At 43.3% G+C, this 104,782-nt stretch overlaps 5 protein-coding genes, 4 non-coding genes and 1 pseudogene across 14 annotated transcripts; 3 read left to right on the forward strand and 7 right to left on the reverse strand.

Annotated features, from left to right (window-relative positions):
- The first annotated feature begins 2,713 nt into the window (after positions 1-2,713).
- LOC149320799 (uncharacterized) lies at positions 2,714-21,191 on the forward strand. Its single transcript, XM_089506514.1, has 5 exons — positions 2,714-3,293; positions 3,800-3,884; positions 4,893-5,629; positions 7,716-7,842; positions 15,788-21,191. The coding sequence occupies exons 2-5, from the start codon at positions 3,824-3,826 to the stop codon at positions 16,702-16,704; spliced, it is 1,842 nt and encodes a 613-aa protein (XP_089362640.1). The 5' UTR covers positions 2,714-3,293; positions 3,800-3,823; the 3' UTR covers positions 16,705-21,191.
- A 3,774-nt stretch (positions 21,192-24,965) lies between these two features.
- Positions 24,966-30,076, reverse strand: LOC149320800 (uncharacterized). Its single transcript, XM_089504030.1, has 4 exons — positions 30,056-30,076; positions 28,093-28,595; positions 27,637-27,766; positions 24,966-26,919 (listed from the first exon to the last, which is right to left on the reverse strand). The coding sequence occupies exons 2-4, from the start codon at positions 28,567-28,569 to the stop codon at positions 25,418-25,420; spliced, it is 2,109 nt and encodes a 702-aa protein (XP_089360156.1). The 5' UTR covers positions 28,570-28,595; positions 30,056-30,076; the 3' UTR covers positions 24,966-25,417.
- Positions 30,077-33,393: 3,317 nt separating this feature from the next.
- LOC149320801 (uncharacterized) lies at positions 33,394-42,737 on the reverse strand. Of its 3 annotated transcripts, none has more exons than XM_089504013.1 (4): positions 42,630-42,737; positions 37,379-38,130; positions 35,732-35,891; positions 33,394-34,572 (listed from the first exon to the last, which is right to left on the reverse strand). In XM_089504013.1, the coding sequence occupies exons 1-4, from the start codon at positions 42,667-42,669 to the stop codon at positions 33,494-33,496; spliced, it is 2,031 nt and encodes a 676-aa protein (XP_089360139.1). In that variant the 5' UTR covers positions 42,670-42,737; the 3' UTR covers positions 33,394-33,493. The 3 variants fall into 3 exon arrangements, with proteins under 3 accessions (XP_089360139.1, XP_089360146.1, XP_089360131.1); XM_089504020.1 differs by lacking the exon at positions 42,630-42,737 and adding an exon at positions 41,415-41,585; XM_089504005.1 differs by lacking the exon at positions 42,630-42,737 and adding an exon at positions 39,640-40,416.
- Positions 42,738-43,709: 972 nt separating this feature from the next.
- LOC149320802 (uncharacterized) lies at positions 43,710-60,814 on the reverse strand. Of its 3 annotated transcripts, XM_089503081.1 has the most exons (7): positions 60,693-60,779; positions 59,479-59,583; positions 54,968-55,692; positions 52,032-52,149; positions 49,091-49,401; positions 45,526-47,015; positions 43,710-44,267 (listed from the first exon to the last, which is right to left on the reverse strand). In XM_089503081.1, exons 3-7 carry the CDS (start codon positions 55,664-55,666, stop codon positions 43,880-43,882), a joined length of 3,006 nt encoding a protein of 1,001 aa, XP_089359207.1. In that variant the 5' UTR covers positions 55,667-55,692; positions 59,479-59,583; positions 60,693-60,779; the 3' UTR covers positions 43,710-43,879. The 3 variants fall into 3 exon arrangements, with proteins under 3 accessions (XP_089359207.1, XP_089359203.1, XP_089359212.1); XM_089503077.1 differs by lacking the exon at positions 59,479-59,583 and having other exon boundaries at positions 60,693-60,814; XM_089503086.1 differs by lacking the exon at positions 60,693-60,779 and having other exon boundaries at positions 59,479-59,846.
- A 7,443-nt stretch (positions 60,815-68,257) lies between these two features.
- On the reverse strand, positions 68,258-78,016 carry LOC149320803 (uncharacterized; annotated as a pseudogene). The gene is made up of 6 exons (XR_016279476.1): positions 77,953-78,016; positions 75,787-75,879; positions 72,460-73,221; positions 72,210-72,238; positions 71,351-71,482; positions 68,258-69,793 (listed from the first exon to the last, which is right to left on the reverse strand). The product of XR_016279476.1 is annotated as an uncharacterized LOC149320803 (transcript).
- A 4,422-nt stretch (positions 78,017-82,438) lies between these two features.
- LOC149320804 (uncharacterized) lies at positions 82,439-90,960 on the forward strand. Its single transcript, XM_089505683.1, has 4 exons — positions 82,439-82,610; positions 84,340-84,492; positions 87,040-87,139; positions 87,720-90,960. The coding sequence occupies exons 2-4, from the start codon at positions 84,385-84,387 to the stop codon at positions 88,943-88,945; spliced, it is 1,434 nt and encodes a 477-aa protein (XP_089361809.1). The 5' UTR covers positions 82,439-82,610; positions 84,340-84,384; the 3' UTR covers positions 88,946-90,960.
- Positions 90,961-95,044: 4,084 nt separating this feature from the next.
- Positions 95,045-95,116, forward strand: TRNAG-UCC (transfer RNA glycine (anticodon UCC)). The gene has a single exon. It is a non-coding gene; the product is annotated as a tRNA-Gly (tRNA).
- A 3,023-nt stretch (positions 95,117-98,139) lies between these two features.
- On the reverse strand, positions 98,140-98,211 carry TRNAD-GUC (transfer RNA aspartic acid (anticodon GUC)). Its single transcript has one exon. It is a non-coding gene; the product is annotated as a tRNA-Asp (tRNA).
- Positions 98,212-99,113: 902 nt separating this feature from the next.
- On the reverse strand, positions 99,114-99,185 carry TRNAG-UCC (transfer RNA glycine (anticodon UCC)). Its single transcript has one exon. It is a non-coding gene; the product is annotated as a tRNA-Gly (tRNA).
- Positions 99,186-101,896: 2,711 nt separating this feature from the next.
- On the reverse strand, positions 101,897-101,978 carry TRNAS-AGA (transfer RNA serine (anticodon AGA)). Its single transcript has one exon. It is a non-coding gene; the product is annotated as a tRNA-Ser (tRNA).
- Between the last annotated feature and the right edge of the window lie 2,804 nt (positions 101,979-104,782).

A 104,782-nucleotide genomic window follows, 5' to 3' on the forward strand; every position in this document is an offset into this window, starting at 1 on the left:
GAGTTCTTAGCTGCACCTATTGCCACTCCGTAGGCCTTCAAATGAGACTCTAGGAGTGTCTTGTCGGCTAAGTCCCGATGTCTCCGCCATTTGCGCTCTAGTCGTTGCGCAGCCCGCTTCCTTGCCCTGAGATCTTCCGTGTACCAGGGCTTTTTATTGGAAGCAGGCCGGAAAGGACACTTGGGAGCGATGCTGTGTATAGCCCTGGTCAGGGCATCAACAGAATTGCCATCAGTTCCAACCAAATAGCCCTCTAGGGCTTCCTGGAACCTTTCGGGTTCCATCAGCCTTCGAGGGTGGACCATCCTAATAGGTCCGCCACCCCCGGGGGGGATCTGGACAGTAGCCTTGATACTAGCCTCAACCAGGAAATGATCCGTCCATGACAGGGCAGCGATATTGGTTACCTCTGCCCACGGAGACTCCATGTCCGTACAGAAGACAACATCGAGTGTATTACCAGCAAAATGCGTAGGCCCAATGACCAATTGGGACAGGCCCATGGCAGTCATGGTAGCCATGAACTCCTGAGCCGCACCAGTTGGAACCTGACTGGCCTCGAAGGGGATGTTGAGGACAAGAAGCCTGGGGGACTCCAGCACCAGCTCCGAGACCAGCTGTGTCAGCTCGGCTAGGGAGTCTGTTAGCGCACGGGGTGGCCTGTAGACCAACAGAATCCCTATACTGTCCCTGGCCTTTAGGGTCAAGTATATACACTCGATATAGTCGGTCTGGCGGACATGGTTCCTGGTTAAGGAAAGAGTGTTCTTATAGATCAAGGCAACTCCCCCCCCCCCCCGCCCACTCACCCTGATCTGGTCCTTCACTGAGTACCCGGCAGGGAGGGCCTGTGCCCACACCGCTTCGCTCTCAGGCCCAAGCCAGGTCTCAGTAATGCAAGCCAGGTCGCAGTTCTTGTCCTCCACAAGGTCATGTATTATGTGGGACTTGTTCTTAACCGACCTGGCATTGCACAGGAGCAGAGACAGGGTTTGTGGTACAGTTGGACTGACCCTCAGACCTCTTTGGTTAGGAGAGTGGATGGAAGGTGGAAAAGATATTACACATCGATCCCGCCTTCCCTTACGATACAATTCCACACTCCTACCGCTATATCTCCCCTTGCCCCACACTACTCCAATGGGAGCTCCTCTTGACACAGCTGCACCTCCCTCTCCCTCACCAAGCCACTTACAGACCATGTCCTACAATCCCCTAACAATATTAGCTACCCCCCTTCTAATACCCTCCCTCCTAAAAATCCCCAACAACAGCGGCACCAGGCAACTATCCTTGGCACATCTCCCTGGTGGTATAGGGGTATGGGCAGAGTCCTCTACGCCGCTGCCCGGATGGAAAAGGGTGGGCGGCGTCTTCTTCAGGGGAGACCGGGGCCGCTCTTTATGGGGCCGCTCTCACCAGCCCCTCCCCTGGGAAAAACGCCGCTCCGGCGGCAGGAAGAAGTCCTCCAAGCCGCTGCCCAGGTGGAAGGAGGGCAAGCGGCAGCGACCTCTCTGGGGAGGCCGGGAGCCGGCTTTATGGGGCCGCTCTCACCGGCCCCGCCCCTGGGAAAAACGCCGCTCCGGCGGCAGGAAGAAGTCCTCCAAGCCGCTGCCCAGGTGGAAGGACTCCACTACAGTCCAAGGAAGGAGTGTGTTCCACTGTCAAACAGCCCTTACTGTCAGGAAGTTCCTTTGTCTAACTAGAGACTATCACACAATGGAAATCATGGGTTTAAAAAGGCATTTCCCCAGGGCATTTGTGCAATCGCAGGAAATATTTTCTCACAACATTGTGATTAGAGAGCACTTATCCCAGGAAGAACCAGGAATGCTCCAGCAACAAATCATTCATGGGGAAATCCTTGAAAGATTTGTTGCTGGAGCATTCCTGGTTCTTCCTGGAATAAGTCCTCTTTAATCGCTATGTGTAGGAAAATCCTTCCCGCGATTGCCCAAATGTCATGGGAAAATGCCTTTTAAGCCTCCCGATTTCCCCCCATTTTCCCCCCATACAATAAAGTCCTATGCTTTCCTAAGAACTGGGACTGACTCCAAAAGCAAAACAAGTAGCTTTTACCTCAAACAAAAGTTTACTAATGGCTTTAATCTATATATACAGAGAGGCCTAATCTAGCTACTGAATAGTTCAGGTAAAAATAAATATTTATTTCACTATTTTTCCAAAGAAAGTTGAGAGAGGAGGAAGATGGAAACACAACAGTTCAGTTGAAAATATTTGACAGAATGTTTATTTTAGCTTCCCTAAAAGGGCTCCTAAAAGGAGCCCTGGTGACGCAGTAATTAAATGCCTGTACTACAGCCACTCACTCAAAACCATAATGGTTGTGAGTTCAAGACCAGCAAAAGGGCTCAAGCTTGACTCAGGCTTGCATCCTTCCAAGTTCGCTAAAATGAGTACCCAGATTGTTGGGGGCAATTAGCTTACAGTTGTAAACCGCTTAGACACTGCTAGTTTGGTATGAAGCTGTTTGATAATAATAATAATAATAATAGTAATAATAGGATTTATTTATATCCCGCCCATTCACTGGGAATCCGGGAGGCTTACAACAGAAGGGATAATAGACAGTTCCCTGAAAGGGTTAAGTGCATAGAGCCGTGGCAGCCAGAGAGGCCTGCACATCAGTGATTTCATGGGAGGCCACCTTCCTTCTTCCCTCTCTGTGCATTGGAGCAAAGCATTAGCCGTTCCATTGCAGAAGCTGCAAGGAGACGGTGAGTTACAAGCACCAGCAGCAGCAGCATGCGGAGAAGAAGATTTGCCATAGAAGAACACAATTAAACAAAAGGCCCAAAGGCAGTGGCCAAAAAGCATCTCCTGCTGGAGGGCTGTAGTAGGGGAGAGGGGGTATCGTAGAGTACAATATAGTAGCCACATCAGTAAGGAGGTGCAGGAGGTGCAGTCCCCACCCCATCGCCAATAACATGTCAAATAACATTCTACCATGCTTTTTTTCTAATCACGGGCCTATATTTTGAAGATGTTTCTGTTCTTGGTGTTTCTGGAAAGGCATCAATGCAGGATCAATCCATGTGCAAAAAAGGTTGGAGCATAAGCTTTCGTAGACTTGGCCTACATATGTTATGAAAGCTTATATTACAGCTTCTTGTAAAGAAGGATAAAGACCTTGTAAAACTACAAATCTCAGGATTCCATTGGATGGAGATACAGCTCATAAAGTGGTGTCAAGCTGCATTATTTCTACAGTGTAGATACACCTCTAGAAATCCTGGCTGGGGGATTCTGGAAGATAAAGTTACATTATACAAGTGAGCACTTTAGTCATATGATACTTATTTATGCATTTAAAACAACATTATGCCTTTATAATGTATGCATTCAAAATAACTTGAAAAACATATGCATTTAAAACAACATTAAAGATACATCTCTTCTGGCAAGCCTACCCAGCCAATTTCAAATTATGCCTTTTTAATTGGGATATTTTAAAGAATGTATTATATTAGTGTGTTTTAATGATTTTGTAGTATTGTATTTTAATGGTTGGTTTTATGTGTTTTCATTTCTAATTGTGTTATGTATTTTAACATGTTGTACCCCATCTCCAGCCTTGAGGAGAGGTGGGAAATAAATAAATAATAATATTTTATAATATTGTATAGTACTATATACAATACTATATCATTATCATCATCATCATCATCATCATCATCATCATCAATTTTCCTGCAACTTGTCAAAACAATTTTCAGGACACTCTTATGCGTTTTTCCCTCTGGAACTATTTGATGTTGCTTTTATTTCTGCCTTCCAGGAATGAAACTGTGAAGCTCTCAGTATGCCTACACAGGCTGAGAAGGACTTTAAGGCCAGTCGCCTAAAATATTCAAAGAAGAAAGGTAAGGTTGAAAAAGGATGGCTGGAGGCAAGGCACAACGCATTTGTCTATTTAAAATCCCAGGAAAAGGCTTTTGCGGCTGCATCTACACTGCAGAGTTAATGCAGTTTGACACCTCTCTGACTGCCATGGCACAATCATACAGAATCATGAGATTTGTAGTTTGTCATGGCACCAGAGCTCTCTGATAGAGAAGACTGGAGCATCTCGCAAAATGACAGATCCCAGGATTCCATAGGATGGAGCTAAACCACTTAAAGAGGTGTCAAACTGCATTAATTCTGTAGTGTAAACGCAGCCCATCTTGGTTTTGAAGGGAACACCACTTAGAAGAAACCTTCTTCCACTACCTAGAAATAGTTTTACTTTCTATGTGTGAATAAAGGGGGAATCTCTCTTGTAACAAGAGGCCGGACACCTGCCATTTTCATAAGTCTTTATAGCAATTTTCTGATATAGAATGTGCAATCCTGTTCACATGTTTCACATGTTTCAGCTTGTCCACATCCTTGGCTTGTGGTGCCCAGAACTGGACACAGTATTCCAGGTGGGGGCTGACCAAAGCAGAATAGAGTAGACTGTTACTTCCCTCAGTCTGGACATTATACTCCTATTGATGCAGCCTATAATTACACTGGCTTTCATAGGTGCTGCATCACATTGCTGGCTCATATTCAGCCTGTGGTCCACTAAGAAGCCTAGATCCCTTTCACATGTACTGCCATTTCATTCATTGTATATCTGTATGTAGAGATATCTTGTAGCATCTTTGAGACTCACTGAAAGAGAAAAGTTGGCAGCATGAATTTAAGTCTACTTCCTGAGATGCATTTGGTCTGAAGGAGTAGAGAAAGTAGTAGACTGTATCAACTGTAAAACAAACAAACAAACAAGTCATAGAAAAACAACATAAAAAGAAGCAGCAAGTAGCAAACCACAAAGATGGGATCATTTTAACATTTGCATTCATCTGTACTGCTCTCAAGGAAACTTTTTTTTTCTGTTTCAGGCCAGGCACAAACAAAAATGGAGGAGTTAGATCCAATTGTAACTGAATCTTGGGGAACATTCAGTAATGGAGAAAGAGATGCTGATATTGTCCACGTCGGGCCCATTAAAGAGCTTCTGAGTGGAGAAGACCCGCCACAGATCAAGAAGGAGCCAGAAGAGCAGCCATGGGAAACCCAATGGCAGGAGTTCCTGAAGACCATGGAGTCTCCTCAGTTAGTAGAGAGGCTGTCCAAATTTCCTGAAGCCATGTCTAAAGAGAATATGAAGGAATTCCAGGTCTCCCTCAAGGAAAGAGCTGGTGCCAGCCAGTGGCCTAGAGGAGAGTGGGCAACTGAACCATCCTCGTGGGCATCTGACGATTCCCTCCAGGAAGCACGCCAACCCAATGGAGGAGGTCTGGATTCTTCTATAAAAGTGGAGGAGCTCCTGAGCGAGGACACCATCAGCTCGGAAATTCGACGCCAACGCTTCCGGCACTTCGCCTACACGGTAGCCGAAGGACCTCGGGATGTGTGCAAGCAGCTCTGGAAACTTTGCCACCAGTGGCTGAAGCCCGCGATACACTCCAAGGACCAGATCCTGGAGGTCTTGATCCTGGAGCAGTTCCTGAGCATCCTACCTTGGGAAATGCAAGGCTGGGTCACTGAGCAAGGCCCTGAGACCTGCATCCAGGCAGTGGTCCTGGCTGAGGACTTCCTCCAGAGGCTGCAGGAGCCCGAGAGGTGGGCGAAAGAGGTGAGTGGTCACAACATGGCAGGCGTGCAAGGGACCAGAGAAAGCGGTGTACCTTGTTTCTCTCGGTATACAGCAGGGGTGGGCAAAGTGCAGCCCACGGGAGGCATGTGGCTCTTGGAGCACACTTTTGAGGCCTCTGAAACCCTTCACCATTCCCCACTCCAAGCCTTTGCTCACAAATTTTCATTTTTCAATGCAGCGTTTGTCCCCAAACCATGCAAATATAAGTAAAGGGAAGAACTGAGAGATCAGGTCCTACTGCAACCACCCAGAGCATACACATCACCAGGAGGCCTGGATGTCTGGGGGAAAAAATGGGGATGTGATTCTAGGTAGTTGTTGTAGTGGTTTGAGCATTGGACTATCATTCTGGAGACAAAAGTTCAAATCCTGGCTCAGCCATGTAAAGTAGTGGGTGACCCTGGGCAAATCACAATCTCTCAGCCTCAGAGGATGGTAATGGCAACCCCCCTCTGAGGAATCTTGCTAAGTAAAACCTATGATAGGTTCACCTTAGGGTCACCATAAGTTGGAAATGCCCTGAAGGCACACAACAGCAAACAACAATGTGAACCTTTTAAAATACTGTTTTAACTGGATTATTTTAATTGCTTCTTTTAAAAAAATAAATTGTTTTAAAGGTGTTTTTATCTTATCCTTTTTTGGGGGGAAAGGCAGTGCAAAAATGAGATAAAAACAAACAAACAAACATACCTATGGGATTTTCTTGGCAAGATTTCTTCAGAGAAAGTTTGCCTGGAAGCCATTGAAAACCCACCGTCTAATTCACACTTTCAGGTTGATCAGTCAATTTTCTGCTGATTTCTGGTCATTTTTGCAAGTTTGAGAGAGTGCGCTTGTGGGTATATCTTGACAGCCAGTGCTATTCCAGGCAGCAGCTGTTACATTGTCATTCTTCTTGTTGTTTTTGTGTGCCTTCAAATCCACTCTGACGTATGATCTCCAGAGTTGTAGTCAAACCACTATACCATGCTGGCTCACAAGAAATATGTGTAACAATATAAACAAGGTATGAATGGCATTTGAAGAAGAATCAACAGCCTGCTGCTGCTGCTTCTTTCATGGATGTGGAAGAGCAGTGAGATGGCACCCAAGCATACTCTCATAGGACTTTGTCACATGGGGGAAAATCAGGTGTTTAAAAAGGCATTTCCCTACATTTATGGGATCCTGGCAAAAAATTTTCCACACATGGCACTTAGAGAGGATGTTACCCATAGTGCTCTATATACATTTTGATATTAAAGATAGCCTTGCATGGCCCCTAGACACGAGGGGAAAACCTGACCAGAGCCTGACCACAGAGCCGGATGGCATGCTATGAGGTCATGAACATCTGCATTGTTTGGGGAGTCGCCAAAAGACTATCAGATCTCAGAAGAGAATGAGATGTCTGCTCTCCAAGGAGCAGCTTCCCCCTCCCCAAAAAGCCTATTGTCCAAAAGGCTTAAGACAATCAAGGGAACTTCCAGCTGAAAGACAGCCATCAGACACCTTTGTCCCAATCACCAAAACTCTTTGCCCTCAGGCGAGATTTCGCCCTTAAAAGGTCCCAGTTTTCACTCCTCAGTGCCCCCATTTTACTGATCTACTTACTCCATGTTAGTCAGACCTTTCAACTTGGTTAGCCGGCATCTCTGCTCAACCCCGGTTGCGGAGCAGATTTGTCTCACAAACCCCGCATCCCATTTCATTTCCCGGAGGAAGTCTACATCTTGGTGAGTATACCGTTAGTGAAGCCGGAACATCTTTTCCATATTTGCTTGAATGTGTGTGTAAGTGCTGCGATTGTACAAATGTCCCAGGAAAATGCCTTTTGAAATCCCCAATGTCCTCGATAAAGTCCATAGACGTGGCTGGAGGAGCAGAGCTATGCCCAGGAATGCTGGCCAACTGTCAGAATCAAACCATGATAGAAGCCTGTGTAAGCCACAAACAGATTTCTGTACCAAACATCTGCAGGAAGCCACATTGCCTACCCAGTGTTTCATGCTTTCACTCAGATGCCAAGCTCTGATAACTTTGTTATATAATGCACTACTCCTTTATTTTATTTTTTAAATAGGAGCCAGAGTTGGTGGCAGGGTCAGTTGATGGCACCATGAATTCAGAGCAGGATCTGCCTGATCCCATGAAGACACAGCTCTCTGAGGAAACCAAGCAAGAGACTGATGAAGAGTCCAGTTTCTTTGGTAAATATTCACACAAGTTGTTTTAAAACTTATAAGGAGGGCTCCAGCAGAGTGTCTCTTCTCTCAGCTACTTTGAGGGCCGCATATACATTTTCATCTCTGAGATATGTGGGAAGGAAATATCTACCACTCTGGTGGCCCACAGTTTCAGGAAAGATAAAAACAGACTCCTAAAATTTCAGGGACAAGGGAAAACAATCTCTTCCAATATAAACAATGAACACAAATGTAATAATGAAACTGTAATGTTCAGAGTCTTCCAAACTGGTTCGGAGAAGTGTGAGCTCTCACAGTACAGCTCCTTTCTTTTGGCTGAGTATTGCCAGGTGTTGCATCCACATCCAGTCATTCCTTGCCAGGAGGCTCTTTTCTCTTTCTTTTTGGAGACTGTTTGTTTTTGGGCAAAACGATTTCTTGGATCCTCACTAGAAGGTGTTTTTTTTAAAGCAGGGGTATGGTTTGCTGAGATGAGGCTGTTTTCCTATGCTTTCGGGGAAAATAATAATGGTTTCATGTGCTCTGTGGGTTTGCATATATATATATCTGTATGCATATGTATGTCTAATTTTGTTACTACATGTTCTCTGTGTGTGCGTCTATAGATAGATAGATAGATAGATAGATAGATAGATAGTGGATGATGGGACTGGTGGCAGGCAGAAGGAGAGGTGCAGATGGACACCTTGGAAGAAGGCAGTGGATGATGGGATCGGTGGCAGGCAGAAGGAGAGGTGCAGATGGGCCCCCCTGGGAAAAGGCAGTGGATGATGGGAGCGGTGGCAGGTAGAAGAAGAGGTTCAGATGGACACCTTGGAAGAAGGCAGTGGATGATGGGGTGGCAGGTAGAAGGAGAGGTTCAGATGGGCCCCTGGGGGAGTCAGTGGATGATGGGACTGGTGGCAGGCAGAAGGAGAGGTTCAGATGGACACCTTGGAAGAAGGCAGTGGATGATGGGATCGGTGGCAGGCAGAAGGAGAGGTGCAGATGGGCCCCCCTGGGAGAAGGCAGTGGATGATGGGATCGGTGGCAGGTATAAGGAGAGGTTCAGATGGGCTCCTGGGGAAGTCAGTGGATGATGGGACTGGTGGCAGGCAGAAGGAGAGGTGCAAATGGACACCTTGGGAGAAGGCAGTGGATGATGGGAGTGGTGGCAGGTAGAAGGAGAGGTTCAGATGGACACCTTGGAAGAAGGCAGTGGATGATGGGATCGGTGGCAGGCAGAAGGAGAGGTGCAGATGGGCCCCCCTGGGAGAAGGCAGTGGATGATGGGACTGGTGGCAGGCAGAAGGAGAGGTTCAGATGGACACCTTGGAAGAAGGCAGTGGATGATGGGATTGGTGGCAGGCAGAAGGAGAGGGGCAAATGGACACCTTGGAAGAAGGCAGTGGATGATGGGGTGGCAGGCAGAAGGAGAAGTTCAGATGGGCCCCTGGGGGAGTCAGTGCATGATGGGACTGGTGGCAGGCAGAAGGAGAGGTGCAAATGGACACCTTGGGAGAAGGCACTGGATGATGGGAGCGGTGGCGGGTAGAAGGAGAGGTTCAGATGGACACCTTGGAAGAAGGCAGTGGATGATGGGATCGGTGGCAGGCAGAAGGAGAGATGCAGATGGGTCCCCCTGGGAGAAGGCAGTGGATGATGGGAGCGGTGGCAGGTAGAAGGAGAGGTTCAGATGGACACCTTGGAAGAAGGCAGTGGATGATGGGATCGGTGGCAGGCAGAAGGAGAGGTGCAGAAGGGCCCCAGGGAGAAGACAGAGGATGATGGGATCGCTGGCAGGTATAAGGAGAGGTTCAGATGGGCCCCTGGGGGAGTCAGTGGATGATGGGACTGGTGGCAGGCAGAAGGAGAGGTGCAAACGGACACCTTGGGAGAAGGCAGTGGATGATGGGATCGGTGGCAGGTAGAAGGAGAGGTTCAGATGGACACCTTGGGAGAAGGCAGTGGATGATGGGAGCGGTGGCGGGTAGAAGGAGAGGTTCAGATGGACACCTTGGAAGAAGGCAGTGGATGATGGGATCGGTGGCAGGCAGAAGGAGAGATGCAGATGGGCCCCCCTGGGAGAAGGCAGTGGATGATGGGAGCGGTGGCAGGTAGAAGGAGAGGTTCAGATGGACACCTTGGAAGAAGGCAGTGGATGATGGCGTGGCAGGTAGAAGGAGAGGTTCAGATGGGCCCCTGGGGGAATCAGTGGATGATGGGACTGGTGGCAGGCAGATGGAGAGGTTCAGATGGGCCCCTGGGGGAGTCAGTGGATGATGGGATCGGTGGCAGGCAGAAGGAGAGGTGCAAATGGACACCTTGGGAGAAGGCAGTGGATGATGGGATCGGTGGCAGGTAGAAGGAGAGGTTCAGATGGGCCCCTGGGGGAGTCAGTGGATGATGGGACTGGTGGCAGGCAGAAGGACAGGTTCAGATGGACACCTTGGAAGAAGGCAGTGGATGATGGGATCGGTGGCAGGCAGAAGGAGAGGTGCAGATGGGCCCCCCTGGGAAAAGGCAGTGGATGATGGGAGCGGTGGCAGGTAGAAGGAGAGGTTCAGATGGACACCTTGGAAGAAGGCAGTGGATGATGGGGTGGCAGGTAGAAGGAGAGGTTCAGATGGGCCCCTGGGGGAGTCAGTGGATGATGGGACTGGTGGCAGGCAGAAGGAGAGGTTCAGATGGACACCTTGGAAGAAGGCAGTGGATGATGGGGTGGCAGGTAGAAGGAGAGGTTCAGATGGGCCCCTGGGGGGAGTCAGTGGATGATGGGACTGGTGGCAGGCAGAAGGAGAGGTGCAAATGGACACCTTGGGAGAAGGCAGTGGATGATGGGAGCGGTGGCAGGTAGAAGGAGAGGTTCAGATGGACACCTTGGAAGAAGGCAGTGGATGATGGGATCGGTGGCTGACAGAAGGAGAGGTGCAGATGGACACCCTGGGAGAAGGCAGTGGATGATGGGATCGGTGGCAGGTATAAAGTGAGGTTCAGATGGGCCCCTGGGGGAGTCAGTGGATGATGGGAGCGGTGGCAGGTAGAAGGAGAGGTTCAGATGGACACCTTGGAAGAAGGCAGTGGATGATGGGATCGGTGGCAGGCAGAAGGAGAGGTGCAGATGGACACCTTGGAAGAAGGCAGTGGATGATGGGATCGGTGGCAGGCAGAAGGAGAGGTGCAGATGGGCCCCCCTGGGAGAAGGCAGTGGATGATGGGATCGGTGGCAGGTATAAGGAGAGGTTCAGATGGGCTCCTGGGGAAGTCAGTGGATGATGGGACTGGTGGCAGGCAGAAGGAGAGGTGCAAATGGACACCTTGGGAGAAGGCAGTGGATGATGGGAGCGGTGGCAGGTAGAAGGAGAGGTTCAGATGGACACCTTGGAAGAAGGCAGTGGATGATGGGATCGGTGGCAGGCAGAAGGAGAGGTGCAGATGGGCCCCCCTGGGAGAAGGCAGTGGATGATGGGACTGGTGGCAGGCAGAAGGAGAGGTTCAGATGGACACCTTGGAAGAAGGCAGTGGATGATGGGATTGGTGGCAGGCAGAAGGAGAGGGGCAAATGGACACCTTGGAAGAAGGCAGTGGATGATGGGGTGGCAGGCAGAAGGAGAAGTTCAGATGGGCCCCTGGGGGAGTCAGTGCATGATGGGACTGGTGGCAGGCAGAAGGAGAGGTGCAAATGGACACCTTGGGAGAAGGCACTGGATGATGGGAGCGGTGGCGGGTAGAAGGAGAGGTTCAGATGGACACCTTGGAAGAAGGCAGTGGATGATGGGATCGGTGGCAGGCAGAAGGAGAGATGCAGATGGGTCCCCCTGGGAGAAGGCAGTGGATGATGGGAGCGGTGGCAGGTAGAACGAGAGGTTCAGATGGACACCTTGGAAGAAGGCAGTGGATGATGGGATCGGTGGCAGGCAGAAGGAGAGGTGCAGAAGGGCCCCAGGGAGAAGACAGAGGATGATGGGACTGGTGGCAGGCAGAAGGAGAGGTTCAGATGGACACCTTGGGAGAAGGCAGTGGATGATGGGATCGGTGGCAGGTATAAGGAGAGGTTCAGATGGGCCCCTGGGGGAGTCAGTGGATGATGGGACTGGTGGCAGGCAGAAGGAGAGGTGCAAACGGACACCTTGGGAGAAGGCAGTGGATGATGGGATCGGTGGCAGGCAGAAGGAGAGATGCAGATGGGCCCCCCTGGGAGAAGGCAGTGGATGATGGGAGCGGTGGCAGGTAGAAGGAGAGGTTCAGATGGACACCTTGGAAGAAGGCAGTGGATGATGGGGTGGCAGGTAGAAGGAGAGGTTCAGATGGGCCCCTGGGGGAGTCAGTGGATGATGGGACTGGTGGCAGGCAGAAGGAGAGGTTCAGATGGGCCCCTGGGGGAGTCAGTGGATGATGGGATCGGTGGCAGGCAGAAGGAGAGGTGCAAATGGACACCTTGGAAGAAGGCAGTGGATGATGGGATCGGTGGCAGGTAGACGGAGAGGTTCAGATGAGTCCCACGGAGGAGGCAGGGGATGATGGGATGGGTTGCACACTGAAGGAGAGGAGCAGAAAGAACATTGGAAGAACACCCCCCCCCGTCACAAGCGGGTAAATTTAAACCCCACTTTGCAGACAAACCCCTGGAAGGACTGCAAGCTTACCTTTCCTCTGTGCCAAGAGCGCTCCTCCCCCGGCTTCCCTGGAACCGGCAAGAGGAAAGACCCACCGGAAGGAAAAGTGGGGCAAATTGCAACAGGGCATCATGGGACAGTTGGAATCTGGGGGTCTTGTGATGGAGTTCAGGACTGGGAATTCACACGAGACCCATTCGCACTGAGATTGAAAAGAGCTCCAATCTGGATATCGCCAATGCACTTATTAAGTGCACTCGCCAACACGCGCCAAAAAGAGGAGCCAGTACGCACTCAGTTCGGAAGCCCCGCAGAAGGGGCGCACTTCGCGCGAGTGCGGATTGGGCGATTCGAACCCAGGTATGAAAGTTCATTCACGTTATCACGCGAATTCGAATCGCCCAGTACGCAAAAGCCCCAGTTCCACGCGGCAGAGACCCCATCTGATAAACGCCTTAGTGTTATAGTGCATCAGTAAATACAGATTGAGTCTCCCTTATCCGAAGGTCCTAAATCCAAAATATATATATATTAAAAAAAAACCCACAAAAAACCCTAAACTTTTTTTATGGGTGGCTGGGGCAGTGACACCATTGCTTTGTGTTTAGTCTACACAAACTTTGTTTTATGCACAAAATGATTTTAAAATATTGTGTATAAAATTACCTTCAGGCTATGTGTATAAAGTGTATATATGAAAGTTAAATGAATGTTTAGATTTCAATCCTTTCTCCAAGATATCTCATTATGTATGTATATGAAAATACAGGTATTCCAAGATCCCAAAAAAATTGGTCCAAAGCATTTAGGATAAGGGAAACTCAAATTACTGAAATAGCATTTCATTGCAAAAGTGGTAATCCTCCGTTTCACCGATGAATTATGATGCTGTAATTCTAGGGGGGGGGGGGGGGGGGACATTAAAAAGGAGAAAAGGCAGGGAGAGACAGATAAAAAGTTGTTTTTATCTTTACCTTCTCCACCATCCATCTTGAAACTATCCAGCATGCAAACCCTGCAGCCTACCATCCCATAACATAATCGTAGCCAAAAATTCAGCGTGAGCCACAACAATAGATGTTCATATGCCCCTTAAGTACTTTTTGGACCCAATATGTCTCCAAAATTTTTAATAATAATAATAATAATAATAATAGGATTTATTTATATGCCGCCCAATCACTGGGAATCCGAGCAGTTTACAACAGAGATGATAATAGATGGTTCCCTGCCCTCAGGCTTATGATCTAAAAGACACGACACAAAAGGAAAAGGGAATGGTGAGGGGGGGAGGGGATCAGGTCCAGCAGTTCTTCTGTCCCTCGGAGGCCTGGACCAAGGCAGATGGACCGGAGGGAGGGCTCTTCTTCTTCAGGCTAGCCCTGATGGAGCTGGGCCTGCCTATTCTCTCCCTCACCGGCTGAAAGATGACAGTTATGGTGGGAGGGCACTCTATCTTCAGGCTAGCCCTGATGACGCTGGGCCAGCCTATTCTCATTTAAAAGCTGGAAGGTGGGAATCAAAAGATCTACTGTTTTCAGTAGTTGCTAGCAAATAGTCCAGGATAACAAATATATCATTTGGAATTTTTTTTAAAAACCCCAAAACCTACAGATATTGGAATCTGCAGCAACATTTGCCCATCTGTTTTCTCCCAACTGAGTTTTCCTGAAGTACTGTGTGAAACTAATGTGGGCTGGCATCCTGTATTGCTGTTACAATTCATAACCCAGAGTTACAGATCCATAACACTACATATTGACAATTATGAATTGCCAAGATTGTAAATGCCCCCTCCAAACCTTCCTTAATAATTGTCATTATTATTGTTAGTAGTTGTAATAGTGGGAGAAAAGCAGGATATAATAATAATAATAATAATAATAATAATAATAATAATAATAAATCATATCCTCCTGTGGCCCATTCACCAACTGAGCAGAGCTCCATTGTTTGATGCAGCTGCTGAATGTTAAGGTAGGTTGGGGGAGTTGGGTCAGGAGACATGACTTAGGTCCTTATCACATCACATTGTTATTCATAGCAGTGGTTTGATCCAGAGTTTGTCTCAGCCTTGTTGTGCAATGTTGTGGTTCCATGCTGTTGTGCTGTATAGTAGTTAGGAATGTGAGTTTTTTCATGCTGAAAATAATCTGTTAAGGTGTGAAGTTGAAGGCTTTCATGGCTGGCATCCATAGTTTTTTGTGGGTTTTTTGGGCTATGTGGCCATGGTGTACAAGAGACGTAACGTCAGGAACAAACTTTTCTAGAACATGGCCACATAGCCCGAAAAACCCACAAAAAAACTAAAATCTGTTAAGAACTTCCTTTCTTCCTATGATGCAGTAACCATCTTGAGTACTGATGTCTCATTCCACTTCATTGCGAGGATTATAGATTAGTGGATTCTCAAAAAAATATTCAGCAGGGAAACCTCAGAGTACTTCTAGTGCTTGAGGAGGAAAGACAAAGCCTCTAAAGAGAATAGTTTCTGTGGTCTACACTCTTGCAACCCTTTTCAGATTTTTTATACAAATAGTTTGCTTTTATAGTCCAATAATGCTGCAATCCTGATCTCTTAACCATTTAAAGTTACTATTGAGATGCCTTTACTGCATGGGGATGTTTTCCAAAGATTTCTCCACTGCTTTCCTGCAATACTGCACACCACAGTGTTGCCACCACAGTGTTACTTTTTAAAAATTAATAAGGTAATAATACTCTGATATCATGCCACAATAGTGTTATTATGGCTTAATGAGTACAAATTAAGTTGTTTTTGAACAGTACAACCTGAAACAACTGACAACCATGATAATAAGCACTGTTTTTCACAGGAGAAAGATATAAAAAAATGCTGGAGGACGGTGTGGTCTGTTTCTCTTCCTGTGTCATCTCTCACAGATTTCAGTGCTGTGGGTGTACCATAATGACCCTGTACTATAATAGCATTATTACAGCTACATATATATTGAATATATTGAATATGTTGAATATATATTAAATATATTGAAGCAGCAGATGGAGGAAATGTAGGGGCATCACTGCCAATGAAGTAAATGGGGTGGTGATAACCCCATTGATGCAAATGAAAATATTGTGGAAATCATGCTATTACAGCACAAATGTGTCCAGAACGTAATACAACGCATCTGCCACCAGCTATTGTTGTGAATACAGTTGAAGTGGTTTTCATATGGTATAACCCAGCATAACAGTGTGGTGTGATAAGGACCTTAGTTTTGTATTCATAGCTAGTAACCAATGCAGAATACTGGAATGTTCTTTTAGCAGTGAAACTGGTCTTGCACACCTGTGTTTCTAGTATTATGATACTCATTTTTATTTTATAGACAATGGGCAAATAGAGGAGAGTGAAGAGGAGACTTTTCAACCAGAGAAACTTGACCAAGTGGGTATCTGTGGAATATCATTGGAGGGCCTTGAGACAGAGCTGATGCCTGGAAGTCCTCCAGTGCCAGGAGATCACTGGGAAACCCATCCAGCCAAGGTGAACAAGCAGGCTTTATCTTATGAGGGAGAAGACACTGACTTACATGAAAATGACTTTTCAGAAGAAACACTCCGCTTTAAAATAAAGAAGGAACAGTGTGGTGACAGGAGCTTCAAAGTGCTGAACAGCCAGGTTGTACAAGTGGCCGAGAAGCCATACAAGTGTTTGTACTGTGGGAAGACCTCCAATTGCAAGGCCAACCTTGTTGTCCATGAGAGAACCCACACCGGAGAGAAGCCATACACGTGCTTGGACTGTGGCAAAAGTTTCAACCGGAAGTCGACACTTGTGAGGCACAAAAGGATGCACACAGGGGAAAAGCCATATGAGTGTGCTGAATGCGGGAGGCGTTTCAGCATCCGATGCAACCTTATCAATCATGAGAGAATCCACACGGGCGAAAAGCCGTACAGTTGCTCTGACTGTGGACAGAGCTTCAGTCGGAGGCTGCAGCTGGTCATACATAGGAGAACTCATACAGGAGAGACACCATATAGATGCGCCCAGTGTGGGAAATGCTTTACTCGGCGCTCTTCCCTCTTGACACATGAGAGAATCCACACAGGAGAGAAGCCAAACACATGTGCTGATTGTGGGAAAAGTTTCATTCAGAAAGGATACCTTCTTATACACAGGAGAATACACACAGGAGAGAGACCATACAAATGTTCATCGTGTGAACAAAGATTTCTTAATCGGAGTGATTTGCGTAGACACGAGAAAATACATGTAGGAACAAATCCTACAGGCTGCTAGTGTCAGAACCAATGTAGTGGCATCAGTGCCAATTACTCTTTACGTGCCCAGAGGCAATTAGTTTCTGAAAACAATAATGCATAAGTTACCCATTTGAAATTACAGTGGGCCCTTGGTATGTGCTGGGGTTTGGTTCCAAGAGGCCCATGAATACCAAAATCCATGGATGCTCAAGTCCCATTAAATACAATGACACTTTAAAATGGTATCCGTTGTAAAAAATAGAAAAACCAAGGCTTGCTTTTTGCAATTTATATACTTTTGGATTATTTTCCAACCGTGATAGTTGAATCTGTGGATAAAGAATCCGTGGATATGGAGGGCTGACTATATCACCTTTTTTAAAAAAAAAGTCAGAGAAAAACAACATAAAAGGAAGCAGCAAGTGGCAAACCACAAAAATGGGATCATTTTAACATCTGCATCAGATGACAGGGGCTGCAGTCCATGGAACATGTGCCAATAAAAGATGTTAGGCTGGCATCCTTTAGTCAGTTACAATATTGTAAGTTATACTTAGCACATTGCATCTGCTTTGTATTCTCATTTGCAATCGTGAAACTATTGCCATGACCAAAAATGACCCTGAAGCCGACCTTAAAAACCAATCCACTCTCCAGAGCTACAGCAGTCCATTCTACTGGTGAGTGGAGTCCTGCAACATGACATGACCAGGGAGCCCTGGTGGCGCAGTGGTTAAATGCTGATGCTGTAGCCACAAGGTTGTGAGTTCGATCCCAGGGCTCCAAGGTTTACTCAGACTTCCATCCTTTCATAAGATGGTAAAATGAATACCCATCTTATTGAAGGCAATTGGCTTACAGACTGTAAACCACTTAGAGATTGCCAGCAAGCAAAGCTGCAAGGAACAAAAGCCGGAATCTTTGTGGGGATCTATCAAAACTCTTCACTGCAGCCTAGCTCATTCATGGGAGGGGACTGGTCATGTCATCCTGCATCATCTTGTTTTCCAGCAGAACACTCCTGTGTTACTCTGGACAGCTAACCGGGACCTTGTCTGCACTGGCTAGAACACTCCAGGGGCTGTCCAGAGTATTCTAGCCTCACAGTTGCCCCATTCTCTTCCCACCCAGTACCATGGCCTCCACTTCTGTGGCACAGCAGCTGTCTGCACAGGCATTCCACTGGGCCACCCTTCGTGCCTTCTGCCACCACCGCTGCCACATGTCACTCACTTCTGTGGTCAGAGCAAGGAACACAGTGATGGTTACATACAGGGGACCTCTTCTGAACTCAGAATGCGTGACCTGCCATGGTAGCAGATGTGCTGGGCAGCTCAGCAGGACACCCATGCTGACAGCTGCCACTCTGCAGAAACAGAGAGCTCTGGCTCTTTCCAAAAGAGCAACAGTTAAGTTTTTTAAATGCATTTTAATTTTGTTTTGCTCTGGTTCTGGTGTGGGGCATGCTGGGGGTCATCTGGGCTGCTTGTACCAGAATCAGGGTTTCAGCCATGCGTCATCTGAAGAGGACGATGCCACAAGGGGACTAGGGAATGGGCCTTTTGGCCAAAGTAAAGAAGACCTGGAACTTAAGATGAGTTTCAAGGGTCAGATGGGGAATTAAAGAGTAGCTATGACATTGTGGCTACCTGTTGGATACAGGATTGCGGCCATTAGTCTTTAAGGTATGCCAAAGCTCTTCTTTTAACATCTTAAATTTAACACTGAATCTAATATTATAAGAGGATGCTTGTTATACCTTCCCTAACAAGCTTTGGGGACTTTTTGGATTTTATTTGCAAAAAAGACAATTGTGTGGGACATAATAAAGGTTTATGAAAGGTATAGGAATATAGACTTGTTTTGTATTATAACAGAAATCCACAAAATTGAAGGGCGTAATTTTTAAAAAAAATATGTTGTCTTTATAGGAAATTGGTGTTCTAAATCCAAAAATGTCCTGGTTTTGCTTTGACAATTCTATTTTGTATATCACACAGGCCCTGGAACAGGCCTGTAGTGTTCTAAAAGGGAACGTTATGGGGAAGGGAGGCGGCAAAGGACGCCGTTTAGCACACAGCGAGAATGCTGTCGCCACCAATCATTCCCATCACGTTCTGAATGCGTCCCAGATGGGGTGATTTTCCGGAACGCTTCTTAAAATTTCCTGAAAATCACCCCTTGGGGAACACAGTTTTTTACTGAAAACTGATCCAAAAGATTAGCTGCAAATATTTTTATAGCTATTATTCTTGGAAAGAGAGCCAGTGTGATAGAGTGGTTTGAGTGTTGGACCATGACTCCAGAGACCAGAGCTCAAATCCCAGCTTGGCTTTGTAAACCCACTGGGTGACCTTGGGCAAGTCACACTCTCTCAGCCTCAGAGGACGGTGATGGCAAACATACTCTGAAGAAACTTGCTCAGAAAACCCCACGATAGGTTCGCCTTAGAATCGCCGTAAGCTGGGAATGACTTGAAGCCACACAACAGGAAAAACAACAAAAAGTTGACTTCATGTATAAGTTGACGGCAATTTTCATGTCAAAATTATGCATTTTGATATAACCTGTAGATAAGTCGAGCATAAAGCTCAGGGGCATGAAACCAAGGATGTAAAGGATGAAGCAAAGGAAAACGATATATGCACAAACATATATGGTGATTTATGAATGTGGACAGTATGTTAATTTTACAGACAAATGCACAGAAATCAATACCTTCTTTCGTTTTTCAGACAGAACACCAAATTTTTATCTACTTTCTGACCATCAACCATGCATGCCATGAATTTCAACTGTCCCTTAAATGCTGTTACGAAAACCTGGCAAAGCTGCCTCCTGAAATTCTCTCTTCTATACAACGATTAAAGGAACAGGAACCTTGTGTCTTATTTCACCTGGCAACCCCATATAGAGAACCAGGCTCCAAAAACTGGTTTGGGTTCACATGTGGTTCCCAGTTTCTCTACAATGTATCCAACATTTTTTTAAAAAACTGACAATTCCTTAGGCTCAAGGGATTTGCCCTTGTCTTCCTCCGAGGCTGAGAGAGTGTGACTTATCCAAGGTCACCCAGTGAGTTTCCATGGCTGAGCAGGGATTTGCGCCCTGATCTCCCAGTGTCCTAGCCCAACATTCAAACCACTACATCACACTGGACTCCCCATAAGACAATTGTTGGGCCACCATGTGAGCAAGTATGCTGAATTAGATAAGGTTCTTATTATCAGAAACACACACACACATTTGGACTTTCCAGGAATCTATTTTCTCCTGGAGTACAAGCCCTAGATGATAATTAGCCCAAGAGGGACCTGGGTTCCGGAGATTTCCGTAATCACGTCTGAGCACAAATATTGATGAGACAGCCATAAATCCTTATGTAATGTAGCGGAGTTTTTTTTTTTCAGCGAGTGTGTACATCCGCAAGGAAGCGCTGAGTATGTAGAAAAGCTATTGATGCCAGTTTTAAAGCCTGTTTCAAAGGTGTGAAGCATTCATCCCGCCCAGGATTTTGATAAATATAAATCAAAACCAATAAAGTTGGTTTTTCTTGCAAATAAGTTGGTGAAAGGAGGGGTGGGCTACTATTAAATAGAGTTGTAGCTAGCTGACTGACCAAATCCAAGAGCGGTCACCAATGATTCTTCTTAGCCTGGACAGAAATGTCTAGTTGTCCAGCATCTTTATAAATGACCTACGCTGCATCTGCACTGATGAATTAATGCAGTTGGACACTGCTTTAACAGTCCTGGCTCCATCCCATGGAATCCTGGGATTTGTAGTTTGTTTTGGCACCAAAGCTCTCTGAGAGAGAAGGCTCCAAATAATGGGCACATAGATGGTGGTGAGAGAGTACTGATTGAATTTTGAAATCAATTATCAGGTAATAGAAAGGCAAAATCCTTTTATGCATTTCCGTGAAATGTTTGTGTATGTACCCCCTGCAAGTAGAAAGCCAGCAGTGCAAACAAACGGCTGCATTAGGGTTCTTCCAGTTGCTGGCAATAACCTATCAGGCTACTAATAAGAGAAAGGAAAGCAAATCTGGCAAATTAGACGAGCAAAAGAACAGGACGACAGTAATACCTTTGAGGTAACATGGTTCCCATTTATTTCTTATGTGAATCAAATTAATGAGGAAAGAAATAATATTCCATCGACCTATGGTTACATTTGGGAAGAATTAATCCAATAGAACAAACAATTGCAGATGGATTCACTTTACATTTCGAGATCGTGATAACATAATTTGTGTTCGACCTTTTTCATGTTAATATTTTTAAATGAATTGAATTCCATTGCTGGCTTTGCTTCTGTCAAAAACCTTGCAAGTAAAAAGTAGCATGTCACCATAAGAAGTTCTAACCTTTATTTGCAAGAAGTATACAGGAGTTAATCCTTTGTACAGCATCTGCAGAAACATTGGGGTAAATCAATGGGACTCATAGCTGGGGAAACATGCAGTAGTGTCAAAGGAATTGGATCTACATAGTATTGCAAGAGATGGCAAAATAAATGGCACAATTTCAGACTACGGTATATTTTTTCCAGATAGGTAAACTGCAAATAATATAAATGTGTTCATGGACATTACTTCTTTAACAGCAAATATCCACGTGTTAAATGAAACCACCAAGTCAGGTAAGTCTTCCGTAAGTAAGCAAAAACATTTTAGAGCCTTCTAGAGACCACTTGAAGGCTTCTTACAGAATGCATTTGGAAATGAATTTGCTCCACCACCACCCACAACTTTTCTTTGGATTTCCATTTTAGTGACCAAACCTATAGAGCTACTGTATGTTTTTTTAAAAAAACATGTTGGATGTAGCTTTCCCCTCTTCTCTCTGATTTTGCTGTCCATGTATGCGCAATAAGGGATTCTGGAGGCAGCTGGTTTTTAACTTGCCCACTGCAGCAGGCACACAAAACTAGTCGGATCAGCTACAGTAGAATCCCATTTTCTCACAGCTCAAACTGTATTTAATAATTGCTATTGCAACCTCAAAGGGAAAGTCTGTATTTCTTCAGAGCTCCTTCACCACCATCCAGTGCGGATGATGCTTTAAAAAGTCCACTTAGACAGAGGACAAGGAGGAAAAGGAGTCTGGGCGGGCATTAAAAAAACCTTGTAAAAAGAAGCTTTGGCACCAGTGCCTTTATTAACGGAGGTGTGTCTGTACACGATACCATTTTTGAGTTCCCACTGAACTTTTCCATGCTGTAACAATTTCTGAATATGTTCCCAATTCTATACTGTGCCAACAGCACACACACTCCTTACAAAAATCAGAACAGGAAAAAAAAATCTAGGACAGTGGTTCTTAACCCTTTCTTTAACAGGGACCCCCCCCCCCCCCTTTAAATAACTTTAGTTGCTGCGGTTCCCCAAGATTTAACTCGAGATTTAAAAACCAAATAACAACAACAATAATACCTGTCCACTGAACCACTAACAATTACACCGTCCATTAAACAGAGATGCTGGAGGAGGAGAGAGGATTTTTCTTCCACTTCTTTCCACTAGTTTGCAGCTGGAGCGGATTGAACAATAATGCGCAGAGCCAGCCAGCCATTTCCTTGGCTCCTGTCGTGGCCACTCTGCTGTGGGGAGGAGTAGGACTCGGCAGCCTTCAAACCTTTGTAGACTCCCTATGTGATCATCATAGCCCCCTTGGGGTCCACAGACCACAGATTAAGAATCACTGATCTAGGAGACTACAAGTAATAGATTCAGATGTTAAAAATATAAAATAGGCTGTCCCCAAGATTATGGGAGGGGCATACATGGTCCTCCTGAGTTTGCAAGACCTGAGTGGGCCTACTGGTGACCAGGACACATGAAGGTCTCTCCTTTGTAGAGCTGAATCTGAAGATGACTTGATGGTAAATTACAACACCCACCTGACATTGTTCAACTGCAACTCCCAGCAATCTGCACCATTAAATAATGTTGTTTTTGAAATATGATTTTTATTAAGATCCATTAACTAATGTTAGTAGGATTTCTGGGTTCAGCATCTGGAGGGCTATATGATTCTTGCCCCTGCCTTAGATGGACCTCTGCAAAAGAGGTTTTTTTTTAAAAAAAACAAACAAACCTGTGATGAGTAAAATTTGGAGACCACTGCTATGGAACTCCCAAATGTTGTCCTCTTCCATTTTCAACTTGCTTGCTTTATTTATTTAAAGCATTTATAAAGGAGACAAAGGCATTCCAAAACTGAATGTGCTGTACTGTGAGCAACAGCACTCACTGAGCCTTGGGGGAAAAATGGTCATTGGCTGGTTAGGAGAGTTCTTGAAATCAAAACTGTTGGTTGTATAGAAGGAAAAAATGGTATCATGTACATAGGATACTGCCTTATATAAAGTCAAACCACTGATTAACCCAGCTCAGTTTGGTCTATGCCAAGCTCTCAGAGTCTTTGATGTCAGTCTTTCCCTACCTTAAAAATCGAGGATTCAACCTGGGACCTTCGGCAGGAGAAGTAGATGTTCTGCCATGGACCTATGGCTACACCCTATATAATATTTTAAATAAATATCCATATATATTACCAATCCTTCTCAAATGTGTTAGATTGCAACTCCTATTATCCCATGAAAGCATGGTTAAAGGCAAACCCCTGCTTGTGGAAGCCTGGCAAGCTTGTTGATGCCATTCCTTTTTCACACTTCCTTCTAGGGCCAGTACTCCCACACTTTTAACTATCATGTAGGTCAATTGTTCCCAATTTTTGGTCCTCCAGAGGATTTGGACTTCAGCTCCCATAATTCTTGACTGTTGGCCATGTTGGCTGGGGGTTCTGGCAGCTGAAGTCCAGAACAAATGGAGGACCAAAGGTTGGGAACCACTGTTTTAGGTTACCACGCTTAGGAAACAGATAAATAAATAAATAATAAAAATTTTATTTATATACCGCCCTTCCAACAGATCAGGGCGGTTTACAACAGGTTAAAACAGTACAATAAACAATAGACAATAAACAATAAAACCATACAGCAATTCCATAAAAACAAAAAAACAAAAAGCCCCGGGTTAGCCAATCCCGTTGCCAGTGCGGAGGAAGGAGGCCTAAAAGACTTTAATCTGGGAATGCAATCCTGAACAGGAAGGTCTTTAAATCCCGTCTAAATTGGGCCAGGGAGGTGGCTGAGCGGAGCTCTATGGGCAGCGTGTTCCAAAGGGCCGGGGCGGCGATGGAAAATGTCCTCCTAGTAGTGGAGACAAACCTCGCCCCGGGAACCCTAAGTAATTGCTGCCCAGATGTTCTGAGGGTGCGGGGCGGAATGTATGGGGAGAGGCGGTCCTTCAGGTATCCTGGGCCCAAGCCATTTAGGGCTTTATAGGTCATCACCAACACCTTATATTGCGCCCGGAAGCGAATGGGCAGCCAATGGAGATCTTTTAATACCGGTGTTATATGGCTGGCCCTGGAAGTGCCAGTGACCAGCCTGGCTGCCATGCTCTGCACCATTTGTAGCTTCCGGGTTTGGTATAAGGGTTGCCCCATGTAGAGTACATTGCAGAAATCCAGTCTCGAGGTTACCAGGGCATGTACCACAGTTTCAAGGTCCCTCTGGGCCAGGTATGGGCGCAGCTGGCGAATAAGCTGAAGCTGGTGACAGGTGCTCTTGACCGTCGCGTTCACCTGAGTAGTCAGGCGAAGGGACGAGTCAAGAAGCACCCCCAGACTGCGCACGGAGTCCTTCACGGGGAGCGTGACCCCTTCCAGGACAGGTGGAACCACCACCATTCCTGGACCAGGGGAACCTATCACGAGTACCTCCGTTTTCTCTGGATTCAGCTTGAGTCGGTTTTTCCTCATCCAGCCCATTACTGACTCCAGACAGGCCACGAGAGGAGAGACGCCATCCTCAGTCACTGCATCAGTCGGAGACATAGAGAAAACTATTTGGGTGTCATCAGCTTACTGATAACCCCGCGCCCCATGTCTCCGGATGATCTCTCCCAGCGGTTTCATGTAAATGTTAAATAGCATGGGAGACAGAATGGCTCCTTGAGGGACCCCAGATGTTAGGGGTCTCTTGTCGGAGCACACGTCTCCCAGCTGCACCATCTGGAACCTCCCAGAGAGGTAGGACCGGAACCACTGGAGCGCAGTGCCCCCGATTCCCACCTCAGCTAGGCGTTCCAGAAGGATACCATGGTCTATGGTATCGAAAGCCGCTGAGATGTCCAAGAGCACCAGCAGGGACACGCTTCCCCTGTCGATGCCCAGACGGAGATCATCGACCAAGGCGACCATGGCCGTCTCAACCCCGTAACCCGCCCGAAAGCCAGTTTGAAATGGGTCCAGATAATCCGTATCATCCAAGACCGCCTGAAGCTGGAGTGCAACCGCCCTCTCGATCACCTTCCCCAAAAATGGCAGCAGTGAAACTGGCCGATAATTATTATGTACCAGGGGGTCGAGGGAGGGCTTTTTTAATAAAGGTTTTACTATGGCCAATTTAAGATCAGATGGAAATTGCCCTTCCCTCAAAGATGTATTAATAATCCGGCGTAACAATAAAGTTACAGCCGGTCCCCCCTGGGCTGCTAGCCACGAGGGACAGGGATCGAGAGAGCAGGTTGTCTTCCGAACACTTCCGAGGATCTTGTCCACATCATCGGTACTTACCAACTCAAACCGATCCAGTTTAATAAGGTCCATGGAGGCCCTGGATGCCTCTACCCTAGGTTCTGCCTGAATGTCGGCATTAAGATGCAATAGTAGATACTATTAGGACCTCTCTCCTGGATGAATTTTCATGTGTCTATAAAAAACAGAGGAATTACAGAATCTTTTCTCACATACCAAGCATTCATATGGTTTCTCTCCAGTGTGGATCCTCTCATGAACAACACAGTTAGATTTCTTACTAAAGCATTTCTCACAGTAGGAGCATTTATGTGGCTTCTCCCCCGTGTGCACAACACTGTGTTTCCTTAAATGAGAGCTAGAGACAAAGGTCTTTCCACACTCGGAGCAGCCGTATGGTCTCTCCCCAGTGTGGGTCCTCTCGTGTATCACAAGGCGGGATCTCTGGCTAAAGTTCTGCCCGCAGTCCAAGCATTGATACGGTTTCTCTCCCGTATGAGTCCGCCTATGTGTCTTCAGCTGAAAGCTAGTCCGGAAGCTCTTCCCACATTCAGTGCATTCATAGGGTTTCTCTCCCGTGTGGGTTCTCTTGTGTTTAATAAGAGAGGCAGTCTCTCTGAAGCTGCTGCCACATTCAGAGCACTCGTGCGGTTTTTCTCCCGTGTGCGTCCTTTTGTGAATCACCAGCTGAAAACTGATCCGGAAGCTTTTCCCACACTCGGAACACTCATAAGGCTTCTCGCCTGTGTGGGTTCTCTCATGTTTAACAAGAGAGGCTTTCTCACTGAAGCTTTTCCCACAATCTAAACATTGGTGGGGCTTCTCACCAGTGTGAGTCCTTTTATGGAGCTTCAGGTGACAACTAATCCTGAATGTTTTCCCACAGTCGGAACATGTGTACGGCTTCTCTCCCGTGTGGGTTCTCTCGTGTTTAATAAGGGCACCTCTTTCAATGAACCTCTTGCCACACTCTGAGCATTTATGTGGCTTTTCACCCGTATGGATCCTCATGTGCTTAACCAGGATCCCCCTTTCGCCAAAGGCTTTCCCACACTCTGTGCACTCGTACGGTTTCTCTCCCGTGTGGGACCTCTCGTGTTTAATTAGGGTGGACTTGGCATTGAAGCTTTTTCCGCAGTTTGAACATTTGTATGGCTTCTCCCCAGTGTGGATTCTCTTATGCTTAATGAGATTTGTGTTCCAGCCAAAACTTTTCCCACATTCAGAGCAGATGTATGTTTTCCCTCCTGCAGGGGTCCTCTTGTGTGGAATAAGGGATGCGTTGCTGCTTGAGATTTTCCCACAGTGCGAGTATTTATTTAATTTATCCTTCACTTGCTTTTGATGGCCCTCAGGGAGATCTATGGTCTGATGCCATTGCTGCCCATTCTTAGTGCCTTGTTTTTTCCTACACTGGAAAGTGGTTTCATATAAGCTTGGGTCAACTTTCTCATATATGAAAGTTTTCCTTGGATGCCATTCTGGTCCCTGTGGACTTCCTGGCTTCATTTCCATTCTGGGTCTCCAGAAAAATGTCTCTTTGGTGCCTTCCGGTGGTATCTCACACACGCCTATTCCTCTAGGTTTTTCGACCTGAAAGGTCTCTTCTTCCTCTTCGTCCTTCAGCACTTGTCCATCACCATCTGGGACAAAAAAAGAGGTTATTTCTTTGAAGTCAGGTTCTGTTATGGTTTTGGAACCTATTTGCCAATTTAAAAAAAAACACACTATGAAAATTTAGCATACGAATCATCACATCATGTGATGCAGCAGCTAAAAAAGCCACTGCGATTCCAGCTTGCATCAATAGGAATATAGTGTCTGAGTTAAGGTAAGTACAGTTGGCCCTTCTTATACACAGATTTTTTATACAGGGATTCACGAATCTAGTTTGAAAATGTTGGGGATGGAGCAAGATTGTTTCCTGCTACTCCAGAGACTGAAGTCACAGAACAACGGATTCAAACTACAGGACAAGAGATTCCACCTCAACATTAGGAAGAACTTCCTAAGAGTAAAAGCTGTTTGAGCGTGGAAGACCCTGCTTTGAGGAGTGTTGGAGTCTCTTTCTTTGAAGGTTTTTAAACAGAGGTTGGATGGCCACCTGCCAGGAGTATTTTGGGTGAAAATTTCTTGGGTGAAAAAAGGATTATGAGTGGGAAAAGTTTAAGAAGGCCTATCATAGAGCATAGGTAGAAAAATGTGGCTCATGTGTCATGTGGGGCCACAGGTTCATTTTTGTAGCCCCCCCCCCCCCCCATGGAAGGAACCTGAAAACAGGCTTTTAAAGAGTCTGGTGCCTCCAAACATTGCCCTAAAAGACCATCTTACACCTGGTTCCCACCTATTATAATCCTTACCCAGTGAGCTGGCCTCCCAGTCGCTCTCCTTCTTGACTTCTAGAGGGAGCTGAATCTTCACAATGTCTCTTGGATCTTCCTCCTCCAACTTGGGGGACTTTAAATTCACATCACCTGGAGGCCCAGAAGTCTGAAAGAGAAAAAGGAGACATTATTCTAGCCAGCGTGGTGTAGTGGTTTGAGCATTGGACGATGACTCTGGAGACAGGGGTTCAAATCCCAGCTCAGCTATGTAAACCCACTGGGTGATCCTGGGCAAGTCACACTCTTTCAGCCTCAGAGGAGGGCAACGATTCTATATAAATACTAAAAAGCAAATTTGGACTTTGTCATTTTATATAAGGGACCCTATTTTACTATGCCTTTGTACTGAATGGCACTTGAGCATCCACGGATTTTGGTAGCCACGTGAGATCCTGGAACCAAACCCCAACAGAAACCAAGGGCCTACTATACCTCTTGTGGCCTGTCGGAACCTTGGTGGCACTGTGGACTGAATGGCTGCTGGTCATGCTGCCTCTCCAGGTCTGTGTCCTCCTCTTCCTCCTTCACTGGGCAAGAGACTGGGTTTTTGTAGGTTTCCTGGCCTACCTGGGGATGTGTGTAGGCCACATCTTCTCCTCCTGTGCATGGGGTGGCATCAGCCATTCTCTTCAAGGAGGTCTGAAATGCCTTGGTCTCCTCCTCCAGCCAAGACTGAGGTGGCTCTGAGCCATCTGTTCCATGGAGAGGAGACTCCACAGTCTTTAGGAATTCCTGCCACTGTGATTCCCAGCACTCTTCAGCTCCTTCCTCCGGTTCTTCTTTAATTTGGTCCAGAACTCCCTCAACTGGAAACTCCCCAGTGGTGGCGGCATGGACAAGGTGAGGGCCTTTTCCTTCCTCTGCTGCCTTCACCATCATTACAGGTGCCGAAGTCTCCTGTTGCTCCATTTTCCTTCCTAGCTGTGCCTCCAGGGCTAAAAAGGAAACATTTTAGTGAGTGTACCTTGGCTTATACAGTCATATCCTCCACATGCACAGATTCAAGCATCCGTGGCTTGAATATATTTTAAAATATAAAAATCTCCAGAAGCAAAGACTGATTTTGCCATTTTATATAAAGAACACATCTTACTGTGCCATTATATTTAACAGAACATGAGCATCCATGGGTTTTGGTATACAGTGGATACAAAAGGCCTGTTGTATATTGATTAGATATATTCCATCTTTCCATAAATGTGCTCAAAGCAGTCTACCTTGGCAGTCTAGTTTTGAGTCTCCCTCACCCGAAATCCAAAATATCCCAAAAACCAAAGCTTTTTTCATGGGTGGCTGAGATAGTGACACCTTTGCTTTCTGATGGTTCTGTGTACACAAACTTATGAAACTATGTTTCATGCACAAACTTATTTTAAAATATTGTACAAAATTACCTTCAGGCTATGTGCATAAGGTGTATATGAAACATAAATTAATTTTATGTATAGACTCGGGTCTCATCACCAAGATATCTCATTATGTACGTATATGCAAACACAGGTATTCCAAAATCATATACAGTCGGCCCACCCCATACGCGGGCTTCTCATACGCAGACTTGTGATCACCAATGGCGCATGTGCCCATGGCGCGCACACTGCACTGCACAGGGGAGTGCACCCCATTCATCTAAATGGGGCTTGAGCATGCACTGAATTCGCTTTATGCGGGGGGGGGTCTCGAAGAGATCCCCCGCATAAAGCAAGGGTCCACTATATATATATATATATATATATATATATATATATATAGCCAAAAAAGAAAATACCTCTGGTCCCAAACATTTCAGAAAAGAGAAACTCCTCCCACCTTTTAACTTCATACCTAAATCCATACATTGTTGTACTAATGCAACACACTAATTTTTTCAATTACAAAAAATATATGTCAGTATTTGTGGATACACACATTCCTTTAGGTTGGTTGAGTATATGTGACTTTAAGTCGCCTGACAACTTATGGCAGGGTTTTCACAGGCAATTTCATAGTTTTCACAGGCAAGGATCTCAGCCTCAAGGGAAGGCCATGGCAAACCCCCTCTGGAGAAAGGTTGCCAAGAAAACCCCATGAGAGGGTGGCCATAAGTTGGAATTGACTTGAAGGCACACACCACGACACCCCCACAAAAAAAGCATTGCAATACCCTGGCTCCATCTTAGGGGATCTTGAGATTTCTAGTTCCCATTGTGGCCCCAGGGAGGGACACACAACTCCCACCTTGCTCTTCAGAAACCCTTGCTCTGTACATCTCCCTCTTCTTGCTCTCTCCTCCAGCCCCAGATGCCATCTCCTGTCTGTGATATATTCCCTCTCTTTGCCTTTCCTGCCTCCCTTGGCTTCCCTTCCTTGCTTTGTCCAAAATTGGGACCATCTTTGCAAAATGCAATGCACCCACCTTGGGAAGGATGAGTCTCTTTGCTGCCGTTTCCCTGCAAAGGGAGGCAGGGAGGAGAACAGGAAGGTGGCCCTTCTTGCAACACATCCCACAATATGGTTTGTGTGTGTGCATGTGTGTGTGTGTGTTTTGTGTGGTCGCTCTAGGCAAAGAAACTCCATGCATTTAACCCCTGCAGTTCCCCTTTCAAAGATTTTATGGGGGAAGTAGTTACTTTTGTAACCAATGCTCCAGAGGTTAGGCTTCTAAAATCCTAGAGTTGGAAGGGACCCCCAAGGGTCATCCAGATCAACCCCATTCTGCCATGCAGGAACTGCAAATATGGAAAGGGGTTTCCTCCCTCAATTTCAGCACAATGGACAAATGAAAGGATTGATTTAAATATGGAAAGCCACAGGGGACTTTGGGCAAGCCCTTCTTTCACCCTAATTCAAGGAGAGTGAAGGGGAAGCTCTGGTCACACGTTTCCACAACCAGGATTACCTTAGAGTTGCCTTAAATCGGAGATTTGAAGACACACGACAACAACAACAACAATGACTGGCAGCCAGAGAAGAGTGCCCTCCCTATACATACACATAACATGACTTACAGATGATACACATCCAGCCATGCACACTTTCAGGAATCCTTGAAACAGTGCATTTAATTAGGGCCGCAACCTGATGAAAGAAATGTTCAAGATTTAATCATGAGTTTTATTTGATTTATCACTTTATCTATTGATTAAATTTGCTGACTGAGTATCTACAGCGCTGTGTACATTTACAGCGCTATAGAAATAAACAACAACAACAGCAACAACAACAATAATAATATTCTTTTTGAAGTAAGGAGTAAATCCTCATACCAATCCTGCTGCCAGTGGGTCTGGATGCAACCCATGGAGGATGCCCATCTCCTTTCATCCCAAAGCTCCACTTTCTCCCTTGAAGGGTAACTCTTTGGACTAGAATTCCTGCTGAGCATGGTGGCTGGGGGATTCTGGGAAATATAGCCCAAAGTAGTCACATTTCTTAATTCTATGACATATATGGTCTTGATCCTGCATCACAGAGAGAATGTTTCAACTCATAAAGTTTGCATGGCATTAATTTACATTAGTAAATTAGGATGCTTCACATCCCGGCTTGGCCATGAAACCCACTAGGACTAAGAGGAAGGCACTGGCAAACCTTCCCAAATAAAAATGCATCTGTGGAAGTAGACTTAAGTCTAGGAAATTTATATTGTGAGCTGCCTTGGGTCCCTTTTTTGGGAGAAAGGCGGCATAAAAATAAAATAAATTATTTAAAAATAGAAAAGCTCTTGCTGCCAACTTCTTTCTTTCAGTTAGTCTCAAAGATGCTACAGATCTCTCTACATACTACTTCCAATAAGTTTCCAATGAATACCCCAATAAATTTTGGCAATCAATGGTAGTCTCTTAAAGGCATACAACAAATATGTGTAAATTTACAGCGCTTTATAAATAAAAGTTAATAATAATAATAATAATAATAATAAATAACAAAGCCTATTTTAATCTTTATCAAGCAGCCCAGTGATACCAGGTACTCTGCAAAGGTAATGGCTCTTAAATTCCCCTTGAAGAGGAAGCCAATTCAAAATAATGAGCATTACAAAAGGGACTATGAATGAGAGACCTCCAAATCACATCCTATCCTCAACAGCCCTGCTCAGGTCTTGCAGACTCAGGGCTTTAGCTTCCTTGGGTGAAGGGATCCATCTGGAACGTGGTCTTCCTCTTTTCCTATTGCCTTTTACCTTACCTAAACTAACGTGGCAAGCTTCAGTGGGGTCAGGCCTTCCTGCGGTGTCGTGCTGTGTAACTTATGGTGCAGGTTGAGTCTTCCTAATCCAAATGGCTTGGGACCAAAGTGATTTTGGCGTTTTTCAGATTTGGGAATATTTACAAATTTGAAGTCAAAGGCTTTCATGGCCGCATCCATACTTTTTTTGTGGGTTTTTCGGGCTATGTGGCCGTGTTCTAGAAGTTTATTCCTGACATTTCACCTGCATCTGGGGCTAGCAGCTAGAACATGGCTACATAGCCCAAAAAACCCACAGAAAAACTATTTACATTTAGTTTTTTGTGGGTTTTTTGGGCCACTTGGCCATGTTCCAGAAAACTTTCTTCCTGACGTTTCGCCAGCATCTATGGCTGGCATCTTCAAAGAATGTTTGCCTGAAATGTTTGTTTTTGTTGTGTGTCTCCAAGTTGTTTCCAACGTATGCAACCCTAAGGTGAACCTACTGCAGAATTTTCTTGGCAAGTTTCTTCAGAGCAGAAGCTGAAAGAGTGTGACTTGCCCAGGGTCAGCCAGTGGGTTTTATATGGCTGAGCAGGGATTCAAACCCTGTTCTCCAGAGTCATAGTCCAACGCTCAAACCACTACACCATGCTGGCTCTCAAGATACATATACATAATGAGATATCTTAGAGATGGGTTGTTGGTGTTGTCCACTTCCTTTGAGTCAACTTTGACTCATGGCAACCCAGCGAATAAGACACCTCTAAGCCCCTCTGTCCTCATCTGCTCTGCTAAGATCCTGTAGGCTCAGCCAAATCTAAATAGGAAATACATTTGTTTCATGTATACCTTATACACATAGCCTGAAGGTAATTTTCTACACAATGTTTTCAGTATTGTGCATGGAACCAAGTTTGTATACACTGAACCATCAGAAAGCAAACATGTCCCTATGCCACCCATGTGGACAACTTTGGATTTTGAAGTATGAGTTGTCACTCATTTTTTTCTGAATAAATCAGAATCCAATTGCTCAGTTTAGGTTTGCATTTTATGCCCTGAGTTAAAAGCTTCTTTTTTTAAAGTTCAATTTGTTCATCCTCAGTACTTTATGTGGTTTGATTTGTAGTTCAAAAACTAGACGTTAGCCCAATTCATCTTCAAAAGTGGAATTACTTTAGTTGAGAGCGCAAACATGAATCAAACATTTCCTAGGAGTGTGGGGCATTGAGAAGGTTGGAAAACACTGTTCTACATCTTGCAGGACTGCAAATTCCACCAGCCGTAGGTAACACAGCCAGTAGTATGGAATCATGGGTGTTTCATTCCTGCAACATCTGGAGAGGTCACATTTTGGTCACACTTTCCTCATCACTAGTGGAACCATGCTAGAAATGTTGGACTACATTGTTCACCACTGGCTATGCTGATGAGGGCTGCTGGGAGCTGCAGTCCAACAACACTGGAAAGGCCACATGATTCCCAATGAAACTCTATTTAATGGTAAGGCTAGCCTTCAAACAAAGGCAAAATAGTAAGATAAATAATACAAACAGTATTTCTTTTTTTAAAAAAAGAGCTTTTATTTTTTTCCTCACAGTGTGCCAAGGGTTCCTTTCAAGACATGTGAGGATTCCTTGTCTACATTAATAGGAATGACTACAATAAAATCTGAAACTCTAACTCATGTATACAGTTGTCCTGTGTGTACCCTTTTATGTTTTTTGAGATCGGAACTAGAAACAAAGCTTTTCGGACACTCGGAACATTCATACGGCTTCTCCCCCGTGTGGGTGCGCTGGTGTGTGATGAGGTTGGCTTTCACGCTGAAGCTTTTCCCACAGTAGGGGCAACTGTAGGGTTTCTCCCCAGTGTGCCTCCGCTGGTGCTGAACCAAGTGGGCCAGCTGGCTGAAGTTATTGCCGCAGTACGAACAGTTGTACGGCTTCTCTCCCGTGTGTACCCTCTTGTGTGTGAGCAGCCGAGAGTTAGTCACAAAGCATTTCCCACACTCTGAGCACGGGTATGGTTTCTCCCCTGTGTGGGTTTTCCTGTGGATATTGAGGTTTCCTTTCTGACTGAAACGTTTGCCACAATCAAAACACTGGTGTGGTTTCCCTGCATGGTCATTCTTCTCACGACTTGAGAAGGATGATCCCCATGAGACCCTTTCCCCACATGCAGTGCCTTTGGACAGTTTTTCTCCTTTGGCCACTTTCCAGCGGTCAGAGCTCAGTGGTAAAAAGTGTTCACACTCAAGGCCTCTCTTTTTAGCCTTAGACCTACAGCCGGCCTCCTGGCTATCAGGTGAGCTTTCGTCACGCCTCAGCGAGGTGACGCACCTGGGTAGCTCACTCCCACGCTGAGGTAATTTGCATGGCTGCTCTCCACAAGCCCTCTTCTGGAAGCGTTCGCCGCAGGGGGCACACCGCGGAGGCTTGTCCACGGTCTGCACTTTCTGATTCTTTAGGAAGCCAAAGCTCTGGCGAAGACCATTTTCAGCACTGCTCTTTGCCCTCTTCTTCTGGCCGATGGTTCCCTCCTGGAAGCTCCTTTTGTTCTCTGTTTCCACAGAGCAAAGGGCTTGTTTTGCTGTTTTGCCTGGATAGTTTCCTTGCCGGTTGCCAAATATTTCTTCAGTCTCAGGACCTGGGAAAAGCTTTCCTGTGGTTCTGTCCAGGGGCAATCCCCACTCCATAGGCTCAGAGATTCCCAGCAGGAAGGCCGCTTTCTCTGCCTTCTCTTGCACATGCTGTTCACGTCCTGGAAGGAAAAGTATACAGTAATTGTATCAAGAGTCATATGCCCAACCATCAGGGGTTCACTTGTTCATTCAACCTCTCATCTTGCTTTCTGGCCAGCCAACTCACAATTTACTGCCTGAGACAAGGCAGCAAAGGACTGCCTTGTCTCAGTCCAGTCATTTCCCCACAGAAAGCCCAACGAACAGTTCACCGGCAGCAAACAGAAAATTATAAATAATCATTTAAGATATTATCAGTGGGCCCTTGATATCCACTGAGATTTTGTTTCGAGGGGCCCCAGCAAATACCAAAATCCATGGATGCTCAAGTGCCTTTACATACAGTGGCATACTAAAATGGTGTCCCTTAGATTAAATCAAGATTTCCTTTTGGGAATTAATTTTTTTCCCCAAGCTGTGGATGGTGAAATCTGTGAACACAGAATCAGTGAATGTGAAGGACCAACTGTATTCTTACTGGATGAAAGTATTAAACAACTAATTAAACAACTAACCAGTTTCCATCCTTGGCCACATCCAAAATCTGCTGCCTGAGGTGGCTGCTTCACTCTGGCTAGGGCTAGGGCCAGTACTGTCCCAAAGCAGCTTATGTTGATATTGAGGGTTGTTTTTTTTAAAAAAAGAGAGATGACTCATGTTTTAAATGGGTACTGTAATGTCCTGTTTTTTATTCTGCTGGGAGATGGAAGGAGGCAGCAGTTTTTGATGCATGTCATTTTTGTATTACGAGAAGGACCTACAATAAAGAGTCGAACTACAGACTACATACTATTGGTTCAGGGCACCTTGATATCTTTTCCCAACTGAACACAAGATGAACCCTCCTGGATCAGCCAGGTATGAATAAGAGACAGGTCTGGTGGTGTGATCAAGCTTGAGGAACTCTCTCCTGGTAATGGGTGCTGAATTCATGGATAAGAATCAATGGATATGAAGGGCTGACTGTATACTGAATGCTCCTGGATATGGAGGTTCCATTTTGTTAATGAGACACAAAACAGCTGCAAACAGACTTCTGATATAGTTTACCAGCCATCTAAACCCAATGCCATTGCTTCTGTCCTACAGCAACAGGTTCTACAATTTATCTATGGCCTTTCAGAACCTCTTTTCATGAAAGGTAACATTTATACTTTGAACTCAAAACTTCAGGCCTACCCAGCCAGAGACTCTTGTCCCCCTCCTCTTGAGCTTTATCCTCTTCTTCTTCTTCTGCATCCTCCTCTTCCTCTGTAGAGAGGCAGCTCTCTACAGCGTCTGATGGATCCTGCTCCGATGTAGGGGAATTAACAAATGCTTCTTCCAGTAATCCAGACCTCTGAAATATAAGCATGTGTTATTAGTCAAGGAATCTGAGATCCAGGGTTTATATCCCAAAGGCACAAGATGTGCCAACCTTGAAGAAGCAGGAAAAACCTGGTCTCAATGGGAAACTGTCTAGGAACCCAATGTACTCCCCTCTATTACTAAATAAAATTGGGGATGACAGATGTTGTAGTTGAAGACGCCTGGAGGATCCAAAGCAGTGTTCAGGAGTCTAGTCTCCTGTGGAAGAAGGAACAAGCCAGGGTTAATGAAGAAGAGCTCTGCTGGATCAGACCAAAGTTCCATCATATTCTGTGATGCCCAATAAAGGTATTGCTGGTTTGTAGATTTTGGATGTTATTGTACTTTGTTGTATGGCCAACACGGCTACACCGAATATGTATTCTGGTTCCGCGGTGGCCATCCAGATGTGCAAAGTCAATCCACAGCAGGACATGAAGCAGGCCAACAGCACCTTCCTGTGGTCAAGCTACTGACTCTCAAACAGTACAGGAAGGGCATGCAGTGTTGTAGATGGCTGACAGGTATGTATGACTGGAAAGAGGCAATGCTGAGGGTACCTGCGAGCTAAAGATTTTCAATGGTTTTAAAACAGAATGACAGCCAAGAGAAAGGTGGGATAATAAGTAAATAAATAAATAAAAGTCAAAGCCCATGCACAGGATAGGATCTTATGGAGAAATAAATGAAGTGGGTAGAAACAGTTTGGTATAGTGGTTTGAGTGTTGGACTACAACTCTGGAGACCAGGGTTTGCCTCCCTGCTTGGACATGGAAACCCAGTGAGTGGCCTTGGGCAAGTCACTCTCTCAGCCTCAAATACATACCCCCCCAAAACAAATCTTGCCAAGAAAACCTCGTGATAGGGTTGCCATAAGTCAGAAATTACTTGAAGGAATAGAATAACAACAATACTAGAGAGCAAGGGAGTCATCTAAAAATACTGAGTGGTGGCAGATTACGGCTATACCATTGAAAGAACTTCATACACCACCTGTGACCTTTGAAAACTTGTGTAAGGTATTTTGTGCTGTTTGGTTGGCATAATAAAGGTAGCAGCACTATGTGTGGTTTGTTTGGTTTTTTTGGATTTCGCTACAGTTAGCATTAACATGGTTATCCCTGGATGTGTATATTTTGGATCTGAAGATTCTAAATTGAGTTGTATTGGGGGAATAGCAGCAAATAGACTGGGGATTTTCACTTCTAAATTTGTCTCCAGGTGTGTCAGTACTGAGGCTTAAGGGGCTCACTGTATTCTGCCTGTTAGCTTGAGTCTTGGGAACAGATGTGTTTTGGATTTTGCTTTTTAAAAATTTTTTTTTGAATATCTGTATTTGCAAATACATACAAAATGAGATACTTGGGATGCAAATCTAAACACAAATGTAATTCATGTTTCATGTACACCTTATACACATAGCCTGATGGTAATTTTATACAATATTTTAAATAAGCAATTTCCTGGCCAAATCCTTACTTTTTGTTCCTGGTTCTCAGCCTCTTGTAACCTCAAGAGGAAGTTTTCAGCCAAGGCCAGAGCCTGAGTGCAGGTGGCGGGCCCATTTTTGCATACCCAGATCTGCATCTCCAGAGGCAGGATGGTCAAGAACTGCTCCAGGACCACTAAGTCCACAATCTGCTCCTTGGTGTGTTTCTCTGGCACCAGCCACTGGTGGCAAAGTTTCTGTAGTTCACCCAGAACTGACCGGGGCCCCTCGATCTCCTGGTAACAGACGTGCCGGAAATGCTGGCGCTTTATCTCCAAGCGGTCTGGGTCGGCTTTCCCTGGAATCTGTTCCTTCAACCATTTGGAACTTTCTGAGCTTTCACAGGCCTCTTGGGTTTTTCTGCCAAAGTCTGGTAATGTATGTATTGCCATGGCACCTCCTCTTCCTCCTGGGAACCAGCAGGCATCTTTTACAGCTCGATACGAAGCCTTAAATGCCTTCATATCCTCATTTGAGAGAGGCTCAAATAACCGCGATGGTCTCCACACTGAGTAAGGAGAGAGCCCTATGCTTGGGTCTTTTTCTTGGTGCTGAGCATCCAGCTGAAGTTTTAGCCTCTCACCCTTTGCTTGTTTCTTCTGCACTTGAGCTGTCCTACTCAACTTCTCTCTCATGGCCTTTCCTTGGAACACATGTGACTCTCTTCCTGTTTGTTCTTCTCTTCGTCCTGGTCCCAGCAGGTCACTCTCGGCCATTTTACCTCCTGACTGCACCACCAGAGCTGGAAAAGAAAAATCAACACCTATTACCTGATGCAATGCATTGCCTACTGTACGTTTGAACTCAGCACAATTTTTAAAACTTTAAGAGCAACAACAACAAAACTATCTACAGGACAAAGTACCTCAAAAACATCTGCTTCCATGTGAAATGGCTCAGTCTTTAAGGCTAGGCTTGGCACCTCTGTTTTCTGTCCCAATTATATATATGAAACCACACAGGTGCTCTGACAGAGTTATAGTCCACAAGCTCTTATAATTAAGTGCTATTCCACAATCAACAGTTTCCACCATTCGGAATAGTGACTGGGGATGTGGCTGAGACACTATGCATACTGTAAAACTACTAAGACAGCCAGCACGGTGTAGCAGTTTCAGCATCAGATTTGGGCCTGGGAGACCAGGGTTCGAACCGCAGCTTGATCATGGAAATCCGCTGGATGACCTTGGTCACACACTTTTAGCCACGTAAAACTCAGTGATAGATTCACCTTAGGGTTGCCATAAGGCACACAACAACTACTGAAAACATTTCAAGAAAACATTACCTTAAAATAATAAATGTGTTATTTTGTTCATTATTGCCTTTTAGATGTTTTAACTGAGGCTTTTTTTTAAAGATGGGGCTAAAAAAATTCTTATGTTGGGCATTGGGTTGCCAGGTTTTCAAAATCACAGTAAAAGACAGTCAACATTCAAAAGGGGGTTGACAATCAAGGAATAACTAATCACAAGGTTGTGGAATGTCATTATCTGAGTTTCTCAATTTGACTGCCATAGTCATTAGAGGCCTTATAATATGTTATACATTAATACTATTTGATGTTTTGTTATTGTTGTGTGCCTTCAAGTCATTTCTGACTTATGGTGATGCTAAGGCTATCATGGGGTTTTCTTGGCAAGTTCCTTCAGAGGGGTCTCTGCCATCACAAATAAAATTTATTATTATTATTGTATTAGTGGATTTTATCTATTTTTATGAGATGTTTTAATGGTTTTTATATGGTCTGTAAACCGCTTTGATCTATGGAAAAGCAGTATACAAATATTTTTTTAATTATTATCACCATCCTGAGGCTGAGACAGTGTGACTTGGCCATGGTCACCCGGTGGGTTTACATGGCTGAGCCAGGATTCAAACCCTGGTCTCCACTGTCATAGTCTAATGCTCAAACCACTACACCACACTATGTTACACTGAATGATAGGACATATAGTTATGTGTTAATCACTAAGGGAAATGCACATGTTCTTTTGATGTTTAACTAACAGATGGGATGGGAGACAAGGCTATGCCTGCAGTTTCAAGGGATGGCACAAGGTAAAAGGAAAGGATGCCCATGGGAAAGGGGGGAAATTAACATGTTTGCGTTCAGGGGTGAAAGGGATGTTCGCCATCTTAAAATCTTTCTAGTGAGTCATTCTTTCTCATGATGGCCAAAATAGAACAGCCTTAATTTAGTCATCTTGGCTTCCAGGGAGAGATCAGGCTTGATCTGTTCAAGACCCACTTGTTGGTCTTCTTGGCCATCCATGGCATCCACAGCACTCTTCTCCAACACCACATCTCAAAGGAGTTGATTTTTCCCTCCTATCTGGTTTCTTCACTCTCCAACTCTCACATCTGTACATAGGCACTTATCACATGGAGGTTTTTGCAGCTCAGATCCGGGGTGACTCCTGGTTCAGCTATGCGATTTCACATCATGACGTGACTGTTTTATCACACCTGGTTGCCCTTCTGCTGCCCTTCCGAATCGAGGGGAAATCGAATCCAAGGCAGATTCAAGCAAAACGGAGTGAGTGCAAACTGTATTACCACACCGGTGCATACCATATGGATTCAACGATTCGAACTGGGACCCTTGCGCATGCTCAGTGGGGGTCTGAACACATCATGAACCTTTGCACTTCTGGGATGAAGAAGGGGACCACATCCTGGTTCCACTTTCACATGAATGCTAGCCTCACGTGAATGAAAGCTTCAGGTTCTATGGGCTTTAGAGTCCGTTTTGGCACCCAAACTAGCACTCTTTCCCTGGGATATATGCTCTGTTTTTTTCCAGTCACACAAGGAGCCTTTCTATGGGAGATATGGTCCCCTGCAGCACCCAAACTAGCACTCTTTCTCTGGGATATATACTCCGTTTTTTCCAGTCACACAAGGAGCCTTCCCCAGCGGCATCAGAAATGGCCGCTTTCCCCCTCCTCTCCAGCATGTCTCCTGCCCACGTTAAAACATGAATACATCATTCCCCAGTAGCTCTCTGCCCTTTCCCCAGCGGCATCTGAAACAACCGCATTTCCCCTTGGCAGCAATGGAAGCGCGCGGGGGGGGGGGGAGTACCAGATGCAAATGGGGCAAAATTGCAGTACGGCATCATGGGAAATGTGGGACCTTGGAGGTTTGGGGGGGTGTACCAGGACGGAAGTGAAGTTGCATTCCACACCAGACCAATTTGGAGTGAAATCGAAGTGAGCTTGAATGCAAATTCTGTGAATTCACTTTTTTCCGAATTCATCGAAATGAGGAGTCACTTTGGAATCACTGCAGAAGCGCCACGGAAGGAACGCCCATAGAAAGGAATCACGTGATAATACATCACGTTATCACATGAATTCGCATCATTGGACCCGCAGTCACATCGGATCTGAGCTGCAAAAAGCTGCAAAAACCTCCGTGTGATAAACGCCACAGAGATAGGGAGGAAAATGGCTTGGACGATTCTAACTTCAGTGCTCAATTTTATATCTTTACTCTTTAGGATCTTGTTCAGTTCTTCCATGGCTGCCCTTCCCATTCCTAGCCTTCTTCTAATTTCTTTACTGCAATCTACATTCTGCTCCTAGCCTCTATGTTTGATCCAAGGTACAGGGGAACTCTTTCACTATTTCAGTTTTGTCATCATCTATATCTATATCTAGATTTAGCTACTCAGAAGTACGGTTCCACCTTAAGCAATGATTTAGCCAATACACATGATATTACAACCTTAAGAGTGAAAACCTACAAACACCTCCTGGAAAGCCAGTTCATCAGAATTGAGGGGGACAAATCCCCAGGAAAAGTAGGCTTAAAAGCTCAATAGTATTTAGTATGAGAGCCAGCGTGGCACAGTGGTTTCAGTATTAGACTATGAGTCTAGAGACCAGAGTCTGATTCCCTGCTCGGCCATGAAACCTATTGGGTGAACTAGGGCAAGTCACACTCTCTCAGCCTCAGAGGATCGTAATGGCAAACCCACTCTCAACAAATCTTGCCAAGAAAACCCCACAATAGGCTTACCTTAGGGTCGCCATGAATCAGAAACAGCTCAAAGGCACACAATAACAACAACAGTATTTAGGCACGTGATTTGGGATTATTCTCAAAACACCACTCTCATAATCTCCCAACAGATTAAATACTGATCCTCTCCCTCTTTCCCCCACTTTGAGGTCTCCTCAGGAAGAAAAACTCAGAGTGATCTTTTAGCACCTTTGAGACTCACTGAAAGAAAGAAGTTGGCAGCATGAGCTTTCATAGATTTAAGCCGACATCCTCAGACCCTAAATCTAGGTATGCTTATGTCTAGGAAAGCTCATGCTGCCAACTTCTTTCTTTCAGTGAGTCTCAAAGGAGCTACAAGATCTCTCTGTATACTAATCCTCTAGACTAACATGGCTATATCTTCGAATAAAACCCAGAGAGTTGTGTAAGGCTGAAACACTAGAAAATGGGTGGCTTTTGGCTAGTTGGGACCCCCTCCCTGAACAACTCATTAAACCCCCTTCCCATTTAAATGCATTAAGGGTATATAAAAATTAAATATATATTTATGACCGTCCACCACTCCCTTCCCTTCTAATAATAATAATAGTAATAGTAATAATAATAATAATAATAATAATAATTTCCAAAATTTGATCACTTTGCATTTGGACCTTTGGAAATAAAGTAGAGACTGGTTAGACCCAATACTCCCGACGATTATATTTGAATATATTTGAATGTATACTTATCTATGCCCCTCCACCCCTTGTAATAATAATAATAATAATAATAATAATAATAATCTTATTTCCATTATTAGATTACTTTGCATTTGGGCCTCATTCCTTCTCCACTGAGCTAAATACAAATAAATAAAGTACTGAGTGGCTAGCTCAACAGTCCCCACCCCCAATGATATTTAAATATATTTGTGTATATATATATATATATATATATATATAATCTTTGTCCCTCTTTCCACTTCCTCCCCTTTTAATAATAATAATAGTAATGCATATATTTCCTTTGCCTTTCCCCTCCATGGAGCTCAATGCAAAGCCACCCAATTTTGGAAATGATGTACTGAGTGGTCAGTAGTTCCAACTGGAGTCCCTCCTCATTACATCTGAATATGTCTGAGTCTATCGGGATGTATAGCTGTCTCTGCCCCTCCTCCCCTTATGATGATGATCATGATGATCATGATATTAATATCAATGCTACTATCCAGTGCCTCCTCCTCCTCACTCCTTTCGCTGCTGCTTCTGCTGCTGCTCCTTCTCTGCATGCTCTCCTTCCTAAGAGTCCCGCGGAGGAGCCTCCATTGCGCCAACGATGGAGACACATACAAAGGACACTTTCGCACCCGGGAGAAATACGGCGACGGACCGGAAGCAGGAGGAGGCGGAGGAGGAAGGATGGGACACCCACTTCCGGTCCCACAGCCCCACACACACACACGCGCAGGGGCCGCTCTAGGCGTACGAGCTCTGTGGCCTCAACCCTTACGAGGAAAGAAATTGGCGCAGGCGCAGATCGGTTCTCTCATGGAGGGACTGCTTGCCACAGAATGCTGGCCCCTAGAGGTTTAACCACCACACTGCAGGATAAAAGCCGTTTGAAAATGTGGGATTCTGGGATTTGTAGTCCGAGGACCCACTGCAGCCCACAGTGTATAATAAAAGCAGTTTGACAGTACCTGTAACTGCCATGGCTATTGAATCCTGGGATTTGTAGTTTGGTGGGGCACCAGAGCCCACACTGTAAAATAAAAGCAGTTTGAAAGGACTGTAACTGCCATGGCTCTATCTATTGGATCCTGGGATTTGTAGTTTGGAGGGGCACCAGAACTCACACTGTACAATAAAAGCAGTTTGGGAGCACCGTGGAGTCCTGGGATTTGTAGTCTGGGGAAGCACCAGGCAGAATACCTCAACTCTGGACTTAACCTCTTAGAGCTACTTTTGGGGAGCTGAATTTCAATTCCAGCGGTAGCATTAACAAGCGAGAGGGAAGTTACAATATTAGTGCAATGATGAATGGTTTCTAGCCACTTTCAAAATGTGACCCTCCAGAGGCATTTTGGCATGTTGTTGTTGTTGTGGGCCTTTGTTTCTGACTTTTGACCATGACCGTAATACCAACCTATCCTGGGATTTTCTTGGCAAGGTCTGTTGAGGGGAGGCTTGCCATGGCCTTCCCCTGAGGAGGCTGAGAGAGTGTGCCTTCACACATTTGAACGATACAAGCTACTGGCCTATGGTAAAAAACATATCTCTGTAACCTATGGCATTAAAAAGAAACACACACACAACCACAGGATAGAATAAAAAGTAATTTTATCCATAGGATTAATAATAGTATAAGAGAATACCATAATAGCAGAGCGGCACAACAACATGCCTAGCTCTGTCTTCTCTCTAGCGACAAATACCCCAAGGAAAAAAATGTGCGGAAATATTTTATACACTTTAAAAACTACCCTTCAAATGCTGTTTTTAAAAGAGCGCCTTGTTCTGTCTCAAAAGAACCAGCTGCTCAAAGACCTCGTCCGACAAGGAATGTCGTTTCACTGTCGCGCCACTGCACTCTGCACAAAAGAGGCGTTCCGCTGCGGCGCTGGAAGGCATGCCGGTGTTGTACTGGAGGAAGCTCTGCATGACCCGTGGAAAGGCATGGAGGGAGGACACTTCCCGGCTGGGGCACTTCAGGTAATCCCAGACTTCCTCATCGGCGCTGTCCACCGCTGACTTTTTGCCCCGGGGCCGGATGTTGAAGAAGTCGTCTTCCAGACTGTCACTGTCCTGGTCTTTCTCGGAAGACCTGTCATTTTCCTCACTAACTGTGCCCCTTATTTCGGCCTTCACCAAAGCTTCCATCATGTACCTAATAGAGAGGAGAAGGGAGATGGAAACTGAAGTTAGTACTTTTACACTGAGCTGGTTGAACCATCATAGTGGCGCATTGAGCGCTGGACTATGACTTTGGGAGGTAAGGCTCAAATCCTGTTCAGCCACTGAAACCCACTGGGTGACCTATTTTATTTTTTATTTCATATTATTTTATTTGGATCCCATTGTGGGAGAAAAATCCATGGATGCTCAAGTCCCATTAAATACAGTGGCATAGTAAAATGGTGCCCCTTATATAAAATGGCAAAAACAAGGGTTGCTTTTTGGAATGTATATATATATTAAAAATATTTTCACATATTTAAAAAATATTTTCTGTGGATGGTTGAATCAGTGGATAAAGAATCCGTGGATATGGAGGGCCGACTATATATTTTCTATTCTTTGATAAATAAAAAGTGCCTTCTTGGCAGTGCCATCACGGTTGTGGAATTCCCACCTCCTGCAGTCCCAACTGGAACCAACATTGGGATACTTTTGGTGTTGTTGTTGTGTGCCTTCAAGTCATTTCTGACTTATGACAACCTTAAAGTAAACCTATTATCATGGGTTTTTCTTGGCAAGTTTCTTCAGAGGGGGTTTGCGTTTGCCTCCCCAAGGCTGAGAACATGCAACTTGCCCAAGGTCATCCAGTGGGTTTATGTGGCTGAGCTGAAATTCAAACTCTGGTCTCAAGTGTCATAGTCCAAAATGCAAACCAGTACATGTCAAAACCTGGCTTTTTTTTATTAAAGCCTTTGGGGCCAAGTGGTCTTATCCAAGCCAGTCATGTGTTATGGTTGCACTATATTAAAACTGACCATAAATCAGAGTCAGCTTGAAGGCACATAAAAAGAACAACAAGAATGTTACCTCTTGGAAGAATGTATCCCTATCTTCTAGTGTTAGATGCCAAGCAACTGAGTTTTGGGGAAAGGGTCAAATGCATTCTTGGAGGCCTAGTCCATCAACTGTTTGGTCGTCTGGAGGGCACTGGAGCCTACAGTTCAAAGATATTAAATGTTCTGGATTTCCAGATGCTGGGACAAGTAACACGGGAGACTGTGGATCTCATGAACTGCTGCAAGATCCCATTTTGGGAGACAAGCAGGATATAAATTCAATAAACAAATAAATGCCAAGGTCATCTTGATGGGCCACCACGGGGGGGGGGGGGACCCTCAGAATGATGAATATAATGCACCTCCACACCTTGGTCTGAACCACCTGAAGGACTCCCCTTACTTTCTTACCTGTTGATCTGGGCAGTCTGAGCTGATTCCAACCAGTCCACTTTGAAACGAGGGTGTAAGCAGGCTGCCAGGAGAAGCTTCTTGTCCTCCCAAATACCTGCAAATCGTTTCCTTAGCGCTTCGCGGACACCCTTCAACAGGGGAAGACAGTACGTGTACCTGACAGGCTTGTTTTCCAGCCCCTGTAACTTGCGGTCCAAATTGTACAGAGTTGGCAACAGGTACCCCATGAACATGCCATTCTCTCGTTGCAGGATGTCAAGAGACTGGGCTAAGGGCCACATGATCTCAGTGTACTCCTGCACAATCAGACTCTCTGCAGGTGTGAACCTAGCCAAGGAGCACTGGTCCATTATGGCATCCACTTTTAGTGGCACAGTAGAGAGGAGTTCATTTAGTTGCTTAAGTGCATCAAAGGTGGAATTCCACCGGGTCTTGTTTGGTACCTTGAGACAGACGCCACACTGCTCCCGGATGTACTCCACCAACTGCTTTGATTGCTTCTGCTTGGACCACAGTTTGCTGCACTTCTCCATCAAGGAAGAAAAGTGTCTCCTGAAAGGACCAAGAAGGCTATTTTTAGAGGAGTCTGAAACCATGGTTTGTATGTCTTGTGTTGCCACTAGGTTGAGAGTGTGGCTGATGCATCTCTGGTGTGGTGGCAAACTAAAGTCTTTGGAGCCTGCTATTTCTTCCTCTGCCTTGTTACCCGTGTCCAACAACTCAGAGACTGGCAAGAATTTTACCTCAGAGTCTTCCTGGTTGTCATCCTCCTCCTCTTCCTCCTCCATCTCCGCTTCCTCTTCCTCCTCTTCTGCACTGGTTTCTGTAGCATCCTCTAGTTCTTTGGCCCTGAATACCCGGAATGCTTTCACAAAGTTGGAGCCATTGTCTGTGGTTGTGCATACAACTTTGTTGTGAATCCGGTACTGCATATGTACATCATGAAGAGCTTTTGCAAGGACGCTGTATGTAAGGTGCCCTTTTAGACGCTTGTATGACAAGGCCCCAAACTCCCGCTTCAGAGTAGTTGGGCTGATCCAGTGGGCTGTGACCCCTAAGAAGTTCCTCTTGCCGTCAGTCCAGCAGTCGGCAGTGGTTGCCACATGAGACACAACGCCCATCCGGCTTGCAAGGGTTTCCCTCATGCCAGCCGCCCTCTTCTCAATTCTGTCCCTTAGGGTGTTGGCGCACATGATGGTGAGGCCTTTTGGAAGGCCAAGGCGGACCAGCCCAATGAATGATGCTCTGTCCACAGTCTGAAGGGGCAGCGTCTCTTCCACGATGAAATCCATTATTTTCTTGTCAAGTATCCTCTGAGTGACTGTCTCCTTGCTGTATCCCCATCTGTCTGGGGCTGTCTGCTGCTCATGCTGTTTCGGCATTTTGAGAGCAGGGGGATCATCATCATGTCTCAGTTCTACAGAATAGCCCCGTCTCCTTGCCCTTTTTGTGCTTTCAATTATTTTAAGCTTCTCAGGATGCGCCCTCTAAGGAGGAGGAAGGGGAAAAAACAACCATTAATCCTGGGGGAGGGGGGGATGGAAAAGTCATTTTACGGCTCAAAACACAGACACTACTTCAAGGAACAAATTTCTCAGCACCAGCTCTATTTGTGGTGTCCCAGAGGAGCAAGGCCTTACCACAAGGCAGAGCTTTTTCAATTCTGGAGCTTTCTTCTGTTATAAATCCTCCACCCTTGTCTTTCAGATAGGAAAACATCATCACCATCACCATCATTTCTTATTATTTCTTTGATATATAAACATGGAGCCATTTAAAACGTCAAATAAAACACACACATTCTAAAACAATCCACATTTAAAATTCATAATTTAAAATTCATCTGGATAAGCCTGCTGAAAGAGACTGGTCTTCAATACTGATTTAAATTTGGACAGCGTATTCATCTATCAAATCTCTTCCAGCAGGTCGTCCCACAGTCTAGGAGCAGCTGAAGAAAAAGTCCTCTGGTTGACAGTTGCCAACCTAGTACTGGCTGATTGGGTAAATAAGCAAGTCTTTGGTTTGCATTATAGACATTTGTAATTTATTCTTTCAGATATCAGTAATTTGTTCTTTTGATTGTGTGATTTTATGTAGATTGTTAGCCACCTACAGCTTCTACAAATAAGTGTGTCCCAATAGCAATAATGTCAATAAAAACAGATACCAATCTGTTTCAATTAAAATTGAACCCTGACTGATTGATTGATTTTGCTATATTATGCATTTTTGCTACATTATACGTAGAATAATCTTATGGTCCTTTCCCCCGGCGCTTTAAAAAATAAAGATTCTTAATGATTTTACAGTTAAATGAAACCACAAACAATACATTTGGCATCCAGTACAATGAGGAGTACAATGCTTATGCTCCACAATAAGACAGTTAAAATCTCCCAATCACCATAAAGTCGACAACTGTGACAGAATCTCTCTCGAAAAAGCAACATATGACGAAGGAGGAGAGCCTACATGCCCTAAAGTCTCATCACTCAACCAGCTCACACTATGTCTTAAGAATTGTAGAATTTACAATAGTTTACCATTTTTTTCTGAATAAATTAGAATCTAATTGCTCAATTTAGGCGCGTTACAGACCGCTGGATTGCGGCAGTCTGCTGCCGCCGTCGGTTACTGCATCCGGGAACCGCAGCAGCCAAACGGCGTGGTTCCCAGACGCAGCAAAGAAGGAACATGAAAATCGCGCTCCTTCTTGCAGCCCGGAAGAGACGCCGCGAGGCGCTAGTCGTGCACTCGCAGTGTCACTTCTGCTGCGCGACGTGCGGATGCAGAGCGTCCGTTACGTCAAAATGGCAGCGGCCGTGTGGAACGGCCACCGCCATTTGTTACAGACTCAGTCCATGCTAGGGTTGGGGCGTCTGGAAGAGACGCCCCTTTCTAACCCTAGCACGGACTGAGTCCGTCCTAGGGTGCCCGTTTGTAACGGGCCTTAGATTGGCATTTTATACACTGAGGTAAAAGCTTATTTTTTTAAAGTTCAATTTGTTCACCTCCAGTCTTGCATGTGGTTCAATTTGCAGTTTAAAAATGAGAAATTAGACTTCTTCATCTTCAAATGTTATATTAATTTTGTAGGGTGTGCAAATAACAACCAAACATTTCTTAGGGGTGCAGTTGGGATCCACTGCCTTAAAGACACAAAACCCAACTTATCATAAAACTTAAACACAATCATCCCTAGTTTAGTAATTGGATGGTAGACCACCAAAGAATATCAGGTGCTATAGGCCATATTTCAGAGGAAGGAAATAGCCATCTCTGAGACTTACCTCCCTATGAAAAACCAATGAATAAGGGGTTGACATAGCAGGGAACTTGAAGGCACATATTGTCATGCCTTCTTCCCAGGATCCAGATTCAGACTCTGACACATATGCACAAGCAAGCTACCTTGAGTCTTGGACACATGCATACACATACATACATATTCATTGACACAACTAATACACTTGTACCATGTTGTGTAAAATTCAGAACAATCTTGGTTGCTCTTGATGTCCCTTGGCATTTTCTGTAGACCTGCACGAGCACCACTTACCTCCAAATGTTTCTTCAGATTTGATGAGGAGGTAATGGCTGCACTCACAGTCTTATAAGCTGGCAGGCAGTAATTGCATTGCACAACCAGGTTTTTCCCCCTCTGGCGGACATATGTAAAGGCTTTCTCAAAGCCAGACCAAGGTACTTTCCGCCGTGTGGCTGGAGCTGGGGACTTCTGCTCCATTTCACGCACAGAGTCATCCTGCAACTGCACCTCCACAACAACTGGCGATGCATCTGTTCTGTGTACTGCTGCTGGGAGCTTCGTCTCCAACTGACAGGCGCCTACCTGAGCCACAGCAGCACCACCTATGACAAGAAAGAAGAGTCTGTTTTCAAAATCAGAAAACATTTAAACATTTCAAATCATCACCTAAGATGAACAAAGATTTCCTCAGTTATCTGCACTCCAGAAACCATCTGATGGGAAGAGCCAAGTGTGGACAACTTCTAAAATGAATCTGCACAAATGGTAGGGCCGGCCCTATAGCAACAGAACCACTTTTAAAGAAAAAGAGATTCCACCTCAACATTAGGAAGAACTTCCTCACAGTAAGAGCTGTTGACAATGGAACATGCTCCATCAGAGAGTGGTGGAATCTACTTCTTTGGAGGTTTTTAAACAGGGCCATCTATCACGAGTATTTTGATTGTTTATTCCTGCACAACAAGGACTTGGACTGGATGGCCCTTGAGGTCTCTTTCCAACTCTATGATTCATTCACACCAGCAGCTGCGTCCAGACCAGCATTAAAGACAGCAATGCTGAGGATGCTCGTGTCATGCATAGATCTCTGTGAGAAGATTAAGACTCTCCAGGCACTAAAGTTGGCACACCAGAAAAAAAATAGGTAAAAGGCACTCCTACATGTTGCAGTGCAAGACATATCATCTAAAGCAGAGCTACTCAAACTATCTGATGTGGAGGATCGGTACTTTCCCCCTTCCACCCCCACCCCCGCCAATATGCCAGGGATGAGTATTGCTTAACTAGGTTTTAACTTTTGTACTTGTGGATTTTTAACAATGTGGCGAACCAAATGGGCCCATTGGTTTCAATTGTTTATTTCCTGGAAACTTACCAGGTCAAGGACTGGCACCAATCCAGACACAGCCACTCTGAGTAAAACTGCTATAAAGCAGGACACACAGACATCTTAGAAAAGGGATGGATAAATGTGAGGAGGGGATCCAGGAGCCAGTTTTAAACTGTTTAATCCACAGTGGGCTGCAATAGCTCTCCCAAAATGAAATTGGAAATTAACATCAGTATTGTAAAACTAGTTTGGGACAGACTAGGAGCAAAAGGAGGCCTTGGCCACATATTAAGGCTTCCAAGAGTGACATGTCTTTCCTTGTTATTGAATTTTGCAGATATGGGGATTGTAAAAAATGAAAAGGGGGGGGGGAGCTAATGGGGACCCCAAAGGGGACTGTACAAAAATGTGGAGGTCACACATGGCTCATAGGCCAGTTGACATCCCCACTCTTGCTCTAGAGTTGCAAGGATATCATGGCTCTGGAAAGGTCATTTAGATCAACCTCAAAACTTTATGAGTCTTTCTGCTCTCATCCTTCTAAAATGAACTCTCTCCTTACCCTCAGTGATGTGCTAGAGCTTTTAAGAAAAAAAAAGTTAATGATAAGACATATTCCATACCTATTTAAATATTGAGATTTATATCCCATTTCCCCACACAATTGTGCCTAAGGAAGGAAACAACAAAGAAAATAAAATACAAACTGACATAAACCCAGAGAAGTGAAACTGGCATCCTCCCTACTTTCTTATGGCAGACAAGCAAAGACTTTTCTATTCCGACAAGCATTTGATGAGTGATGATATAAGGCTCATCTTACACAATGCACTGGATGTTGCTAATTGCTGTGCTGGGGTATGTGTGTTAATAATACATGTTTTAACCTGGTTTTTATTTTTCTGATTGCTTAATTGTGGTTTAATTGTGATTTCTATTTTGTGGATTTTTAACAATGTCTTGTAATTGTTGTAAGCTGCTTTGAATCCAAATTGGAGAGGGTGGAAGCAGAATGGAAATGAACAACAACAACAAATTCAAAAAATTGCCCATCTTTGGCAATAAAAACACTGTAACAACAGCAACAAAGCCCACCACCCTGACAATGTTGACTCTTTCATAAGACTTCAAATATGAGAGTGGGAGATCTGAACAGAAGCTAATTTTATACTATTCTTCTTTTTCTATATCTCTGTGGATGAGGGGAGGGATAATAAAGGAAGAGAATATTGTTACTTTTGTTTGATGTTATGCTTTAAAATGTAATAAATACAGTACAGTATATATGCTTAAAAATACAAAACAAATCCTTGGCCTGAAGCAGCCGCCCTACTCAGGCTAGTTGTAGGGCTACTCCTGACATGTACACATAGCAGAGCCACCATTTAGAAGCTGGTAGACCTCTGGGTTCTTCTAATAAAGAAAAATCAAGGCAGATATAGCAATTCTGCCCACCCTAGATTGAACAAGTGGTGAGCGCAAGATACACTGCACCAAAGGGAGTGGGTACAATGAAAGAGTCCTTTTGCTGACTGGCTGATTTCCAAGGGGAAGCAGCCATTATGTTTCTTTTGCCATTTAAGTTACCTCCTCCCCCAAGAACAGCCTTGCTAGGTCAGGCCCAATATGCAAGACCAGACAGGAGAGACAGGGTCTTCTTGTGGGTGGTGATGCTGTAGAACTCCCTTTTGGTGGTGCTCTGCCCAACTCTTTCTCTTTATATCCTTAGACAAGGAGGGCCGCATAGTTCAGGAGGATTGGGCCAAAGGTCTGTCTAGGCCATTGCCCTCCTGCCCACAACATTCAGCCAGTACTGTGTGAAACAGAACTTCCCACTGTCCATTCTGAACCTGCTTTTCCAAAGGATGACGCTCACATTTGAATTCAGAACTTCAGGCCTACCCATCAAGATGGCCTCCTGCTCCTCTTCTGCCTCAGAGATGCAGATTTCCATTGTGTCTGACAGATCCTGCTTCAGTGTTGGGGAAGTAATAAATGCTTCCTCCACTAGTCCAGATCCCTGAAATACAAGGAGGCATTGTGATTAAAGAGACCAAAAAGCCCAGGGCTTATACCTTGTAGGCATGGGATGTGGCAACCCTACTGAAGCTAAGTCAAGCCAAGCCAGGTTTTGGGCTGGTGGAAGACTGTCTGAGAAGCCCTTGCATGCCCTTCTCTGAATTATATGATTGGAAGAAAGTATGTAGAGAGATTTTGTAGCACCTTTGAGACTAATTGGTAGAAAGAAGTTGGCAGCATGAGCTCATGCTGCCAACTCCTTTCTTTCTTTCAGTTAGTCTCAAAGATGCTACAAGATCTCTCTACATACTGATTCTACAGACTAACATGGCTATATCTTTAAATTCTACCATGATGGAAGAAAGCATGGCTAGAAATGCCATGAGTGGTAATCCAACACTCCAGGATGGCACCAAGTTGGGGGGAAATGCAAGAACCCTTGTTGTGTTATTATGTGTCTTAAAGTCACCCCTGACTTAAGGCAATCCTATCATAAGGTGGTTGGGGAGCTTTGGGAAGATTCATTCAGAGGAGTGTCAATGTAAGACTGAGAAAATCTGACTTGAGTGGAGGTTACACAGAAGGTTTCCAGGCCTGAGGAGGGATTCGAACCCCAGTCTCTCAGGTCCTAGCCCAATACTCAAACCACTACACCACAATGCCTCTCCAATGTACCATACATCTGATTAACTTGGGCTATGATTCAATGAAGTGTCCAGTCATTCTCTGTCACAATTAATTTGTTAAAAATGCTATGAAACTCCAGCAAACCCTCTCTACTGAGTCTGACCAAAGACACAGTTTGTGAGAATTATTTTTCTTTCTTATTTTCAACTGGAGCAACGGTGATTTGAACGTGTCCAAAGGAGGGCAACTAAAATGGTGAAGGGTCTGGAAACCATGCCCTATGAGGAATGCCTTAGGGAGCTGGGGATGTGTAGCCTGGAGAAGAGAAGGTTAAGAGGTGATATGTTAGCCCTGTTTAAATATTTGAAGGGATGTCATATTGAGGAGGGAGCTAGCTTGTTTTCTGCTGCTCCAGAGACTAAAACACGGAACAATGAATGCAAACTGCAGGAAAAGGGATTCCACCTCAACATTAGGAAGAACTTTCTGACAGTAAGAGCTGTTCAACAGTGGAGGATGCTCCCTCGATGTGGGGGACTCTCCTTCTTTGGAAGTTTTTAAGCAGAGGCTGGATGGCCATCTGTCTTGGGTACTTTGACTGTGTATTCCTATATGGCAGGAAGTTGGACAGGATAGCCCTTGGGGTCTCTTCCCATTCTAGGATTCTATGACAACTTAAATCATTATATCGTACTGGCTCTCCAAGATGCCTAGCGATGTAAAATTTCAAGAAATGTCAAAGTCATGGGGCTCCCCCTGAGAATTGTTGCAAAGCCAAAAGGAAGTATTCAAGAAAATTGAAAAATGTGTTATTTGCACCCTTTATTAACTGAAGAAGAGTCAGCATGGTGTAGTAGTCTGAGTGCTGGACTACAACCATGGAGACTAGGGTTCGCTTCCATGCTCAGCCATGAAAATCTACTGGGTGACCTTGGATGATATAGTCAACCTTACATATCCATGGATTTTGTATACAGGAATTCAAGCATCCACGGTACAAAAATAATTTTAAAATATATTAATTCCAAAAAGCAAACCTTCATTTTGCCATTTTATATAAGGGACACCATTTTACTATGCCATCATATTTAACAGGACTTGAGCATCCATAGATTTTGTTAACTCCAGCAGATACCAAGGGCCCACTGTAGACACATTTTGGAAAGAGATTACTGACTGCTTATTTTTTACTGTATGCTGCCTTGAGCGCAATGGAGGAAAACAAGGTACAAATGCAAAGTAGTCACATTTTGGAAGGAGGGCTGACTGTAATGAGGAATACCAATTCTACCTCCATATGTGATATTATGTCTAACAGCAAAGACTTGTATATCAGTTGCTGGGGAACCTGAACCAGAGGGTTCTGTTATACTTATGTGTGGGTTTTCCATAGGTTAACAATCTACACGGTTGACTTCCATATCCTTCACTCAAGCAACTGGGTGTCCTGTTTCTGTTTCAGGCCTTTGGTCAGATCCAGCAGGGCCCTCATAAACAATGGGTAATACATTGTAGTCAAGGCCTTTCCCACAGTCCCCAATCCAATGATCATTACACAGAGCCATTTTCCATTTGTTGACCCTCTCCCAGCTGCCCGTTCAGCAGGGCTGGCTGGTTCAAACCAGGTTAGCTTAAACCAAATGGCTTTTTAAAAAAACACTCCTGCTTTTCTTATTGTGTCTGTGTATTTAAGTCTGATTATTATTACTACTTTCCAACCCTCTTACTGGAAAATCAATGACTGTTTGAATTTAAAACATTTTCACTTTAACAGTTTATTAGTAGTTGCTCAGTGTTAGACCAGCATCTGGTGTCAGTTGCTTTGTTTTAATCAGTTTATTTTACAGTGAAAGAAATGCCTTTCAGAAATAAATCCTTCAGTCAACATAACTCCAAATAAATCAACTTAGACAGACTTAATAGGAATAGGAAACAGTAAAAAACTGGAAAGATGTAAAACATATTGCTGCATAACAACTTTGGGTTGTTAATGTTAGAAAAAATTAAAGCATAGTTGATCAAGTTTCATAATGCATAAAATAATGTTTCACAGTACTTATATAAGAAGCAGGATTTATTATTTTTTCATTAAAACATTAATATAAAAAACCTGGTTTAAACAAAGAAAGAAAGAAAAGTTTTAATTCAAAACATTGTTTTTCCCCAAGCCTGCCATTCAGCAACATCCCTACCTTTGGTTCCTGGTTCTCAGCCTCTTGCAGCCTCAAGAGAAAGCTTTCAGCCAAAGCCAAGGCCTGGGCACAGGTGGCAGGCCCACTTTTGCATACCCAGATCTGCATCTCCAGGGGCAGGATGGTCAAGAACTGCTCCAGGACCACTAAGTCCACAATCTGCTCCTTGGTGTGTCTCTCCGGCACCAGCCACTGGTGGCAAAGTTCCTGCAACTTACTCAGGACTGCCCGGGGCCCTTCGATCTCCTGGTAACAGAAGTGCCGGAAGTGCTGGCGCTTTATCTCCAAGCGGTCTGGGTCGGCCTCCTCTGGAATTTGCTCTTTCAACCTTTCGGAACCTTCCCAACTTTCACAGGCCTCTCGGATTTTCCCGCCAAGGTCCGGCAAAGTCTGTATTGCTATTGCACCTCCTCCTCTAGGCAACTGGCTGGCATCTTTCAACGACTGATAAGAAGTCTTAAATTCTTTCATGTCCTCGTTGGAGACAGGTTCAAACAACCGCGATGGGCGCCACACAGAGTAAGGAGACAGCACTGTGTTTGGGTCCTTTTCCTGCTGCCAAGATTCCTGCCGTGGCTGGAATCCCTCGTCCAGCTCCTGCTTGTTCTGTGACAGAGCTGCTCCAGACAGGAACACATGAGAGTCTCTTTTTCTTTGGTTCATTCTTGGCCCCGATCGTAGGAAGCCACATTCTGCCATATTTGTTGTCGACTGTATTACTGGAGCTGGAAAACCAATTCAGTGGAAAAAGTCAGCTGGAAAAAACCTGAGTATTGACAATTGTAATGTGATACCTACAAAACCCTGCAGTTTGCCCAGTTGTTCTGACTTTTTTAAAACCCTAAATAACAAAAGGACTGGATTACCTTAGAATCTTTTGCTTTAATAGGAACCTTTAAAATTAGCTTTGATTACACTGTATTGCTTGGTATTCCTTTATATATCCCCGTGATGCGAGACCTCCTCTCTATGCCTTAAGGTTATGTTTTACCTCTTATGTATTAGAAGGCCCCTTGTCAATGACACTACCCAGCATCCACCCTTTATACACTCTCTCTAAATGTATAAGGGCTAGGGTCCTAAGTGTCTTCCTCCTATTAATTCAATATATTAGATAGGGTGTTTTTATGTGCCTATATGGTTTAGAAATTCACAGGCAGAGGCTTCTGTTGTAACAAATAAACACTGACTTGACTGAATAACATTTAGCAAGAATCTAACTTAGGTAGAATAGTTCCTTACAAAAATATTACAGTTGCAGACATTTCACAGTTTCCTCTTTACATTCTCCAATATACTGTCTCTCCCATTCAGTATCCTTCTCTCAACTCAAGTCCCTTCAACTCCTTTCAACTCTCTTCGCCTCTCTTAAACTCCCCCTCAACTGCTTTGTCCTGAACTCTCTTGAGCAGAACTTTCTTGAGCTGAATTCAACTCAACTGAACCCAACTCAACTTAACTTTGACTTCCCAGTCACTCACTCCTCCCTTTTATATCTACACCTTCCCCAACAGCCTTTCCTTGGAACCAAACTCCAGTGGACACCAAGGGCCCAGTGTAAGAGAATGACAGAGTTAGAAGGAACCGAAAGAACCAACTGGTCCAACCACCTTCCACAGTCAATGTATTCCCATGAACTGGCCATCCAACTTCTGCTTAAATAATTTTAATTTGTTTTATTTATATACCGCTATTCCAAAGATCATAGCGGTAAACAGCAAATAAGCTAATTAGCAAGTAAGCTAATTTGCCCCCAACAGTCTGGGTACTCATTTTAGTGACCTCGGAAGGATGCAAGCCTGAGTCGAGCTTGGGCCCTTTTGCTGGTCTTGAACTCGCAACCTTGTGGTTTCGAGTGAATGGCTGCAGTACAGGCATTTAACCACTGCGCCACCAGGGCTCCTTAAAGACTTCTAGAGAAGAGCAGTTCAACACTGTTCCTAATACAGTAGGACTTTGTTATCTGCTGGGGTTTGGTTCCAAGATCAACTACAGATAACAAAATCCGTGGATGCTCAAGTCCCATTAAATATAATGGCATAGCAAAATGGTGTTCTTTATTATCAAATGGTAACGTCCAAGGTTTGCTTTTTGGAATTTATACTTTTTTGGAATATTTTCAAGCCGTGGATGCTTGAATAAAAAAATACATGGATAAGGAGGGCCAACTGTATCTAGGTGGAATCCCTTGTAATTTTAATTGTTTTTAAAACTGCATGGGAGTTTTTTTTATTGATTTCCTTCAGTGAGCCACCTTGAGTTCCATTTCAGGAGAAGGACCAGCATATGAAATAAATAAATAAATAAATAAATAATATTTAATCCATTGGTTCTTGCCCTGGCTCTGGAGCAGCAGCAGCAGCAAACAAGCTCATTTTCTGCATGACATCCCTTCAGGTATTTAAACATGGCTAGAATATCACCTCTCAAGTTTTCTCCAAGCTAAACATGCCCAGCTCACTGGGTGACCTTTGGCCAGTCACGCTCTGTCTCTCTCAGACCGATCAATTTCACACAATACTGGGTAGCTTAAAGTGGGGGAGAGGACAGCCATGTACGCTGTCTTGAGCACAATGGAGGAAAATAAGGTGCAAATGTAAAGTAATGAAATTTGGGAAAGAAATCATTGGCTAGGTTATTTTTGACAATTAAGCCTGATGGAGGGACAACAAGATGCAAATGCAAAGTAGTCACATTTTGGAAAGAAATTATTGGCTGACTAGAGCATCAACGATTTAGTTATCCACAAGGGGTCCTGGAACCAAACCCCAGCAGACACCAAGAGCCCAGTGTAGTTACATTTTGTAAAGCAATTATTGGCTGTTTATTTTTTACAGTATGCTGCCCTTGAGTGCAATGGAGGGAAAACAAGGTGCAAATAAGTAGTTACATTTTGGAAATAAATAATTCACTAGTTATTTTTGGCAGTGCACTACCTTGAGCTTGATGGAGGAAAGAAGAAGAGATGTAAAGTAGCCACATTTTGGAAAACCAGCATGAAAGGCAGACGCTGCTAGCATGACCTTTCATAGACTTGAGCCTACTTCCTCAGATGCATGTTTTGGAAAGAAATTATTGACTGGCTTTTTCTTTTTACTGTGTGATGCCTTTGGAAATGTATTTCCCAAAATCTGATCACTCTGCATTTGTTCCTTGTTCTCTTTCCATCGGCACATTGCAAAGTGCTCAAGTTTTGGAAAGAAATGATTGAATGGGTAATTTTTTTGACTGGACGACGACTTTGGAAATATATTTCCAAAATTTGATTACCGTATGTACTTGACGATAGGTTAACCTCATGTATAAGTCAAGGGGAGATTTTGGGGGCCAGAATTATGGATTTTGATATGACCCATGGATAAGTCGGGGGTAAAACTTAGGGGCAAGTAACAAAGAATATAAAGTATGAAGCAAAGAAAAGCAATCCAAAACAATTCCAGCAGATATAACCATTTGTGCTCATGCTAAAGGCTGGATGGATGAGATGGTGGGTCCAGGACTGATTACATTCTTGCTTTTCACCAGGGGATGATCCCCCTTTTTAATATAAATCCTAAATCACAGTACTTACATTGACCTGTGGGTAAGTCAAATGGATAAGTTTTTGGGGCCATTTTTAAACTAACATTTCTAGACTTATACATGAGTATATACAGTACTTTGCACTTGTGCCTGGTTCTCCCTCCAGTGAGCTCACTGCAAAGCAATCAAATTTAGGAAATAAATTATTCAGTGGTTATTATTTATTTATTTATTTTACTGTACAATGTCTTTGGACATTTATTTCCCCAAATTTGATTACTTTGCATTTCCACTTCGTTCTCCCTCCATTGAATTCAATGAAAATTTTGGAAGTAAATTATCGACTGGTTAGACAAACTGAGCAACCTTATTAACACATCCTAAGGGGCCCGGGTTTATTTTGTCTGGGTTTGAGTAATAAATAAATAAACTGAGTGAATAAACCAGGCACATCCACTCAGAAAGATGTTTAATATATACTTTTATTCCTGTTTCTCAGGTAGGTATAATAAGCACATAGCTAGGTACCTCCTTAACAGGGAGAAACCTACCCAGGTCTCCTCAAGAAGTAAAAGCCAGAGAATTGTGCAAAGATGAAACTCTGGCTTTTGGCTACAAGAGGAGTTGAGACCCCTCTCTAAGCCACTCATTAAACCCCCTTCCCATTTAAATGCATTAAAGATATAAACATTAAATATATATTTATGATCCTCCACCACTTCTTTCCCCTTCTAATAATAATAATATTAAGAAGAAATGTATTTCCAAAATTTTATTACTTTGCCTTTGGGTCTCGTTCCCTTCAGTCAAACTCAATGCAAAGCAGTCAAATCTTGGAAATAAATGACTGGCTGGTTAGAAAAATTTAACACCTGCCCCAGTTATACTTAAATACATTTAAACATATTAAAGATATAAAAATCAAATATCTATGCCCCTTTACAACTTCCTTCTCCTTCTAATAATAATATTAAGAAGAAGAAACATACCGTATATACCCGACTATAAATCGACCTCATGTATAAGTTGAGGGAAGATTTTGGGCCCAGAATGATGGATTTTGATATGACCTGTGGATAAGTCGGAGGTAAAACCTAGGGGCAGGTAATAAAGGATGTAAATGACAAAGCAAAGGAAAATAATACCAACAAACTTACACAATCCCAGCAGGCATAAAAGTGTTTGTGCTCATACTACTAAAGGCTGGATGGATGAGAGAGTAGAAGGGGTCAGTGCTTCCAGGGCAGATCAAACTCTTGTCTTTCGTCAGGGGATGGTTTTAAATGTATATATGATTTAAAGTACAGTTGAGTCAGGTTTTTGTGGTTAATTTTAAACCTAAATTTCTAGACTTGAATATATACAGTATTTCCAAAATTTGATTATTTGTATTTGTATCTCATTCTCCCTTCATCGAGCTCAATAGAAAGCAACTCAGGTCCAAAACGCACTGCAGAAATCATTCAGTTTGAGACCGCTTTAACTGCCCTGGCTCAATGCTAGGGGATTCTGGGAATTGTAGTTTTGTGAGACATCCAGCCTTCTCTGTCAGAGAGCTCTGGTGCCACAATAAACTAGAGTTCCCAGGTTTCCCTCACACTGAGCCAGGGCAGTCAAAGCAGTCTCAAACGGGATTATTTGGACCCCAATTTTGGAAATAAATTACTGAGTGGCAAGACCAACTTAACACCCCAGTTGTACTTAAAGACATTTAAAGATATAAAAATCAAACATCTGTGCACCTCCAACATTTCCTTCCCCTTCCCTTAATAATAAATGGGTTTCCAAAATTTGATGACATTGCATTTGCAAATAACCACCTGCTGCCTGGGCAGACAAACCTAACTCCCCCGGGAATACTTACATATATTTCAGAGTCATTAAAGATATAAACATTAAATAATATGTGAGCCTCCACCGCTTCCCTCCCCTTCCAATAATAATAGTAATAATAATAATAATAATAGTAATACATATATTTCCTTTGCCTTTCCCCTCCATGGAGCTCAATGCAAAGCCACCCAATTTTGGAAATGATGTACTGAGTGGTCAGTAGTTCCAACTGGAGTCCCTCCTCATTACATCTGAATATGTCTGAGTCTATCGGGATGTATAGCTGTCTCTGCCCCTCCTCCCCTTATGATGATGATCATGATGATCATGATATTAATATCAATGCTACTATCCAGTGCCTCCTCCTCACTCCTTTCGCTGCTGCTTCTGCTGCTGCTCCTTCTCTGCATGCTCTCCTTCCTAAGAGTCCCGCGGAGGAGCCTCCATTGCGCCAACGATGGAGACACATACAAAGGACACTTTCGCACCCGGGAGAAATACGGCAACGGACCGGAAGCAGGAGGAGGCGGAGGAGGAAGGATGGGACACCCACTTCCGGTCCCACAGCCCCACACACACGCGCAGGGGCCGCTCTAGGCGCAAGAGCTCTGTGGCCTCAGCCCCTAGGAGGAAAGAAATTGGCGCAGGCGCAGATCGGTTCTCCCGAGAAGGAGGGGCTTCTGCCACAGAACGTTGGGTGTTTGGACTTCAACTCCCAGAAGCCCTAGCCATTTCGGCCAATGCACAGGAATTCTGGGAGTTGGAGTCCAAAACATTTAGAGGCTCAAAGTTTGGAAACCAGTGGTTTGATCGTTGTTGGACTATGACTCTGGAGAGCCCTGCTTGGCCATGCAAACCCACTGGGTGGCCTTGGGCAAGAAGTCACACTCTCTCAGCCTCAGAGGATGGCAATGGCAAACCCCCTCTGAACAAATCTTGCAAAAAACAAACAAAAACAACCATGATAGGGTCTCCATTAAGTCAGAAAACAATGGAAGGCCCACAACAACTTAGGTCCAAAACACACTGCAGAAATAATCCAGTTTGGCACCATTTTAACTGCTATGGCTCCGTGCTATGGAATTCTGGGAACTGTAGTTTGCTGTGGCAATACAACTATCTGACAGAGAGGTCTAAATGTCTCACAAAACTACAGTTCCCAGAATAATTCTCTAGCATTGAGCCGGGGCAGTTAAAATGGTCTCAAACTGGATTATTTCTGCAGTGTGTTTGGGACCAAAGACATCTCTAATTAATCTTATTACTCTTATGGGTTGTGGGTTGTAATAAAGGCTTGACTGACTGACACATACATCACCATCATATCGCACAAAGGCATTGTATATTCTGATATTTTTATTATTTGGGCCCATGGTACTTTGCGCAGGCAAACTGATCTTATCATCTAAAAATGGCGGATTGTGGGGAAGAACTGAGGAAGAACAAACCAGAGTTGTTTTGTGAGTTTTACAGACTATGTGGTCATGTTCTAGAAGAGTTTATTCCTGATGTTTTGCCTGCATTTGCGGCTGGCATCTTTCTCCGAAGATGCCAGCCACAGATGCCGGCGAAACGTCAGGAATAAACTCTTCTAGAACATGGCCACATAGTCTGTAAAACCCACAAAAAACCCCTATGGATGCCGGTCATGAAAGCCTTCGACATGACAACAAACCAGAGTGTTTCGGTAAGACTCCGTAAAATCATGGTTTGACTCTTCACCCTGCGACGGAAACCCAGTCTGTGACTTGGTTAAAAGTCACCCTCTCTCACCCTCAGAGGAAGACAAAGGCAACCACCACCACCCCAAACAAATCTTGCCAAGAAAAACCAAGGAGAGGGTTGTCATACGGTGGAGTCAAAGGCACAGAATGACAACAAAACCCAGAGAAAAGATTATTGAGACGCAAGGTGATAGGGAGGCATATGAGAGAAACTTGCAGGACAATGGGGAACCACAATACAGTTGGCCCTCCACATTTGTGTTTTTGACTTTTGCAGATTTGATTATTTGCTGTTTTGATTAATATGTCATCTCTAGTAATTTCTAGATCCTTCTGCACAATTCTGCCAAACATTGATCATAGAGTTGTGCTAGAGAACATAGAAAGTCCTAGAGAAAATGCTTCTCTAGGCATTTGCAGGTCCTCCAGTGTGATTCTATGATCAACCTCTGGCAAATGTTGACTATAGAGTTGCACTGGAGGACCTGGAGATTCCTAGAGAAGTGTTCTCTCAGACAAAAAGAAGTTTTTAAAATTTGCAGTAATGGTCTGTTGGCGTAAAATGGTATCTTAAGACTTTATAATGATTTTACATTTTTAATTACGCATTTTTGAGGAGTAAACTTTGTAACTGGATTCTCAATTAATATCATTTACTTTTATAATCTGATGCTAATGTTATTTTATTGGTTGTATATGTATGTCTGATGATTGATGTTTATCTGATGTCTGATCTGGTGATTGTTAATAAATAATAATAATAATAGCATTTTCTTCCACATTCACAAAGATCCTTCACACCTAACCCTAGAGAATGTGGAGGGACCACTGTACTTCTCAATACTGAACAGAGAAGAACTTCTTGGCAGCACAGATGGCAGGTGGCTCTCATGTCACTAAGATCGTGGATCCATGTTTTATTCCTGCCCTTAAAGGAGCTGCCCAAGGTGCTATTCCTATTTTTGGTGTAAAGTCCAGCACTTTGGAGAACTCCATTACAACTTAGAATAAAACCCGTTTCTCCGCCCCAGTGAAGTAGAAGCCACCAGCCATCACTGGATGGCAATATAGTCCAACTCACATACCCATGGCAGATATGCTTTTGGATTTACTGCAGATAGCAAACACTATCAGCACTGCAGAAATAACCCAGTTTGACATCGTTTTAACTGCCATGGCTCAATGCTATGGAATTCAGGGCTTGTAGTCTTGTGAGACATTAGCTTTCTCTGTCAGAGAGCTCTGTTGCCACAATAAACTACAAAATCCCAGGAGGAGAAATGTCAAAGAACCACCTCCGCCACTATTCTCCCACCCCATTCAAAAAGGCTAGAAGTAGCATCATGGGTGAGAGAGTAGAGGGGGTCTGTGCTTCTTTTTAGGTTCTTCCGGAATGGACTAAGCTCTCACTTTTTGATATTTTACTCATAAAAGGAGATGATTCCTTTTTTTTTTTTTTTTGGTAAGAGTTAAGGTACAGTACTTGCACTGACCCACTGATAAGCCAACCCAGTTTTTTTCAGGTTGATTTTTGACTAAAATTTCTAGATTATAGATACAGTCAGCCCTCTATGGATTGTTTATCCACAGATTCAACCATCCACAGCTGGAAAATATCCCCAAAAACATAAATTCCAGAAAGCAAAGCTTGCTTTTGCTATTTTATATAAGGGACACCATCTTATTACGTCATTGTATTTAACGGGACTTGAGCATCCACAGATTTTGGTATCCACAGAGGGTTCTGGAACCAAGTGCCAGTGGATACCAAGGGCCCAGTGGGAACCAAGGGGGTTCAACTGGATGGTCCTTGTGGCCTCTTCCAATTCTATGATTCCATATGTATTATTTTTGTGCTGTAGGAACCTATCATTTCACTGTTACTTCTTCGTTTGGTACCAAATTTTCTGTTAAAGTACCAACGCCCAGAAATACATGAACTTTGTTAACTGAGGTATACCTATATAGTTATTTTCTATGTGTGGGGATTTTTAAAATCCATATCTATTTACTTGCTTTTTTTTTACAGTGAATCTTGGTTTGTGTAGTAGCTCCAACACCAGAGGAATGACTGGAATGGAATGTCCACAACTTGTCGTTTAATAAGCACATCACAAAACCTAAGTTGCATTCACTTTTCTGTCAAACCGAGTGAGTCATAAGACTTCAAGAGATAAACCAATGTGCCTTACAAAGGAGGAGGAGGCGGCAATATTAAATATATTCCAAATGTATAACAAACCAGACATGCTCGTTACAGTTACTGGTCAATAGCACACCCAAGAGGACAGAGACAGAGAATACATGGAAAGCGACAGGTAGAAAAAATGTCAGTTTTCATGAGAGGGGAAAAAATAATTTAAAATCTACTACTAATCCACACACACGACCCTTTAAGCTCAGAGCATTTTGGTATGGGGAATCAAAAAGAAATAAATGTATAGAATAGCTATATTAAAAATATGGCAGATTCTGAAATTCCCCACATGGCCGCAATAGAATAGTTAATGTTTGTTGTGCTCAACAACACAGAAGGATCTGAAGCATGGGGGGAAAGAATCAAACTGGGTGGAGACATTGGATAGATCTTCCAAATGCTTATTTCAGGGTCAGAATTCTCTATCCTTCTTCTATTGTGTTATTAAGGTGGGATACAGCCCGCCCAAAAAGGGCGGTCTGCCCACGCCTTGTTTTGCTGCGCGAGGGAGCCGCAGTGGCCAAACTGCGTGGCTCCCTCACGCAGCAAAAAGAACCCGCAAAATGCGGGTTCTTTCTGTGGCGCTATAAGGATGTCACAGTGCACCAATGGCATACTCATGACGTCCTTATGGGGGCGTGACGTGCGGACGCTAAGCATCCGTCGCGTCAAAATGGCGGCGCCCGTGTATATAGGGCGCCGCCATTTTGATGCCCTCGTCACGTGCTAAAAGTGAGGCACGTATGGGTGGTGCGCCCTCGGTCAACCCCTAGCACGTGACGGGGCGCCGCAAAGGCCCGTCTAGATCAGGCCTTGAACACAGAAACACCAAATGAAATTCTCTAGTGAGCAGTATGGCAAAGGCTATCAAGGAATACTTGGTTTGTTCAAGGGTTGTCGAGGTTCTACCTTCAAATGGGAATATGTTTCCCAAACATGAGTATCAGTGCCTTCATCCTCACCTTGATGTATTGGCCCAGAGAAAAGGTGCAAAATTCCAATCCAGTTTCTTTTCTCTGCATGCAGGCAGTACACAGTTCTACATTCCAGCCAAAGCTTTTCCTCCATAACACTTCAAGAATTCACCCCTTTATGTGTGAATATTTGCTAAAGGAAAGGGCCCTGAGGAAAGATCCAAGACTGTGGTTTTCAACACTCTAAAATTGAAAGCAGAGCTTGGAAAAGTCACTTTTTTGACCAGGAAATATATTGGAGGGTAACCAAATTGGCCAGGCAGCAAAATACTTCAAAATCCAAATTCCACAAAACAGTGATACAAGTTGAGTCTCTTTTACCTCAAATGCTTGGGAGCAGAGGTGTTTCAGAATTTAGATTTTTTATTTTTTAAGATCTGAGTATACATAATCCGAGATATCTTGGAGATGGGACCCAAGTCTAAACACAAAATTCATTTATGCTTCATAATAATTTTGTGCATGAAACAAAGTTTGTGTACACTGAACCATTAGAAAGCAAAAGTGTCACTGTCTCAGCCACCCATAAAAAAAGTTTTCGTTTTTGGAATATTTTGGATTTTCAAATTCTGAACAAGGGAGACTTGACCTGTACCTCCCTCTCCCCCCTAACTAAACATCACAATATACATCATGTATGCTTCTGAAGCTCCACTCGCTTCTTCACCAAGCAAACGATGTTAAAACTCCATTAATGGCAAGTAAAATAACTTCTCTTTATGCTGCTGATAGAGTTTCAATTTGTCTTCAGTCTCCACATGGTTAAGAAAGGAGTGACCTTTGCCTGCATTGAGATTCCTCCAGGCCAGTTTAACTACAACAGAAACAATATGTGATATGAAACATAGGCTTGTGGCTCTAACATAAACATTTTTCTTCTCCTCTATGATTTTTTAAAAATATATTTTGCTTGATGAAGACAGTGGAGCTCCAAAAGCTTGCATAATGCATTTTACACTTTTTGCTCTCCTCATAAAGGTATTGCTGTTTTGCAGATTTTGGATTTTTTTTACTATAACTCCCCAAATCTCCCAACCAGAATAGCCACTTTCAAGCTGTGATCAAAAGGAAGGTACTTCCACTGGTCTACATTTTTTAAAATAGCACTTTCCTCCACAACATTTCTACTATTGTAAGCACATTTATGTGGTTCCAGTTCATAGACAAATTTCTGAAAAACTGAAGATCAATTTATCCAAATAATTAATGCAGAACTGAAGACCAGAGACTGGTCATTTTAAAATCGAGGCCCAAATCAAACGTGAGAGCTTGCCTCTTTCAGTGTGGTCTTGCACCCATACTTATAAAGCAAAAGTTGTCTTGGAGGGAGGTGTCCAACTTTAAAAATGAAAATAGGAGATGGTTCTTACTTTTTGTGCAACTGGGCACCCTACCTAGGATTGCCATAAGCCAGGACCTCCAAACTGGGACAAATGTAGGACAACCTTTTCAAATGTAGGACACATTTTTATTAAAATGGAGGACACACGAAAAAATTTGATGATTTTTAAAAAATGTTAATCTAAATGCATGTTTCTAAGGCATGATCAAAATGGAGGACATTTTGGCATTATTCCTAGACAGATGGCAGAAATGGACTTCCCTTTCTGGCCATATTTATATATTTAATAATAAAAATAATGAAAAAATAAATAAAAACAAGACAGGGGTGTATATATTTAATAATAAAAATAATGAAAAAAGCAATAATAAAAATTAATAAAATAAAAACAAGAAATAATTAAAATTAATGAAATAAAATATAAAACAAGCAATAATAAAATTAATAAAATAAAATAAAATAAGTATTTTATATTTTTAAAAATTAATTAAAAAACCCAAAAAACCCAAGGCAGATCTAATGGCCACTGACTCACCTTTCCTCCTTCTGCTCCCCCCTCCGCCTCCTCCTCTTTAGGCTCACGCGTGCGCGTGCATGTGCAGGGAAGCGGGGCAGGTGCGCACACTGCCGCTGGCCCCTGCTGAGGCCTGGGCAGCGCGCGCTGAGGAGCCCATCCCCTTTGGCCAGTTGGCCAATGGCTGGCTGGCCAAAGCAGGGGACGAGCTCCTGCTTTAGAGCCCCCCACGCGCGCGGGCGGGAAAGCCCTGGTGCTGGAGGCGCGGCGGTGGTGCCGGCGGCGCTGCTGCCGCCATGAAGGAGGAGGAAGGTGGAGCCAGAGGAGGAGGTGGGCTGGTGCTGCCCACCACTTCAGGAAGAGAAGGAGGAGGTAGGTTGGCGCCGTGGCCAGACGCATTAGCGGCAGTGGCAATGGCCGCAGGAGTGAGCCCAAGACCGGGACAAATACATGGGTGGGGGCCAAACCGGGCCGTGACCGGGAGGGCCCCCCAAAAGCGGGATTTTCCCGGCGGCCACCGGGATATGGCATCCCTACCCTACCCCACAATTTACTTTACTACAGGTTGAGTCTCTCTTATCTGAAATGGTGGGGACCAGAAGTATTTTACATTTTGGAATACCTGTATTTGCATATGCATACATGATGAGTTATCTTTGATATAGGACCCATGTCTAAACACAACATTCTTTTATGTTTTGTATACACCTTCTTGCACTTAGCCTGAAGATAATTTTATACATATCCTTTTAAATGATTTTGTGCATGAAACAAAGTTTGTGTACACTGAACCATCAGAAAGCAAAGCTATCACTACCTCAGCCACCCATGTGGGCAATTTGGGATTTTGGAATATTTCAGATTTTAATTCTGGGTAAGGCAGATTCAAGCTGTAAGAGCACCCTTCCTTTACAGAGGTAGGAATATAGGAAAGCAAACTGCTGAGGACAGCCAGTAGCCATGCTTGCCGAGAGATTCCGGCAGTTGTTGGCCAAAAAAGTAATTTTTCCAAGCTTTAAGAGAGAGTTAAATCTTCCTGCTTTTGTATCCCATAGGTGATTAAAAGGTCATCGTACCTGTGGCTTAACACCCCACAGTCCTATACCCTAGATACCTTTTTCCCATCTAGGAGAAAAAAATCTGCAGAGATATAAGCTACACAGGAGACAGAATCTTTAGCTTCACCAACCCCCTCACTTGCTCCTAAAATCAGAACCTCCAACCCTCGTTACTTATGCCCAGGGGAGACCCATATTTAAAGGGGTGGCACTACCAGTTCTTCTTTTGGCCTTATGATAGCTGCTCCCCGGGGTGTAAGCTTCCTGGCTCTGCATGCGCTGGGCTATGAACAAAGCTTTCGGCACTGACTGCACGTTTTCCCCTGTGGACCTTTTTATGTTTTGTGAGATCCGAACTAGAAATGAAACGCTTCCCACACTCAAAGCAAGCATAGGGCTTCTCCCCTGTGTGGGTTCTCTGATGTGTTATGAGGGAAGATTTCCGGTTGAAGCATTTTCCACAGTCCAAGCACTTGTGGGGTTTCTCGCCTGTGTGGATTATGTTGTGATTTAGGAGGTTAGAGCTTGTGCTGAAGCTTTTCCCACACTGGAAGCACTGGTAAAGGTTCTCTCCCGTGTGGGTCCTTCGATGGGTGATGAGAGGAGCCTTTGCGTTGAAGCTTTTCCCACACTCTGGACACGTGTAGGGCTTCTCTCCTGTGTGGGTTCTCTCATGGATGATAAGATGTGTCCGCTGGCTGAAGCTCTGCCCACAGTATGAGCATTTATACGGTCTCTCTCCCGTATGTACTCTTTTGTGCATCATCAGGTTCGTTCTGGTACCAAAACCCTTCCCACACTCGGAGCATTCATAGGGCTTCTCTCCCGTGTGGATTCTTTTGTGTGCAATAAGAGAAGCGATCTGATTGAAGCTTCGCCCACACTCAGAGCAATGGTACGGCTTCTCCCCTGTGTGCACCCTTTTATGCCGTAGAAGCTGGGAGCTGTTGCCAAAGCTCTTCCCGCACTCGGGACATTCGTATGGCTTCTCCCCCGTGTGGGTCCTTTCGTGGGTGATCAGGGATGACTTCCAGTGGAAGCTCTTGCCGCAGTCAGAGCACTTGTGTGGCTTCTCTCCCGTGTGGACAATATTGTGGTAGATCAGGTTGGAGCTAGTGGTGAAGCACTTTCCACACTCGGAGCACACATAGGGTTTTTTCCCCGAGTGGGTCCCCTTGTGCTTCAGGAGGGAAGCTTTTGTACCAAAGCTTTTGCCACACTCGGAGCATGGATAAGGTTTAGCCGCAGCCAAAGTCCCCTGCTGTGAAGCGAGAGACGCACCATTCTTGAAAGTCTTCCCACAACGGGGGCAGATGTAAAACTCATCTTCTGTTTGTGTTTTCTGATTTGCAGGAAGGTCGAAGATGTCACAGAGGTGTCCGCATTCTGTGCAAGTCTTTTTGGACTTACACTGGCGTATCTCTTTGTTCACAATGCTTTCAGAGCTTTCTTCAGAAAGCAAGACCCTTTCTGCTTCCTTCGGGGGTTCACTTTCTTGGAGGCCTTGTCGTTCTGACTGATTTTCAGACGCTGCCTCTTCCGCCCCATGAAATGAGAAGGGGTTTTCTTTAGCTCTTCCCAGTGATGTCTCCTTGAGTTCCACTGTCTTGGATCTTTTGAGACAAAGATTTCCCTCTTCTTTTGTCTTCATCTGATCATCTCCTGGTAAGGATGAAGTAAAACACTTAGTCAGAATTTAGGAAAGTTACTTTTGGAGACACTAAGGTTTAATCTGTAGGGCAGAAATAAAGCAGGTTGATACCCTTTTAAGTGCTGTGGCTCAATGTCATGCAATTCTGGGATTTGTAGTTTTGTGAGATATTTAGCCCTCTCTGTCAGAGAGCTCTGGGTCCACTGCAAACTACAAATCCAAAGATTCCATAGCATTGATCCACAGCAGTTAAAGTGGTGCATCAATTCGCAGTGCAGATTAAACCTTAAAACTCCCAGAATCTCTCAGCCATCATGACCATTGGTTGTCTCATATAGGTTCTCTATTTTAATAGGCAGTTTGGACAACTCACTTTTGTGGGAGCTTAAAACTCACAGAATCCTCCAGTCAGAAATGAAGGCCATGTTCACAACAATAAATTTCCCAGGCTCTGCCCAGTGTAACACAACTATACTGTGCTGCATTTAACAACTTGGTTGTTAAAAACCTGGTTCCCATAAGAGACTTCTCCTGATATTTAATTCCAAGGCCATATGGAATCCAATGCAAGGAAATATCAGCGTTCTTCTTCACCAGTCTGCTTAGTTTCCATGTGAGCTGCCAAAGATGAAAGTCCTTTCTTGTATAACCTTGGCTGCATCCACACTACAGAAATAATCTGGTTTGAGACCATTTTAACTGTCCTTGCTCAATGCTACAATTCCCAGAATAATATAGCATTGAGCCAGAGCAGTTAAAGTAGTGTCAAACTGGATTATTTCTGTAGTGCAGATGAGGCACAAGACAAACACAAAATGGGGGTTTAAATTGGAAAAAACACCGCAAAAGTAGGTTGATTTCCACACAACGTCATTGCTAAACCAACGTTTAACTTGAACAGAAAGTGGAGAGAAAGTGGATAAAAGCCGCTCCTTTTCACTTTCGGAACATAAGTTTAACAACTGCATGTGAAAATCAACCCACATTTGCGTTTTTTTTCTACCTTTTAAATCCCATTTTCTCCATGTGATAAATTCCTAGGTTGCTTATCTATAGCCTGATCTGTATCACAGTGTTGACTATAATTAAAGTGGTGAATGGCCAAATAAACCATTTGTGTTTATTGTGTTTATTGGGAGGATGGTGGCACCCCAGTGGTTGGAGTATAACTCCCATCAAGCCTCTGTGAGGAGGGCCAGTGGTCAGGGATAATGGGGGTTGTAGCTCAACAATGCCCAGATTTTCCCCTCTCTGTCCTTATAGTTCAGAATGCTCCAAGGCCATCAAGTACTGAATTTTGTGTGATTGTTATAACAATTGTTGTTGTTACTTGGTGTTTGTTTTTTTTAAAGATGCATTACAGTAAATGATATCCTTGGGATCTCTGAATGCTGCTGACATTTGTGTAGGTCTAAACCAAAGGTGGAAATTGTGTGGCCCTTCAGATGTCACTGGACTGCGACTCCCTGCATCCCTAACCAACATAGCCAATGGTGAGGAACGATGCGAGTTGGAGTCTAGCACTATCTGGAAGGCCCTATGATTTCCACTGCTGCCCTAACACATACCCAACAAGATGGCCTCTCTATCACTTCCTTTCTTGGCATCAGCAGCCAACTGCAGCTTCACCCTGGCATCTGATGGGACTTGTTCCAGCATGGGCAAATTAGCAGCTAAGTCTTTCAAAGGTCCTGGTATCTGAAACAGAAATGGGAGATACCATTTTAAAACACAAAGTGAACTTCAAGAGAAGGAAGGTTAGAGATTCTAGTGAAGCTGGACCCGTTACACATCACCACCCAAGGATGCATCTACGCCATAGAAATAATGCAGTTTGACAACCATTTTAACTGCCATGACTCCATTTTACAGAATCCTAGGATTTGTAGACTCTGTAAAACTACAAATCCCAGGATTCTGTACGCTGAATCTACAGCACTTAAAGTAGTGTCAAGCCATGAACATAAGAAGCAGCTCAGAAACAGTCTTTCCCTGGATAGGTCAGGAACAAAACCCAAAGCTTTATAATCAGAGCTTCAATTTTACTTTTGGACTACAAATCCCAGAATCCCCCATAAAACTCTAGGATTTGTCATCTAAACAGTAACATTTCCAACCTGTGCTCCTTGACAGGTGCAAAGCAATTCTGACACAGACTTTTGATGCTTATATTATGCAGGAGAAGGCTGTTTTGAATATACGTAGTGTGCTATGCTTTTATGTTTTTATTATGTTTTACTGGAGAAGAGGGACTAATTGGTTTTAACCTTGTGCTTTAAAAAAATACTAATTTGTTTCACTGTTTGTTTAACTTTTGTAAAATAAGATTTCAACTGGGTTTCATTCTATATTTCTGTGAGATGCTTTGAGTCCCTTGCTGGCAGAAAGCCAGGGTATAAATTAAATTAATTGAATGAATGAAGAAATTCCAAGGAAGCTGGCCGCTTTCACTGGCTCTTTGAGACTAAGACATGGAGCAGTGGGTGCAAAGTACATGAAAAAGAGATTCCACCTCAACATTAGGAAGAAATTCCTGACATTAAGAGCTGACTGACAGTGGAATATGCTGCCTTGGAGTGTGGTGGAGTCTCCTTCTTTGGAGGTCTTTAAACAGAGGCCAGATGGCCATCTGCCAGGGGTGCTTTGGTTGTGGATGGCCCTTGGGGTCTCTTCCAACTCTAAGATTCTATGATTCTATGAAAGGCTTGCCTGGCTTCCCTTAGCCTCTGGCTTTCTGGTTAAGAAATCTTCCGCCAGCGCTACAGCTTCCAAACAGGTCTCTGGACAGCTCTCCTGGACCCAGATCTGGATCTCCTGGGGCAGGATGGTCAGGAACTGCTCCAGGATCAGCAGCTCCAGGATCTGCTCCTTGGTGCGCTTCTCCGGCTTCAACCACTGATGGCAAAGCTCCCAGAGCTGGCTGAAGGTCTCTCGGGGACCCTGGGCATCCTGGTAGCAGAAGCACCGGAACTGTTGGCGCCGTGTCTCCAACTGAAGGGCGTCCTCATCTGGAACCTCTTCTTTCACCTCCATAGGAAAGTCCGGACTTTCGTGGGCCTTGGGGGTTTTGTCCGAGGGACCTGCCACAGTCTGGGTAGCATAGTCTTTTCGAGGCCAGTGGCACACCTCAGCTACTTTTTTGGAGGACACTGGGACTTCTGGAGTACTAGGTCCTGGCTGAGGTGGTACATTTTTCCATTTTGAACAAGGGGATTGCAGGACGTTCAGGAACTCTGACCACTGGATGTCCCAGCCTTGTTGCATTCCCTCTTCTAATTCCTGTTTGATGGGCTGGGGAGTTGGTTTAGTCACAAATTTTGCAACGGTGGTCTCCTCTTGGACAAGAATGTGGCTTCCTCCTACCTCCTCCAGTCTCTCTCCTGGTTCATTAGATCCAACTAGGTCTTGTTCCTCCATTTTTTAATTCTTGGATACAGCTCTGGAAAAGAGAGTCAGCATAACTATAAAGGATAAAATGCAATTGTTCTGGGTTAATATTATTCACCATACAATTATAATAGACCATTTTAGAAAGGTGGGAAACCTTTTAGTTTCTCAAAAAGAACACATTTCTTCAGCACAATCTTCTGACGGCCTGGCCAAAATGTGTAGGTAGACCAGAGCTGAAAATACGTAGGGCCAATCTGGTCTGCCTCTCTTGTTTTCTCTCTTTCTGACCCCACCTCTCTGTTTCATTCTCTCTCACAAACACATATACTGTACACATACAGATTGAGTCTCCCTTGTCTGAAACGTTTGGGACTAGACATGTTTGGGATTTTGAAGTTTTGGGGATTTTGTAATAGTTTTATAGGCAGAATGAGCTATCTTGGGGATGGGACTCAAGTCTAAACATGAGATTCATTAATAATTTATATACACTTTATAAACATATCCTGGAGGTAATTTTATACACAATAGTTTTAATAATGTTGTGCATGAAACAAATACTGTGTGAACTGAATCATCAGAAAGCAAAGGTGTCACTATTTCAGCCACCCATGTGGACAATTTTGGATTTTGGACTATTTCAGAATCCCAGATAAAGAAGATAGGAAATCAGGGAAAAGGATCCCAGTCTTGCCATCTGCCTGGTACGCTAGGTTTTTTAAATGTACAAAGTGATCTGTCCTGAACTCCTCATTTCCCAGTTTTTGATCTTCCCAAAATCCTTGCAAGGTGGACTAGGCTGAAAGAGGATGTCTGTGGTTGCTTTGCAACCTTCATGACTGAAAAGGAGTTAGGAAAACCCAGGGCATAGTTCAAACCTCCACTGCAAGTGAAAGAGTTCCATGCTTCCTTGTCTTTGGAGAAAAGCCACAACTCTGTGGCTGAGCACATGCTTTTGACATGCAGAAAGTGCCAGGATCTAATTGCGGCATTTCCAGGAAGGGCTGAGACTCATTCGGAAAGCTAGAGAGCTGCTACCAACCCATGAAGATAAAAATACCGAGTTCATGGCGCCAATGGTTTGACTCAGTACTAAAGTAGCACTAGGGATGTAGTTGTGTAGGGGAGGAATGAGGGTATTGAGGAGAATTTCACTCTTCCCCAATGCATTTTTCCCTCAGTTTGCAAACTTCTAGCGGAGAATGTAAAGATATAGCTGTGTTAGTCTATAGAATCAGTATGCTGAGAGATCTTGTACTGTAGCATCTTTGAGACTAGCTGAAAGAAAGAAGTTGGCAGCATGAGCTTTCATAGACTTAAGTCTACTTCTTCAGATTCCAAATGCATCTGAGGGAAGTAGACTTAAGCGTAGGAAAATTCATGCTGCCAACTTCTTTCTTTCAGTTAGTCTCAATAGTATTACCAGTTCTCTTTACATACTGATTCTGATTGAAAAGTGTTCACAATTAGAACTTGGCTATTTGCTGTGTTCACATTCCCTGGGTCGCTTTGCCTGACCCTTTTCTTTGGATGCCTAAATGGTACAGTTGGCCCTCTGTATCCACTGATTTTTTAATCAACAGTCATCCACAGCTTGAGAAAATAAAAAAAAAAATTCAATAAGCCAACCTCGACTTTGCCATTTTATATAAGGGACACTATTTTACTCTGCCACTGTATTGAATGGACTTGAGCATCCACAGATTTTGGTCTCCATGGGGTGGGGTGGGGGGCTGGAACCAAACCCAAGCGGATACTCAGGGCCCACTGTATTTCTAAATGTGCAAGTGAAGTGCTAGGTTAGTGCGATTTTAGAAATTGGGAACAGAGGGAAAATGCCATCTGGGGAGAGAATTTTAATTTGGGGTGTGTGTGTGTGTGTGTGGGTGTAAGTTGACAGGCAACCTGAAGGCACATACACACCTACAATTAATAAGCTTGCAATACCCTGAAGGCCAGCATGGATAATGGTTTGAGCATTGGACTACAACTGTGGAGATCAGGGTTCATTTCCCTGTTTGGCCACGGAAACCCACTGGGCAAGTCACATACTCTCACGCCCCAAAAAAACCCATGCTAGGGTCACCATAAGTCAGAAAGAACTTGAAGACACACAACAATAAACCCTGAAGGCCATAGATCCCATCTGATCTCAGAAACTAAGCAGGGTCAAGCCTGGCTAATGTACACACGAGGGACTACCAAGGAATGCCAAGTGCTGTTGGCTCTATCCAAAGGAGGGCAATGGCAAACCAACTCCAAATCTTTCCTAAGAAAACCCCACGAACCTTATCATATTATTAAACAAACCCAGCAGGCAAATTCATTTTTTTCTTCTTCTCTCTCCTCTTTCAGTCTCTTCTGGTTGTAAAACCATCGGAGAGGGTTGTAAAAGTGTCCCATTTGCCAAGCTAAAATAATCCATTTGGCAAAGCTTACAATTTTACAATGCTCTCCCACACTTTTACGACCTGGAGAGAATGAGAGTCATGGGGAGGGAGAAAAAGTGTCATTTCATTTGCCTATCAGGTTTGTTTAATAATGAGATGAGGCTCTGGGAAATTCATAGGGTTGACAGACTATAAACACTCAATGCCGTAAACCTTGTACTTACATCTGTGGGCAGCTCCTTGTACCTTCCTTCTCTAACCAGTACTGAGCTAGGTATCGAAACTCTGTCCAGACATGCCACATGTGCTTTTAATACCTGAAAAGCAAAAGAAAGATTTGAGCTGGTGCTAGGGTTGTCAGAATGAAAACTAGAAAGTGCTTCTGTGCCTTCAAAAGACTGTACAAAAGAGAAAATTTCAGCAGATGTTGTATGTCACCTGAGCACACACAAGTACGACTTGCCAAAATCCCTTTTTCTACACAACCATTAAAATCCCAGGAGCTCCCTCCAGCTTTCAATCTGGCACCCCTAGCATAACTGAAAACGCACTTGTCAAAATTCAAAAACAGCCTGTGGCCTGTTACAGACTGCCAAAATAAAGCTGCTTCGGGTCTCTTTGGAGGTATGCTGTTTAAATGATGCATGGGTCCTAAGAGTCTGGAGGTCGCGCCAAAGCTACACTCCATTCCTAAGCACTGGAGTGCAGCTTTGGTGCAGCTTCTGGACTCTTAGGACGCATGCATCATTTAAACAGCATAACTCCAAAGAGACCCGAAGCAGCTTTATTTTGGCAGTCTGTAACAGGCCTGTATAACTATTAAAAGTTGAACCCTCCTCCTCTGTTTTGTTCCAGTTGGCGATCAGGGATATTTTTGCAAAGCAGTTTGCTTTTCCCTGAGCTAACTGGGAAGGTCAAGACTCTTTTTCGGGTGCATCCACACTATAGAAATTATGTAGTTAGACACCACTTTCATTGCCATGGCTCCACCCTACAAAATCCTGGGATTTGTAGTTTGGTGAGGCACCAACACACTTTGGCAGAGAAGGCTAAAGACCTTGCAAAACCACAAATCCCAGGATTCCATAAGATGGAGCTGCAGCACTAAAAGTGGTGTCGAACTGCATTTTTTCTTTCTTTTATTCCAAATATATTTTTAACAGAGCAAAGCAGCAACAGCAACAGTAACAAAAACTACACACTAAAACAAGACAAAACAACTATAGACACATAAAAATAATAAAATGACTTCCAACGTGTATTTGTTGGCTAGTAATAATAATATACAACAACTTTTCCCTAAAAAAAGAGGAAGATTTAAATCCATTTCCACTGTATTATCCAAGTTATATTCTCAGTTAACTTCACATTACTTTACATGTCATTGAGTCTTGATAATAACTCCTTATCAAGACCCCAGGATAGGTTTATATGTTATTATTCTAACACCTGTGTTTCTACAACTGCTCCACTTAACTTTAGACAGTCAAACATAATTGCCCAGTCTTTCCTAAATTCCTCTAATGGCTCTGTTTCTGATCAACTGAGTTAACTTATCCATTTCTGTAAAATCATACAACTTCCAAATCCATTCAAGTGTGTCTCTTTTCTTGCATACATTAGTCTAGCAGTGGTCAACTGCGTTGTTTCTACAGTGTAGATCAGTGACTCCCAAACTTTGGTCCTCCACCTAGCCTGACCAACATTCAGGAATTCTGGGACCTGAAGTTCACACAAATCTGGAGGACCAATATTTGGAAGATCTGGAGGACACTGTAGATCAGCAGTTCCCAACCTGTGGGTCGCAACCCCTTTGGGGGGGTGTCAAACGACTCTTTTACAGGGGTCGCCTAAGACCATTGAAAAACGCATATTTCTGATGGTCTTAGGAACTGATTTTATGGTTGGGGTTCACCACAACATGAGGAACTGTATTAAAGGGTTGCAGCATTAGGAAGGTTGAGAACCAGTGTTGTGGATGGATCCCTCAGACCTCGCCTCTCCTCTCCTCTGCATGCAAACTGGCTTTGCACTTGGAACTCAGTTTGCAGCAAATGAAGAAAGCTGAGGACAAAGGGGGAAGGTGGGAGGAGGCGAGAAAAAACTGGGACAGTTTAAAAGCAGCTCAAAAAATGGGATGGCAGAGGAGCAATTTTGCCAAATTGGTCTATCTGGGGGGAATGGGCTTGGGAAGAAGAGTTAGTGGTGGAACTCAATGGTTGCATGGGATGATGCATTGCAAAGGTGTTTTTTCTGGTTCATTTGCCTCCTTGCAAAGCCCCAACCCTCCACCTTGTTATCCTTTGTGCTGCTCCTGTTTCCATTTGTCTCTCTCTTCCCTATAAACTGTCCTTCCACAATCCCAACCCACCTCTCCCTTCTCCACTCACTCTTCCAGAGATGCTTCAGCCTTGGCCAGTCTGAAATCTCAAATGCACCAAAAAATGGACCAAAATGCATCCAAAAGGCTCTTGCATTTTCCCAGCCAGGAGGAGGAACCGGAAAGGAGATGCATTTCCAAACTGAAAGGAATTCCTCCTCTGGCCCTGTCTAGGAGGGAGAGCTCTGTCCCTTTAACCCTTTCCCTTGCTGGTAGGGAAAAACTCATCCAAGGTCAGAATCAGAGAATCCCTAGCAGTTTATCACACTGGGGCTGATTTCGACATTAAAGAGAGATTAAAGCATATTTAAAGTGTCCCGCAAATGAAGCGAAAATAGCAAGTAATTGTGCAAATGATTATCACATGCAGTTTGTGATATCGGAAAGGCATTGACACTGAAATCCCGAAACTGAAAAGATGTGCATTAATGCTTCTTTGTAACCACTTTCATGGCAGGTTTTGTGTGATGGCGTGTGAAATCGTTTCGCCTAATTACGCAATTTTTCCGGGATATTCAAGGGACAAACTCCTAATCTCCTTTGTATGATAAACGATCTAGAGTTGGAAGGGACCCCAAGGGGCTGTCCAATTTAAAGTTCTGCCATGCAGGAACTCACAATCAAAGCACTTCCAGCCTCTGTTTAAAGACCTCCAAAGAAGGAGACTCCACCACTCTCCGAGGGAGTGGGTTCCACTGTTGAACAGCTCTTTCCATCAGGAAGTTCTTCCTAAGGTTTAAGCGGAATGGCTTTTCCTGTAGCTTGCATTCCATTGCTCCATGTCTTATTCTCTGGAGCAGCAGAAAACAAGCTCGCTCCATCTTCTGTGTTCTCCCTTTAGATACTTAAACAGGGCTATCATATCACCTCTTAACCATCTCTTCTCTAGGTTAAACATATCCAGCTTCCTAAGTCTCTCCTCACAGGGCATGGTTTCCAGACCCTTCACCATTTTAGTCACCCTCCTTTGGACATGGTTCAATTTGTCAACATCCTTTTTGAATTGTGGTGCCCAGAACTGGACACAGAATTATTCCAGGTGAGGGCTGACAAAAGCAGAATACAGTGGCACTGTTATTCTGATCTAGACACTATAGTTATATTGACGCAGCCTAGAATCGCATTGGCCTTTTTTGCTGCCGCATCACACTGTTGACTCATGTTCAGTTTGTGGTCTACTAGGACTTCTAGATCCCTTTTGCATGTAGTCTTGTCAAGCCAGGTGTCCCCCATCCTATACCAGAAAATTAGAAGAGACCCCAAGGGCCATACAATCCAGCCCCCAGCCATACAGGAATGCACAAATCAGCAAGTGTACACATTTTTTTCCCTGCCTATGTGTAGTATCTTTTATCCCTGTTGAAATTTATCTTGCTAGCTTTGGCCCCACTGTCTAATTTCTTATTGTTTTGTGCCTTCAAGTTGTTTCCAATTAATCATGACCCTATTATAGGATCTTCTTGGCAAGACTGGTTCAGAGAGGGTTTATCATTGTCTTTCCCTTGAGGCTGAGAGTATGTGATTTGCCCAAAGTCACCCAGTGGATTTCGTGGCAGAGCAGGGAATCGAATCCTGGTCTTCAAAGTAATAGTCCAACACTCAAACCACTGTGCCACTCAAGCTGTGGATGGATGGATGGATGGATGGTTGGATTTTGGCCCCAGTGGCCCCTCAAAGCAAAGGGAAACATAAAACTGCAATAAAAGCAAAGACATGGAAGAGAAAGGAGAGGCCCCAGTTTTTTTTTAATTAAACGTAAAAAAATATTATTATAATTATTAGTTTTCTTATTTGAAAACATTCAGTCTTACCAATATCTCACTTTAACCACATGAAACAATCTATCCAAATAAAAATGTTTGTTTGTTCAAAATCTTAAATCTCCGAAAATTCCTCACCGATTGCTTTGAAATTTTGACACAACATTCCATTCGAACACAAGCATGTTTTTATATACCTAATATGTTTTTATATATAGGTGTCACACCTGTGACAGGTAAAAATATGTTTTTTTAAAAACACTGCCGTCTGCTGGACATAACAGCAACACACCCCAGTGGCTATGCCGTTTCAATTTAAGAGATTGCAATTTCCAATTCGATTGGCGTTTGCAATCACCATCAACAAAGCTCAGGGCCAATCATTAGAATTGTGCGGTTTAGATCTAGACACGGATTGCTTCTCACATGGACAATTATATGTTGTGTGTTGTAGAGTCAGCAGGCTAGACAACCTCTATATCTACACAGACAATGGAACAACAAAAAATATTGTATACCCACAAGCATTGTGAAATAAAATATTTTAGAAACATGTGTTTTCTCTTTTCTTTCTTTTCCATTTAACCAGACTGAGCCACAGCAATGCGTGGCCGGGTACAACTAGTGTACATATAAATGCATTTCAGTTGTGCATATAATATTGTAATTTAAGGGTATACTTTTTATTTTGTTGGTAACACAACTATTACCACAGTATATTCAGTAGTATACGGAAATTACAATTTACAAGTAATCTTTGTACAAAAAAACATTACTAAGGATGCTGTATGGTGCAGTATAGGAGGAGGTCAACAATGGGGCACCAGTACGTGGCACCATGAGTTATTGCTAGGTTGGCCATACGTACCGTTTTAAACTGGGCAATAGCAAACCCCTGTAGCCAAGGGTCTCTCTAGGGAGATTTTATATAGCTCAGTTTATTGGGTTGGCTACCCCTGAGACCATTTCCCTTATGTACACCAAGAGAAAAGGGATTAAAGGAATATTGCAGAGGAAGAATTCTCTGAATGAAGCATTTCTTTTATTAAGGGGTAAATCACACAACAGTCTACATTCACTCACATATACATGCCAGGACTAAGGAAATCAGGAGTTAGCTTAGAATAGTTGGAGGCTGAACTAATGGCGATACTTACACAAGATGAGGCTTAACTCCGGATCTAATTGCAAGAGGGATTGTGTTGGATACGGCTGTTCAGGTGAGCGGAGGGACTGGAACGGATATACCAGGACCGATGAGAGTTGCACATTAAACTCAATTTACAGCCATTCAAGTAAGCTGAGGACAAAGAGGAAAGGTGGGAGGAGGACTGCTACCATACTGCAGAAATAATCCAAGTTTGCTATTGACATCCTCTGAGGTTGAGAGAGTGTGACTTTCTCAGGTTACCCAGTGGGTTTACGTGGCCGTGCCAAGATTCGAACTCTAGTCTCCAGAGTCCCAAGGTTCAAACTACTATAATAGAGGTATACTGCTTCAGCAACAGCAGGTTTTGCACTGCCATTTTGCAACAGCAGCCACCAATTCTGTGTTCATCATAACCAACACGTGGGCCAACAGCGGTCTATGAGGTGGCATGCAACAACCTGTCCCATTTTGTGGTTGCTGCAGCTGCTCTTACTTATTAAGATGTTTCTCCTAATCTTCAGCCCAAATCTATACTGCTATAGTCTGACAGCTGGCTAGGGGATTTTGGGAGTTGCAGTCAAGATGACTTTTTTCAAGATGATCTTCTCCTTCTTCACTCCGAAGTGTTCAAGATGGCATACCCAGCTCCTCTCCTACATTTTCCTCTTCTCACAACAGTCCTGTGGGACACATCAAACTGAAAGTCACCCAATGACTTTCATGGCTTAGGCCAGTGGAAGATTGTGGAAAGCTGTAGTAGTACATATTTTTTCCAAAGCTGGGCTGAGCAGGATTTCATTTCTGTACACTCGGCCCTCCATATCCATGTTTCTTTATCTAGGGATTCAGGCATCCACGGCTTGAAAATATTTTAAAAATATATAAATTCCAAAAAGCAAAACTTGATTTTTGCATTTTTATATAAGGGACACCCTTTTACTCTGCCGTTGTATTTAATGGGACTTGAGCATCTATGGATTTTGATATCCATGGGGATACTTGAACTATACCCCAGCAGATACCAAGGACCCACTGTATTTAAAAACAACAACATAACAGCAGATATAAGGTTCATTTTTTGGAATGTATATATATTTTAAAATATTGTGAAGCTGTGGATGCTTGGATCCATGGATAACAAATCCGTGGATACAGAGGGCCGACTGTACTAAAACTAGAGCAGCCTTCGAAAGCTGCATCTGCACTGCAGAAATAATGCAGTCTGGACACTGCTTTAACTATTATGGCACCATCCTATGGAATTCAGGAATTTGTAGTTTGCACCAGAACGCTCTAATAGCGAAGGCGAAATCTCTCACCAAACTACAAATCCCAGGATTCCATAGCATGGAGCCATGGTAGTAAAAGCGGTGTCAAACTGCATTAATTCTGCAGTGTGGATGCAGCCAAAGGGCAAATCAAAGAAGGTTCCCCTCCACCATCTTTTTATATACTGTAGCTCTGAAGCACTTTAATCCCCTCTTTGGGCAGAGAAGAGATCCCAAGGGTTAAACCAACAGAGCTGAGTTTGCACAGAGAGGCCTGAAATTGGAGAAGGAAGCTGGGGATTGTCAAAGCCTCTTTCCTGGACCTGATAGAGGAATCTGGCTGTTTTTATATTAAGAATCTAATCAGGCTGTTTTTATATCATTCCCAAAAATAAAAAAATTATAAAAAAATTATAGCCTTAATATAAATGGGAGAGACGCCTGCAAAAAGGAGACTGCATTGCAGAGGCTGCAGCTGCTGCAGAAAAAGGTGAATTTTCTGGAGGAGAGGGGGTGGTGGTTGCAAGCAAGGGATGGGGAGAAATTTATTGATCTGCTTCATCTATTTATTTATTATTTGCTTTATTTATTTACTGTATTGAGATCCAAACCCAGTCTGTGCAACTGAGATCCACAAAGGATCGCTGGGTTCCTGAATGCTTCCCTAAGTGCAAAATAAAATGTGGATCCTTACTTTGCAGGAGAATGCAATCCAAATATCAGGATAGTCAGGATTATTTTATTTTAATTTAATTTTTGCATCAGCACCCTTCTTATTTGTGAAGTACAATAACATCCAAAATCCACAAAACAGAGGTACAGTGGACCCTTGTCATCCACTGGGGTTTGGTTCCAGGACCCCATGTGGATACTAAAATCCATGGATGCTCAAGTCCCATTCAATAAAATGGCACAGAAATGGTGTCCCTTATATAAAATGACAAAACCAGGCTTTGCAGTTTGGAATTTATATAGATATTTAGAAATATTTTAAAATCGTGGATGGTTGGATCTGTGAAGAAGGAATCCATGGATAAGGAGAACTGACTGTACCTTTACTGGACCGACCGAAATGCACAAAATACATGTTGAAAGATTTCGAATCTCCGCCGGCTTCTTCGTCAGGCAAAGGTGCTAAGAATCATACAGGAGGAAAGAAATTATAAGATGACAATGTTCCTGGTTTGCATTTTCTCAAGGTGTTGTTGGTGTGTTGTTCTTTGGAAGGATATCTATGCAAGCATATCCCTCCTCCGCCTGGCTATGTGGCGCTGGAAATAAAGCATTCCCAAATCCAGGATAAAATTTTAATTCCATTAGCAATACAAAAAGATACTTCTTCTGAGATCCCAGATGTGTACATTTTGGTTGGCCAAATAAAGGTATCACTGATTGGTGCATTTGTCGTGTTGTTATACTTTGGTATAATACAACTAACACAGCTACCCCTGACTATGGAGTTTATCACATGGGAGGCAAAGCGCCCAAATCCTGTGGATAAATGGGCTTTAAATCCTGGGAATATCCCACATGAGTTTTCAGACATGTCAGGTGATTTCGACATTAACCTGACATTAACCCCTGCAGAAAGCTGCAAAATCGGGCCGCTTTTTAACTTCGGAATTTCGGGAATAGCCATTTTGGGAAACAAGACAAGATAAGATTTTACATGTGATCCATCAAGGATCTTCTGTTGTTCCTCAACCTAGGCTGCATCCCACCTGGGGCCACAACAAACTACAATCCCCAGAATTTCATAGCCTAGAGCCGTGGCAGTTAAAGCAGTGTCAAACTGGATTATTTCTGCAGTGCGGTTGCAGGCCTAATTTAACTTGCAAGATTGCTATGAAAATGGAAAGGGCCAGGCAGAGGAAGACAGCAATATATTCCCCACCAAAACTCATATCCAGTGCTAGCCATATTGGCCATTTGACAAAGTACGATAACATCCAAAATCTACAAAACAATGATGCCTTCATGCTTGATGAAGAAGCCTATGCTGGTCTGTGATAGTAATAAAGATTAATTGAACTGATGACAAAGCCAGTGGAGCTTCGGAAGCTTTCAATCTGTATTTTGTGCATTTTGGTTGGTCCAATAAAGGCATCACTATTTTATGGATTGTATTGCACAAAAACTTTGTTGAGGAAGAGTGGTAGTAAAAAAGTAAAAATAATCACTGTTCGTTTGTTTCCCTTCCACTCCTTTCTCTCCTTCAGAACCTTTTCTGCCGAAAACAACAGCGGTGAATCTTTTCCGGAGAAATGGAGAACTGGGTCAAGGAGCATAGTCCAGAGATTTGTGCCCAGGTTGTGGCACTGGCGGAAGATTTCCTGCTGAGACAACAGCAGACAGAGCAATGGGGAAAGCAGGTGAAATAGGCTGGAGCTGATCAGCACCCATTTCAAAGGGTTGGGTGGCATCTTTGAAGTTGCAAAGAGACTGGGACTGGTACCCAAAGGATTGCCCTCTGCCTTGTGTACCATTATTTATTCATTTCTTTTCTATGCCACCTTTCTCCCAGAAAGAGGCCCAAGGTGGCTCATAGATACCATGCATCTGAAGAAGTAGGCTCAAATCTGTGAAAGCTCATACTACCAATTTATTTCTAGTGAGTATCAAGGGTTCTACAAGATCACTTTGTGTACTGATTTCCCAGACTAATGACTTTATCACATGGGAAAAATCGGGAGTTAAACAGCAAAAATCACATGAAAAATCATGCAATTGCAATTAACACTTTCACATGATATCACAATTAAAGTGCCATTATCCCATGAATAAACAGGCAGTAAACAGCAAGAAATCATTCTTGAGGAAATCCTGTGAGCAATTTGTTGCTGTTTATTGCCTGTTTATTCCTGGGATAATGACTTTTTAATGGCAATGTGTGTGAAAATTTTCACATGATTTTCGCTGTTTAAACTCCCGATTTTCCCCGTGTGATAATGTCCTATCACAGCCTAGGTCTTTGAGTTATAAGTTCTTGCTGTTGTGTGCCTTCAAGTCATTTCCAGATTATGGCACTTCTAAGGTGACCCATGGTATAGTAGTTTGAGCATTAGACTATGACTTTGGAGAACAGGTTTTGAATCCCTGCTCGGCCATGAAACCCACTAGGTGATCGTGGGCAAGTCACACCCTCTCAGTCTCAGAGGATGGCTATGGCAAAGCCCTTCTGAAGAAACATGCCAAGAAAACTCTGTGATAGATTCACCTTAGGGTCGCCATAAGTCCAAAATGACTTGAAGGCACACAGAACCACACAGAATTGCATTGGTTTTCCTAGCTGCTGCATCACATTGCTGGCTCATGTTTAGCCTGTGGTCGACTAAGACTTTCAGATCCTTCTTGCATGCACTGCTATCAATCATGGGTTTGCCTTAGGGCTTTCATCAGTTGGAAATGAGTTGAAGGCACACAACAACAACAGTGTGACACTATCATGGAACAGAGAGTGTGTGTAACCTCACAACTTGATTTCTGTAATGCGCTCTACATGGGGCTACCCTTGTGCCTAGTCCGGAAACTTCAACTAGTGCAAAATATGGCAGCCAGGCTGGTCGCCGGAAAAACTAGGAGTGACCGAATAACACCCATCCTAAAATCTCTTCACTGGCTGCCTATTAGTTTCCGGGCACAGTACAAGGTGTTGGTTATAACCTTTAAAGCCCTACATGGATTGGGTCCAACCTATTTGAGGGATCGCCTGCTTCCATATAATCCGCCCTGCACCCTCAGGTCCTCTGGGAGGAATCTATTGCAGCCTTTAAAAACCAGACTAACTGCTACCTCCCAGAGGGCCTTTTCTGCAATTGCTCCCAAATTATGGAACGGTCTGCCGGACGAGATCCGTCAAATTGCCAGTTTAGACAGCTTTAAAAAAGCTGTCAAGACGGATCTCTTCCGGCAGGCCTTTCCTGAATAAAAAGTGCCCGGCCACAGAATGACTGCCCCCCGCATCATGTATTAGCCCACCATTCTGTCCTCGTGTGTGTGTGTGTGTGTGTGTGTGTGTGTGTGTGTGTGTATATATATATTTGTGTGTGTGTGTTTTTAATAGATCTTTTAATTGTACATGTTTAATCCTGTTTTAAGGGGGGGAATTTGGGACATAATTTTGTAAATGTGGATTTTAATATGTTGTGAGCCGCTTTGATTGTCTGGTAACAGAAAAGCGGGATATAAATAAATAAAAAAAGTGACTCACCCAATGCGTTTCCATGGCTGAGTGGTGAATCGAACCTTGATATCCAGAGGAATAGTCCAATGCTCATACCACTACACCACACTGATCTTGTGTAGCTACATATCCTCAAGATCATAAACCTTTTTCTGAGTCCAACAGGCCAGGCCACTCATGGGATATGAAAACCATTATTTATTTATTTATTTATTTATTTATTTATTTATTTATTTATTTATTATTTGTTACCTGCCTCTCCCCATGGATTGAGGCAGGGGAACAACAACAATTAACAAACAATAACATCAGTTAAAACACATTGATTAAAACACATATCAGTTTAAAAGGACAAATAAGTTGTGCACATATTACAACAATCCACATCTAAAATTCGTCATTTAAAACTCACAATTTAAAAATAGACTGCATCTCTGTTGTTGTATGCCTTCAAGTCATTTCCAGCTTATGGCAACCATAAGGTGAGACACGGCAGTTAAAGCAATGCCAATGCTTTATTTCCAGAGTGCACACAAGGCCTCTGCTTCTCTGAAGCCACTTTCCTTTTCTAACTGGACTCGACCCGAACATATAGTCCTTGTCACCGAGGGTATAAATTTGTGTCTTATATACAATCTGTTATATATAATATAACAAATAATTATGTTCCAGGCTATTCCTATTTCTGAACTTCCCCACTTGTTCCTGACTTGTCTTGTCCAACGTTTAATTGCAGGTGGTGACCGAAAATCTTTCTGACATGGAGCAACCTCTGTCTGACACAGAACGAGAACAGCGCTTTAACCAGGAGGGAGAGGAAGATACAGTCTCACTTGGTGAGGATTTGAATTTTTCCAAGTACTTAATTTTTGAAACAGCACAATGCAAAATTAATGCTGTCATAATTAGGGACCAGTCAAAAGGCATAAAATGGTGAATTTATTTTGAATCGATTCACAGATGCAAATCTCTCCCTGCAAAAAACGTAAGTGTGACTGACCCCTTTTGTCACTCCCAAATCCTAAAAATATTTTTGGGGAGAAAAATAGCTGAAAAATGTGTGTGTTTGGCCTCACACCTTCAAACCCTACTACTTGTGAAGGCAAACTGTTCTATTGTTTAACAAATTTTACTACAGGGATGCTTTGCCTGATATTTAGATGAAACTTGCTTCTCTGGATTTTTTGGGGGGGAGAGTAATCTTTTAATTTAATTCTCTGATTTGAGAATTCATTTCTCCCACAGTTCAAATCATTTTAACACTATACTAGATTAATTCTATTTTAATGCCCACTTATGTATGTTTGTAACAATATTTTTTAAATTTGTAAACTGCATTGTATCCCAATTTGGGGGGGAAAGCAGGATATAAATAAATGTCTACATCATCTCAGTGTTTTCTGTTAATCTTGGCAGGTGATGGTCAGGTGAGTGAGGAGGAAGAAGAAGAAGAGGAGGACAACCTCCATCTAGAAGATTCTGAACCAGATGAGGTATCATTCAGAGATGGCACCTCATGGAGTATTTCTCAATTCCATGACGTTGGAGAAACATCTGGAAATCTTCAGAGCCCACATATAATGGAAGATGGGAGCTACTCAGAGAAAATAGTGGATATCCCCCTCCGAACTTATGACAAAGGCCGCTGGGATCTGAAAGAACCCAGGATCCGAGCGAGAATCTATAACCATGGGGGGCTGAAGATGTGCATGGACTGTGGGAAAACTTTCAAGCAAAGTTCAAGCTTATATAGACACCGGAGACTCCACACTGGAGAGAAACCGTATGGGTGTCCCGAGTGTGGCAAAAACTTCAGCCGGAAGTCGCATCTCATTGCTCATGAAAGGACCCACACGGGGGAGAAACCCTATGACTGTGCAGAGTGTGGCAAGAGCTTCAGCCGGAAGTCACATCTCACCACGCATGAGAGGATTCACACAGGGGAGAAGCCATATAAATGCGGGGAGTGTGGGAAGTGTTTCAGCCAGAGTTCAGCCCTTGTAGCGCATGAGAGGTCCCATACTGGTGAAAAGCCATTCACTTGTCCCGATTGCGGGAAGAACTTTCATCGGAGGTCAGGGCTTTCGGCTCACGAGAGAACCCACACGGGAGAAAAGCCATACAGGTGCACAGAGTGTGGGAAAAGTTTCAGCCAAAGCTCAGGCCTTTTGGCCCATGAGAGGACCCACACAGGAGAGAAACCCTACCGATGTACTGAGTGTGGGAAAAGCTTCTGTGAGCGCACTGCTCTTGTGAGACATTTGAGAACTCACACAGGGGAGAAACCATACACTTGTGCCGAATGCGGGAAGAGCTTCAGCCAGAGCTCAGGTCTTTTGGCGCACGAGCGTACCCACACTGGGGAGAAACCGTACAAATGTTCAGACTGTGGGAAAAGCTTTGGGCATCGCTCTGACCTTCTCAGACACCAGAGAATCCTTAAAAGAGGAAAGCCATACAAATGCTCAGAATGTGGGAAATGTTTTGGCCGGGGTTCAGATCTGCTCCAGCATCAACAAATCCACACAGGGGAGAAACCGTATAAATGCTCCTATTGTGGGAAGTGTTTCAGCTGGCGGTCGAACCTTATTAAACATGAGAGAATCCACACAAGGGTGAAAACATTGACTTGTGCAGTCTGAGTTTGAAAATTCCTGCCTTCGTATATAAAGGAGTCACTGTACCCAATCTGTTGACTTTTAACTACAGTCGGAAAGTCACCGCTGGCTGCCTGTCAGTAACTGTTTGCAAGAGAAGAATCGTGATTTCAGAAACAGTTTCAGGTTTGGGTGATGTTGAAAAAGAAATACATAGCCACTGCTTTAGTGAACTCATACCCGTAATTCTCTTATAGTCACAAGAATGACTCCAGAGAATATGGTGCAGCTGGATGAAATTGGATGGAGAACTGCAGGAATTACTGTCTGTCGTCTAGTAGACTCTGAGGGCCAGAGGGCCATTTTGGCTTTACTAGACCCATGGCATGTCACACCAGTGTATCTGCGGTGACTAGAAGTTACATCTTGATTTTTCAGAAGTTACTTTTTTCTGTTGAACAAGCAGTGTTTGGGGGCCAAAATGGCCCCTATAAAGTCAGTTTGTGGCTGAAGAACTGGGTGGAGGAATGCTGCTTTTTTTAATGGATCCAGGGGTGAAGAGCCAGATAGGATGCCACAAGGCTCACATGGGTCACAAAATCTCCCTCCCCTTTCATCTATTTCCTTTGCCCACAGGCAAAGGTGCATTTAAAATTATGTTTAGAGCCTAACCTAGTCATGTTCTTGATACAACGCATTTTCTTAACAACCCTGGATGAATTCCACTATATAGCCATACTTTTCCCGCCGCTCATTGGTCCAAAACACACTGCAGAAATAATCCGGTTTGACACAGCTTTAATTGCCCTGGCTCAGTGCTAGAGAACTGTGGGAATTGTAGTTTTGTGTAGTCAGAGAACTCTAATACCCACAATTCCCAGGATACCCAAGCACTCAGCCAGGGCAGTTAAAGCAGTCTCAAGCTGGATTATTTCTGCAGTGTGTTTTGGACTATTGGTCACAATCCTTATCCACCCCAAATGTCTTGGGATAGTTGTTTCTGGGGATGATACATGGAGGCTTGCAAAGTAGCCAGCTTATGTCGTTGCATGAGGGATTACTTGCAGGAGGTTGGGAGCAAGAATGAGTGGATGTTTTGGTGCCTGTAATATCTGTAGATATGATAATAGAAGGGGTTTTACTTTCAACTATATTTATTCCCTTGTGATGATCCTCATCTGCTAAAGGCAGTACTGGATTGCGGCTTCCATGTGAGTGGAGTCTGGTCTATAAAACAGTGATCTTTTAGTATTGTATTCCCCAAATAGTTTCAGAACCATGGAGAGTTCCTTTAAAGTTCAGACCATAACCCAGCTCCGATTCACTGTTTCCTTCACCTCCTGGCTTGGAAGTCATCTTCTGCTGACATAGTTTACTTAGAGTGTATCTACACTGTAGAAATAAAACAGATTAACACCACCTTAACTGCTATGGCTCCATGCTATAGAATCCTGGGATTTGTAGTTTGGTAAGGCACCAGCACCGTTTGCCAAGGAAGGCTAAAGACGATGTAAAGCTACAAATCTCAGGATTCCATAGGACAGAAGTGCAGCACTTAAAGCAGTGTCAAAATGCATTATTTCCACACTGCAGATGCCTCCCCTAAGTTTTCAGGACCTGGCTTCTTGCTCATTTTCAAAATACTTTGAATTTGAAGCTTATGGCGTAATGCGTTTGCATCCAGTATTTTGATGCCTTGACAAGTATAATTGAAACTGAGAGGCAAATCTGAAAACCACATTTTAAGATAGTGACATTGCTGGGGTGTGTGCAAGCAGGCTAGTATTTAGTGTCCAGAAATCAGTGGGGCTTACCTGTAAAAAGCAGTCATTCCAGTCCATGATGTGTGTCCAAGGAATGAAGGGGCAGGGGGCAAGAATGGGCCCGGGGGAGAGTCAATCAAATTAAAAGAACTCCAGTAACTTTGGCAGATAAATTGGTGTTTGTGTATCTTTTCCCCTCTTATATGTTTTGGTGGGAAGAAACTGTCATACTGCAAAGAAACTGAGCCATAAAAATGCATCTCTATTTTTTAAAGTGACCAGTGTGTTCTTCTTTAAAAAAAAAAAAAAAACAAGAGGTGTTTGCTGATTTGAATTATATGATCTCAGTCTCTGGTAGCTCTCTCATTATCTGAGCAACAAAGTTGAGAGGTATAGTCTCTCCTCCGAATAAATAAAGGGTTAATGATGTAATGGTCTTAGGCAGTGATGTATTCAAGTCTTTTACTTCAAGTCATGTCTCAAGTGTGTACATTCATGTCCCTTTGGAGAAAAACCGTATAAATCCTCCTGCTGCAAGAATAGGTTTATTCAAAGATCGGACCTTATTCGGCATGAGGGAACGCATACTGACTGGAGAGAAACCATATGAATGCTCAGTGTGTGACAAAACCTTCAGCCAAAAAGGTTCCCTCATAAAACATGAGGGAATCCATACAGGAAAGAATCCATATGAATGTGTTGACTGTGGGAAAAGCTTTAGCTGGAGACATTCCCTTATCAGACACAAGGGCACCCACACGGGAGAGAAACCATAGGAATGCTCATCTTGCACCAAAGGCTTCAATAGTGGCATCCACATAGATATATATGAAAGAGTGCATATTTGCGAAAAACCATGGAGTGCAGAAAACCTGTTGCAAAGCGTCTCTTATTACACATCTGAGAAGCCACATGGGAAAGAAGGCACATGACTGATCAGTGCTAAAAGTGTGAAATGTTTTCTTGTTGAATTACAAAATTCTTGGAATAGGGTTGGGGAAAGTATAGCACGTAGGCCCTAATGCTTTTGTAGAACGTCCCGAATCCCTGTGCCACCAGACACTTCATACACATATGGGGAACAATTTCACCACTTTTTGTGAGATTTTGAACCATTTTTCCAACAGGAAGTGGGTCATAGTGCTACAAGCAACTGAGGTGTGTGGTGTGCAAATCTAGCTGTCATTTTAATTTTTGAGTACAGCATTTCTTCCACATTCGCTGGGGTTAGGGGCAAACAACCCCTGTGGACGTGGAAAAACCACAAATAACAAAACTGGTTTTTTAACCTGAGAGAACACCTCTCTGGGAATCTCTAGGTCTGTCAGTGCCACTCTGCGGTCAACATTTACCATAAGTTGATCATAGTATCATGCCTAGAGAATCCTCCAGCACAATTCTTTGGTCAGTTTCAGGCTGAGTTGCCCCAGGGGACTCTAGAGATTCTTAGAGAAAACATATTAATGAAATTTGCAAATAATCAAATCTGAAAAAGTCAAAGCTGTAAATATAAAGGCTGATAGTGAGGGTCCATCAGGTGAGAGGTGCTACAGAAGAGCAAGGTAGCAGCGACACTCAGCTAGACAGGAATGAGAAGACTAACAGAGATTGAGTCAGGTTTATATTTTAACAGAAGGATCTGGAGCAGCGAAAGGCCCTGCCAAGTTGTCAGCCCATAAGACAGCTGCCCAGAGATGCCAGGCAATGATACCAGCCTTGACAGAAAATATTGCTAAGTCCTGAATGGCCAGAGTAGAGTCCGTTAACCAAATGCAACACCAATCTCTTTTTCCTGCCCTTCAGCACTCTAGACTTAAACTCTGTCCTCCCCCCCCCTTTTTTTTTAAAAGTCTTTCACATACTCTGGGTCAGTGTTTCCCAACACTTTTCTATGCCACACACCCGAAATGTTTGATTAATGTTCACTTGCCCTGGCTTTAGCTCCAGACTGGCCAGGCAGGGCAGAAAGAGGTCCCACTTTTTTTTTTTTTACCTCCAGTAGTGTAGTTGTTTGAGTGTTGGACTACAACTCTGGAGACCAGGGATGGATGCCACACTTGGCCATGCAAACTCACTGGATGACCCTGGACGAGTCATACACCCAAGGCCCCAGAAAACCTCATGATTAGGGGTGCCATAAGTTGGAGACGGTTTGAAGACACACAACGGCAGTGACAAGTCTCAAATAAGGGAAGGGTGGGAATCACTTGGGCTTCTGGATGTTGTTCAGCTGGAAATCCCAGCAGCTCTAGCCAGCATTGGTGATGAGGAATACTGTGGTCCAACAACATCCAAAGGGCTACTCCTCTGGCCTAATGGAAGGCCTGTTCCTTGCCCCCTTCCTATTCCTATTTCTCCCGTTATAGACCCAGTTCTTGAAATGATGAATGATGAAAGGACAGATTTGTTGCTGTTGTTATGTGCCTTCAAGTCATCTCTGATTTACGGTTACCCTAATAGAGTTTTCTTGGCAAGATTTGTTCAGAGGAGATTTGCCTTTGCCTTCCCAAGGCTGAGAGAGTGTGAATCGCCGAAGACCACCCAGTGGGTTTCATGGCCGAGCTGGGGATCGAATCCTGGTCTCCAAGGTTGTGGTCCACTACTCAAATCACTATGCCACACAGACTCGGTACACATCTAATTCTCTCTTTTACATCTCTTTTACAGTTTTGTGACCTAAGTCAAAGATGGGGAACCTCTCTCAGCCTAAAGTCAAGTTCAAACTCAGAGTTTTGTGTGTGTGTGTGTGACATTCCAGTGGCAGGGAGAGCTGGAGCCAAAAGCAAAATGGCAGAACCAGAACATATTTGAGCATAAAATACTTCCCGCCAAAGTACTTCCCACCAATAACTTAGTCTTAAGCGAGCTTAAAGCACAGTGGGTGCCACTTAAAATACAGGTTGAGTAATTTGTCCAGAATTCTAAAATACTCCAAAATCTAAAATTGTCCTCATGGGTGGCTGGTGGATTCTATTTGCAATTTTGTCTGAATATTGAGATACCTAATTTTAGTTACTTTATTTGTAATTTTAAAGTTAAATTTTAAAAAGAGACATTTGTACCTTCAACTACTCATATAGGTTTATGCAATTATTATTTTTTAAATGAAACTTGATCTTTTATACAGATATGTTTAATTAAATTGCATGGTCGTTTTTGATTTTACGGTGACTTAGATTATTCCATTTATCCCCCCCCCCCCATATTATGTTTAATCCAATAAAATTTTAAACCCCCTTCTTTTCTAAGCAAAATCTATTTTTTAATCCTCATAATTATTCAGAAACCTCTCCCTATTTTATTTTTTGCAATAAATTGTGTGTTGTTCACACTCAGGAATATCAGGCTTAACAAGTTGGTTGTGCATTGCACAATTGCTGTTTCTATCACTTGCCTCACTTTATGGCATGGACTTAATTATTACAATCATGCAGCCAAGTTAACTGCAAATTAATACTACAGGCTGAGTCTCACTTACAGTATCTGGAATTTCGAAATCCAAAATACTCGAAAAGCCAAAACTTTTTTCATGGGTGGCTGAGATAGTGGCACCTATGCTTTCTGATGGTGCATTGTACACAAACATTATTTCATGCAGAAAATTATTTAAAACATTGTTTATAAATATATATATATAGCATATATGAAACATAAATGAATTTAGTGTTTAGGTTTGAGTCCCATCTCCAAGATATCTCATTACGTATATTCAAATATTCCAAAATCCAAAACACTTCTAGTACCAAACATTTCTGACAAAGGAGACTCAACTTAGTGAAAAACCAAGGAGACAAAATTTGAAGCTACTACAAAATACAGTGGAAGAGGCCAGGTAATGACAAAAGTTTACTCAGACTTTTGAATCACTCTGAATTTTGTGGCCAAGTGGCAATTTGAGCCTGGATTTCCTAAATCGCAGTCTAACACTAAAGCTGTTACATCACACCTATGTGTATAAGGTGAATATGAAACATAAATAAATTTTGTGTTTAGACTTGGGTCCCATCTCCGAGATATCTCATTATATACATATATGCAAATACAAGTATTCCAAGATCCAATTTAAAAAATAAATAAATCTAAAACACTTCTGGTCCCAAGCATTTCAGATAAGGGAGACTCAACTGTAGTAACAGCTGAGTGTGTTGGTAATGTTTAGTGCCAACTTCAGGAAGGAATAGAATTCAAAGACATAACCGTATTAGTCTGGAAAATCAGTATGCAAAGGGATCTTGCAGCACCTTTGAGATGCTACAGATCCCTTTGCATTCAGAAGGAATAGTGCCACCTAGTGGTTCAGTAGCATTCTAGCAATGCTACCTGTTTTGTAATAAGGAGTGGAAAGGAATGCAGTGATGCTCTTCAAAGATGCTCCATGTGCGCGTTGGTGGTATAGTGGTTAGCATAGCTGCCTTCCAAGCAGTTGACCCGGGTTCGATTCCCGGCCAACGCAGTATATGTTTTCTTTTCTGAAACAGCAAAACTGTGGCTTCACTCACCTCTTCTTCTTCATGTTCTCCCTTTAAAAAATGACAAGAGAGGATAGTCTTCTCCCATTGCAATATCAGCAAAGAACACGAAAAGGTGAAGCTTTAACTCACTGGGAAAAGAGAGTGGTGCCCAGCATTCTCCAGTAATTACAATTTTCAGTAGTAGGGCTTTGATATCTAAGAAAGGAATTAAAATACAATCATTTCCCTTATACAGATATAATTTACAGAATCATTCTATGTTATTTACAGAAAAACGGTCCCTCTTTCCCCCCTGCCAGAGTACTGTGGGGAGACAGGAAGAAATGGGGAAACATACCTTTAAATCCCAAATTTAACAAATATAAAGGAAAATTGCTGGCTGGATGTGATTAATACATGAACATCGGTCAACATTATGTATGAAAGATAACATTCTATCTGATCAGCTTTTCCCCTCTAAAATGAAGGAAACCTAGAATCTTGGAAGAGCTGGAAAAGTCTCTATTAGGCAAAGGTGTTAAAATCATACAGGAGAAAAAAATATGATGATTTTAGTCACAAGCCTTCATTTTGTCAAGATGCAGCTGTTCTCAGTTCATAGAAGAGTGCTAGGTATGAATGATTTTCATGGTCTCAGTCTGCAGTACTACAAATTTGGGAACTGAAATAAAGTTTAATTTGGGGGGGGGGGGGCAGAATTCTTATTTGGGCAATGCATAACTTCACAACAGTCCCAGTTTGTCCGGGACAGTCCCAATTACTCCTCTGCCATCCCATTTTTTCAGCTGCTTTTAAAATGTCCCAGTTTCTTTCTCTTCCCACTGTCCTCCTCTGTCCTCAGCTTACTTCACTTGCTGCAAACTGAATTCAAAGTGCAAAAGGAATTTCCTCTTAGTTAACTCAGCAAAGGAGAAAAGAGGAGATGCTAGAATCTTATCCTTCCCAGCAGATTCAGGTAAAAGCCTGTCTGTTTTTTCAGATTTTGCCATCTTGACCACACTCTGATGTTGCCCAGTAAGGCATGTCCCAGTTTTCATCTGTAAAATGTTGGAAAGTATGCAATATCTTATTTCCCCCCACCCATAGCTCTACTCCTGGGCACTGACTACCTTTGTTGGAGGGTTTCAAACAGTCTGGAGGGACATCAGTCCAGGGATGCTATATCGGCTGTGTATTTTCTGAACTGATGGGAACTGGATCTCAGATGCTCCCAGAAGCTCCTTCCAACTTCTGTCAAATTGTCCACAAGACTTTCCTAAAGAGTAAAGATATACAACTGAGCGCAAAACTTAGACTAGTCTGGGCCACTGGATCCCTCATCAGCATGTATAAATGCCAGAGCTGGACAGTAAAGAAAACAGACAGAAACAAAATAAACTCATTTGAGATGTAGTGCCGGAGAAGAGTGCTGAGGATATCATGGATGGCCAAAAAAATACAAACAAATGGGTCCTAGAACAGATCAGGTCTGAAATCCCCTAGAAGCCAAGATGATCAAGTTGAGGCTGTCGTACTTTGGCCACATCATGAGAAGAAATTAGTCATTCAAAAAGACAATAATGCTTGGAAAGATGGACAGCAATAGAAAGATAGGATGACTGCAACGCCAGATGGCTGGACTCTATTAGGGAGGTCATAAGTATGAATTTGCAAGACCTAAGCAGAGCCATTGGGAGAAGTAAGCTGAAAAATGGAGGAAGACAAAGCAAAGCAGGACACAGCATAGAATCATAGAGTTGGAAGAGACCACAAGGGCCACCAAGTCCAACCCCCTGCCATGCAGGAAATCTAAATCAAAGCATCCCTGACAGATGGCCATCCAGCCTCTGTTTAAAGACCTCCAAGGAGGGAGACTCCATTACACTCCAAGGGAGTGTGTTCCACTGTCGGACAGCCTTTACTGTCAGAAAGTTCTTCCTAATGTTGAGGTGGAATATCTTTTCCTGTAGCTTGCATCCATTGTTCCAGGTCCTAGTCTCTGGAACAGCAGAAAACAAGCTAGCTCCCTCCTCAATATGTATTTAAACAGGGCTATCATATCACCTCTTAACCTTCTCTTCTCCAGGCTAAACATCCCCAGCTCCCTAAGGCGTTCCTCATAGGGCATGGTTTCCAGACCCTTCACCATTTTAGTCACTCTCCTTTGGACACGCTCCAGTTTCTCAATGTCCTTTTTGAATTGTGGTGCCCAAATAGGACACAATATTCCAGGTGGGGCCTGACCAAAGCAGAATAGAGTGGCACTATTACTTCCCTTGATCTGGACACTATACTTCTGTTGATGCAGCCTAAAATTGCATTGGCCTTTTTAGTTGCCGCATTGCACTGTTGTGCAGAGGAATTGCAAAATGCAGTTGATAGAGGAGCAGATTGGAAAAAGCAACACATCATCTTGTAAACATATCCAGGGGTTGGCCATATAGGAAAGTACAGCATCATCCAAAATCCACAAAACAGTTGATACTTTTGTGGACCCAACCAAAATGTACATTATACATGTTGCAATACATGCTCTTTAACCTTCTATACCTTCTGAACTGAGGACTAAAACTACAACATCTTGATTCTATGACCAAATGCAGGGCTAAGACTAATATCATCAAACCCCCCTACCCCCCGTATCATTTTTAACACCTTTGCCTGATGAAGAAGCCAGTGGAGCTTCGAAAGCTTGCAACATGTATAGTGTGCATTTGGTTGGCCTAATAACGGTATCGCTGTTTTGTAGAATTTGGGGATGATGCTGTGCAGAAACTTGTGGCACACTTTAGATTAGCAAATTTCAGGCAAGGTGTTAAAACAAATGGGAGAAAAATATGAAGATGTTAGTCATAGGCCTGCATTTTGCTATTTCTGGTTGTAGTTGTAGGGAGGCAACTTGAATCTGGATTTCCTAAGTCCCAGTCTAATACTCAAGCTGGGGCCCTGTACTTTCCTGCTGAAGTGTGGAAGATTTGGGAAATGTGGCCACAAATTCTTATAGAATTATAACAAAAACACAGACCTCCCCGTCGGGGAATCGAACCCCGGTCTCCCGCGTGACAGGCGGGGATACTTACCACTATACTAACGAGGAAAGGGCTGCAACATGGGAGGTCGGAAAAGGCTCCAGTAGATGGGGGAAAGAGCACATGATGCATGCCATGTTCTAACCTATTTTTTGCTGCTGGAGAGAAAAGCAGACTGGAATCTCTTTTTTTCAACTGACAGAAAGCCACCCATAAATCTGGGAAGGCTCAGGTAGCAATGTGACATTGTCTGCAGTTCTCTGATTTATTTGGACTTCTGTTTTATTTTATTATTTTTGCTTCTGAAGTAGAAAGCAAACCAGAGAGTATTGTGGCATAAGCAATTTAAAGAAATCCTTTTTTGACAGAAGCTCACATACTGCTTAACTGTGGCAGTTTTCAAAGAAGTAGACATGCTAGTCTCTTTCAACATAAAAAGGAGGGAGGAAGAAAAAAGAAAAAAAGAAAACGTGGCAGCACCTTTACGACAAACCGGTTTTTATTTTACCCTTGAGTTTGAGATAAGCCCACTTCCTCCTTTTCCCCCTTCTACCTTTTTGTGTTGCTTAATGTTTGTAAATCTGAGGGATTTAAAAGTCTGCTTTCCCCCTCTTCCAGTCTCCCTTGCACTACCTATTATTAAAATTTCATGTGGTCCTTCATGTGCATCATTGCTACATTTTCCACAGTTGTCTAACGGGAAACAAAACTACTGATTTTGAAGCATTTAAAGCTGAAAGCATCTAAGCTTTAAAGATATGAAAGCTGGGCTGCAGGGAAATGTAATTGCTGGAGAATTGAGTTGCACCAATCTTGTTTCCAGGTGGATTTTTAAAAAATCACATTTTTGTACCAGATGGAGAAACATCATCTCTTTGTCATTTTTAGGGGAAGGAGAAATGCAGAAAAGGATGGGCGGGTGCAGCTATTCCTGTTGCTTTGCTTTATTTGTTGGAAAAAGAAGACTCTTTGCGTTGGCCGGGAATCGAACCCGGGTCAACTGCTTGGAAGGCAGCTATGCTAACCACTATACCACCAACGCTTGTGTGGGAAAACTCTGGAGAGCATCAATGCATCCCATGCTTTATGACAAAAGGAGCAGGAATGCTACTGATCCACTGAGTGGTGCTATTTGTCCCGTAGACCAGCCTTTTAAATATTATAGATGTGCTCAGCTGTTGCTCTCTGATATAATATATTTATACAGTATTTATTTTGGCATGCAAAGACAAATCTACTGAATCCACGTGCTAAATTGGTAAAACTGGCAGCAAAGTCTAACTAATGTGGAATGCCCATGTTAAGTACCAAGCAACACACCTGTTATCAGAAAGAGTCAAATACCTTGTGTATCCATGGATTCTTTATCTGTGGATGCAACCATTCTCATCTTGAAAATATTCAAAATATATATAAATTCCAAAAAGCAAACCTTGATTTTGCTATTTTATATAAGGGACACAATTTCACTACACTACTGTAATTAATAGGACCTGAATATACACAGGTTTTGGTATCCATGGGGAGGGGGGTTCTGGGACCAAACCCCAGCGGATACCAAGGGCCCACTGTGGAGAGAGGTTTGTGAATAATAATAATAATAATAATAATAGCTTAAGGAATACTTAATCTAGAACAGAAGGCTTTTTAAAAGAGCATACACACACACACACACACACACATCCCTACTGGGATCTTCCCTTGCAAGTTCAGATACTACAGTCTATGAATAAAATACGATATATATATATATATATATATATATATATAGAGAGAGAGAGAGAGAGAGAGAGTGATATATATATATATATATATATATATATATATATACACACACATGTTTAAATCTCACCTCCATAGAAACTGATAGGAAGTTTCCATGGAGGTGGGATTTAAACATGTATATATATATATCGCACTTTATTCATAGTCTGTAGGATCTGAGCCTGCAGGGGAAGATCCCAGTAGATTTTCTCACTGATCACCCAGACTACTCATCCACCACAACCACATAACCCAAATAGTTAACAACTCTTTTTAAAAATCATGACCAAAATCCTACATAGGGAGATATATGCATAACATGTTGCTGTCTCTCCATAGCTCCATCTCCAAATACATGTCGTTGCTGCTTTTGTGTGTCTTCAAAACGTTTCTGACTTAAGGCGACCCTAATGCAAACCTGTCATAGGGTTTTCTTGGCAGAATTTGGTCAGAGGACATTTGCTTTTGCCATCTTCTGAGGTTGAGAGAGAGTGACTTGCCCAAGTCCACTCAATGGTTTTCCATGGCTGATTGGGGATTTGAAACCTGGTCTCCATAGTCAAATGCTTAAACCACAGCATCACACTACCTCTCCTCCAGATACTACTCTCCCCCAAAACTAATATTTTAAGCAACATTCTCCCTACCATCCAACATGGCCAATTCCACATTGTTGGAGAATGAAATGAGCGGGAGACATCTAGCTATGGAATGTTTTACCCATATTGGACAAGACTTGGAATGTTTTGCCCATAAGGGTCAAAATCACACAAGACAGGGGAAAAGGCACAGTGGGCCCTTGGTATCTGCTGGGGTTTGGTTTCAGGACCCACCATGGATCCCAAAATCCGTGGCTGTTCAAGTCCCATTAAATACAATGGTGTAGTAAAATTGTGTCCTTTGTATAAAGTGGCAAAATCAAGGTTTGTGTATTGGAATGTATTTTTAAAATATTTTCAAACGTTGGGTGCTTGAATCCATGGATGCGGAGGGCTGACTGTACTAGTGCACACAAAAAGCGTTACTAGCCTGGTAAAAACAAGAAGCTTTCTTATCCATGTCAGCCATAAAAGATGCAAAATCCCCACTTCTCCCACCAGCATGGAAACATTTGATTCTTAGCCCAATATACTTTGTTGCTTGAGGCAAAGCAGCAAATGGTCCCATTTTCTCTTCCCAAAGTTAAAGTGAATAATATCCGATGCCAGTCTGTGAGAGCTGAAGATGGGGTGATATGAAATACTTAGCAATGTAGCAGAATATTTTCTAGTCTTTTATAATAATATTCTACTAGACTATTCTTCTAGTCTTGCAGGTTGAGTCTCCCTTATCCAGAATTCCAATATCCAAAATACTCCAAAATACAAAACTTTTTAAATGGGTGGCTGAGAGAGTGACAACTTTGCTTTCTGGTGGTTCAGAGTATACAAACTTTGCTTCATGCACAAATTATTAAAAATATATTCTATAAAATTAATTTCAGGCTATGTGTATAAGGTGTATAGGAAACATAAATGAATTTCATGTTTAGACTTGGGTCCCCTCCCATCTCCAAGATGTCTCATTATATATATGCAAATATTCCAAAATCTGGGGGGGAAATCCCAAACACCTCTGTTTGCAGACATTTTGGATAAGGGACACTCGGCCTGTACTTTGCTGCTCCTCTGTTCTTCTTCAGACTTTGCTTTTTCAGCAAGTGGAGGAGAGAAGGGGGAATCATAACCTTATGTCCTGGAAAAACAGGATTACCAAAGATCAGTGGTGGTAACAGACCTTTAAGAAGTCTTTCCAACCTTGCAGCTATGTGATTCTATTATGCTGGAGGTTTCCAAAACAGAATAGGGATGACTATCAGTCAGGGATGCTTTAGCTCCAGATTCTCTATCTGGACAAAGATTTGCTACTGTACAGTGACAATTCGCAAAAGCAGGCTGCAGACAGAGGCTATCTTGTTGTGCTATTGACAACAGCCACATATATTGTATTCGTAGTCGGCAGGATTCGAACCTGCGCGGGGAAACCCCAATGGATTTCTAGTCCATCGCCTTGACCACTCGGCCACGACTACCACGTGGGATAAGTGGTTTCAACAACAAAAAAGCATCGATATAATTTCCCTGCAAGATAGATTGTATACATTCATTATATGGAGAATTTGCATTTCACCCAGACTTTATTACATTTTTATATTCTGGCAGATATTTTCTTTCAGCGACCAGGGCCTGCCAAAGATGTCTCTAATCAGGATTTCTCAGAGGCTGCAATGAAGGGCCAGTTTTCTCTGCAACTGAAGGATGAGGAGGAAGAAAATCATGAAGAACAAGATCCTTGCTGGGCAAGGATCTTAATCTAGGATGTTGTGAGGAAATTTCTATAGATTTCCAGCATACGTTTAGTTACAATTGATTTTGACGCCACATTTTGGGCAAAGAGACCCCAAAACAGCTCACAAAAGTATACAAATATGACATCTGTGAAGTACAGTACAATAAAATAGAACTTGAAGAATCAGAGAAACAATGTGGCTATAACTATTTGATTTTTTTTAATAGCTAAGTTTTCTTTTTCTGTTCTTATTGGATTGTCTCATACAAAAAGACCAAAAAATGTGCCCAAATAGTTTAAGACATATCACGAGACAAAATGACTTATTAGAAAAGATGATAATGCTTGGGAAATGGAACGCAGTAGTGTCATCCCAGGATCCAGCCCTCAGTCATCCCTCTGTGACTCTTGAAAGGCTCAGCATGGGAGAAGCCAGGGGCACTTAGCCAAGGTCGCTTAAGATTCGAATCTGTATACTAGTGGTTTGCTGGACCTGGAGATTGTTTGCATGCAGCAAACAAAGGGAATTTCCTTCTGGGAAGTAAACTCTTTTTGTCTGAGGGCTTTCATGGGGATTGTCTGGAGGTTTGTGCACATCGCACCCTATTCTTCTCCGCTGGGAAAGTCACTTAAGCCTTTTAACTCCTTAAACACTGCCCTCAGGACCCATTTCTTGCTATATATACATGTGCCCAGACAATAACAAATTGATCTAGTTTGAAGTCGGACAGAACCTCTGTTCGATCTCACCTAAGTACAAATTCAAGAATTCCATAGTATTGAGCCATTGAATTTAAATTCGTGTCAAACTCTTTTATTTCTGAAAGATAATGAGTTTTCTTTCTGAATATATGACTGCTTATGTGGTTCCCAAATGTCGGTCTTCCAGATGTTTTGGACTTCAGCTCCCAGAATTTTTGGAGTTTATCACACAAGGGAAATCCTGCGCAGAAATGGCGGTTTAAATTAGAAAAAAACTGCAAAAGTGGGTTGATTTTTACACGACATCCCTGTTAAAGTGGTGTTAACTCAAATGGAAAGTAGGCAGATAGTAGACAAAAGCTGCTCCTTTTTCACTTTTGGAAAATCCAGAAAGTAAAAAAGGAGTGGCTTTTGTCAACTTTCTGTTTGAGTTAACACCAGTTTAACAATAGCATGTGTAAAAATCAACCTGCTTTTGCAGGTTTTTTCCAGCTTTTAAATCCCATTTTTGCATGGGATTTCCCCCGTGTGATAAACTCCTCTGACCGCCGAAAAGATGAAAGGATTCACACACAGAAGAAAGCATATAAACACGGGAGAAAATGTCCATTAATCCATTTATTCCTATAAAACAAACAAACAAAAAATGTGAATGTGAACTGAAAAGAAGCTTACATCCGAAAGAGCTTGGTTGGAAGCCTTAGAAAAGTTTAAATAGTATGAATATATTTAGCTGGAACTGAACCTTTAAAAACCAAACAAAACATCATAGGAGTTTATCACACTGGGGCTAATTTTGGTATTAAAGAGAGATTAAAGCGCATTTAAAGCATCCTGCAAATGAAGCGGAAATGACGAGCAACTGTGCGAAAGATTATCACACTCAATTGTGCAAATAAAGTGATATAGGAAATGCATTGTCATTGAAATCCTGAAAGTAAAAAGATGTGCATTAATGCTTCTTTGTGACCACTTTAATGGTGAGTTTTGTGTGACGTTGTGTAAAATTGTTATGTGTAATTACGTGATTTCCCCGGAATATTCACAGGATAAACTACCGATCTCCTTCGTATTATAAACTCCTTAGACAGATTTTTGAAACATCTGGCAGGCAGGCAGGTACTTGCTGGTGTGAAGCATAAGAACAATCCGTGTGGTTACTGAAAATGTGGTGGCTGATCTTTACGTTCCAGCCTTTCAACTTAGGTACTCTGGAAAAACCCAATGGACACTGGAGTCTGGCTAAATTGGTTGGAGATGGTGGGCACTGTAGTGCAAAACATTTGGAAGGATCCCAATAGGAGGATCCTCAAAAGTAGAGTAGTATCCCTAACTGCTCTAAAAAAAGTAATGTCCCAGGGAGTAGCAGCAGGTAATAACACAACTTTCTCTGTACTTCCTCACAGTCCAGCAACCACATCAATGTTGGTATTGTTAGCCAATCCATCATCTCAAGATTTTATAGCCAGCTCGGTTTCCTGGCCTGTTTCATCCAGAAGGAACAGAGGGCCACATTGGTTTTCCACCCTCCTTCCAGACTAGAAGCTGAGGCCCATAGGTGTGAAGGCTCACTTTACACAACTTTCACACACACATATACACACCCCTTTCTTGAAGGGAACCATGTAAGAAAGTACACTCGTCCCTCCACATTTGTGGCTTTGACTTTTGCGGATTTGATTATTCACGGATTTTATTATGTTCTCTCTAGGAATATCTAGGTCCTCCAGCACAACCCTGTGACTTGAAGGCACGCAATAATAAAGAGTGAATGCTTTTCAACATCACACTTTCTCTAATGCTAGAAATTTGGAGACTGAAGGAACATTTCCAATGGGGGCAGAA

The sequence above is a fragment of the Sceloporus occidentalis genome, unplaced genomic scaffold (assembly GCF_023333645.1).
Source record: "Sceloporus occidentalis isolate IW3139 unplaced genomic scaffold, rSceOcc1.0.p SCAF_1, whole genome shotgun sequence".
NCBI classification, from domain to species: domain Eukaryota; kingdom Metazoa; phylum Chordata; class Lepidosauria; order Squamata; family Phrynosomatidae; genus Sceloporus; species Sceloporus occidentalis.

Coding starts and splice junctions, on each gene's coding strand:
- LOC149320802 (XM_089503077.1), bottom strand. CDS start 60,732: ATGCAGAGAAGGAGCAGCAGCAGAAGCAGCAGCGAAAGGA. Junction 55,693..60,692: donor CAGAAGCAGCAGCGAAAGGA/GTGAGGAGGAGG, acceptor TTGGTTTTCCAG/CTCCAGTAATACAGTCGACA. Junction 52,150..54,967: donor CTGAGAACCAGGAACCAAAG/GTAGGGATGTTG, acceptor CTTGTATTTCAG/GGATCTGGACTAGTGGAGGA.
- LOC149320799 (XM_089506514.1), top strand. CDS start 3,824: ATGCCTACACAGGCTGAGAAGGACTTTAAGGCCAGTCGCCTAAAATAT. Junction 5,630..7,715: donor CCGAGAGGTGGGCGAAAGAG/GTGAGTGGTCAC, acceptor TTTTTTAAATAG/GAGCCAGAGTTGGTGGCAGG. Junction 7,843..15,787: donor TGAAGAGTCCAGTTTCTTTG/GTAAATATTCAC, acceptor TTTATTTTATAG/ACAATGGGCAAATAGAGGAG.
- LOC149320800 (XM_089504030.1), bottom strand. CDS start 28,569: ATGGAGCAACAGGAGACTTCGGCACCTGTAATGATGGTGAAGGCAGCA. Junction 27,767..28,092: donor GTTCCGACAGGCCACAAGAG/GTATAGTAGGCC, acceptor TTTCTCTTTCAG/ACTTCTGGGCCTCCAGGTGA. Junction 26,920..27,636: donor CTGGGAGGCCAGCTCACTGG/GTAAGGATTATA, acceptor TTTTTGTCCCAG/ATGGTGATGGACAAGTGCTG.
- LOC149320804 (XM_089505683.1), top strand. CDS start 84,385: ATGGAGAACTGGGTCAAGGAGCATAGTCCAGAGATTTGTGCCCAGGTT. Junction 84,493..87,039: donor CAGAGCAATGGGGAAAGCAG/GTGAAATAGGCT, acceptor GTTTAATTGCAG/GTGGTGACCGAAAATCTTTC. Junction 87,140..87,719: donor GGAAGATACAGTCTCACTTG/GTGAGGATTTGA, acceptor TAATCTTGGCAG/GTGATGGTCAGGTGAGTGAG.
- LOC149320801 (XM_089504005.1), bottom strand. CDS start 39,760: ATGTACAGATGTGAGAGTTGGAGAGTGAAGAAACCAGATAGGAGGGAA. Junction 38,131..39,639: donor ATGGCCAAGAAGACCAACAA/GTGGGTCTTGAA, acceptor TTTCTTTTCCAG/CTCTGGTGGTGCAGTCAGGA. Junction 35,892..37,378: donor CTGAGAACCAGGAACAAAAA/GTAAGGATTTGG, acceptor CTTATATTTCAG/AGGTCTGGATTACTGGAAGA.